Source organism: Doryrhamphus excisus, linkage group LG21 (genome assembly GCF_037039965.1).
Source record: "Doryrhamphus excisus strain RoL-2023G ecotype Guam linkage group LG21, RoL_Dexc_Guam_v1.1, whole genome shotgun sequence".
Classification (NCBI taxonomy): Eukaryota; Metazoa; Chordata; class Actinopteri; order Syngnathiformes; family Syngnathidae; genus Doryrhamphus; species Doryrhamphus excisus.
In genome coordinates this window covers 3,613,792-3,757,970 of record NC_136377.1, presented here as the reverse complement: position 1 = coordinate 3,757,970, position 144,179 = coordinate 3,613,792, and the positions used below count along the sequence as shown (strand labels likewise).

The window sequence follows — 144,179 nt, the reverse complement described above, 5'->3', positions numbered from 1 at the left end:
TTTAGCGTGACGGACTCATTAGTAGTTTGTGCACGCCTTTGTTTACCTACTTTGGCATCATCAAACTTTATATAGATCCTACTCGGAAATGTGTCATCCTTTTGGAAAAGAACCTCAGAGACAGTGCCACTAACCCCGTTAACTAAGCCGTCGTCAATATCAATGTTTTTGCAAAGCATTACACGTGCATCTTTAGCGATGTGCAGAGTTTCCTCTAAACACGTGTTGTAAACTTTGCTGTGGTGCCCTACTTTTCTTTCTAAGTTACCGGATTTTTTGTTTTGGCTGAAATCCTCAGCTTTTATCGTCGTGTACTCCGGACAGATCCTGAAAAGCTGTTTTAGATTGTACTCGTTGACTTGTTGATTGGTTGGAAACACATGTAACGCAGAGCTGACCTCACCTGTTTCGCGCTGTTTCAAAAGTTCTATGTCTGTTTCCAACAACGCCGCGCCTTTTGGATGTTTGCGTAGTCTATTTAGCAATGCTGCAAACTGATTATCTTTTTGCCGGACTATCGTTGTCAGTTCGACAACACTGAAAAGATTTGTCCACAAGTTGAAAGTGGCGTCTTCGACATAGAGAGGCTTTCCTTTGACTGGCGGTAACTGGTAAAAATCACCGACGGCGATGATGCTGACGTTGCCAAATGCAGCATAGTCACCGGTTTGCTTAATTTGTCGGAGCCTACCATGAATGTACGTCAACAACTTGTGATCAACCATCGATATTTCATCGATAATCAAAATTTGGAGGTCCGCGAACTTGGCACGCAAGGAATTCACCGTTTCCTCACCCAGTGGTGTGTAAGGCAAACGGGTATCCTTGCCGATGCTCAATGTGCTGTGTATTGTTGTGGCATTCAAATTGTAAGCAGCAATCCCTGTTGGTGCAGCTAGACAGACAGAAATATTGTCCGGTTGCCGACACGTTGTTGACAACAACCTGGTAGCCTCATATTGGATGGCTTTAATTAGGTGGCTTTTTCCTGTCCCGGCACCGCCTGTGATGAATAAGTGCAATGGCTCGGGTTTTCTCCCACCTATTTTATCAAGGCACCACTGTCGAATTTTGTAAAAAATGTCCATTTGAGTATTATTTAGGGAGCGGATCAATGCCAAGCCATCATTTCGACTCATTGACTTTTGCTTTTGTAAGTTTAGAGCGGTTCTATTTTCATTTGCCAAGTCAGGTATTACTTCTGCCTCTTCTTCGACCAACTGCTGTTTTTTCCGGCGTTCTTCTTCGCACTGCAGCCTTTCCAATTCTTGTTCTGGACACAGCAGACACCACGCATCCTCAGCAACACCGCTGTGATCAATAGATCTTTGGATGCTGTCCAGTTCATCCCCGTCGTTGTCGAAATGTTGTTTATTTGTTTCCACTATGGATCGAACAGAATGCATCGACCCATCATTTAATCGGACCGCACCATTGTCATAAAACTCTTCAAATGTTGGGCAGTTGGCAGGTCTTAACTGCAAATCCACCCGGTATGGCAGATACAACTGCAAAAGGCTACGATAATACAACTCGGGGTTTTTGGTTTCTGAAAAGCGCGCAGAGCGTACTACGGCAGGTTTGGTCCGTGTACGTTTTGTCACATGTCCGTAGTTGTTTTTAAGTTCTATTTTGGACGCCGACCTTTCGTTTTTGCTAATGATGCGGTATTCCGAAGCAAATTGTGCCAAGCACATGTCATTAAACGTGTCGTCGTTTGGTCTGTTTTTATAACGGTCGACAATGCTGGTCATCCACATGTCTTCCGTTGTTAATTCGGCCGATGCAGCTTTTTGACGCAAAACACTCACAGGCAAACTCATTTTGACCACATTGTCCCCTGTTGGAACAAAAACTACTTTGCGCGAGCATTCTTTAAGATGCATATTTGTCACCCGGTAAACGGCCTCTTGTGCACACACGTCTCTATTGTGCAAGTACACACTGCCAAGGCTTTTTAAAGCATCTTTGGCACTGACGTTTGCCTGTTTGGATGCTTCTTTCTGGGCATTACTCAGCAGCAATCCAATCTCCCTCTCAGCTTTAGAAATATACGAGATTATGTAAACCACGCACGCATACGCATCAACGACATACTGGATGTCCATATTAGCATTCCAGCATTTAAGCAGAGGTTTGCTGTATGGATTGATCCAAACCTCATTGATTTGACGCTTCACTATCACTTCCGTACGACGACCCAAGCGGCGGTGTGCGGCCTCAAAAGTATTTTGGGTTATACCGAGACTATGGAACAAATGTTCCACACTTTGATATGCGTGGTTCTCGTCAGCCAGGGCTGTTTTAATGGATTTTATGATTTCCGACGCCTCTTCTGCTTTCATGTTTGCGGCATTTTGGGACGCTTTAGGACATGTGCATGTTTTAACTCCGGTTGATTGGCTAACCTGACAAGTGCATGTTTTTTGTCCCTGTCCGTCTAACTGATGGCTAATAAATGTTCGTCCTGACACGGGTTTGGGAAAACCGAAGCGACACACTGTGTTTTTCTTCTTGCACGTTTTAGAGTGTCTCTTTGAATGCTGCTGGACGGAAGACACTGTCTCTGTCAATCCTTCATCCTGTGTCTGCAATTCACAAGTAACATATCTATCAATAAAATTTGTGACTTCTTCATCTGAGTTCACTTCAATACGTGGGGCATTCTCGACCCAGAACAAACAATGTACATGTGGGGAACCACGCTGCTGAAATTCCACCCGGTAAAAATAGTCGACTACTTTGCCAATCGGTTGGCTCGAAGACATTATCACCTCTCTGAGAAAGACATGCCACCGGAAATCAAACATCCGTGCAGCAGTCACAGGATTCCGTCTCAACAAATCACACCTGTCCGCCCACTCCAACTCTGCAGCCGTTTGCGTTCGGCCCTCTTGCCTCAAAACACAGTCTAACAAGTTTTGCCACCGTAAATCAGCAGACGAAAAAGAGCAAAACCACGTGGGAACACCAAGCTGACGCACACAGGCCAAAATATCGCGCTGCGTACTCTGCCAAAAGGCTGGAGTGCCTCTGATGGGCTTCAGAAAACGATAGCCCTGGTCACATTCCAACAATGTCTTTAACGACTCATCGTTGGTCAACAAATCTTTGGCCATTTTTGCCACCAAACCAGCAATTCCTTTGCGTAAGGCAATGGAAATGCTCGACACCACCTGCAGAAGTTCACACAAATACTGAGCATAGAATATGTATTCCACATTCTGCCCAAACCGCTTATCAGCATGCATGATACGATTATTGAAATATCGAGACGCCGTCAGCCTATATTGTCGAGTGTCATGAAACGTGAAACGGCCACGTGGAAACAACACTGGGAAACATCTAGCTTCATTTGAATGGTCAGAAAGCAACCTCACAGGATTATTGCCTTCTGCCGGAGCCACATTCAATATATTGTTGTAATACTGATCTAGCGCTTCCTGACCAATGTCTACTGGCATCAAACATGTGTCCTGAAACATGCAGTGCTGCTGTCTATCGTGGAGAAGCTCATCTTCTGCATCTAGAGGCGGTGTGACATCTACTGCAGGAACACTGTCCTCCACCTGAGAGGCATCAGGTTCCCTACAAAAGTCATTGACCCACTCCTCGTTGTACTCTATATCTTCATAATGCACATTTGACTCTTTTAAATATCTCAAGGCTTCTCGAATGTGCATGCTGTCAACAAAATGGTACTCGTAGTGTCCTTTGTAAGTTAACTTTCTTTTGAGCTTGACACGGAGCATAGAGCCTTCCATATTGGACCGTGGCAACAAATTTGTCGTTTCTACAACATTGGCCGGAACACAAGTCACAGGCCCGTGGACACCATTTTGCCCCCCTTTAGGCAGTGCAAGCATTTTCATGAAGGGGATATTTAGTGCAATTAAATGCTGCTCTAAACTGTTCAGACAATCCAGCTCAGGAGGAATCGGGTCCACCCCCAAATTATTTGACACACATTCAGGTGGGAATTCCCCTTTGCTTATCTTGTAATGGCAAGTGTAGCAAATCCACAGCTGCCCTCTACCAGACTCCACCAACAAACAAGGCACTGTGCACTCTGCACTACATTTGTGTAAATAATCCTCACTAATGCACGTGTTCACAAGAGAAGCACTTGCACTTTTGCTGTAATGCTCTCTGTCACACTGCAGGACCTGATGTTTAAACATCAACCTATGGCACACACAGCAGACAAACTGGGGCCCATTCTTCACTTTCTCTAAAAAATTCTCTACAACAACATCAAATTCTTCCTCTCGCAACTTTGCAGCATGCCTTCGTGCCTTCACATCTGCCATTACACGCATTTTGTGCTCCAAGTTACTGTGATACTTCTGTATACTGGCAAGTTTGACAATGGCCCGGTGCCTTGTATCTACTTTATATTTTTTGACACTCTGCGCCTTGACTCTGTCCCTGTGCAAGCTGTCACGTTTGTACTTTTGGATGCTACGTGTCTTCACTCTGTCCCTGTGCAAGCTGTCCCTTCTATACTTTGTGATGCTAGATGTTTTAACTATGTTTTGATGCACCACATCACTTCTATATTTTGCTACACTCCTTGACTTCATTCTCTGCCTAAAGACAGCTTGTTCTTTGTATTTTTTTACACTCATTGTTATCTTCTTCTCCCTTTCCAACATTTCTGCTACATATTTGGATCTTTGGGTCAGGGCCTTCTTCTTTCGAATATATTTGGATGGGCTTACAAGTGGAACCAAGGACTGTTTTTCTTTGCCTGTTTCAACAACATCATTCAAACCAACTGCTTCTTCACTATCGGCGCTAATTACTTGATGCCGATGTGACCTGGTACCATACTGACTGACCTGAGATGTACCATTCTGACAAATGCCAAAGCAACTTCCTAACTGACCCTCATTGACACATGTCACACACTCGTAGTGATTACCACTCGAGTTGTCCAAATAAATCCCACGACTGGATTCTGACGAACTATATCTCAACCAACGACCACCGTAAAAAGTAAAGATATTTATTCCTAAGCTATCGGCTGCAGCCTGAATTTCCACCTCAGTTGCCCAGCTATTGACATATTTCATTTTGGAAACACTAATGTATTCTGCCAAACAACTGTACTCACTCCTGAGAAGCTTCTCGTAATCTTCACAGTGCTTTTCCATATGTTTAACCACATGGAGTCTAATTTTCCTGTGATTTTTCTGTGTGCCACTCACCGCTTGTGATATGGCACGGAAAAAACAGTTGCCATCAGCAACAATGCTCTCCTTTTTACATGGCGTTCCTAGGGGTCCAACACGCAAAGTGATAGGCACAATGTTGACCTCACAATCAATGTTCAAAAGTTGGCAGACAACCTGGCAGTCCACTCGAGGCACTGGACAAAAATCATGCTGTGTGGTAACGACACTGACTACTTCAACATCAGATGTACTTGTACTTGAAATGTCAGCCATTTTTAACTTTTTGGAAACATCAGACATCGCCAAGTGACGTTTTCTATCAGACAAAACAGTCACAGCAACACCAGCTATCTCAAAAAGTTTCTCTGTTCCACCAAACTCTGCAGCCAAATTGCTAATGTGATTAGCAAGGTCATCGAGACTACCAAAAGACAGAACAACACTGGTTCCATCACTGCAGACCATGCCATTACAGCTGCGCGAGTGTGAATCTACCAGACAATACTGACCAGCATCACAAATGATGGCACAACTACTTTGGCAAACTGTAAGAATGCACGTGCTGTACTTACCAAACATTGTTTGCAAACCATCATGCAAAGTGACATGAATCCCGTTTTCAATATAATAGCCAGAAACTACATTCACATCACCTGAAGCATAATCATTCTTCATACAAAACTTAAATTTGTGTCCAGCAATCACCTCCTGTTTGGGCAATTCTGTGGCACACAAAAAATGTGATGCGTGACAAATTACGCCACGTTCCCTAAGAGTGGTATACAACTGATCGCCTTCAACAACAGCCATGTCAAGATCAGCAGTATCCCACAACAAGACATTTTTTACACTGTGTAAAGCAGTGGCACATAAGGCAATCGCCATACATTGTGTTCCTGCATACTTAAACCTTGTATTGCCTTGATGAAATGACCCTTTGACCACCTTTTGTAACCCACCCGTTGGTACCTCCACTGGTGACAGTGAAGATACTTCTTCCCTACCTTTTGTTGCAACTGCACAGTCAACAGCTTGGGCAGCCCTGGGTGTGCGTCGCATACGGAAACCCTTCTTTCGTGGCATCTAAAAGAAAACAATGAAATCAATGTCAGTTCACACGCCATGTACTTAAGCTTCTAAATGCTCTTTCCCATGCTCTCTGGTTACCCCGTGTGTGCGTGGGTTTTCTCCGTGCCCCCCCATTGGCGATGCCATATTGTCCATAGGCAAGAAAGTGGGTGTGAATGGTTGTCTATATGTGCCCTGTGATTGGCTAGCAACCAGGATGTACCCCTCCTCTCGCCCGAATACAACTGGGATAGACTCCAGCAGCAGCAGAAAATGAATGAACATATGCCTATCCTCACGGGTCGCGGGCATGCTGGAGCCTACCCCAGCTATATTCAGGCGAGAGGTGGACTACATCCCGGTCACCAGCAAAACACAGGGCGCATAGACAACCATTCACAGTCACATTCATGGCCACAGACAATATGGAGTGCGTGTGTGTGGGGTGGGGGTCAAATGAAAGTGAGTATAAATGGTTGTCTCTATGTGCCCTGTGATTGGTTGACAACCAGGATGTACCCGCCTCTCGCCTGAATACAAATGGGATAGACTCCTGCAGCAGCGGTAGAAAATGAATGAATAAATCCATTTATTTTCTGTGCTGCTTAACCTCACAAGGGTCGTGGGCATGCTGGAGCCTACCCCAGCTGTATTCTGGCAAGAGGTGGACTACACCCTGCTCACCAGCCAAGCATGGGTCAGAGACAACCATTAACAGTCACATTAATGCCTATGGACAATTTGGAGTCGCCAGTGGGGGGGGGGGGGTACACGGAGAAACACACGCACAGAATACATGCAAACTCCACACAGAGATAAAATGATAAATCAAACTTTGTCAATAAATACAATTATTATGCAGAAAACAACAAATAAATAAACACTAGCTGTGTGTTTTACTGCAAGAGCACTATCTTCCCCCACCCCCTTCATATTGTGTGCGTTTGAGTGGGCACATGCACACTTGGGTGTGGCCCTTTGGCTGAATGACGGGGTTAATCATTGGAAACAAGAAAAATGAAGAAAACGTCAGGTGGACGTCTTCTCCTCCGCAACGCGGTAGTGGTTTAGATGAATGACAGGGTTAAAATCATTGGAAACAGAGAAAGCTAAAAAAGTTGAAAACCTACGGTGCGGTGGCTTCTCCACACAAGCAAATCCCAGGTGCTTAATGGTGCTTTTATGGTAGCTACCTTCATTTAGCACAGGTCACAAAATCGTTACCTTTAGGTGTAAAATACTCACATACTTTTAACATCCGTGAGAATTTATTTTCTCCCCGCCGGCTGCGATAAGATGGCGCGGGGGGGGGGGCGACCGCCATTTTGTGGCCTGTGGCATCAACGACGCCATTAACGACGACGCCATTTCGGGGCCTTTGTCATCAGTGCCGCCAATTTGCCCGCTAACGGCTCGTTTAAGGTGCGGCAACAACGAATATAATTTTCGCTATACAGCGTTAAGCTCCGACCGTTCGTGTATCCTGAACAAGCGGCCTACGTGCAGCACCGCCGAATATAACTTGAGCTATATTGAGTTAAGTTCGGACCGTTAGTGTATCCCAAACATGCAGTTACCTTGCGGCTACACCAACGACAACATACAAATACATAAAATTATACACATGTGGAGAAAAAGCCGAAGAAAAAACAAAATGGAGTTAAGCTCCAACCGGACGTGCATTCCTGCGATGGGGATCATTCTTACAAATGAATATATTTCAGTTTACTAAGTCTATTAAATAAAAAACTCACCTCTATGTCAGCAGATGAAGTCCAACACAATGGAAAACTGCAGTTTCCGTCGAATGTAGGTCCTGTAGGTCTGAATGTAGGTCTTTGTCTTTGTCTTTGTCTGAGGCAATGCAAAATGCGTTCTCTCGAAAAGTTTTCTGTTCGGTCGAGCAGAAAAGGGGGGGAGGTGGGCACGCGCAGCAGCTTTTATAGCACCATGCACCACACCGTTGAAGAACTGACCAATCGTAGCTCACAAAACCGATCTGTCAGGCTCCGCCTTTGGATAATTGACCAATCGTAAGTCACCAAACAAACAACCTATCAGCGATCGTCTGATTGAATGTAATGTGAAAGTTGGGCGGGTTATTATTTTTTAAATTGACCAATCCTGCCTCACTCACCTATCAATCGATCAGCTATTGGCGGAATGAATGTAATTTGAAATTGGGCGAATTAAACCAAACCATGTTTACGTGGACGAACTGAGGGAAAACTCACCAATGGCATTGCATGCTCACTGTATAAATAAGCTGCAAGTGCAACTATCACCATAACGATGGCAATGCGAGGAAAAGGATTAACCGAGTCCTTGGCGGCTTACTCCGACAACGCGGCATGAAGCGCATCCCGCATTCCAACATCTCCGCCCACGACTTGCTTGCCGGCGGTTGCCATGTCAACGAGAGGGGAATTGAGACGCTCTATCTCAACTTCCGCCGAGAAAACGCTGCAAATCTGCAGTGGATTCACCACAACGGCTCTTTTAAGAGCCAACCACTTTTCCATAAAGAGCAAAATGTTCCAATGCATTCCACACACTGCAACGCACTGCTTCAGAATAAAACGTAAACAAATGGTTGTCGAATGGATCTGACCGATTAGAATGATGTACAAAATACTACACTCAGAAAATGACCCAGAGCCTTATTAAGTATAACATAATAAAGTTTACTAACTTAGTAAATCCTCTGAAAATCATTTAATCGCTTACATAAATAAATGCTTAAGTCCAGCGCTTAAGCTTGGTGACGTAGACCGTCATGACGTGCCCCCTTCGCGTCCAAAGGGGTGGAGTTATGAGAGGTCTATGGCGCAGTTTCCGGCAGCACAACACCAGCGAAGGTATCAAGACACGGCAAGCACGGCAAGTTATATGGACGACAATACATCGGTAAGTAGAGCACTTGCAATTTTTAAACTAATACCGACCCCGTCTTCCTTCAACTACGCTGGGTGTTGTTTTTTTAATGTCACCGCTATTCTGTTGTGCGTAAGCTAACTTTAGCTATGTTTGCTAGCCACCGAATTGCTCAGCTAACATGGCTCGTTGGGCGAACATACTTTAACAGGTAACGAACCATCGAACCGGAAAAGTTAAGCTTTTAACCGCGCTCTCTTTGTGTGTACGCCGTGTTTTGCTTAGTTTTACTTTGTTTTTGTAACATGACGTGATGTCGATATGCTCCGACGGGAAGCTCTTGTGGGAACAGCCGAGGTACTTCCGGAGCTCATTACAAATGGAATACAAGAGTATTCAACATTCGCTTTCTACCGCTCACCCCCACGAAGGTCGCGGGGGGTGCTGGAGTCTACTTAGAATTAAATTTGCATGTTTTTGGAATGTGGGAGGAAACCGGAGTACCCGGAGAAAACCCACGCATGCACGGGGAGAACATGCAAACTCCACACAGAGATGGGCAAAAGTATTCATTCAAATTATTTATTCATGGTTTTATATACAAAATATTTATTCGAATTATGAATTACTGCATGTTTTCCTGTAATTATATTTGGAGATATAATTAATATCAATGTGCATTTTTGGCAGGCGAGTGATTAGCGTGCAGACCTCACAGCTAAAAGATGCCAGTTCAATTCCACACTCGGCCATCTCTGTGTGGAGTTTGCATGTTCTCCCCGTGCATGCGTGGGTTTTCTCCTTCTTCAGAACTGTGGATTTAAAACGCAATCCAAAAACTATGTACATGAAATTAGACAGCACTTTGAAAAACAAACCATCCTAACACTGTTTATGCTCCTTTTTAAGGTGGCGGCCCGTGGCCTGGCAATGTAGGCGCTGCACATTGGAGGATACTTCAAAAGGGGAGCTTCTCAAGCATTACCAAGTCAAGCACCGTATTTATGGTTGTGGCTGTAAGTACCTTGTCTTCATTTAAGATGTCCTTGTTCCCTTAAAACATGGAACAGTGGTGAAGTGGTATTCTTCCTCGCTATCCTCCAGGAGCAGAACCAAAACCAACTAATCACCAATTAAAGAAGAGAGACAGCCCAGTCATTAAGGACTTGATGTGCTGAACTTTTGCACATAGAGGAACATACGACATACAAATGAGCATCAGTGACATGAAGCTCAGGTGGCCTACCTTGTTTAATGTCTCACAGGTGAGTATTTGGATTTTTTGTGTCAAACACATTATGGACTGTAAACAACTACTGTATGTTTCACAGTTATACGTAAGTATGCACTTCTGTTTTTGTTGTCACTGATTCTTTTGTCTCTTCTTTCATATGCCTCTTTCAGGAGAGGAAGGTGCCAGAAGGGAGACGAAAGGACACCAAAACTGATGTCCTTGTTTCCAGCGAAGAAAAACGTTGTCAGAGCAAGAATTCAAGCACAGACGAACATTCTACTTCAGGTATTAAAACCATCCTCCACCTATTCAATTTGTACGTTACCTGCAATAGTCATCATTCCACCTGTCTTATTCACATTTCTCTCCATTCTCTGTTCACATCATACAGCTAACATTTATCTCTCCCTCCTATTTATTACTCATCCTTTCCTCCAGTCTTTCTAAAAGGAACTATACGTATGTACGAAGGACACAAAATATTGCACAATATGTCTGTCGTCAGCAAATAAGAAAACATGTTAATTTGAAATAAAGATCTGACAACAAGCCTTCTGCAGGTGCACAGCGCACAGACACAATGTCAGGGCGGTGAAAGTAAAATAATAACACGCACAGCACCTGACTGACATGACCGCTGCTTTTAGTTACTGTGACTGAGTGTAAGAAGCAAAATACTCGTCCATCCTACCTGCTTAAGCTACACAAGCCTGAATAGATATCACTGTGACAACAGATACTGCCGCTTCATTCCTGCTGCTAGTTGCAATACAGATATTTTTATTTCACTCCAGCAACAGCCACAATAGCCACAATCTTACATACAGCCACTTGAACAGTTTTTGGTTTTTCTTCCTTAGTTTTCTGTGCCTCAATCTCTCACATCCTTTGCACACCGCACCACAATATCCAGTTATATTCACGCGCCTGGAAAAATTTTAGGTCTGAGTTTTTTTTGCTGCCATCACTACTTACAAACTTCCCTCTCATGTAATTTCTATAGAAATGTTTGAGACTTAAGTTTTTCTAGTAAATCAAAGCACTGCTTCAATGTGTAGTGTTGCTTTTTGTTACTTTAAACACTTTCTGTTTGGCAGATGGAATCCAACATGAGCAAACAAGGGACGTTGTCATCCGATGCCTTATTGACCGTCTTGCAGGAGATGCTAGTGCCCTTTTCCAGGACTTTGAGGTTGGTATACTACTGTACTTTTTATGCTTTTCAAGGTTTTAAAATTTTAGCAAATGTAATCTCAAATGCACAGCTGCAGTACAGTTGTTTTTTCTTTACTGCACACAAAGATGGAGCTGCTTTTTGTATGCCATAAAGCAACTGTGGACAACAAAAGACAGTACGTGCTACTTCTCTTGTGACGTGCAAGTTGAACGTGAACTCCTAACAGCTGTCTTTACAATGTCTGCAGGATGCCGGGGATGGACCAACCAGCATTCAAGAAAAGATGGCATAGTGATTGAGGGCGGCACCGTCCACAGCACTCTTGGGGATCTTAGCCATGCCTGCTACTATCTGATGGGACTGCCGTATGCACGAGACCTGCGGTTCCCCAAGACCCCGTCATCCAGTTTTATGGTGTTCCAGAAAGTACTGCTGGATCTGGATTTATGGAAACCTTTCAAAGACTTCAAAAACTGAAGAATTACCTCCCTGTATGTTTTTGGTGGCAGCAACACAGCGGTCAAGTGGTTAGCACACAGACCTAACAGCTAGGAGACCAGGGTTCAATTCCACCCTCGGCCATCTCTGTGTTGAATTTGCATGTTCTCCCCGTGCATGTGTGAATGTGGGTACTCCAGTTTCCTCCCACATTCCAAAAACAAGCTGTTAATTGGCAACTCCAAAATTGTCCATAGGTATGAATGTAAACATACACATTAACTTTCTTTATTGTCATTGCACAATAACACAGCAGTGAAATTGCCACTGAAATGTTGTTGCCTGGCTCCCGTAATGTGAATGGTTGTTTATCTATATGTGCCCTGTGATTGGCTGGCCACCAGTCCAGGGTGTACCCCGCCTCTCGCCCGTAGACAGCTGGGATAGGCTCCAGCACTTGTGAGGACAAAGCGGTAGAAAATGAATGAATGTTGTTGGTGGCCACTATTCAAAACGATGCTTTCTGAGTGATTTTTTGTTAGTGAGGTTTACCTGTCCTAAGTATAGAAGTTTCATGTGTTAATGTTTATTAAAGTGTCTTAATGTCATGATAATGTAATTCTTTCTGCATTTCAGCCATGTGCTGCATCAATTTCTGCCAGATGCTCATATGCTCATTTTGATGTTGATGTACCCTGAGGTTATATAATTCTAATGGAGATTTCTCAGACTATGTCCAATAATGATGGCGAGATGACACCCCGTGAGGCTTCGAACCATTTCAATCAACTGTATCTTCACGCCGCAAGTCCCTACCGCACGGTCCGATCGTCGCGAAATTTTTTATGGCGGTTCGGGGCATCGGACGGGACGTGACCGCGCACCCGCCTCGCCGCCGCTGTCGCCCCCTCCTGGTGGAAAATTGCAAGTGCCGTGACTCCCTTACCGCTTATTCGCTCGCGGCGGTTTTTCGTACGGCGCGTCCGCGCGCCCGTCCGGTCGCGCGCGCGACCCCGACCCGCGCGTACCCCCGACCCGCGCGTACCCCCGAGCGCGTCGGGGTGCTCGAGCCCGCTCATCACTGCTTGCAGTTTTAATTATTATTATTATTATTATTATTATTATTATTATTATTATTATTATTATGCCCGTTGTCAGATCATTTAAACCTGCAATAAAAGCCTGTTGTTCCTGCTATCAAGTCTGGTGGGCGTCTCATCTAACAATTACTGACACCTAGTGACCATTGTGTCTTCTTAATGTAGGTAAAAAATACGAAACAATACCAATAATAGGTCATATTCAACTACAAAACAGCATGATTTATTAATTAACTGTACCTGAAATCTGTATCTAAATACTTTTTCCGTTTGGGTAAATGTTTATTTTAGATGCATCTTTATTTCCCTTCCGCACTTTGTCAATGTCACTACAATAACAACATGATTTCACGTCTAATTTTCAGCTTGGGATCACCATACTCTGCAAAAGCACAATACCCAATATCCACACACTCAATGTAATAATGGATAATTCCATCCATGAAGTTCCACTCTATACCACCTGTCCTGAAGGCTATCCTGAAGGAACATGCTTTGAAACGAAAAGATGAAGTAACCTTGAGTTGCTATGTTTTGTCCCTGCTAAGGTGGAAATGATCCCAAGGGGAGAACCAACGAAATCCACAAACCTTTTTAATTATAAGGTGAATCTGAAAACACTGTTTACGGACCGTGCCGGCGCAGAAATGTGTCCAATCCCGTTCCTAGGCTTAGCTGTAACATATGGAACAATCCCTTTATGAGTATACTCATTTGGAAAATTATGCAAATGAAAATCTGCATGTGGCTGATAACATGACAAAGTTGTAACTGTAATGACTCCGTATGATGCATTCATTCTTTTGATACATATGAACTAGGGCAGGGGTCTCAAACTCAATTTACCTGGGGGCCACTGGAGCTAGGGTCTGGGCAAGGCTGGGCCGCATCAGGTTTTCCAAAAAAAAAAAAAAAACGCATTTATTAAAAACAGAAAAAAATACAAACTTTTTCAGTGCTTTGGTTCAGATTTTCTACAATAAAAGCTCCGATAAAACATTCCACTGTTCTCAAATATCTTAATTTTTTTTCTGCACAAAATAAGATGAAAAATAAATAAACAAATCTAGAATAAAGAAAATCAATCAATCAGTAATAAATAAATATAATAATAATAATAAAACTGCAAATAATAAAAACTTGAGAAACCACATATAGTTGGTGGGTAGACAAATTATTTTTTTTCACATTAAAATGAACAAAGCATTATTAGAGCCCTGTAGACATGACAAAACACGACTATAGTCACATTTATACTCTTTTTATTTACAACATATTGCGCAACTGCAGCGTCTCGAGACACATGCTAACTTGCAAATTAGAGCGCTAGCGACCTAAACGGTAGCCTTCAAGTTATTTCCTTTAAACTTAAATCGCCAAAAAATTACCACTTCCACACGGATAGGGAGGATAACTATTAACAGTTATTTAACCTTTAACATGAACATTAATCAAACGTAATATTTTTTTCTGGGTACATGATACCATACAGCATCCATATCAAACTTGCTCGGGCTGCACTAGTGTCCTGCGGGCCACATTTAGCCCGCGGGCCGTGTGTTTGAGACCCCTGAACTATGGTATTTGTTTTTGCACGGCAAAAATAACAAAATTAGTCTGTGTTTTGGTGTCGTGAGCACTTTAACCATGTGTACAATCCACAAGGCCATGGAGGTAAAATACAGCCAAAGCATGACTTTGAGGAATCTTTGTAAACAGTCGGAACGACATGAAAGGACATCTGTTTTTCGCTACAACTTTGCTTTTCAAAAGTGGCCTGTCGCTCTGAGAGAAACGGACTAATCAGAAGAGACATAAAAGCGTCTTCGCCTTTTGAACCAGAGTCATTAGCAGCGGACACCTCGGGGATTCAGTCATGTTATCGCAACTGCCCCACCGCAGAACAGAAAGTGTGAGTGTTCAAGGTTCAGTCCACGGCTTGCTTGTTTGCTCGCAACGGTCCTCAATTCCTTTTGCTATTTGGAAAGTGTTGCCCTTTGAGGCTGACACAGAACTGCAGGGAATCTAAAGGAGGCTGCTTTAGGTTTTTCACACCTTTCCCTTTCAACAACATAATCCTATACAAGATACGGCCAGCAAGCAATAAATTAATGAAGTTATGAAGTCATTCATTCTTTTTCTACCAATTATCCTCAAGAGGGTCGCATGGGTGCTGGAGCCTATCCCAGCTGTCTTTGGTCAAGAGGTGGGGTACACCCTGGACTGGTGGCCAGCCAATCACAGGGCACATATAGACAAACAACCATTCACACTCACATTCATACCTATGGACAATTTGGAGTCGCTAATTAACCTAGCATGTTTTTGGAATGTGGGAGGAAACCGGAGTACCCGGAGAAAACCCACGCATGCACGGGGAGAACGTGCAAACTCCACACAGAGATCACAGAGGGTGGGATTGAATTGGGTTTCCTAGCTGTGAAGTCTGCGCGCTAACCATTCGACCGCCGTGCAGCCCAGTAATAAAATTATTTTTCATATTTAAAAAATGTAATAAAAATATGTAAACTAATAGAAATCAAAATACATTTAAATTAATATTTTAAGTAATATTTAAATTTATTATATATGTAATGTCAGTGTTTTTTGTACTTTTTTTTGCAATATTCATGAATTCACTTATTCATTAGTTTTCTACCGCTTATCATCACTGGGGTTGCAGGGGGGTGCTGGAGCCTATCCCAGCTGTCTCAGGGTGAAAGGCGTGGTACACCCTGGACTGGTGGCCAGCCAATCACAGGGCACATATACATACCATTCACACTCACATTTATACCTATGGACATCTGGGTCAATATGTTACCCATTACAAGTATCAGTATCGAAGTAATCTGTACAAGACTCGCACAAGTGTTATTACCACCTAAGCTGAGGTAATAAAGATCAAGACACAGAACAAGTAGCCAAGAAGAGCAAGGAAGACTCCTAATGGATTTCTCCGTGTTCAGGGAACATGTATTGCCGCTCCATAGGGGAAAAAAAAATCTATCAGCTCAATAATCCATCCTCAAGCTGTGAACATTCCAATCGATGCTCCGTTGGCTGGTGGCAAGTGACCTAATTACTACGCTGGGTGCCTTTTGTGTGGCCCGAAATCAAGTACGTGTGACTGAAAGGGCCACTTGTATCAATGGAATCAATCACTGAGACTGCTTTAGTGCAGTTTGAGTTGCACTTGAGTATCACATTTCTTGCATCAATAAGGTCAAACAAATACTTTTCAATAGGCCATTGACGAAGGATTTTCATAGTCCAATTCCTGTAGTGGCTGCACAGACCTCACAGCTAGGAGACCCGAGTTGAATCCCACACTCCTGTTTCCTCCCACATTCCAAAAACTTGCTAGGTTAATTAGCGACTCCAAATTGTCCATAGGTATGAATGTGAGTGTGAATGGTTGTTTGTCTATATGTGCCCTGTGATTGGCTGGCCACCAGTCCAGGGTGTACCCCGCCTCTCACCCGGAGACAGCTGGGATAGGCTCCAGCACCCCCCTGCAACCCTTGTGAGGATAAGCGGTAGAAAATGAATGAGTGAATTCATGAATATTGCAAAAAAAGTACAAAAAACACTGACATTACATATATAATAATTTTAAAAATTACTTAATATCAATTTTGATGTATTTTGATTTCTATTAGTTTATATATTTTTATTACATTTTTTAAATATGAAAAATAATTTTATTACTTGGCTGCACGGCGGTCGAGTGGTTAGCGCGCAGACTTCGCAGCTAGGAAACCCTATTCAATCCCACCTTCTGTGATCTCAGTGTGGAGATAGCATGTTCTCCCCCGTGCATGCGTGGGTTTTCTCCGGGTACTCCGGTTTTCCTCCCACATTCCAAAAACATGCTAGGTTAATTAGCGACTCCAAATTGTCCATAGGTATGAATGTGAGTGTGAATGGTTGTTTGTCTATATGTGCCCTGTGATTGGCTGGCGACCAGTCCAGGGTGTACAAGACAGCTGGGATAGGCTCCAGCACCGCCGCAGTGGTTTTGTCAGGGTTGCATAAGAAATGTGTTGACTCACGTAGGTGATAATTGGAGAGGCTGTTATAAACAAATCTTTTCACCAGCAATAGAACCGGTGTTGTAATAGCAGTAAGGAAAACTGCACAGCTGACATTGGTAGTTAATACTAACAACAGTAAGTGTAATTCATATGCCATAATATTAATATTAATATTACGTTAACCCGTGACCGTCATGTCCGCATTTCATATCCTAGGCACAGGTTGAGGCACACTTTTTTGACGTGTGAGTCTGAGGGTATTTATGTCTGCAAGTGAAAAAAACTACTCCAAGCGAGCTTCTAAAAGCAGCTAATTAGCTCTAAAATGAACGCCCAGTGGGAAGAGAGCTGAGGTTGGCTCCCATCTGGCCCCCTATTTGGCACAGATAACTGAAAGAAGCCCCTTGGTCTCGATAAACAACAGTGCATGACCTTTTTCGTACGTCTGCAGGATCAAGTCAGGGCAACACTACACCCCCCTTGACAGCGTCTATCAAAACTGAACAATACTATCTTTTTTTTTTTTTTTTTTAATGGCTGGTTGTGCTAAAGTAAGCAAAAGTGTTGGATCCTTCCATGCCGAGCATTTGAACACAGAGGGTGCCAAAGCAGTTTATGTTTCTGCCAGTTGAGACTTGAATCTTTACTCCGGCAGATGGCTTGGTTGGGGTGCTGTCTTAATCCACCGATCTGGGCCAGCGAAAATAGATAATGACGCACCTCGTTGCCAAACACCGACTCCGACGCAGCACTTTTAAAGCAAGTCAGTGGGACTTTACGCATCATTATCAGCAGACTAAAAGCAAACATTTTCTACAGCTTGTTAGTAAGCTAAAATGTCATAGGATGCCTGTGATTCCTATTTTTTTGGTCATAGCACATAAATGCTCCAGTTAACACCTACTTCAGTTATCTGCCTGCTATGTTCCAGGTGCCGGCTGCGCTTAACCACCAGGGACTCAAATCAGCACCAGTTGAAACAATAATTGTTAAGAGCTGTGGCTGGAGGCAACCTCCCGTTATAACTAAGCTGTTGGCATTGTAGCATTTTTAACTGTTTTTTTATGGCTAGGACACTTATATGCTAGGTGTTAGCATGCTAACATTAGCATGTTAGCTTTGCCTAACATGAGCATACTAATATGTTTTCAGATTTTCATGCATATGAACTTAAGCAGACACTTACCGCTATCATGCTAGGTGTTAGCTTGCTAACATTAGCATGTTAGCTTTGCCTAACATGAGCATACTAATATTTTTCAGATTTTCATGCCGAGACACTTATATGCTAGGTGTTAGCATGCTAACATTAGCATGTTAGCTTTGCCTAACATGAGCATACTAATATTTTTTTCAGATTTTCATGCATATGAACTTAAGCAGACACTTACCGCTATCATGCTAGGTGCTAGCATGCTAACATTAGCATGTTAACACCGCCTAACATGAGCATACTAGCATTATTATTTGTGATTTTCATGAATATGAACTTAAGCAGACACTTACCGCTGTCGGGCTTGGTGTTAGCATGCTAATGTTAGCATGTTAACACTGCCTAACATGAGCATACTAGCATTATTATTTGTGATTTTCATGAATATGAACTTAAGCAGACACTTACCGCTGTCGGGCTTGGTGTTAGCATGCTAATGTTAGCATGTTAACACTGCCCAACTCGAGCATACTAGCTTTATTTGTGATTTTCATGAATATGAACTTAAGCAGACACCGCTATCAGGCTTGGTGTTAGCATGCTAACGTTAGCATGTTAACACTGCCTAACTTGAGCATACTAGCATTATTTGTGATTTTCATGAATATGAATTTAAGCAGACACTTACCGCTATCATGCTAGGTGCTAGCATGCTAACATTAGCATGTTAACACTGCCTAACTTGAGCATACTAGCCTTATTTGTGATTTTCATGAATATGAACTTAAGCAGACACTTACCGCTATCATGCTAGGTGCTAATGTTAGCATGTTAACACTGCCTAACTTGAGCATACTAGCATTATTTGTGATTTTCATGATTATGAACTTAAGCAGACACCGCTATCAGGCTTGGTGTTAGCATGCTAATGTTAGCATGCTAACATTAGCATGTTAACATTGAGTTAACATGGTAAGAGAGAGTTATGTTTTCCTGTACACTTTTTCATCTACTTCAAATTATTATTAAAGTAATAAAAAAAAGTTCTTATACATAACGAGTTCTTGGAAATAAAGCTTCTCCCCTGCTTCCAATTAGCACACCGTCCTCTTTGTTAGGACTGACTGTTGCATGTCTCAAATCATCTTCTCTAAGTTACTGTCACAGCAAAATAGCAAAATGTCTTGTGTTTTTGCATGCTACCAATGACTCTATCCACTGTAGTAGCTGCTCCCACGTACAGTAATTGGATGAAATATTAAATTATACTTACTGTGTGGAATAACAAATTGTAACCACAGTGACCTCTGAACAAAAGCATCAGTGAAAATCAATGAAGGACAGAACTTGCATTGCTTAATGCGCCATTACGCCCAAATGAAAAATGTGCACATTAGACAAAAAACACAGGTAGGAAGCCCTAAGAACTACTTTGTATGCATGGACGCTGCGAGGCAAAAACAAGAGACTCAGGTTAGAGAGGCCTCTCCAAATCTCTCTCTCTGCCCTGTAAGGAAAGTAAGCAGGCAGATTAATTGGCATCAAACAGTGCCCACCATCTTCATTAGGGAACTCATCTAAGGCTCCTTTTTAGAAGCAGAACACACTGAGGCAAAATGAGCAGAATGAGGTCAGGAGGTGTCTGCTTTATTCACCCACGGGAGTGATTTTCTTTCATTTTCTTTTTTCTTTTATGGCTGCTGCTTGTCGTTTGGGCTGTTGGCCAAGCAGTGATTCACGGAACAAACATTAAGCATGTACGTCTCACAGAATTTCTAATAGGTTAACTACTAGAAATGTGCTGAAATATAATATTTTACAATCACGAACAGCCGGGTTCATAAGCCCGACATCGTTCATTGTACTTGGAGTACAACCCATAGGCGACGCCGCAAATGTTTATTTACAGTTTTACGAGTCAACTCTCACATTGAGTGGCGGTCACAAATCTCCATATGTTTAATCTCCGCGGCACACTAGTGTACCTTGAGAAACAGTCAGGTGTGCCGTGAGAAATTATCCAATATCACTTATAATTAACATTTATTAATCATCATTTGCAAATATTATGTCAATAGCCATTATGTCAATAGTATACATGGACCCAAATATTCCAATTGCATTTGGTTTATTTGCTCAAATGGAAAGAATTGAACAGGGATGGAATATTCCTTTAACCAATCCGATTGAGGTATCTTGTACCCGCTCAAACGGAAAGTTGTCAGGGTGCGTTCTTCTTCCTGGTGTTTTTCTTCTTCTGTTGTTTATTGGCGGTTGGCAAGCAGCTTTCGTGTGCATTAGCGCCATATGAGGAACAGAATCTAAACCCTTCTATACTTTATTCACAAGTGCAGTTTTATTAAAAAAGAAAATATATATCTATATAAAACATGTCCTGAGTTTAATTATAAAATATTAGCAAGATTGAATTTGATCTTTTCCTGTTTAAATTGATCCCGGGTGCGTTCTTTCAGCGCATGCTCAGATATGACGTAACACGCAGATCCAGACGTTCTTCACTTTTAAAAATGGAGGCCAGCAATCGGCACTGGACTAAGCAAAGTTTGTTTTTGATTCAAACTAAATTTCAAGACTGGACAGACGAAAAACTGGCAATACGGAGTTATTCCAACAAGTGAAAGAAAAACTCTGGGAAGTCGGTATCACGTGATGTTGATGTTTACGTTTTACTGGGCATGCCCTATTGACGATTCTGGTTAATTTTCACGGCGTATATAGACAAGAGATTGGAATATTCCTTTCCATGGATACCATTGTTTCCCGAAAGGTGATTGGGAAAGAGAAAAAGTGGTGATGTAAAAACGTGGCTACTGTGGAGTGTTTGTGGTGTAAAGACTGGCAGAGCAATGTAATATTGGTCCGTGTGGCAACACCTTCCTTGTTCCTCCCATAGACTTATTGATGCACGTGTGAGGTCGTGGTGACATTTTGGAACATTTTTGGTTAGTGGTGTGCCACAAGATTTTTCCAATGTAAAAAAAAAAACATGCCGTGGCTCAAAAAAGGTTGAAAAACACTGGTTTAAAGAGTGTGAGGCCGACATCTGCATCGCCAGGTGTGTGGCGAGCGTAACCTCTTCACACCGCGCCCTCCGGGGAAATAACACAACCTAATTGATATGGCCCCAGAGTTCAAACCCCCTCAGCGTGGAGGCGTTTTTTAATGTCCTGTTGATAAAATACACCGCTCTGCCATTTTGAACTCTTGAAACTACTCACTGACATTTTGTCCGTCACATAAATAGTCATCAGGTAGTAATGATGTCATAAAACGTGCTTACCTTTTTACTGTTATTGTCATATTATCATCTGATAAATGGTTATTCAGTCATCATTAGACCTTATCTCCCTCAAGGTAAATATATATTCCGTGCAACAATGATCTTTAGTGTTTCGTTTTTGTTTTTTTTTCCACCCCCCCCCCCCCCCCAACCCCTCCCAGAAAAATATCTGTGACGTTTCTAATTCATGTACCTGACTGCGCTCTCCCTGAGGACATCTTGCCTTCCCTCCTTTATTGATATTTATAGTGTGACGCTGTCTGGACGCAGGCAACTGTGACAGCTCACTCTCCCAAGCAAGTTTTGCCGCCGAGCACAAAAGCAATAATGTATTTGTCACCCGCTGCCAAATGTCATATACTCCGCTGTTCGTCTTTTTCCTCTTCCGCCCCCCCCCACCCCCTGTTCTATAAACAACGCAGCAAATATGTGGCCTACATTGAAGCATTTGCTTAAAAAAGTGGCGAGGCATTATCACAGAAATAATTGGCCCTGTGTTTTTTCGTTGGTTAATGTTCAGGCGAGTACATGTTGGAATGATGGAGCACAAAAATGAAGGTGCATTGAAGCTCAAAGGTCTCAGTGCAATAATAATAATAATATCAGTTGCCGCAAAATCAAGACCTTAGGCTTTTATATGTATGTGTATATATATATGTATGTGTATATATATATATGTGTGTATATATATATGTATATATGTATGCGTGTATATATATGTATATATGTATGTGTATATATATATGCGTGTATATATATGTATATATGTATGTGTATATATGTGTGTATATATGTATATATGTATGTGTATATATATGTGTGTGTATATATATGTATATATGTATGTGTATATATATATATGTATATATGTATGTGTATATATGTGTGTATATATGTATATATATGTGTGTATATATGTATATATATGTGTGTATATATGTGTATATATGTGTGTATATATATGTATATATGTATGTGTATATATATGTATATATGTATGTGTATATATATGTGTGTATATATGTGTGTGTGTATATATGTGTGTATGTATGTGTGTGTGTATATATGTGTGTATGTATGTGTGTGTGTATATATGTGTATATATATGTATGTGTATATATGTGTATATGTATGTATGTGTGTATATATGTGTATATATATATATGTGTATATATATGCAAAAAATTCCCTGCAAAAAATGCAACTTATACTCCAGTGCGACTTATGTATGTTTTTTCTACCTAATTATGCATTTTTGGCTTTGTGCGACTTATACTCTGGAGTGACTTATAGGCCAATGCCTTCCATGCATTGTCTTCACCTTTGACGTCCTCAGCAAGGTACTTATCATCCTAGAGGTGTGTTTGGGCTTGTTATCACATTGGAAAGCCACCATGTGGTCTGTGATCCAGTTTCCCAAGGGCGAGGATCGTGGTCTGCTTCACAATGTCAGAGTACATGTTGGAATTCATTTTTCTCCTCAATGAATTGCAACCACTCCAGCAGTCATGGAGACCCAGACCATGACACCACCACCACCACCACCAGTAGACTTGTTGCTATCTTTTTAGACCAGTGGTCAATAACCTTTTTGAGCCAAGTTCCATGGTCTAGGTCAGTGATTTTCAACCACTGTGCCGCGGCACACTAGTGTACCTTGAGAAACCGTCAGGTGTGCCGTGAGGAATTATCCAATATCACTTTTTATAATTAACATTTATTAATCATCATTTGCAAATATTATGTCAATAGCCATGAATACATGGACCCAAATATTCCAATTGCATTTGGTTTATTTGCTCAAACGGAAAGAATTGAACAGGGATGGAATATTCCTTTAACCAATCCGATTGAGGTATCTTGTACCCGCTCAAACGGAAAGTTGTCAGGGTGCGTTCTTCTTCCTGGTGTTTTTCTTCTTCTGTTGTTTATTGGCGGTTGGCAAGCAGCTTTCGTGTGCATTAGCGCCATCTGTGAAACAGAATCTAAACCCTTCTATACTTTATTCACAAGTGCAGTTTTATTAAAAAAGAAAATATATATCTATATAAAACATGTCCTGAGTTTAATTATAAAATATTAGCAAGATTGAATTTGATCTTTTCCTGTTTAAATTGATCCCGGGTGCGTTCTTTCAGCGCATGCTCAGATATGACGTAACACGCAGATCCAGACGTTCTTCACTTTTAAAAATGGAGGCCAGCAATCGGCACTGGACTAAGCAAAGTTTGTTTTTGATTCAAACTAAATTTCAAGACTGGACAGACGAAAAACTGGCAATACGGAGTTATTCCAACAAGTGAAAGAAAAACTCGGGGAAGTCGATTCGGCGGCTCCTCCCAGTGTGGACGGCCCCAAAGGTGGCGTTTCCTTGATCCTCAGTGCCATGCCATGTCTCCCTACTGTGTGTGATTGTGTGATTGTGTGTGTGTGTGTGTGTGTGTGTGTCTAGTATAGAGGGTGGGAGGGAGGGGCTTTCTTAGTATTTGTTTTTCATTTTAATTATTTTTGAATTCTGTAAAGCACTTTGTGTTGCATGTCTTTGCAGGAAAAGTGCTATACAAATAAAGTTGATTTGATTTGATAACGACCTCACAGGTAGGAGACCAGGGTTCAATTCCACCCTCGGCCATCTGTGTGGAGTTTGCATGTTCTCCCCGTGCATGCGTGGGTTTTCTCCGGGTACTCCGGTTTTCCTCCTACATTCCAAAAACATGCTAGGTTAATTAGCGACTCCAAATTGTCCATAGGTATGAATGTGAGTGTGAATGGTTGTTTGTCTATATGTGCCCTGTGATTGGCTGGCCACCAGTCCAGGGTGTACCCCGCCTCTCGCCCTAAGACAGATTTGATAACAAAGTGCAAAAATGTAATTAATAAGAGATATTATCCACTGTTGTATTCATTGTATTCATCGGCGGTTCATGCTGAAACTACTTCTCGAGCAAGCCCGATGTTTATGAATCAAATTTACGTTTTTAATTAAGACATGGCAGCACGTACACAAGCAAGAAACGCCATGACCTACGTATGACCTTTTTATTGGCTTTGCTGAAATGTGAAGATTGTAATCCTGTACCTGGTATCGATACTGGATGTTTTCATCACTGTTGTGCCAAGATAATGATGTGATACATTGTGATATTGATATTTTCTTTCACCCTTTTGGTCTGTTGAGGCCTTTCAAATTGAAAGGTTATTCTTGCGTGGAATACCCGAATTACACTTTGAGACTTCTTTTGATTATGATCAGTTTCTGCAACCTTGGGTTTTATTCCATAGCTAATTGGTTCTCCTTCTTGTATTGTATCGTTAGCCTTTTCATCTTTATGCCATTTTTTCCCCTTTCCTCTTCTCATTTATTCTCTGTTTAGCACTTCTGACCTCCTCTAGTGGCCCCGGGTGTACAGAACTTTATAGAACCTGGCGTAACCGAGATGGTCGGAAGCGCTATCTATCTCAACTAAATCTATGGCATCTCGGATAGATTAAATAGAATTCTATTTATAGAGAGTCGGTTGGATGAGAGCGAACCCATTCTCTTGTGTGGCACGGTGCATTAGCCTCTAACAATAGTTGAAAAGAGTGAAGAGATTTCACCGGGGCAGAACGATTGGGACTTCCTCTGTAATGGCTTCGGCATCGTGACAATGACGGCGCATCGCAAGATCAAGAGGGTTCGGTCTACTCGACTTAAAACTGTCAAAGAGTGGCATTTGCTCCCGTCTCGGAGCTAATCTACATTCAATTTGATTTGGTGCAGATGCATCTAACCTCTAGGCTCATTGTCGTTTAAGCTAGAATACTCACAGTATCCAGTTGTGTCCGCTTTGTCACGCAGTGGCAGCAAATTAGGGTCACTTTTACAGTTTCGGATTTTTCCTGCTTGTTTGCTTTTGTTTAATCACAACATTGATTGAACATAACTGAACAATATGGTTTGCTGCACGGTGGTCGAGTGGTTAGCTCGCTGACCTCACAGCTAGGAGACCCGAGTTCAACCCCACCCACCCACTTTTGTGGAGTTTGCATGTTCTCCCCGTGCATGCGTGGGTTTTCTCCGGGGACTCCGGTTTCCTCCCACATTCCAAAAACATGCTAGGTTAATTAGCGACTCCAAATTGTCCATAGGTATGAATGTGAGTGTGAATGGTTGTTTGTCTATATGTGCCCTGTGATTGGCTGGCCACCAGTCCAGGGTGTACAAAAAGTTGGGATAGGCTCCAGCATAGCCGTAACCCTAGTGAGAATTAGCGGCATAAGAAATGGATGAAAATTTACATACAGCATATTTTTATCATATTAAGTTGCTGTGTGATGAATTTAGTACCGTTAGTAATGAAGACACCTGGGATAGGCTCCAGCACCCCCCTGCAACCCTTGTGAGGATACGCGGTAGAAAATGAATTCATGAATATTGCAAAAAAAAAATACAAAAAACATTTCGTTACATATATAATAATTTTTAAAATTACTTAAAATATTAATTTAGATGTATTTTGATTTCTATTAGTTTACATATTTTTATTACATTTTTTAAATATGAAAAATAATTTTATTACCCTCTGTGATCTCTGTGTGGAGATAGCATGTTCTCCCCGTGCATGTGTGGGTTTTCTCCGGGTACTCCGGTTTCCTCCCACATTCCAAAAACATGCTAGGTTAATTAGCGACTCCAAATTGTCTATAGGTATGAATGCGAGTGTGAATGGTTGTTTGTCTGACAGCTGGGATAGGCTCCAGCACCCCACTGCAACCCTTGTGAGGATAAGCGGTAGAAAATGGATGAGTGAATTCATGAATATTGGAAAAACAAAAAACAAAAAACACTGACATCACATATATAATAATTTAAAAAATTACTTAAAATATTAATTTAGATGTATTTTAATTTCTATTAGTTTACATATTTTTATTAATTTTTTTAAATATGAAAAATAATTTTATTACTGGGCTGCATGGCGGTCGAGTGGTTGGCGCGCAGACTACACAGCTAGGAAATTCAAGAATATTGCAAAAAAAATACAAAAAACACTGACATCACAGCCATGCTGTGTTTGTTTTGAGTCAATCCTACTCAGCGTACGGTAGGTAAATTTAATTACCACGCTTGTCATGATGAGCCACCTCTATTAACCTGCAACTGCGTTACATAACTAGTCGCAACCTTGCTGCTTGGATGACACTTAAGAGCGGAAACGTAGCTGACTAAACAACAAACTGTGCCGCATAATAAAAGGCGATGCGTTCACTGATCAACAAGGGACTGACTTTACATTTAATGATGTTTACACCCCAAAGCGGTTATGTTGCGGCCAGTATTAACATAATCAAGTGTAATAACTTAAGAGCATTTGGAGCCCACACGCTGGGATGATTATGCATTCATAGCATTTGGTGCTCGTGTTTGTTGATTGTGCGTCTTTTTTTACTGCTGAAGCAGATGAACAATCTGTTGTCAAGCAAACTTCTAAAAATACAGAGAGGTAAAAATAGATGGCCTAGTTTTTTTTTTTTTGGTTTTTTTTTTGGACAATGACAACAGTTTGAAGCATTGTACTATCACAATTCGTCTGCAGAGGTCCACTGATTGACGCTAACAACAACACAACAGATATGCTTATTATTATACAGTATTGATTATACAGTATATCCAAGATCTAAAACTTGGAAGGTTCATTCATTTATTTTCTACTGCTTATCTTCACAAGGTTCGCGGGGGTGCTGGAGCCTATCCCAGCTGTCTTGGGGCGAGAGGCGGGGTACACGCTGGACTGGTCACCAGCCAATCACAGGGCACATATAGACAAACAACCATTCACACTAATAATAGTCATCATCATCATAATGTTCTATCCATGTTCTATACCGCTTATCCTCACGAGGGTCACAGGAGTGTGCTGGAGCCTATCCCAGCTGTCTTGGGGCGAGAGGCGGGGTACAACACTGTGTCATCTTTCAAAGAACACATTACTAACAGCACTAAATTCATCACACAGCAACTTAACACTCAAATGATTAATTTGTTCATTCATTCATTCATTTTCTACCGCTTATCCTCACGAGGGTCACAGGAGGCTGCTGGAGCCTATCCCAGCTGTCTTCATTACTAACAGTACTAAATTCATCACACAGCAACTTAACAAGATACATATACTCTATGTAAGTTTTCATCCATTTCTTATGCCGCTAATCCTCACGAGGGTTACGGCTATGCTGGAGCCTATCCCAACTTTTTGTACACCCTGGACTGGTGGCCAGCCAATCACAGGGCACATATAGACAAACAACCATTCACACTCACATTCATACCTATGGACAATTTGGAGGTTTTGAATGTGGGAGGAAACAGGAGTACTCGGAGAAAACCCACGCATGCAAACTCCACACAGAGATGGCCAAGGGTGGAATTGAACTCTGATTTCTGAGCTGTGAGGCCTGCATGCTATCCGCTCGTCCACCGTGCAGCCCAAAACGGAATGCGCCAGACCTTCTAATAATAAGACCGCAATAATCCAGGGATTGCTGTACATATAATGGTAAATGTTTGTGGCACATTACACTAAATGTGTAACCGCTCACATGTGGAAAAAAAAGAGCATCCCCACAGTGACTTGCCCACACACGTCGAGTCAAATCGTCATGCTTGCTGAGTCTATTGTGTCACTGCCATGGCACAGCAGGTAACTCCAATGGCAAGTAACGTTTGTCTCGCTTCACTTCACAAAGGGATAAAAAATGTTCTTCTAATCATGAGAATGCAATATAAAGGCTCCTGCCTCCACAACTTCAGAATAATTTGGGATCATCATCCTTTTGTGCACAAAAGCTGGTGTTATGTGATTGTTCCACACAATGCCTGGCATCCGGTGTCTTTCAGCGTGGAGACAATGGTGATTCACATCTGATTGCAGGCCGGCTGCTTAAACGCTCACGTGTGATCATGTAGCTCCAGCTCTTGGAGATGGATGCTGACATACTTACTGTACATTTTTTTTACATTTGCATATTTACAGCAGGACTGCATGGCGGTTGAGTGGTTAGTGCGCAGACCTCACAGCAATTCCACCCTCGGCCATCTCTGTGTGGAGTTTGCATGTTCTCCCCGTGCATGCGTGGGTTTTCTCCCACATTCCAAAAACATGCTAGGTTAATTAGCGATTCCAAATTGTCCATAGGTATGAATGTGAGTGTGAATGGTTGTTTGTCTATATGTGCCCTGTGATTGGTTGGCCACCAGTCCAGGGTGTACCTCGCCTCTCGCCCGAAGACAGCTGGGATAGGCTCCAGCACCCCCTGCAACCCTTGTGAGGATAAGCGGTAGAAAATGAATGAGTGAATTCATGAATATTGCAAAAAAAGTACAAAAAACACTGACATTACATATATAATAATTTAAAAAATTACTTAAAATATTAATTTAGATGTATTTTGATTTATATTATTTTACATATTTTTATTAAATTTTTTAAATATGAAAAATAAATTTATTACTGGGCTGCACGGCGGTCGAGTGGTTGGTGTGCAGACTTCACAGCTAGGAAACCCAATTCAATCCCACCCTTTGTGATCTCTGTGTGGAGATAGCATGTTTTCTCCCGGTACTCCGGTTTCCTCCCACATTCCAAAAACATGCTAGGTTAATTAGCGACTCCAAATTGTCCATAGGTATGAATGTGAGTGTGAATGGTTGTTTGTCTATATGTGCCCTGTGATTGGCTGGCCACCTGTCCGGAATGTACAAAAAGTTGGGATAGCCTCCAGCATAGCCGTAACCTTAGTGAGGATTAGCGGCATAAGAAATGGATGAAAATTGACATACAGTATATCTTGTTAAGTTGCTGTGTGATGAATTTAGTGCTGTTAGTAATGTGTTCTTTGAAAGATGACACAGTGTGTCAGACCGTTGACCTCTTGAGATTTTCGATGGCTTGACAATTTTTGACTCCAAATTGTCCATAGGTATGAATGTGAGTGTGAATGGTTGTTTGTCTATATGTGCCCTGTGATTGAATAAATGAATGAATGAATATTTGCAGCAAAAATATGAAATGCATGGCAACCATACTCATAGCTGTATTGCGCTGCTGTTGTGTGTTCAGGTAAGAATAAAGCCGTTTTTTTTTTGACACACCTAAATAATTTTATTAAGATTATGTACCTAATGTTGTGGCTGATTAGTGTCGATCCATCTGTGCACCTTCTTGTCTCTCATGTCTTCCCTTGAGCAAACGTCGCCTTCCTTCTGTTACCGTCGTCCTTCATCACTGATGTCATCTTTGCTTTTCTCACCTTCCGCCCTCATTGAATACTCGGCTCTTTCGCACCTTTCCTTCACACTTCCATTCACACGTCTCCCCCTTCCATTACTGGTTTTATCCGTGCTTTCATCAGTCTGCTGAATCCGAGCTTGAGAAGAAGTCTTCTGTCCTCTCATGTTGATGACGGCTAATTCCTACGTAGCTATTTTTCAGTCTTCTCTTTCTAGTAGGATAAAGTGACACGCTTGTTTTTGGGATGTGGGAGGAAACAGGAGTACCCGGAGAAAACCCACGCAGAGAAACACAGCGGAGAATCAAACCTTCCCGATCTCCTGACTGTGTGGCCTCCATGCGAACTACTCGGGCACTCTGCATTAGTGTTATAATAAATAATTTAAAGCTGTGAATGTCAGAAATGAGATATGGAAGAACTGCTTTCATTTTGGGGGCGATCCAGCTTACCGTGTGGATCCAGGAATTTTTGAAAGGATTCTTTATCATTGCAAGATAGACCCGTTTTTTGCTATTTGTGAATATAACTCCACAAAAAAATGTTCAAAGCGCTTGGGAAAAAAAAAATTCCAACAGGTTCTACAAAATATCAAAGACGGATCAAACAAATGTAGGATTATTATTTTGGTGTGAATCACAATATGGGGCAAACTATGGCTGCTATGTGCTTTTCTAGTTTATTTTTTTAAACTTTCATCTGAAACTTTCAAATGATCAGAGCCCTCTAGACATGAAGTAACACCCCTATAGTCACCTTTACACTCACATTACTCAATATAATACACGTAAAAATGTAAATAAACAATTTAAGACATTCATTCATTCATTCATTTTCTACCGCTTTTTCCTCACGAGGGTCGCGGGGGTGCTGGAGCCTATCCCAGCTTTCTTTGGGCGAGAGGCGGGGTACACCCTGGACTGGTCGCCAGCCAATCACAGGGCACATATAGACAAACAACCATTCACACTCACATTCATACCTATGGACAATTAGGAGTCGCTAATTAACCTAGCATGTTTTTGGAATGTGGGAGGAAACCGGAGTACCCGGAGAAAACCCACGCATGCACGAGGAGAACATGCAAACTCCACACAGAGATGACCGAGGGTGGAATTGAACCCTGGTCTCCTAGCTCCATAGGTATGAATGTGAGTGTGAATGGTTGTTTGTCTATATGTGACCTGTGATTGGCTAGCGACCAGTCCAGGGTGTACCCCGCCTCTTGCCCCAAGACAGCTGGGATGGGCTCCAGCACCCCCCGCGACCCTCGTGAGGATAAGCGGTAGAAAATGAATGAATGTCTTAAATTGTTTATTTACATTTTTACGTCTATTATATTGAGTAATATGAGTGTAAAGGTGACTATAGGGGTGTTACTTCATGTCTTGAGGGCTCTGATCATTTAGAAGGTTTGATGTATAAATCCTACTTTATGGAAATTCACTTATAACGGAAGCAATGAACTGCGTTAAATGAAGGGTCAGACCACTGTATGTTCCTCATGTACCACCAGTGGTCCGCTGACCACATTTTGAGAAACACTGTGCTGATTCAGCTAAAATTGTCGTAGCCCTTGTGGGTATTCTGTTTCCCATTCCAAAGTAAATGAATTGCACACACACTGACTGAATCACATCACCCAATTTAGAACGGAAGCTAGTTTGAAAACAAGACAAGCAACGAGTTGGGTTCATTGTCGTCTTAACACCAACTGGCCGTTTAAGAGCTTTGTTAAAACCTCACATATATATTTATGAGTGCGGGAGTATGGGTTAGAAGATGCAGCCGAGCATAGAATGCATACATAGTAAACTTCACATATAAAGAAAGGCCCCCGGTGCAAAACCAGTGGACCACATCGTGCAAACCCTTCTCTGCAATTCAACTATTGATTACTGTGTCTACCTGCTCTCGGCCCCTTGTCTTCTCGCCTGTCAGACGTTGGTTTGTTGGACTCCCCTTGCTCCACTGCACACTGCCTGCACCTGGGAATGAAGAGTCTTAGCAAGTTATATTGCCTTTTATAATGCTCGGGAATCCACAGCTGGGTCTTTTTTCCTCATCTGGCTTTTCTGTCAGTGATGAAATCTCAGGTGTAGGTTGTATAAGTACAGCTGAAAGTACTAGAAAATGAAATGAAATGACAACTATGCCGGTACAATCGTCCCTCCATTCCAATGTCGTTCCCTTGCTACCTGAAAATCGCGTTTTTTTTCCCCAGAAATTCATTATTAATAAATGATGACTGTTTCATGGTAGGGCTGCACGGCGGTCGAGTGGTTAGCGCGCAGACCTCACAGCTTGGAGACCCAAGTTCAATCCCACCCTCGTCCATCTCTGTGTGGAGTTTGCATGTTCCCCTCGTGTTTTCTTGGGGTACTCCGGTTTCCTCCCACATTCCAAAAACATGCTAGGTTAATTAGCGACTCCAAATTGTCCATAGGTATGAATGTGAGTGTGAATGGTTGTTTGTCTATATGTGCCCTGTGATTGGCTGGCCACCAGTCCAGGGTGTACCATGCCTATCGCCCGAAGACAGCTGGGATAGGCTCGAGCACCCTCCTGTGACCCTCTTGAGGATAAGCGGTAGAAAATGAATGAATGAACGAACAAATGAATCATGTGAGTGTTAAGTTGCTGTGTGATGAATTCAGTGCTGTTAGTAATGTGTTCTTTGAAAGATGACACGGTGTGTCAGACCGTTGACCTCTTGAGATTTTCGATGGGTTGACAATTTTTGACTCCAAATTATCCATACGTATGAATGTGAGTGTGAATGGTTGTTTGTCTATATGTGCCCAGTGATTGGCTGGCCACCAATCCAGGGTGTACCCCGCCTCTTGCCCAAAGACAGCTGGGATAGGCTCCAGCACCCTCCTGTGACCCTTGTGAGGATAAGCGGTAGAAAATGAATGAATGAATGAATGAACAAATGAATCATTTGAGTGTTGAGTTGCTGTGTGATGAATTTAGTGCTGTTAGTAATGTGTTCTTTGAAAGATGGGGTAGAAAATGATTGAATGAATGTTTCATGGTAGATTATAGAAACAAGTGATATGTAGTATTCTGGTCACTCAGCAGCAGTAATGACACAAAACAATGATGAGACATTAACTTAAATGTTGAAATAGCATGAAAAAAAAATCTCCTCCCATTCCATGTGGAAGTGGTAAGGTTTTGACCTTTTAAGTTTAGTAGAAATACATTTGAGGCTACCTTGTTAGCTCGGTAACTAGCAGCCGTCTCAATTCCATGCATCCTAAAAGTTGTGCAATGTGATGTAAACAATTAATTTTGAACATGTATGCTAGTCACACCTGAGTACATCACACAGTACAGTTCAGAGGACGGGGCATTATTTGGAAGCAGATGGTAATCGAAGAGAATTTCCAACTCCGTGTAGTAACATTAATCCTGATTTGGAGTACATATACAGTATGGACTGTGACATCATGATACTTCAAATGCAGGTACTGCCATCTTGTGTAGCTAATACAAAACCTACCAAGAGTCACAGCTGTTAATGTGTCTTTACCCAGCACTAATTAGATTATATGTCGCAGACAACACATTAAGAGACTGGGTGTATTGGAGCATTTACAGTGTGCATCACAAATGAATACGTATCATGAAGAGCATCTCGAAGATGCTCACAGCCATTAAGGGCATATTTGTGCATTCTCGTCACATTTGCTTGCATTTTCCTGAGGGAAATGCATTTTCCCAGTCGTTAAAGTAAATAAATTCCATAATAATGACTAACTTGGGCTGCACAGAGTTCGAGTGGTTAGCGCGCAGGCCTCACAGCTAGAAGACCAGGGTTCAATTCCACCCTCGGCCATCTCTGTGTGGAGTTTGCATGTTCTCCCCATGCATTTGTGGGTTTTCTCCGGGTACTCCGGTTTCCTCCCACATTCCAAAAACATGCTAGGTTAATTAGCGACTCCAAATTGTCCATAGGTATAAATGTGAGTGTGAATGGTTGTTTGTCTATATGTGCCCTGTGACTGGCTGGCCACTAGTCCAGGGTGTACCCCTGCCTCTTGCCCAAACACATCTGGGATAGGCTCCAGCACCCCCCCCCCGTGACCCTCGTGAGGATAAGCGGTAGAAAATGAATGAATGAATGAATGACTGTTTTGTGGTTGAATACGGCCACAAAATATATTAATTATAATAGTCCAAAAATTATCATACCATATCATGATATAGTAAAGGAAATATTGTTATTATATAAAAATCATCGTTCAGTCTGTGAAGTTGTGGAATTGCCGTTTGTGACACGTATTTTCTTGCAGGCCATTCATACTGTCTGTCAAACATATGCAGCATTTCTTGAAATGAATTCTTTATTTTTTAGACTATTAGCCACTGGTTAATTGGCGACTCCAAATTGTCCATAGGTATGAATGTGAGTGTGAATGGTTGTTTGTCTATATGTGCCCTGTGATTGGCTGGCCACCAGTCCAGGGTGTACCCCGCCTCTCGCCCGAAGACAGTTGGGATCAAAACAACTGATGTAGTTATTTAAGTACACATGAAGCAGCCTTGTTCTGGAGTGAAATTCCATAGTTGTCATTTTATTGGATAATTTCATACATCTGTAGAGGAACAATAGACACTATCAACGTATTTGTGCTTTTCTTTTTTTTTTTATATATATGTATCAGTTTGGACATAAGATTCTTCACGAGAACAGACTAATCTGTCATAGATTTTTCATTACCAAACATGCTCACAACATTTCAGAACCATTTTTTCTTTTTTTGAGTGTGTGTATCAGAACAACATACATCAACAACAGACGCCCTTTAGTTATCAAACAGTATGTGCCGAGAAATTTTTCTTTGCGGTTTACAGACTTGTAAAAAGGCAGGAATTCCAGAACCGGGTAAAGTAGGAATTGTTCACTTCATTTGACTTCAAATCAACAAACTCACAAACATTTCACAGTCTTGCTTTTCATACATCACGTTTGACTTGACACAAAAAAAAATGGTTCTGGTTCCGGGGGAATCCATGTTTCTGGATCTCTATGTCTTTTATGAAAATATAAAAACAAGATCAGAAGGTTAGATGGAACAAGTTCTGGCCTCTGGTCAAATGTAAGACACATCACTTGGAAAAAGTATTGTTAGAATTCGGTGTCGGTGAAATACTCTGTTGTTTATATGTTAGCTTTTTTTCGGGACTTCATACATTGTGCAAAAGATCTGTAGTCGTGTCTACAAGGCCACCGGGTGTCATTCTGCTTGACAGCGCGCTCCCTTTGCATGTCCAGTGATGGCGTCTTGAAAATAGGTTCAGTTTTTCCACACAAAGAAACCCTACACATTGGAAAACCAAACAGCCTTGGATGTCAGAAATTTATGGCAAAAAGGAAAAAGCAACAAAAGTCTTTTCCAGCTCCAACTTTTCAAAAATACAACACATTGCCAGAACATCAACATACTACGATATGTAAATAAATTGATCATAAAGTAGTTTGAAGACCAAAAACAAAAAAAAAACATATTTACCCGGATATAAGACAGCCCTGAATATAATACTTTGTTCACACACTGCAGGTTATGATGCCCTTTTTTTTTGTCTTTCAATGTCAAATACGACTTATACAGTCCAACGTTACGCAAGTAAACCCCAATTCACGGTCTCAGTCCTGGTGCATTTGTGGCAATTTCAAGAATTTTGTCAACATTTTCTACACCAAATTATTAAATTACTACGTCTGTGAGTACCTTTTCCCAAGTCTCTGCAAAACAAGTCTTTCTTTCTGACATATAGGTTGGATATACAGTCCTATTTCGCTATATTGTGGTTAGAATAGCAAAATATTGAAAGACATGTAATATTTAGTATTCATAGACATAAGACACATGACGTTAGATGACATGACCTTTCGCTCTGCATAGAGATTGGCTACAGAGCCAACATGCCATGGCTGAGATCGAGTGAAGACAAGGTTCTCCTCTGAGTCCGTGTGGAAGTGGTAATTTTTTGCCCTTCTTTGTCCTTCTTCCGCGCTCTGTTTGAACAAGTAAATTGGAGAGGCTAATGAGTTAGCTGTGTAGATTACGTACTGTGATTTATAGCCACATACGAAGGTTGTGTTTGAAAATGGCACTGTTTGCAATGACATGAAAAAAATCAAAGGAGCAAAAAAAAAAAAAAATCGGAATCGATCTGCTGTGTGAACTTGGCCAACCCCTCTTTTTCAATACTTGTTTTTGGAAAAATATTTGTTTTAGACAAAATATAGCTGGTGCCTGCTGTGTTGTTTGCTAACTTGCCAGCAACCTTTGAGACACTTTCATTTTCACTGGTGAGTGGGAGTGCCAGGCAGAAAAGCTTTGACTTGCTTGCGGAGAAATAGTGTTTCTCGATACAAGACAACCAGTCTTTTTCAGACTTCTTTCTAGGGAATAAATAAAATTCTTATATTTTGGTCATTCCGGTATGTGGCAGATTGTAGAAATAAACATTTTAATCATTGAGACAATACAAAATTCTCACCGGTTGAACAAATACAGTCAATAATGATTTTTTTTAATGATCTGACATGATGGTGGTATCCAGTCTAGAGCAGTGTTTTTCAACCTTTTTTGAGCCACGGCACGTTTTTTTTTTTTTACATTGGAAAAATCTTGTGGCACACCACTAACCAAAAATGTTCCAAAATGTCACCACGACCTCACACGTGCATCAATAAGTCTATGGGAGGAACAAGGTAGGTGTTGCCACACGGACCAATATTACATTGCTCTGCCAGTCTTTACACCACAGACACTCCACAGTAGCCACGTTTTTACATCACCACTTTTTCTCTTTCCCAATCACCTTTCGGGAAACAATGGTATCCATGGAAAGGAATATTCCAATCTCTTGTCTACATGCGCCGTGAAAATCAACCAGAATAGTCAATGGGTCATGCGCGGTAAAACGTAAACATCAACATCACGTGATACCGACTTTTTTCCGAAGTTTTTCTTTCACTTGTTGGAATAACTCCGTATTGCCAGTTTTTCGTCTGTCCAGTCTTGAAATTTAGTTTGAATCAAAAACAAACTTTGCTTAGTTCAGTGCCGATTGCTGGCCTCCATTTTTAAAAGTGAAGAACGTCTGGATCTGCGTGTTACGTCATATCTGAGCATGCGCTGAAAGAACGCACCCGGGATCAATTTAAACAGGAAAAGATCAAATTCAATCTTGCTAATATTTTATAATTAAACTCGGGACATGTTTTATATAGATATATATTTTCTTTTTTAATAAAACTGCACTTGTGAATAAAGTATAGAAGGGTTTAGATTCTGTTCCACAGATGGCGCTAATGCACACGAAAGCTGCTTGCCAACCGCCAATAAACAACAGAAGAAGAAAAACACCACGAAGAAGAACGCACCCTGACAAATTTCCGTTTGAGCGGGTACAAGATACCTCAATCGGATTGGTTAAAGGAATATTCCATCCCTGTTCAATTCTTTCCGTTTGAGCAAATAAACCAAATGCAATTGGAATATTTGGGTCCATATATTCATGACTATTGACATAATATTTGCAAATGATGATTAATAAATGTTAATTCTAAAAAGTGATATTGGATAATTCCTCACGGCACACCTGACGGTTTCTGCCGCGGCACAGTGGTTGAAAATCACTGGTCTAGAGTATGGCTTTCATCCATTGGGGGGGTGTTAACACCCTTAAATCCTTTTCCTACCGGTATTTCATAACATCTTGCACAGCAAAACATCTATTTGATGGTCAAAATCAAGAGATTCTGCCTCGTTCGGTCGGTAATGTTGTCTTTATTGCACACGTTCATGATTTGGATGATTGTTCAGATGTGTTATGTAATGATTGTAGCAGCAGTATCCTGTCCTAAATGTCCATATTTAGGAATAGATTTCCTTTGTTTGCTTTTAGCTAACAAAATGATGTGAAAATGTGCCTTTTTTTCTGTTTTTATATATTTTTTCCCCCTCAATTTCTCAGTGAGAGATGGTTTTGAGATGTAAAATTTGTTACCGATGCTTAGCCATGGAGGAATTCTACGCTCTTGTTCTGTGCGTTAACGCAAATTGAACAACACTGCCTCACATTAAGGGCTGAGGAACAGCGTCTATACTGAGATTTGTTTTCTTGTTTATATTAACACCCTTGATGTTCCGTTCCTGGGATGTTGTCATTGGAGACTGTTTGTCATAAAACGTGCTGCATCGCCTGAAGCCACGATTGGCCTTCCTTTCACCTCCATTATAACACAAACTAATACCTGGAAAATGACTTTTTATTCAACCAGCTTGCTTAGGAATTAGTTCATAAAATACACAAATTGTGTTGCAAATGACAAACCATAGGAATGAAATGCATTTGTTTGATGGCGTGTGCGCTGCGCTGGTTGCCTATTTAGGTAGCATGGATAGATTCTAATATGTGCTGTTAGCATTTAGTCACGTCGAATGATCTTCATTTATTCATTCATTTTCTACCGCTTATCTTCACAAGGGTGCTGGAGCCTATCCCAGCTGTCTCCGGGTAAGAGGCGGGGTACACCTTGGACTGGTCGCCAGCCAATCACAGGGCACATATACACCAACAACCATTCACACTCACATTCATACCTATGGACAATTTGGAGTCACTAATTAACCTAGCATGTTTTTGGAATGTGGGAGGAAACCGGAGTACCCGGAGAAAACCCACGCATGCACGGGTAGAACATGCAAACTCAAGCGTGGAATTGAACCCTGGTTTCCCAGCTGTGAGGTCTCACCCTCGGCCATCTCTGTGTGGAGTTTGCATGTTCTCCCCGTGCATGCGTGGGTTTTCTCCGGGTACTCCGGTTTCCTCCCACATTCCAAAAACATGCTAGGTTTTTTGTTCGTGTTTCTTTAACACGAACAAAGGGTTTGGTCATCCATCAGCATTGGCTTTAGCCATCTGGTTTCTGGCAAACATTTCCAAGGCAGCGGCGATAGGAACAAGCTCTGGGCTTGGTTTGATGTGTTGACATGAATTTTTTTTTTGTACTCTTTGTGGAATGTTTGCCGAGCATTTGGCTAAAAGTCCCACATGATTGACGACATGTTTGTTTACAAGTTCAGAGGAAGGCACAAGGGCCGTTTGTAGCACGTCACGGGAAGCTATTTTTTTTTTATGTTATCGGGTATGACGTCATAATTCTTCACATCGCCCCGATAATTGGACATTGAAAAATTCAGTGTAACAATAGCATAGCTGACCTTGACCTTACAGTCTTTCCCAACTATGAGTTTTTCCTCGCTCTACTGGCGACTTCTGTGATTCCAAGGCACGAGAAGGCTACTGAGCATGACAAGTATGTTTTGTGGTAGATTGATGTGTTTGTGTTTTTTTTGTTTTTTTGTATGTCGCCATGGAAGCTGGTTTCATTCAGAATGCATTTTTTGGTTTAAAGAAAAACAGGTTTGACAGCACTTCAATGCACGCTGACTGACAGTAAATGCATCATTCCCTCCCTTCCTTCCTTCCTTCCTAAATGTGCATTCGACACTCAAGGTATTCCGAATGAAAACAGCTTCTCATATCCGTTTGAGTATCAGTGAACTGTCAGCATATTCCAGCCTGACCGGAACACTATTTCAAACGTTTCATGTTTCATACATACAGTATACCACAGTAGTATACGTATATGTGATACAGTAGTTTGGGGGGGGGGGGTGTTTTATATTTCCCCATGCATCCTTAATGGAGCAACATAAAAAAACTACAATGATGGATCACATTAATGCCAGTGAGTCATATATACAATAAATCTGGGTGTTATGTACATATATAATACATTTAACATGGTTACATGTATTGTGTTTATTTACATGTGATACATTGGTAAGAGAAATCAAACCCAAGTTAAAAACACAAGTGATAATTACGGACCTTTTTGATAAATTTAAACATTATGGACAAAATAAGCATCCTTATTACACTAAAAGTCAGTAAGTATAAAAATAAGTTTTATTGTCATTCAATAATTTGTATTAACATAGCATTGTCTTTTTTAAAATAAGTATTTAATTTTGTGCTTTTTAAATATATTAAATGCTTTTCATAAGTTTTATTAAATCATTTCATGAAAGTAAGCCTGCGTATTTTATGCTAATGAGGTATGTTTTCTACATTTGACATATACGCTGTAAATCCGCTACGGTGCTAACATTACACTCACATCATGTTGGGTTAGCCTATTTGCTGGCTGGGACAAAGACCAAATTTACAATTCCCACACCTGCCGTTGACTGATAGTTGGCAGAGCTAGAGGTTTTGTTTTAGAAGTGTAGTGAAGCCTGTTGTATACATGGGGTGGGCTGATCTAGCAAGGGGCAGCTCAGAGGCGATGTCGAACACAAGAAAGACCGTAAACCTTGCAATCCTACATAAACTCCATCCTACTTTTCCAGCGTTACTCGTTAGCGCCGATGACTTGGATGCTTATTTTCATCGGAGATCAACAATCTGAAAAGAAAGACCATAAACCTTGCAATCCTACATAAACTCCATCCTACATTTTCAGCGTCACTCATTAGCGCCAATCACTTGGATGCTTATTTTCATCGGAGTTCAACAATCCGACATGAAAGACCATAAACCTTGCAATCCGACGTAAACTCCATCCTACTTTTCCAGCGTCACTCTTTAGCGCCGATGACTTGGATGCTTATTTTCATCAGAGTTCAATAATTCAACATAAAAGACCATAAACCTTGCAATCCTATGTAAACTCCATCCTATGTTTCCAGCGTCACTCGTTAGCGACGATGACTTGGATGCTTATTTTCATCGGAGATCAACAATCTGACAAGAAAGACCGTAAACCTTGCAATCCTACGTAAACTCCATCCTATGTTTCCAGCGTCACTCGTTAGCGGCGATGACTTGGATGCTTATTTTCATCGGAGATCAACAATCTGACAGGAAAGACCGTAAACCTTGCAATCCTAAGTAAACTCCAACCCTACTTTTCCAGTGTTGCTCGTTAGCGCAGATGACTTGGATGCTTATTTTCATCAGAGTTCAATAATTCAACATGAAAGACCATAAACCTTGCAATCCTATGTAAACTCCATCCTATGTTTCCAGCGTCACTCGTTAGCGCAGATGACTTGGATGCTTATTTTCATCAGAGTTCAACAATTCAACATGAAAGACCATAAACCTTGCAATCCTACTTAAACTCCAACCCTACTTTTCCAGCGTTACTTGTTACCGCAGATGACTTGGATGATTATTTTCATCGGAGTTCAACAATTCAACATGAAAGACCGTAAACCTTGCAATCCTATGCCGATGACTGGACGCTTATTTTCATTGGAGTTCAACAATTCAACACCTGATCAAACTTACTTAAGATTTGTCCGATCAAAACACAATCACAACATATTAGCATCCACTTCACTACTTTCTGAATCTGCACTCTTAAGCATCATGGGAACTGTAGTTCCTTTAACCATCACTTAACCTCAGCAAGAATTTTCAGTACTCGTTCCATCAATAGGGGTTCTGGTCAGGTTCATTAATAACTGTAAACAAGAACCACATATCAGTGTTGCCACCGGAGCCCCTCATCAATAACTATTGATCACCTTGTCAGTAGAGAACATCAGCGTATGCGCCGGTAACGCTAGCAAGGGTTGTATCTTGTCTAAAGTGTTGTTGTACAAATGTTTTAATGGCTTAATGAATCCACGGTCTTTATTTGAGCTGTTGATGATGTAATAAACACATGTAATATAAAGTGAAACATTTGTGTGGGTGTGCTCCATCAGAGCTTTTATTGAACTTGTGTATTTCTCTGTGATTTGACCATCAAAACCTTCACTTTATTGCCCATCTCGGAAATTGCTCTGCAGAAGCCAAAGCAATTCACAGCAATGTGATTCACTCGGGGGCGCCTTTTGCAGTAGAACTCATATTGGAAAAGGGGTGGGGGTGGGGTGGGTATTCATTTGTGCGCTGATGAAATTGCAGCAATTCCATTCCTTCTGATGTAAGCAAATGCAAATAAATACAATAAAATAAAATAGTAACATGTACCCACGCAGCACTATATTCATAGTAAGACCACCAATGTTGACCTATAGGCCACATAGTTACCCCCATAGCTAACCACTGCACACAAATGGGTGACAATAATTAAAAACCTGCATGCTGACAATATTGCCTTCTATTATTTTTCTGACAATTCCCCAAAATCTTAGATTGACTTGGAATTTTTCAAGCAACTCAATTAGCTTTACAAAACACCCAATAGCCACATTTACATGAGTTTTTCTCTTTCCGAATGACCTTTCCGAAAGCAATGGTATACATGGAAAGGAATATTCCAATCTCTTGTCTACATGCGCCGCTATAATCAACCGGAATAGTCAATGGGTCATGCGCAGTAAAACGTAAACATCAACATCACGTGATACCGACTTCCTTGAGTTTTTCTTTCACTTGTTGGAATAACTCCGTATTGCCAGTTTTTCCTTCGTCCAGTCTTGAAATTTAGTTTGAATCAAAAACGTCTGGATCTGCGTGTTACGCAGATACGTCATATCTCAGCATTCGCTGAAAGAACGCCCCCGGGAACAGGAAAAGATAAAGTTCAATCTTGCTAATATTTTATAATGAAACTCGCCACATTTACTTATTTACTTATCCATCCATTTACTTATCATTCATTTTCTACCGCTTTTCCTCACAAGGGTCGCAGGGGGTGCTGAAGCCTATCCCAGCTGTCTTCATTACTAACGGTACTAAATTCATCACACAGCAACTTAACAAAATATACTGTATGTAAATTTTTATCCATTTCTTATGCCGCTAATTCTCACTAGGGTTACGGCTATGCTGGAGCCTATCCCAACTTTTTGTACACCCTGGACTGGTGGCCAGCCAATCACAGGGCACATATAGACAAACAACCATTCACACTCACATTCATACCTATGGACAATTTGGAGTTGCTAATTAACCTAGCATGTTTTTGGAATTTTGTGGGAGGAAACCGGAGTACCCGGAGAAAACCCACGCATGCACGGGGAGAACATGCAAAACTCCACACAGAGATGGTCGAGGGTGGAATTGAACCCTGGTCTCCTAGCTGTGAGGTCTGCACGCTAACCACTCGACCACCGTGCAGCCCAAACGTTTTATATAGATATATATTTTCTTTTTTAATAAAACTGGACTTGTGAATAAAGTATAGAAGGGTTTAGATTCAGTTCCACAGATGGCGCTAATGCACACGAAAGCTGCTTGCCAACCGCCAATAAACAACAGAAGAAGAAAAACACCACGTAGAAGAACGCAGTCTGACAACTTTCCGTTTAAGCGTGTACAAGATACCTCAATCTGATTGGTTAAAGGAATATTCCACCCCTGTGAATCCGATTATATATTCATTCGGGTTGGCACTTTTCTTTCGGAATGAGGTTAGATTTTTTCCATTTGAGCAAATAAACCGAATGGAATTGGAATATTTGGGTCCATGTTTATGTGGCTAATGTTGCCTGCTATTATTTTTCTCGGACAAATTCCCCAAAATCTCAGATTGACTTGGAATTTTTCAAGCAACTCAATTCGCTTTACAAAACACACACTGTAACCAGATTTGGCCGCCGAAGACCAGGTCGCCTACGCACCCGCCCTTGACCGCCCGGACCCTTATGCTTGCCCCCGTAGGTGGTGGGTCTACGAGGGGTAGATCCCGTGTGGCTTCTTTGGGCTGGGCCCGGCCGGGCTCCACGGGTGAAGGCCTGACCACCAGGCGCTCGCCTGCAAGCCCCTCCCCCGGGCCTGGCTCCAGGGTGAGGCCCCAGACGCCTCCCTGGTGAGGTGTTCCGGGCATGCCCAACCGGGAAAAGGCCTTAGGGCAGACCTAGGAGGGACTATGTCTCACAGCTGGCCTGGGAACGCCTTGGTGTCCTCCCAGTGGAGCTGGAGGAGGTGGCCGGGGACCGGGAAGTCTGGGCTTCCCTACTAAGACTGCTGCCCCCGCGACCCGGACCCGGATAAGCGGAGGAAAATGGATGGATGGATGGATGGACACTGTAACCAAAATTTGGTAGACAACTTTAGGGGCTGCCATCACCTTTGTGGAGGGTGAGACTTTTGTTGAATGATGACAAAACATTGTCGTCATTGTCGCTATTTTACATTTAAGCTAACTTTTGAGTTATTATTTAGTATAACTGCATTATAATTTACTTTAACTAATACAGATTATTGATTTAACAGTTTTTCCAAAAAATACTGTTACCCATGTGATTCTCTTTGCTGCTGCTTTTTGTGACGTGAGAGGAAATGATGATGCATTCGTGTGCTTATCTGAGTAACACTCCAGCGTCAACATTAGTGAGTCGTTCTCCCGGTTCGTTCGTCTTCTCGCTTGCTTTGGTCCTCTGGTAAATTATTCAAAGAAGTGAATGGTTGAGCGAGATAACAGCACATATCGAAGTGAGTGGCTTGGAAGTAAATGCACACACGCATACGTTACATACATACGTTACATACATACGTTACGTCAATAAGAGAACAGTCTGGTTTTTAATGCTTCTCTCGAGCTTTGCCGTGTTGTAGCTGTTCAACCGACTGGTATAAAGGTGAGTGAGTGATTTTAATTATCTCCGTCTTTTGCTGTCACGAGGAAAATAAACGTGTAAACAGATCCTTTGGCCCTCGAGGGTGCGTTTGCAGTGTGCTCAGAGACGATATTTTCTCAACAAGTCCGCCTGCCACATGTACTTCCTCTCGGGAAACCTCTCAGGGATTTTGATCTTACGGAAGTCCTGAATGCACTTTTGCAGCTCTTCCTCTACCGTCAGCTTCTCTTTGGGCGGCCTCTTCTTGCACGCGTTGCTGTCACGCGAAGTCGACGTCAGCGTACGTAGGAGATCGCTTTTCCTTCGTTGCTCCGACTGCTGGAGCCTGGCGACCGGGCCCTTTTTCAGCGGCCTGTCCAGGGTTTGGACGTTAGCGTGAGGGTGTGGTTGGCGGCTGACGGGGCCGCAGATGACCGTCCCCTGCGGCGAGCTGGCCTCAGATTGGCTCTCCGAACTGGACGTGGAGAGCTCGTTGAAAGAGGTGCCGCTTTCGCCGTCGCCTTCGCCTTTGTGGTTCTTACAGCAGCAGTCGCAGGGAGGGGACGACCAACGTGATGGACCACCTGGAGACCAAAAAGAAGACATTAAATGTCTGCTATTATGCACGCTGAACTTTCTAATGATATTCTAACAGTAGTATGTGGCCGATAAATGAAAAAGAAGACGATATGTTCGATAACGTGTCTGTTTTCCTCGTCTCTCGCCTCAAAACAGAGAGAGAGTTCACTGTGTATTGGTTCAGCACCCGGAAGCCTCATAGAACAATGGCGAACAGAGTGAGAACAGAGTCATACAGTCGCTTAGACTCCGTGGAGGGAAGTAAAGTATTAAAAGTTAGGAGGGAAAAAGATGTTTGCTAAGCCAAATTCCATAACCTCCGTGTGGGAATATTTTGGGCATATGAAGCCCATCGACACAAACGAGCCAGTATGCCAAATTTTTCAAAAGTATTCGAAAGTGGTAGCAACATAAAGGGCAACAAATCAAACCTGGCCAGACCCAATTCACCCAAAAAAACAACACATCAAGACAATCACTGAGACAAACAACCATTCACACTCACATTCATACCTATGGACAATTTGGAGTCGCTAATTAACCTAGCATGTTTTTGGAATGTGGGAGGAAACCGGAGTACCCGGAGAAAACCCACGCATGCACGGGTAGAACATGCAAACTCCACACAGAGATGGTCGGGGGTGGAATTGAACTCGGGTCTCCTAGCTAACCACTCGTCCGCCATGCAGCCTGACTGAGACATTTGGTAAATAACAATGTAATAGCGCTAAATTGTGTGTAAGCACAGAAAGACATCGCAAAAGAAAGGCGGCTGAGTTGAAAAGCCAGCATTTCAAGAAATGCTGCAAACGTTGGAAAGCACGGATTGCCTGTGAGAAAACACACATCACAAACGGCAATATTATGATATACTGTAAAACTATTGATTTATTACCAAATAAATCACTGTTATGTTAATATATATATATCATTCATTCATTTTCTACTGCTTTTTCATCACGAGGGTAGCGGGGGATGCTGGAGCCTATCCCAGCTGTCTTTGGGCGAGAGGCGGGGTACACCCTGGACTGGTGGCCAGCCAATCACAGGGCACATATGGACAAACAACCATTCACACTCACATTCATACCTATGGACAATTTGGAGTCACTAATTAACCTAGCATGTTTTTGGAATGTGGGAGGAAACCGGAGTACCCGGAGAAAACCCACAAACGCACGAGGAGAACATGCAAACTCCACACAGAGATGGCCGAGGGTGGAATTGAACTCGGGTCTCCAAGCTGTGAGGCCTGCGCGCTAACATACATACATTTGGTAAATAAAAATGTAATAGCGCTAAATTGTGTATGAGCACAGAAAGACATCGCAAAAGAAAAGCCAGCATTTCAAGAAATGCTGCAAACGTTGGAAAGCACAAATTGCCTGTGAGAAAACACAAACGACAATATTATGATATAATGTAAAACTATTGATTTATTTACCAAATAAATCACTGTTATATATATAAAATTTTTTAAAGTTTTCAAAAGTTTCCAAAAATGTTGACAACATCGGTTTGTGGTCCAATAAACATTTCCAAATGCACCTGCATTATTTTGTTACACTTCCAGTCAAATTATTTTTCATTGTAAACTTAAAACTTGACTCTTAAAACTACAATTCTTGGAAAAGTTTTACTTTTGCACAGCACACTTGCTCATCGAGAACCTGACAGCAAACGAAAGTAAGAAAGCAGACAATGAGAAAACAGTCATTGCATCCTTCTCAAACAAAGTGACCCAAACATCAGGGAAAACTGGCTTTCTTCCAGTTTAATCATAGCAGGGTGCAGACTGGCAAGCTTGTATTGTTGGTAAAATTGCAATCATGTATCTATGTTGTCATCGGAAATCTCTATAAAAAAACTGTAATACTAGCCTGTAAATGGAAGACATCATGGAGTTGGCTTCATTTTAGAACAAAATCTCTTTTGCATTTTTCCGAGTTTTGCTTGAAAAATAAAATGTTTAATTGAAGAAACAGTCCCACGACACAGTAACTTTTATTAACGGTACGCATATTCAGTGGTTTGACTTTTATGGTAGAGAGAACACATCCATTTCCTTTTCGACTTGAAATTAGATATTGCAAAGTTTGTTATGAAGATAATTTTTAATGAACGAAGCACTCAAGAGTATGAACAATATGTGCTTTGCATAATTTAACCACTGCTGGGGTTATGATAACATTTCAGAGGGGGGTGTGAAATATGAGTGATACAATTACGATTGAACCGTTTTTTTTATGTTTAAATGAATAATAAGTACTCTATCCTAAATGATAGGAGTGTAACTGTAAATGCACATATCATTTGGAACGGTACTGAAGTGAACAAATATAATACATCCTTTGACGGGAGGTTAGTGATAGTGCCAAGGAGAAGCCAGTACTTGAAAACCCCCTTCCGTAGTTAAATTCTATTATCTGGTAATGGTTTAATTTCATTTGAACATGCATCAGATTACAATTGAATGCATCACATAATCAGTTCACAGTTCCACATGTCCAAAAGGAGTAGGAAGAAGCAAACCTTAAGCAAAATTAAATCCTACCCCTCCATCTGGTACTTTTACAATCAGTAACTGTTACATTTGTTCACTTCCTGCTTTCCATAATACAGTTTAAGGTTTTTTTTTAATAATTTACCTCATACCGAAGTACTCATATTGTCTAAATACAGTGGTCCAAATATTGTCCAAATACAAATACAGTGGTGCCTTGGTTAACACCATAAATCCATTCCAGAACGTACGACTTCAACCAAAACGGACTCTATCCAAAGCAAATCTTACCAAAAAAAAAAAAGTAAATCCAATGAATCCGTTCCAGACACCCAAAAACGACACTCTTAAACTGTAAAATTCTGAGCCTTTTCTTTTGTGCGGTCTGTGTGTGTTATGTTGTGTATCTCCCTACAACTTTGATATATAAACAAACATGTTGTCTTTTTCTAAGAGTGGAACCAGCGGCCCACGTGTGTGATTATGGCGCCATAAACACACAAGCAGGCAAACGTAAGCCAAGGCAAAATCTTTGCAAAGATTTTGGATGTTAACCAAAAAAAAAAAACGTGCTAACAGGGGCGGATGTTAACCAAGGCACTGTAATATATGAATAAATAACATAACTGTCATTTTTATTGCCCATGGAGTCCCGTTTATCAGAATCTGTTTGTTTTTTTTTTTTTTTTAAGTTTTAAATTTTGTAATTTTTTTGTCCCGTACCGAAATTCGAGCTGATACGACCATACAATGACATTATGATCTGTGATATATTAATATTAATAGTCCAAAAATTATGATACCATATCATGATATAGTAAAGGAAATATTGCACATCATCATCGTTCACTCTGTGAAGTTGTGGAATTTTCCGTTTGTGACACGTATTTTCTTGCAGGCCATTCATACTGTCTGTCAAACATTTGCAGCATTTCTTGAAATGAATTCTTTACCCCGCCTCTCGCCCGAAGACAGCTGGGATAGGCTCCAGCACCCCCCGCGACCCTCGTGAGGATAAGCGGTAGAAAATGAATGAATGAATGAATGAAAAAGATGGGGTACTGTCGCGACCATAAGCAGCGTCAATCTGAAAATCAACTCTGAACCCCCGACATCACTTCCTGTCCTCCTCTCATCTGGCCACTAGGTGTCACTAATAACATGCACCAGACTTGACCACCAATGGTTAATGGTTGTTTTATTCTTATATGATTATTCATCTCACAACAGGCACAATAATAACATAATAATAATAGTCATCATAATAATGATACAGGCTACTGTTGAGGCCGTACCCGACACCACTTCCTGTCCACAAATCGGGAAAATATTTATTATTAACAACCTTATTTATGCCTTAAATGGCTTAGTTTTTCTAATTATATCAACTTTATTGGGTAATATGAGTGTAAATGTGACTGTAGGGGTGTTATATTGTGTCTAGAAGGCTCTAGTAATTTTTACAAAGTCATAAACAGGTTTTATACATTCTAACGTACTTCAAGCAGTTTTATCGTTTGCATTTTGTTGCCTCACTGTATGAATAACGAGTTATGTACCAAACCATAATTATTATTGTTGAAAAATATTCCAATATGGGACAAGAGTTTTCCTTCCTTCTCAATCATAATTTACATTTTGACAACTGCTTGCTTCCAACTTTGTGGGAACATATTGAGGAAGGCTCTTTTCTTTTTCTTACACATGCTTGAATGAGTTTTTGACAAAGAGTCTTTTTCTGCATGGACGCCCCCCCCCCCAAAAAAAAAAAATCCCACAGAAACTTCCCAGTTGAGTGGATGCTGCATATTTTTGTTCTATCATTCCCCGACTGTAAAATCATTGGGCGCAGTTCTCTCCCTGACGCATCCAAACACGGCTTTCCATGTTAATTAAACCGCAGCGATCAAAGGCGGCGGCAGCGCTCGCTGACTGTATTTAATTAGTACAGACAGTTACAAACAACCAGGAAGAACCTTAGCGAACATTTAAATGTTATGAGATGAAGGCTGGGACACACCCAATGAAAAACATGTCAGTCTTATAATAAACGACACATTAATTAATTGTATCGTGAAACAAAATTCCATGAGTAGAGCGATGCATGCTTTGTTTCGGATGTGTGATGTCCGTTCCGGCCCTCTGCTCGATGTACTGCACCCACGTAATTGCTCTTTGAAAAATGGGCTTCGGAAAAGTTAAAACTGCCAGGAGCCAATTTGCTTGTCCGGATGAAAATGAATAGGTTGGGATTTTGCCACCCGTCGATATCAAACTTGATGAATGTCATTGTGATTAAGCTCGAGTGCGGAATGATTACACTCAGCTCTTTAGTTTAACTCTCGTCAATTCTGACTGCTGTACTTTGAAATTGAACGTAAGGCACGCTCGTGAGGTGGATTTCCCCATCAAAGCTTTAGTAGATTCTTGACAAATTGACTGGAAATAAATTCAATCTGAGACATTTGCAGGAGCGTTAAATCTAATCGGCGCTAACTGAGGTAGGTGAGGAAAAAAATCCAACTGAAAGTTTTATGCATCCCTGTGCTGCTACACGGGTGTAATTAGGACTCTCTCATCATCAGTATGCAGTGCTGATGCATCATCATAGCGCATCACGTCAGCGGTAAAACCAATTTACCCTGCTAATTGAAGTCAGGGGCGAACACACACCAAAAAAAAAAAAAAAAAAAGCATGTGAATGTCTGCAAGCTTTCTCCTCCGCTGTGTACACAGTACATTTATAATAACTGGCTAATTGAAGTGCAAATTAGGTGACTGTGTTTGCTTTCATTATTTACCTTTCGGGTTTCTCATTGCCCTGCAAGGTAAGATATCAGTTCAAATCAACAAAAAGCTACATTGATATTAATCATTAAATGACTCCGGAGAAATTTTGTTCCACTATCTTCTCCGGCTCCTTTCTAGCAACCCCTCAGGAAAATCGGAAAACAAATATTTACCATCAAGCTTTCCTCAAACTTTTAGAGAAGGACTTATAGAATGAAATTCCGGAATTTAGACAGTCTGCCGTTGAAGTTATTAACTTTGAAATATCCGCCAGAAGAAACACGTTAATGTCAGACATGCTGTACGTCCACGTGGTACCATCAAGTCCGGTTTCTGAGCTCCACGGCGCCAACAGTGCTACTGACAAAGTGTGTCCGACATTGAGTGCTGCACTGTTGAATTCATAATAACTGGCTAATTGAAGTGCAAATTAGGTGACTGTGTTTGCTTTCATTATTTACCTTTCGGGTTTCTCATTGCCCTGCAAGGTAAGATATCAGTTCAAATCAACAAAAAGCTACATTGATATTAATCATTAAATGACTCCGGAGATATTTTGTTCCACTATATCCTCCAAAATAAAAATAAGAAAATAGGAAGACAAATATTTACCATCGGGCTTTCCTCAAACTTTTAGAGAAGGACTTATAGAATGAAATTCCGGAATTTTGACAGTCTGCCGTTGAAGTTATTAACTTCAAAATATCTGCCAAACTCTGCCAAATATCCAGAAGAAACACGTTAATGTCAGACATGCTGTACGTCCACGCGGTACCATCAAGTCCGGTTTCTGAGCTCCACGGCGCCAACAGTGCCTCTGACAAAGTGTGTCCGACATTGAGTGCTGCACTGTTGAATTCATACACTTTTCAATTAGACTTCAGTCGTTTATTATCAACTCCTATACCCACTTTAGTAGAAATTGGGGTTCGTTTATAGTTAGGAAGCACTTTGAGCGTGCGCCCAAGCCTTTGCCCCGGAGGTGGGCAATGTGTGGATTAAATTAAAACAAACCGTTTTGTCAGGAAGCACAAATCCAAGGAAATACAGCTGGAATAGGTGCATATTCTGGAAGATCTAGAATGCTTACTGTGCGGGTTAGTTAGTTACTTAGTCAACAACTCAATGCTCGAGGATTAGCATAATAGGTCTCCGTTAAATAGCGTGCCTCCATACCGCCACTGAAATACAGCTGGAATAGGTGCATATTCTGGAAGATCTAGAACTTTTACTGTGCGGGTTAGTTAGTTAGTCAACAACTCAATGCTCAAGGATTAGCATAATAGGTCCCTGTTAAATAGCGTGCCTCCATACCGCCACTAAAATAAGCCAAAGCTACTACAAAACAAAACATAAAGCATAAATGTCTCCTACACAGAAGATGGAGGTTTTTACCTTCATCACAACATGGAAACCTGCAACTTGAAAAATGATTAAATGAAGCATAAAAAAAGGCCAAGGAGGGGACCTTTGACAAACCCACACCAGTGAAAAGAAATTTCTGCATAGAAAATCACAGAGTTGGTGCTGCTTTGAGAATCTCAAGTGTTAAACATAATTTCATGCTGCATCGTGATGGTCAAATTATACACTTAGCATGAAAAATACTTTCATTTTCATATCACTTAAATCTGTGTTTTTCAATGTTTTTTTGAGCCACGGCACGTTTTTTTTACATTGGAAAAATCTTGTGGCACACCACTAACCAAAAATGTTCCAAAATGTCACCACGACCTCACACGTGCATCAATAAGTCTATGGGAGGAACAAGGTAGGTGTTGCCACACGGACCAATATTACATTGCTCTGCCAGTCTTTACACCACAGACACTCCACAGTAGCCACGTTTTTACATCACCACTTTTTCTCTTTCCCAATCACCTTTCGGGAAACAATGGTATCCATGGAAAGGAATATTCCAATCTCTTGTCTACATGCGCCGTGAAAATCAACCAGAATAGTCAATAGGGCATGCCCAGTAAAACATCAACATCAACATCACGTGATACCGACTTCCCCGAGTTTTTCTTTCACTTGTTGGAATAACTCCGTATTGCCAGTTTTTCGTCTGTCCAGTCTTGAAATTTAGTTTGAATCAAAAACAAACTTTGCTTAGTCCAGTGCCGATTCACTGGCCTCCATTTTTAAAAGTGAAGAACGTCTGGATCTGCGTGTTACGTCATATCTGAGCATGCGCTGAAAGAACGCACCCGGGATCAATTTAAACAGGAAAAGATCAAATTCATTCATTCATTTTCTACCACTTTTTCCTCACGAGGGTCGGTATCCCAGCTGTCTTCAGGCGAGAGGCGGGGTACACCCTGGACTGGTGGCCAGCCAATCACAGGGCACATATAGACAAACAACCATTCACACTCACATTCATACCTATGGACAATTTGGAGTCGCTAATTAACCTAGCATGTTTTTGGAATGTGGGAGGAAACCGGAGTACCCGGAGAACACCCACGCATGCACGGGGAGAACATGCAAACTCCACGCAGAGATGGCCGAGGGTAGGAATTGAACCCTGGTCTCCTAGCTGTGAGGTCTGCGCGCTAACCACTAGATCGCCGTGCCGCCCCAAGATCAAATTCAATCTTGCTAATATTTTATAATTAAACTCGGGACATATATATTTTAAATATAAATATATATTTTCTTGTGGTTCGAATGGTTAGCGCGCAGACCTCACAGCTAGGAGACCAGGGTTCAATTCCACCCTCGGCCATCTATGTGTGGAGTTTGCTTGTTCTCCTCGTGCATGCGTGGGTTTTCTCCGGGTACTCCGGTTTCCTCCCACATTCCAAAAAAAAAACATGCTAGGTTAATTGGCGACTCCAAATAGTCCATAGGTATGAATGTGAGTGTGAATGGTTGTTTGTCTATATGTGCCCTGTGATTGGCTGGCGACCAGTCCAGGGTGTATCCCGCCTCTCGCCTGAAGACAGCTAAGATAGGCTCCAGCACCCCCGCGACCCTCGTGAGGAATGAATGAATGAATGAATCAGGGAAAAACAATGGCACTTTGTTTTAATCCCAGTTCATAGTAGAAATAAAGGGGATCTATTATACTTTTCCCACTTTTCTGACCTATAAATGTAGTTAAAATGTCGTATTCTCGTGTTAAACCAAAGCCAAAGTTTCCGTTAATAAGGTTTGCGCACTTGAAAGTGAGCCTCGAAAGTAGTTTAGAATGGCTCAACATGCTCTGTTTCAAAAGGCGTGGTTAAACCGCCCCTTTGTGATGTCATAGAGGGGCGGATTTCCTTATATGGTTCGTTATGAGTCATCAGCATTTTCTGCATGCATTTTAAAATGTTCATACTTATGTGTTGGTGTGAAACTCCTGTGGGTTTCCCAATGAACTCATCACCAGTACCGCGATTACAACATTGGTTCTGTTGCGGCTGCGCTATGCTAATAATACACTCGCTAATAAATAATAAAATAATAATGTGGTTATAGATATTTATGTTTTTGGAAATAACAGCCTCTTTCCAATTATTACTTATCCTTGTAAAGGTAACAAATTGCCATAGCTATAATTAGTGTTTTTTATGGTAATACAGTATTATATTCAATTCCACCTCTCTAGTTCTCAAGTCAAATCTTCCCCTGGTCATATTGTGGCACACGGTTGACACAATGTGAATGATCCCATGCTTATGCAGTGTTGACAATGAAGCTTAAACAGACAGCTTGTGGCTTACATTTTTATCCATTATGCTTATTTCACCCCCCCCCCCACACACCCACTACAGACACCCCGTTTAAGCACGGTCACCTAATCCTTGCCGCCCTATGCAGCGTGCACAGTGACGTGAAGACTGAAAATAGGGAATTATTTTTGGCATGACGCAGAAAAAAAAAAGCAAAGGCAGATGGAAATGTATGCAGACTAGCAAAAAGCAGACGAGGCAAGCTTTAGACGGTCTAGAAACGTAAACAAAGCGCATTTCTGTCATATTGCCTGCAAGTTCTTATCCTTACCAATTCCGTTGGTGTCATCTTCATTCACGGCTCGTCAGACCTCTAAGCTAAAAGGCTAAAGTCATTTTCTCGTGCTTGACAAGCAGCCGGGATGAAATGATGCTTCCCATCAAGACCGCTGTTACTGTTCTTGGCATCTCCTTGTTATGACAGACACATTGTTCTGATAAAACTGTTGCTGCGCCAAGAGCATGGGAGTCACCTTAGTGCTGGTTTTCCTCCCAAAAACTGTAAAAAAGGAATTTGGACGCCAACATGTAAATGTATCCTATATTTTGTAACATGGTAGGACTATTATAGAACTATTATGTTCTTTTGTATTGAGTTGTGGACGCCTATAGAGCAGCTACACACAATAACCCGCACAGAAATTATTCTAAATTATTTAAATTATTTGTACAAATGACTGTTTATGCTGTACATTGTTCATATTTGATGTAATGTATTTATTCTCTACATTTTTATTTATTATTTATTATTTATTATTTATTATTTATTATTTATTATTTATTATTTATTATTTATTATTTATTATTTATTATTTATTATTTATTATTTATTATTTAATTCATTTTCGACCGCTTTTTCCTCACAAGGGTCGCGGAGGTGCTGGAGCCTATCCCAGCTGTCTTCAGGCGAGAGGCCTGGTCGCCAGCCAATCATATGGCACATATAGACAAACAACCATTCACACTCACATTGGCCAATTAACCTAGCATGTTTTTGGAATGTGGGAGGAAACCGGAGTACCCGGAGAAAACCCACGCATGCACGGGGAGAACATGCAAACTCCACACAGAGGGTGGAATCGAACCCTGGTCCTCCTAGCTGCGAGGTCTGCGCGCTAACCACTTGTCCACCGTGCCGCCCCCACAGTAAAACAGCTTACAGAATTCTAAGGTCAATGGAACCAAATCATCAACTATCAAACTTACGAGTTGCAAAGGAGATGAAAAAGAAAAATGAATGGTCAAGTAGTGATGAATAGGAAGAGGATTTATCTGATTTTTTGGGGGGGTATCATTTATCTCCGATCAACAAGGCGAGGTTGCGTGACAAAAATCAATGAAGAAGCCAATCATCCATATACTTCCACTGATGCACCCTAAGCAATCAATGCCTTAGAGGAGAGCTGGAAGAAGGGAAGGTGTGCTCTGTATAGTATATATATATATTTATGCATAAATAACATGACATAATGGAGTGCATCATATAGTTTCCGTCAAACAGTGTGGTGTGAGTAAAAGTGATAAATGGAGGATTGATCCCTTACAGATATAAAACTGGTCTTTGCAGTCGTTTTAGTGAGCCCATTCGGAAAAAAAAAAGATGGAGCCCACACGGCGGATGTTACTGCTGAGATCAATACATCAGAGCCTGGAGCAGCTGTCAGGACGTATTGTGTGTTTGTTCGCATCTGTGTGTACTATGTGTGTGTGTGTGATATAACGTTTGACAGTCATTAGACTTCAATCAGGCCTCCTGCCAACCACGCTGAGGGAAACAACATGAGCTCACATGAATCAGATACGTATGCACACTAAGAAAGATGGCGACCAAAGGGGCGGGGGGTGGGGGGCAACAGTCTGACACCTCTGATGACAGGAACAGGAACCCTAACTGACGCCAGCCTCTTTCTACCAGCCCGGGGGCGTGCAGATAATAGTGGGTCGGCCAATGTCACATGCACACTGGGGGGTGGCTCGGGGCACACACACACTCACACACACACACACACACACGGGACACTTTATTAGGTACCCCTTCACAGTTAGAGATCAAACTTGTCCCTTATTTAGTCTTATATAGTCCCTTATATAGGCATTCATTCATTCATTTTATACCGTTTTTCCTCACGACGGGGGTTGCTGGAGCCTATCCCAGCTGTCTTTGGGCATGAGGCGGGGATTGGACTGGTCGCCAGCCAATAGACACATATAGGGCACATATAGACAAACAACCATTCACACTCACATTCATACCTATGGACAATGTGGAGTCGCTAATTAACCTAGCATGTTTTTGGAATGTGGGAGGAAACCGGAGTACCCGGAGAAAACCTGTCTGTGTGCTAACCACTTGACTCCTGTGCAGCCAACATGGAAAATTCCTGAAAATTCCAAAATTTGACCCACATTTGGAATGTGAGAGAAAACCCACGCATGCACCGAGAGAACATGCAAACTCCACACAGAGATGGCCGAGGGTGGAATTGAACCCTGCTGTCCTAGCTGTGAGGTCTGCGCGCTAACCACTCGACCGTCGTGCCGCCCCGCGTGGACGGGTTGGGCGTAGGTGGGAGGAGGTCGACGGCCACCGCTGGAAACAGCGGGGGAAGAGCGCAGGAAGAGGCGTGGCACACCCTGGACTGGTGGCCAGCCAATCACAGGGCACATATAGACAAACAACCATTCACACTCACATTCATACCTATGGACAATTTGGAGTCGCTAATTAACCTAGCATGTTTTTGGAATGTGGGAGGAAACCGGAGTACCCGGAGAAAACCTACGCATGCACGGGGGAGAACATGCAAACTCCACACAGAGATGTCCGAGGGTGGAATTGAACCCTGGTCTCCTAGCTGTTAGCTATTATGGATGAATTGAGAGAGCGAAAGGAACGTGAATAATCGGAGTAAAAGAGAGCCAGAACTAAAATGAGTCTTGATTACCAATCAGAGGGATCCAATCCAGATGCCTCAATTCCACCTTTGCAGATATAAAGTCCCAGACAAGTTTTTGAGTGCCTCCATATTTGAAGTGTTTCATACTGCACTGCAGATTTAGAGACGGGGCAAACCAGGTTCATGTATAATTGGACATTCTCTTAAAGCTATTCCGCACTTGTGCACATACCCAAGGAACTCTTTAATATGGAGCTATTTTATTTTTGCAGTCAGTATTCCCTCTTCATCTTGCTCCTTGAGCACTACTCCCAGTTACTTATGCTTCTTATGGCTGTACAAGATGAATAGTTTCACATTTACATTTATACTTCTTTCTAAATCCCCACGAGCATCCCCTTGTACTGTATATACACATAGCACTCTACGATGCTTCAGATAACACACACATTCGTACAGAAGAAGAGTTGAAAATAAGAATAAAAACTGTCAACGTGTCACTGCACATTCTGGAAAGTTGGGCACAGCAGGGGTCTCAAACACGCCGCCCGCGGGCCAAATGTGGCCCGCAGGACACTAGTTTGAGGCCCCCGCCTTGATATGAAAGTTTAATGTTAGTGCGGCCCGCGCAAGTTTGATATGGATGCTGTATGGTATCATGTACCCAGAAAAAATTATTACGTTTCATTAATGTTCATGTTAAAGGTTAAATAACTGTTAATAGTTATCCTCCCTATCCGTGTGGAAGTGGTAAGTTTTTGGCTATTTAAGTTTAAAGGAAATAACTTGAAGGCTACCGTTTAGGTCGCTAGCTGTCTAGTTTGCGAGTTAGCATGTGTCTCAAGACCCTGCAGTTGCGCAATATGTTGTAAATAAAAAGAGTATAAATGTGACTATAGTACCTTGCACAACTCGTAAGTTTGCCAGTTGATTATTTGGTTCCATTGACCACGGAATTTTGTAAGAAATATAAAATCACTGTTTTACTGTGGGGCGGCACGGCGGTCGAGTGGTTAGCGTGGAGGACCAGGGTTTGATTCCACCCTCGGCCATCGATGTGTGGAGTTTGCATGTTCTCCCCGTGCATGCGTGGGTTTTCTCCGGGTACTCCGGTTTCCTCCCACATTCCAAAAAACATGCTAGGTTAATTAGCGACTCCAAATTGTCCATAGGTATGAATGTGAGTGTGAATGGTTGTTTGTCAATATGTGCCCTGTGATTGGCTGGCCACCAGTCCAGGGTGTGCCCCCGATGTTTCCAGCGGCGGCCGCCACCCTCCTCCCACCTACGCCCAACCCGCCCACGCGGGGCGGCACGGCGGCCAAGTGGTTAACACGCAGACCTCACAGCTAGGAAACCTGAGTTCAATTCCACCCTCGGACCTCTCTGTGTTGAGTTTGCATGTTCTCTCCGTGCATGCGTGGGTTTTCTCTCACATTCCAAATATGGGTCAAATTTTGGAATTTTCAGGAATTTTCCATGTTGGCTGCACAGCAGTCGAGTGGTTAGCACACAGACCTCACAGCTAGGAAACCAGGGTTCAATTCCACCCTCGGCCATCTCTGTGTGGAGTTTGCATGTTCTCCCCGTGCATGCGTGGGTTTTCTCCGGGTACTCCGGTTTCCTCCCACATTCCAAGAACATGCTAGGTTAATTAGCGACTCTAACTTGTCCATAGGTATGAATGTGAGTGTGAATGGTTGTTTGTCTATATGTGCCCTGTGATTGGCTGGCAACCAGTCCAGGGTGTACCCCGCCTCTCGCCCCAAGACAGCTGGGATAGGCTCCAGCACCCCCTGAATGAATGAAGAACAATCCTGACATGGATGGACATCAAATTGTACTACATAATCCCAAGTTTTGTCACTAGGATTTATGCATTATTCATTTTGAAAATGCAGGAAAAAATTCCAATCTTGCAAGCCTGTTGTTCCTCATAATCCTACCAAACAACTGCGTCCTCGGAGAAGGTAATGAGATGAAAATGACACCACATTCTAAGTGCTGAGTCAACTCGTAGGATGAGCAACGCATGCCGATTCATGTCAGCGCACACTGTGTCGTGTCACAGACCAACACTCAAAGGCCACACATTGCACACTGGCTATTGATGACTTATCTGCAGTCAGCACAAACAAAACACGACGTAACAACCCGCGTGCCGCCATTATCACTCCCCTGCAGAGTGCTTGCCAACTCGCTATCTCTGCCCTTTTGTCACACGTATTATTATTATTCGCTTCTTGCACACAACGGCAAAATGGAATTAAGCTTAAAGAATACAGAAGATGTTCCACTGCGGCGTTGCTGACACGGATTCTTTCAGTCACATTGCATCGCATCTTGTTCTGCATCAATCATCGGCCACTCTTTGTGTCATGTGATCTCGCCGTCTTGAGGTCCTAAGAAGTAGTCCGAATAATCATCACTTGATTGATTAATCCCATTGAGAAGCAAAAATAATGCACTTAGCAAAGGGGTCTAATAGCACCAGCATTGAAACAGGAGTTCAGAACATTTTTCCGTACCACCAAACTAATATTTAAAATGATTGATGACATTCCCAACTAAATTTCCCATTTTTATTTAACCCAAAAATGAAAAATTCACTCTTATGCATTATTTATTTCCCAAAATCTTTAAAAATTTACAAGTTCAAATGTAAAAAAATTCCACCTTTTTTTGCATAAAAATGCCAAAATCACATGAAAATACATCCCTCCTTAGTTTGATTTCTGTACAAATCCTAACAAATGTGTCATGTCTACTGAAAATCCTATCCTGCCTTTAGTTTTCACTCATAACACTGTGCAAAATCTAATCCACTGTAAAACATGTTCAAATCCAATGTCAAATTGGTCAAAATAATTTGTGAAATCTCATGGTAATGCAAAATCCTAAAAATGAATTTAAAAATCTTATAAAAATCTTGTAAAAATCTTATAAAAATCTTATAAATATCTTATAAAAATCTTATAAACATGTATCTCCCTAAAATCCCCCCAAATTTGACAAAATGCATTCCACCTCTTACATTCTAAATCCTAACAAAAATTGCACAAAATCCCAGTTGTATTCTATTTTTTTAGTGTGTGCAAAATCCTAGCTAAAATTTCACAAATTCTTCTAAAAATGTATGCTACCAAAATTCCCCCTAAAAATTAACAACATGCATTCCACCTATCGAATTGTTTTGGTGAAAATCCTACATAAAATTGCCCTCCCAGTTGTGTTCAATGTTTTTTTTTGTGTGCAAAATCCTCAATAAAATTGCACAAAATCTTATGAAATTGCATCACCCACCCTCTTCTGTTTTTTAGCAAAATTCCCCCCTGAAATTTACAAAATGCATTCCAGTTATTAAATTGTTTTGGTGGTGTTGCAAAATCCTACATAAAATTGCATTCCCAGTTGTGTTCATTGTTTTTTTTTTGTGCAAAATCCTCCATAAAATTGCACAAAATCTTATGAAATTGCATCCCCCACCCTCTACTGTTGTTTTTTTTTTGCAAAATTTCCCCCTAAAATTTACAAAATGCATTCCAGTTATTAAATTGTTTTGGTGGTGTTGCAAAATCCTACATAAAATTGCATTCCCAGTTGTGTTCAATGTTTTTTTTTGTGTGCAAAATCCTCAACAAAATCTTATGAAATTGCATCCCCCACCCTTTTCTGTTTTTTTTTTTTTTTTTTAGCAAAATTTCCCCCCTAAAATTTACAAAATGCATTCCACTTATTAAATTGTTTTGGTGGTGTTGCAAAATCCTACATAAAATTGCATTCCCAGTTGTGTTCAATGTTTTTTTTTTGTGTGCAAAATCCTCAACAAAATCTTATGAAATTGCATCCCCCACCCTTTTCTGTTTTTTTTTTTTTTTTTTTAGCAAAATTTCCCCCCTAAAATTTACAAAATGCATTCCACTTATTAAATTGTTTGGGTGGTGTTGCAAAATCCTACATAAAATTGCATTCCCAGTTGTGTTCAATGTTTTTTTTTTGTGTGCAAAATCCTCAACAAAATCTTATGAAATTGCATCCCCCACCCTTTTCTGTTTTTTTTTTTTTTTTTTTAGCAAAATTTCCCCCCTAAAATTTACAAAATGCATTCCAGTTATTAAATTGTTTTGGTGGTGTTGCAAAATCCTACATAAAATTGCATTCCCAGTTGTGTTCAACGTTTTTTGTGTGCAACATCCTACATAATATTTGTTCAAAATCTTATGAAATTGCATCCCACCCTTTTTTGTTTTTTTGCAAAATCCTGCCAAAATTTACAACATGAATTCCATCTATTTAATTTATTTTATGCTGTTGCAAAATCCTCAATAAAATTGCAGTAAATTTTTTAGCCTTGACTTGCTTGACTTGCTGAAAACTACTTTGGGTCCATCAGAATACCGGAAGAGTAGCCTAGTTTTTTCTCCCCCTTGAAGCTGTTATTGAAGTACCTTGTTCAAGTTAATTAAGACACCCATCTTGTGCCATGTAATGTACTTTAAATGAGGCTCTTTGCCGCATCTGCGTCAATTACGCCGTGACTGAGCTGACTGCGGCGACAAAGAGGCGTAATAAAGCAGTTGCTTGCTTTGATGAGCGATAACTCATCAAGAGGCAAATCCAGTGCTTTATTTTTTTACTTGAGATGATGGAGTCTTATGGAAATAATTCATATTTGCTCGGCGGCTGCTTCTCAAAAGGGTGGAGATGAATTTCACTGTACTGTGTATATACTGTATGTGATAAATAAAATGAAATTATTATTAGAATTCTTACTGTGATGGGCTGCACGGCGAGTGAGCGGTTAGCATGCAGGCCTCACAGCTAGGAGATCCAAGTTCAATTCCAGTTCTCTACGTGCATGCGTGGGTTTTCTCCGGGTACTCCGGTTTCCTCCCACATTCCCAAAACATTCCCAAGTTAATTGTCTTTTTTTAGTATGGAGCTGATATTTTCCTGAAAGTTAGCTATGTTGTACTGCTGATTACTAAAGAATGGAAAAAGGAAGCTCCAAATGTTTTTTTTTTCTGATGAAAGATGGTAATCTAATCTATCTTTTGGTATGTTCCATGTTTATATAATCATAGAACACAATATTCTGTGTGCTTTGAAAGATCAGCCAAAATGGTAGGTGTTACCTTTTGAAAAGTAGCTGTGAATAAATAAATAAATGATGTTTGCACCTTTTTTTATGATTGGATTATTTTTCCCAATATTTTAATATTTATTTTATATACATATATATATATTTATATATATTTCTTATAATATTATTAATTATTTCTTATATTATTTTTTATATTATTTTTTATATTATTTTTTATATTTTATATTATTTTATATTAATTAATTCATTCATTCATTCATTCATTCATTCATTTTGTACCGCTTTTTCCTCACGAGGGTCGCGAGGGGTGCTATTCACCATATAAGGAAGTCCGCCCCTCTGTGACATCACAAAGGGGCAGTTTAACCACACCTTTTATAACCGAGCGTTTTGAATCTTCCCAAACTACTTCTTCATTTTCTACTGCGTATCTTCACGAGGGTCGCTGGGGTGCTGGAGCCTATCCCAGCTGTCTTCGGGGCGAGAGGCGGGGTACACCCTGGACTAGTGGCCAGCCAATCACAGGGCACATATAGACAAACAACCATTCACACTCACATTCATACCTATGGATAATTTGGAGTCGCTAATTAACCTAGCATGTTTTTGGAATGTGGGAGGAAACCGGAGTACCCGGAGAAAACCCACACATGCTAGCTGTGAGGTCTGCGCGCTAACCACTAGACCACCGTGCCGCCCCATTATTTTATATATTTCTTATATATTATATTTATTATTTATATTATTGTTATATATTTATATATATATATATATATTTGTATATAATATATATATTTTATATATATTTTTCCCGTTTCGTGGCCTATGCTTTCACTGTATTTTTGATATGAATTTACAATGGGTGTGTATTTTTGAAGAGTGGACTTGTACCATTTAGTGTCAATCCCGCCTTCACTATTTACTCATTGATTGTCCCGTTGAAGCCTCCATATTTTTCTTAATCTAATTTGGACCAGAGGCACTTTATTTTTTTTTCACGTTAACAAGGCTATGCATTATTATAGCAGATCTACAGCACCGATACTTCATGAACGGGTCCAAAGCAGTCCTTATGCAACCATAAGGATTCTCCAGTCAGGCTCCTGGCACTGATTTCCCTTGTGGAATATACCTGATGTACAGCATCTCTTCTAAAGGAAGTGTATTTCTTTTTCTTCCCTGTACTGCCATGTCTGATCAGGCTCATCTATATCAGAAACAAACATGGTGGGGAGATGCATGGTGGGCGAGTGGGCTGATGGAATGATTTGATGACAGGCGAGGGCATTGACTGACGCTCTTGTTGAAAGATGTCAGATCAATGCAGCCGTATCGGTGTGTTACCGTTATTTACCGTGGCCCCCCCTTTTTGAGCTTAGCCTCCTTTATCACTCATTCAATCGTGCTGTGGTTTTTTTTTTCCTCAATATTATCATGTGTGGGTTCTTTGTATTTCATTAAAGCGGTTAGCCTGCCGGTATGCTTCATATTCAAACTGGATTTTATACATCGTCTTGTATGGATTTGTCTCTCTCCAATGCAAAGGTGTGACATCTTGTTTTCCATTAAGCTGACGTGTGAACCAGAGACTACTCACCTCCGAGCGCTTCAGTGTGGAGCTTCTACTCCACTAAATCATTTCACCTGAAGTGACTCCTCACATTTCAGCAAGCGTTTTCATTTACAGTGGTGGCGAGCATCATGGTGCTGGGGCTGCATGATTGCTGCCGGATACTGGAGAGCTACGGTTCAGTGAGGGACTCGTGAATTTCAACATGTATCCGAAGAAGTTCCAGACTCCGATGTACTCCGATTCTTTATTCATAAAGTGAATATTTTCATAATTAGAGCTTAGAAAAGCTTTCTGTGACCTTCTAAATACAGTTTTTAATATGATTAGAGCCCTCTAGACATGAAATAACATCCCTATAGTCACGTTACACTCACAATACCCACTATAGTAGATATATTAAATGACATTTAAAGCATAAATACATTCCATTCGTTATGCATAAAGTGAATATTTTCATAATTAGAGCCTAGAAAAGCTTTCTGTGACCTTCTAAATACAGTTTTTAATATGATTAGAGCCCTCTACACATGAAATAACATCCCTATAGTCACCTTTACACTCGCAATACCCACTATAGTAGATATATTAAATGACATTTAAAGCATAAATACATTCCATTTGTTATTCATAAAGTGAATATTTTCATAATTAGAGCCTAGAAAAGCTTTCTGTTACCTTCTAAATACAGTTTTTAATATGATTAGAGCCCTCTACACATGAAATAACATCCCTATAGTCACCTTTATACTCGCAATACCCACTATAGTAGATATATTAAATGACATTTAAAGCATAAATACATTCCATTCGTTATTCATAAAGTGAATATTTTCATAATTAGAGCCTAGAAATCTTTCTGTTACCTTCTAAATACAGTTTTTAATATGATTAGAGCCCTCTACACATGAAATAACATCCCTATAGTCACCTTTACACTCGCAATACCCACTATAGTAAATATATTAAATGACATTTAAAGCATAAATACATTCCATTCTTTATTCATAAAGTGAATATTTTCACAATTAGAGCCTAGAAAAGCTTTCTGTGACCTTCTAAATACAGTTTTAATATGATTAGAGCCCTCTACACATGAAATAACATCCCTATAGTCACCTTTACACTCGCAATACCCACTATAGTAAATATATTAAATGACATTTAAAGCATAAATACATTCCATTCTTTATTCATAAAGTGAATATTTTCACAATTAGAGCCTAGAAAAGCTTTCTGTGACCTTCTAAATACAGTTTTAATATGATTAGAGCCCTCTACACATGAAATAACATCCCTATAGTCACCTTTACACTCGCAATACCCACTATAGTAGATATATTAAATGACATTTAAAACATAAATACATTCCATTTGTTATTCATAAAGTGAATATTTTCATAATTAGAGCCTAGAAAAGCTTTCTGTGACCTTCTAAATACAGTTTTTAATACGATTAGAGCCCTCTAGACATGAAATAACATCCCTATAGTCACCTTTACACTCGCAATACCCACTATAGTAGATATATTAAATGACATTTAAAGCATAAATAAGACTCGCGCTCATGTGTGAATATATATAATAAATTATATATATAATATTATATAATATTATATAATAATTATATAATATATAATACAAATATGTTCCGCTGCTAGAAGAGCAGTGTGGTAGGTGGTGGGAAGTGATATCAGTGGTTCAGAGTTGAGTTTTAGCTTGCCATGGGTTACAGCCACAACAGTTTTTGTAAGGGATTTTGACACCTATGGGGTGGAATACTACATATCATACAAATATCGTACAAATACTACATTATATGTATATTTAATTTCTTTGTCCTTCTTTCGCTTCTATCTCTCTTTCTCGTTTAGATACTTGAGCTGTCACAAAAAGTCAAAGTTATGCTTGAAATGTATTTTCTTTTTTAGTTGGGAGCTGATATTTTCTTGAAACTTACCTTTGTTCTACTGCTGATTACCGAGAATGGAGAAAGGCAGAAACAAACGTTGATGAAAGACAGGAGTCTAATCTCTTACGGATCATTACCGGATTACCGTCTAGTAATAATTTTAAATTTTTCAAATTTTATGATGGTCATTAATATTTATGCTACTAAAATGATGTAATTTTCCCTAATATTACAACATTATTCTTGTAAAATAATGATTTTTTTTCTGTATTTTTTGTAAAATTACTGCAGTTTTTTTTTTTTTTTTTTTTACTCTATCATGTTGGACATGGACATAGCTGATTACATGCAGTGTGAAGAACCCCGTGTTTAGCTGGGTGGAATACTACATATCATACAAATATCGTACAAATACTACATTATATGTATATTTAATTTCTTTGTCCTTCTTTCGCTTCTCTCTTTCTCGTTTAGATACTTGAGCTGTCACAAAAAGTGAAAGTTATGCTTCAAATTTATCTTTTTTTTTTAGTTGGGAGCTGATATTTTCCTGAAACTTACCTTTGTTCTACTGCTGATTACTGAGAACGGAGAAAGGCAGAAACAAACGTTGATGAAAGACAGGAATCTAATCTCCTATGGATCATTACCGGATTACCGTCTGGTAAAAAAAAATATATATATATATAATTTATATGTTTTATTTTATTTTATATATTTTTTTATATTTTAGTTCATTTATCCACTTTTATGTTTCAACATGCTTAATTTAGGCCAAAACGTAATAAAAATAAAAAGTTCCTTGAATATGTTTTTTCCCCCACTTTTTACTGATAATTCAATAATTCAACCACAAAACAGCTACAATTTATTCCTATATTCAAACAAATCATGATAGAGTAATTTTTGTTTGCACCGGAAATGTGATTTTGACATTGAAGCTGACGATTGGAGGCGACTTGAGAGCTATGCAATAATCCTCGATAGCCAAAACAACTCAACTCACACACCACAAATAGCTTTACAATCACTTTTTTCCCTTTTTTCCTGCAGTCTGTTATGCATTTATATGACTTTTTTTTTTTTTTTGTTAAGGCAACCAACACCTCTGTGGGGAAAATGGCAACATTTAGGCACTTATAGTTGTCTCGCTGCATCATTCATCAACGGCTGCTCGTATACGTTTGTGTGTGTCTGTGTGTGTGTATGAAAAAAGGCTGCGTATCATAAAATAAGCATACATCACATAATGTGATTGCTGTTTGAGGTAGAAAATGTGTGATGCCATATGGGGCGTTTGTCAGAAGTGTGGAAAAAAAAAAACTGAAATAATTTATGGTGTCACAGCACCGATCTGTTTCGCTGTGTCGGATAGGATAGACTTTATTTATCCCACACCGGGGAAATTCCATGGTTGCAGTGTAACATTTGCATACAGTATGAAGGGTACAGTATAAACAAGACTCAATACAATAAATATAAAGAAATTAAAAAAAAACAATAACACATCAGAACGTGTATGCTTCCCACCACAATTTTAAAGTTTAATGGAATGACCTGTGCTGGCCTTCTGCTGCTCGGTGTTGTGCAGGGGTGTCAAATGGTTCGCCCATTATGGACATCACCTTACACCTCATCAGTAGTTGGGTGTTTTGTTTTGTTTTTCTTCTCTTCACAAGCTACGTATGTGAAACGACTCGACGGCACATCCAACAGATGAAAGTCACAACTAACTGAAGCCGTGACGCTTAATGACACAAGGCGGAGAGAAAAGACGCCAAATTAATTAATTAACCAAACACCTCGCAACAATTAACCTCCCCTCCCCACAATTTTTTTTTCTTTGGAAAAGAGGTTGAATCCACACAATTCTGATTTCATCCAACAATTAAAGGACAAATATGCCTCGAAAACACGCAGAAGATCTGAAAATCCAACTGCCGTCACGCGTGATGTTCACATACATGTGTGTTTTTACATTTTTTTTTGGGGGGGGGGGTTGGGGTTGGCGGGGGTCAGGGTGAGGCAGCTGGTTTTTTATTTTAAACCTGTATTGGTACTTGTATATTTGTTCTTGTATATTTCTTAGCTACCTTTTGAGTGTTAAGTTACTGTGTGATGAGTTTAGCGTTCTTTGTAAGATGTGTCCAACAATATACAATTTTATGACGTGGGCATGTTCGGCTAATGTATGTAAATTTTTTTTTTGTTATTGTTTTTTTTGTTTTAATTAACAATTCATTCATTCATTCATTCATGTTTTTTAATTTTTTTGGGGGGGTTTGGGGTTGGCGGGGGTCAGGGTGAGGCAGCTGATTTTTTTAATTTTAAACCCGTATTGGTACTTGTATATTTCTTAGCTACCTTTTGAGTGTTAAGTTACTGTGTGATGAGTTTAGCGTTCTTTGTAAGATGTGTGCAACAATATACAATTTTATGATGTGGGCATGTTCGGCTAATGTATGTACAATTTTTTTTTTTTTTTTTATTGTTTTTTTTGTTTTAATTAACAATTCATTCATTCATTCATTCATTCATTCATGTTTTTTACATTTTTTGGGGGGGTTTGGGGTTGGCGGGGGTCAGGGTGAGGCAGCTGATTTTTTTCATTTTAAACCCGTATTGGTACTTGTATATTTCTTAGCTACCTTTTGAGTGTTAAGTTACTGTGTGATGAGTTTAGCGTTCTTTGTAAGATGTGTGCAACAATATACAATTTTATGACGTGGGCATGTTCGGCTAATGTATGTACAATTTTTTATTTTTTTTTGGTTTTTGTTTGTTTTAATTAACAATTCATTCATTTATCCATTTTCTACCGCTTTTCCTCACAAGGGTCGCAGGGGATGCTGGAGCCTATCCCAGCTGTCTTTGGGCGAGAGGCGGGGTACACCTTGGACTAGTCGCCAGCCAATCACAGGGCACATATAGACAAACAACCATTCACACTCACATTCATACCTATGGACAATTTGGAGTCGCTAATTAACCTAGCATGTTTTTTTTTTGGACCCGGAGAAAACCCACGCATGCACAGGGAGAACATGCAAACTCCACATAGAGATGGCCGAGGGTGGAATTGAACCTCTCCTAGCTGTGAGGTCTGCGCGCTAACCACTCGACCACCGTGCCACCCTTAATTAATAATTGATATTTAGTAATCAGTTGTATTAGCTACATTGGCATAAGCAATAATAACTTTAGCATGTTACCTCATTGCTTCTGTGGTTGACTGAGCTGAAGTCAAGTTTTGTTCAACTTTTTTAGGCGTATTTGTCCAGAAAATGCGTCTTGAAGTCCAACTTGTCCAACTTTTGAGCCCCTTGACGTTCCGCTTTTCTCCATCGTGATTCCAAGTGTCACGCATCACAATTACTTCAGTGCAAAGTCATGCTCCGAGGCTCTGTCACGGCACATATGGACCACAAGTAGAGAGGCAGCATATGTGTGAGAGTAAGAGAGAGCGTGAGTGATTGCGTTGCTAGTAGCCGTGGCACACTTCTTTATCTCCACTCCTCCATCATGCAAAGTCCTTAATGAGGCCCAGGGGAAGTTGCTTCGGAGTTTCTCCACATCTTTACCGCTGCTCCACCAATAAAAAAAAAAAAAAAGATTTTGCCTTCAAGCTTGCACCACCTTTGAACTGCCAGCTGTCCAAAAACTCTCTCTGTCATCTTTATTGATGACGATTGCGGCCGATGTCTTCTGACGGGTTTGGTTCCCATCGGAGTTGTCCTGCATTGGTGGACGCTTCCTTGTCATGTACTATGCTCACTTTAACAAGTTGACAACTTACTCCCACAATACAGCACTCCCTTGAAGTGAAGTTACAACGCCTCAAATGTCACATTATCATGTTTATGTAGCTTTTTCTTGAGCTTTTCAGAATACTTCCAAAGGCAAGATGTTTAGCGCCGTTTGTGGTTTTGTTTTGGCCTGTTTCTACTTCCAGTTTTGTTCTCGTCTTGGCTTGATAGAACGTATCGAGCAGCTGCACGGAGAAGTGGTTAGCGAGCAGGCCACACAGCTAGGAGACCCGAGTTTGATTCCCCTCTCGGACATCTCTGTGTGGAGTTTGCATGTTCTCCCCGTCCGTGCATGCGTGGGTTTTCTCTCACATTCCAAATGTGGGTCAAATTTTTGAATTTTCAGGAATTTTGGCAGAAAGCAAATAAAAAAAATAGCTGGAATAGGTGCAGATTCTGGAAGATCTAAGAAGTTTTTTGTGCGGGTTATTGTGTGTAGCTACTCTATAGGAGTCCACAACTCAATACAAAGGTCGAAAAAAACTACGCAATTCATATCAGCAAAGGAGTAGGAAGAAGCAGCGTGGGTTTTCTCCGGGTACTCCGGTTTCCTCCCACATTCCAAAAACATGCTAGGTTAATTAGCGACTCCAAATTGTCCATAGGTATGAACGTGAGTGTGAATGGTTGTTTGTCTATATGTGCCCTGTGATTGGCTGGCCACCAGTCCAGGGTGTACCCCACCTCTTGCACAAAGACAGCTGGGATAGGCTCCAGCACTCTAGCGACCCTCGTGAAGATAAGCAGTAGAAAATGAAGAAGAAGTTTGGGATGACTCAAAACACTCGGTTTTAAAAGGCGTGGTTAAACTGACCCTTTGTGATGTCACAGAGGGCCTGACTTCCTTATATGGTAAATAGTAAAACAGCAGAGTGGGCATGTGCAGACGCGAGCCGTGGGTGGAATAAATGAAAACAGACCCTTTTTGGCAGGGAGCACAAATCAACGGAAATACAGCTGAATAGGTGCAGATTCTGGAAAATCTAAAATGTTATTGTGTGTAGCTGCTCTATAGGAGACTACCACTCAATACAAAGAGTTGAAAAATGAGCATAATTGGTCCCTTTAACAACTTGAGGCATACATTTTTGAGATTACCAAGGTTCTACTGTATTTATATGGAGCTAATGTAGTATCTTGCAAGAAAAAATATACTGCAATTTCTTGTTTCGGCACCAAATGTTGTTTGCGGACACCATTTTTGTTCACTTAGCATTCACACAACGGTGAGGATGAAGAAAGAAATTAGTTTTGTACACACAACTGGGAAATCTTCGGCAAATCCCCTGCTTTTTTTTTGTTATTTCTAATTGTTAACGACGCGTATGTTGCCTTTTTTTTTTCCACGTCGTATTCCCACTTATAGGCTCCTTATTGGTCTTAGTCCCAAGCACAATTCCCCTACCATGCTTCATCCATCCAGCTGTCTGCAGGAGATACTACACCTGCTTGCTTAATCTTCTATTTGCTAGCTTAGTCCAGGCCATTACCTCGGCAAACACTGGCTGGGAGCACAATGCTAAAAAACTACAGCTTTCTGTCTGTATTATCACCACCTCTTGACCGTATCCACGGTAACAGCTGCTGGTTAAATGAACAACATTTGGAATATTTCCAAAATGTCCGTTTTATATGGAATACTGGGAGAGCTTTGTCAAATGTTTTTTTTCCCGTGCGCTGTCAGTTTAGAGATATTCAGTGGAAGCCTGTTTTAGTCAATCAATGCCGCTAATTTCCACCGTGGCTTGCAATCATTCACCGCCTCTTACACACAATACGTTGATGAACTGCACAGTGGTGCCCGCTCTACTATAAAAAGGATCAAAATAAATAAATAAATAAAACGACCTCCCGGAGAAATTAGCATTCAACACAAACCCCAGAAAATGAATACGCCAACTGTGGAGAATTGTGCAGGATTGAAAAAAAATACCCATTTGATGCCCCGCGGTGAGTGGTCTCAGTAGATTATTCTCCCTAAGAGGAGTCACAAAAAAAAAAAATGGCAACAATCAGTGATTTGAGAAGCTAGGGCGAGAACTTCATAAAGCCTCGTCATGCTCCGGCAAATAGCAGTAAGCAGCACAAATAAAGATGATGGATGCCCTCTTGCGTGGCACCAAATGGAAAAAAAAAAAAAAAAACACGCACCGCACGGAGAAGATGGAAAATAGCGCAGAGGCAGGGAAGCATCTATGAACTTTATATTTTTTTAAATTTTTTTTTTTATGTATCCAGGACTCCTGGTATCAGCATAGAACGTAGTCAAGTGTCCTGTGAAATGTCATAATTGAAACAACAGCACCTCTGCTGGTTGCAGCCAGGTAGTGCATTCCATTTAATAACGTATTTTCTGGACTCCGGAGTATAAGTTGCACATGGCCAAAAATGCATAATTAGGTATAAAAAACATACATAAGTCACACTGGAGTATTTTTTTTAGTCGCATTTTTTGCTGGTAATTTATTTTAACTACTTGACCAAAACAGACATTACGTCCTCTTGGAAGGCGGGTTCTAACAATAAAAAATACAGAACAGGCTGAATAGGTTTAATATATGCTAACACAATGGTTATTTAGCAACACAAAAAATAAACATGAACACAAAGGGTATTTATTTATTATTTTTCATTTATAAGTCGCTCTGGAGTATAAGTCGCAGGAACAGCCAACCTAGGAAAAATAGTGTCACTTATAGTATAGAAAATACGGTAATCTGTTCCACAAAATCGGTGACCGATCTCATCAGAAAAAAATAAAAACTTGTTTGTACCTTTTTCCATTCTTTAGTCATCAGCAGTAGAACATTGTTTATTAAACATACATTTCAGCAAAAACTGCTTATTGTGAAATTATAAGCTAGCCCTTTATTCTTTATTCATGTCACTTATACAGCAGAACAAGCAAAATAGTGCAATCATCCATCCATACATATACAACATACTATGCAGTAAGATGTATTATATGTTATATATATATTATTTATTATATATTTTTAATATTATTATTATATATATTTATTTTGTCCAGTAAATTCTCATTATTAGGTTATTCAAAGTCAAAGTGGATGTCAGTATATCTGTCAATATAAAAGGGAAAGGGAAAGGTAATAAATACAAATGCTCCATAGAACAATGGCGTTAAAGGTGTGAGACCATGTAAACATATACATATGTTATATGTATGTGTACATGGTATTGTGATATTTGAGCAGCAACCATGACATATTGTGAGGTATTATGTGTACTTAAAAGAAGGAAGTGTAGTGTCATGGTAAAGAATCAGCAAATAGTATTGTAGTAGTATGTGGCGTTTTCTTCCCAGGCTGATGGATGAAATGTCCTGCCGAGGACATGAGGGGTTTGACATTGATAGACAGTCTGATATTACCTCCCTAATCCCCCCCTCCCCTGAAAAAAAAAAACACAAACACACTCTTCAGAGTCTCTCTTAACTCCTCCATCTTCTTGTTTTCTCACTTCAGCTCTGACTCATCTTTTTGTCTCATTTTGGTCATCGCACTTCTCGTTTCATTCTCACCTCTTTGGTGGATTCAAACTGTTCTGCAGCAGCATGAAACTTAAAAAAAATATCTCTCCGATTCTCTCTCTCTCTCTCTCTCTCTCTCTCTCTGTCATTGCTGATGCTGCACTATGTCCTTGTTGGTGCTGCACTCCCGAGTGGCACCCTCGCTCACACACACACACACACACACACACACACAGATCCCCCTCATCCTTGCACAGATAAACAGATAAGGACGTCAGGTGAAAATACAAAACAAGATAAAACATTATAACGTAAGTACATTTCTCATTTAGTCTCATTTCCATTCATTTGTTAGTTGCTAGAGCTTGTGTTGGGTACTGTTATGTCCTCCATAGCAAATCATGGAAATACTGCCGTACCTCATTTTGTTTGTTCATTCATTCTAAAAGGTCAGACAAAAAATTCAATCCCAGGCAGAATAATGTAAGTCTAATTAATCTCTTCCAGACACACAAAATTATTAACAAAACTACATTTAATAGAGAACAATTGCACTTTTCTATATTGTACTTTTCCATGCAGAAAACAATGTGACATAATAATAATAATAATAATAATAATAATAATAATAATAAATATAATAAATTATTATTATTATTATTATTTATTATTATTATTATATTATTATTATTAATTATTAATTATTATTAATAATTATTATTTATTAATTATTATTAATAATAATAATTTGTTATTATTATTATTATTATTATTATTATTATTATGTCACATTGTTTTCTGCATGGAAAAGTACAATATAGAAAAGTACAATTGTTCTCTATTAAATGTAGTTTTGTTAATAATAAAATTTTGTTAGTGTTGTTTTGTAATAATAATAATAATAATAATAATAATAATAATAATAATAATAATAATAATAATAATAATAAATTATTATTATTATTACAAAACAACATTAACAAAATTTTATTATTAATCTTATTAATAAATAATAATTTATTATTATTATTATTATTAATAATTATTAATAATTATTGTTTATTAATTATTAATAATAATATTAATAATAATTTTTTTATTATTATTATTATTATTATAACATTTATTATTATATCACATTGTTTTCTGCATGGAAAAGTACAATATGTAAAAGTAAATTTTTTCTCTATTATTATAATAATAATATAATAATAATTATTATTATTATTTTATTTATTTTGTTAATATTATTATTATTATTATAACAATTCATATCAGAAAAGGAGTAGGAAGAAGCAGCTCTTATTTTGATCACCCCTGGAAGCTTCATAAGAGAGGGAGTGAGCATACTACGTTCATTATTCGTCATTATAGTCATAACTATGAATTATAAATTAACTTGTAACTTTTGGTCATCCCAAACTGCCAAGAGTGATGTTAATAAAATTTAAAAAATTGGATAATTAGACATTGTTGTCATGGAGGACAATTGTGTGTCTTTGGTGTTGAAGCTAAAAATATCAATGAAGAGCTGCTAAGTTGTTGGATGAGTCATCATGGCTGCCATGGAAAAAGTGTATTAAAATCATGCGGGCCTACTCTGTAATTACAACAATTACTACAATAACGTCATTTTCCCTCCAGCTATTTTTTTGTCCCGCTGCTACAATTTTTATTACCAATGTGAGCTTCAGGCGGTTTTAAAGCAGAATCCTTTATGAGATGATATGAGGTTCTGTGATTCAATATACTGTCACAAAGTAATACATTTTAAAAGGGGAAAATATCCCTTTAAAGTCACAGAATACTTCTAAATTCATAAGGAATTAACTGGGAATACCACACAGGAATTTTATTTGCCTTTTTTATGACATTTGACGGATGGCTGCCATCAGGAAACATTACAAGAGGCGAGATGCTTGGATGTATGGGAAGTACACACCACACACCAGTAATAGGTTCCCTCCATAATGCATAATAATAATTATTATTATTATTACTATTATTAATAATAATTATTAATAATATTATAATATAAATATATAATATTATAATAAATATATAATATAAATATATCATTTATCATGTATCATTTATCCTTGTCTCACTGCATAGTATATAATATAAATATAATAATATAAATATAATAATAGTAATTATAATTATTATTATATTACAGAAAGCTCTGATAAAACATTCCACTGTTCTCAAATATCTTACTTTTTATTTTTCTACACAAAATAAGATGAAAAATAAATAAACAAATCAAGAATAAATAATAATATATATATAATATAATAATAACAATAAAACGGCAAATAATAAAAACTTCAGAAACCGCATATAGTTGGTGGGTAGACAAATATTAACAAAGCATTATTAGAGCCCTGTAGACATGACAAAACACGACTATACTCACATTTATACTCTTTTATTTACAACATATTGCGCAACTGCAGGGTCTTGAGACACATGCTAACTCGCAAACTAGAGAGCTAGCGACCTAAACGGTAGCCTTCAAGTTATTTCCTTTAAACTTAAATAGCCAAAAACTTACCACTTCCACACGGATAGGGAGGATAACTATTAACAGTTATTTAACCTTTAACATGAACATTAATCAAACGTAATAATTTTTTCTGGGTACATGATACCATACAGCATCCATATCAAACTAACATTAAACTTTCATATCAAGGCGGGGGGGCCTCAAACTAGTGTCCTGCGGGCCACATTTGGCCCGCGGGCCGCGTGTTTGAGACCCCTGTCTTACATGAACAATAAAATAATAAACCATAGTAACAACACTGACCTTAAACAACCCCTATTACGTTACGTTAACACTAAATGCCTCGATTAAACATCCCTGTAGAGAGCTTTACATGGCAGCTTTATATTTGGGGTGGGGGATGGCGGGGGGTCTCGTTATGACTCCATAAACCGTGCTACCTGTGAACCAGCTAAACTCTCATATGTGTCTCATGTGCATAAATGCTTTACAAACACACTCATAAAGTCAAAAACGGATGCGCTGCAGCTTTAAATGGACGCTAATTGCTTTGTGTTGATATTAATAATATATGTGTGCGTGCAATTGCAGCAGGTTCTCCTTAAGCTGCTGTAATTAAAACACGGAGTACCGTCGAGGTGGCGATGTTGACAGTTTGAAGTCGTGCGACCGTATTGAACCCGCCCTCCTCGTAACCTTCACGCTTCCTTTTCTCAGCCTCCTCCTATATCTTCTTTTTACTTTCCATTACTCCCATAAGCCTATGCATCATCTCTCCTTAATTCCACTACCACCGCTACGGATTATTTATTATAAATCACGTTGCACCAAAGAAGTGGAATTTACTTTAGTAAACCCTGAAGACCGTGGTGACACCTGAGCTTTTTATGCTTTTAAGTGTGAAGCCCACGGAAGTCTTTGTGCATAGTTTAGACGCTGGAATATGGTACAAACATAAGTTTTATGGTTTGAACAGCACTGCAATAAATACGTACATGCAATATTGAAACAAGACGATAAGTGAAGTAATCTGTTGGGATTGCAGAATGGTGTAACATATTTAAATGTGTGATTCAAGTCGTTTATCATTATACAGCATATTGCTACTGCATACTCTACTAATCCCTAATTGGGTCATTGGAAGAACGCATAAACGTATTTTTGTTACGGGATATCTTAGGGTGGGCAAGTTCAGGATAATACTGTTGAACTTGCTATACTTCAGAGAAGACAGTACAGTACAGTACAGAACAGCAGTACTGATTTACTATTCACTGAAAATGAGTCAACACAGCCATTGTTGTCTAAATAGCTGGCAAAGTCGTAAGATAAATATGTATTGGTGCATGGTCTCAGGCTGCCTGAGTGCTGCCAGCATTGGGGAGCTGCGGTTCACTGAGGAGAAACATGAATTATAGCATTCTTATACTTCAGTGTTACCCGCCCTTTTTGTCTTGTGTACCATCCATCCATTCATTCATCCATTTTCTATACCGCTCGCGGGGGGTATGTTGGAGCCTATCCCAGCTGAGAGGCGGGGTACACCCTGGACTGGTTGTCAGCCAATCACAGGGCACATATAGACAAACAACCATTCACACTCACATTCATACCTATGGTCAATTTGGAGTCGCCAATTAACCAGTGGCTAATAGTCTAAAAATAAAGAATTCATTTCAAGAAATGCTGCAAATGTTTGACAGATATTATGAATGGCCTGCAAGAAAATACGTGTCATAAACAGCAATTCCACAATTTGAAGTCGCCAATTAACCTAGCATGTTTTTGGAATGTGGGAGGAAACCGGAGTACCCGGAGAAAACCCATGCACACATTATTATTATTATTATTGTTGTTATTTTTATTTTTATTTTTATTTTTATTTTTATTTTTATTTTTATTTTTATTTTTATTTTTATTTTTATTTTTATTTTTATTTTTATCATATTTATTATAATAAAATAATAATAATAATTATTATTTTTATTATAATAAAAAATAATGAAAAAAATAATAATGATTATTATTATTGTTATTGTTGTTAGAATTATTTTATTATAATAACAACAACAATAATAATAATAATAATAATAATAACAGTGATAACAATGATAGTATTATTATTATTATATATTATATTATTATATAATTATTATTATATAATAGTTATTATTATCATATAATAATAATGATATTATTATTATTATTATCATCATCATCATAATATACCATAATAATGCAATATTTTTCTTAATATGTCCTCTTTCACACTGCAATGTAGTGGAATTGCAGTGATTAACACATTTTCTCATCAGCATTTTGTTCTGTCTAACATTTGCAGCATTTCTTGAAATGCTGGATTTTCAACTGTATTAAACAACTCAGAGCAGCACAGCATTTTGCACTTACTTTGCAGCCCTAATGCCTCAGTGAGTGTTTATTATTATTATTATTATTATTATTATATAAACATAGAAATCACTCGTTTCCTGTGTGTATGCTAGCGGCCCCGCCTCCCCCCGAGTGAACTCTCTTCCTACCTGTCTGGAGGCAAGAGATAAGCAAAACAAACACACTTGCACATGGCAATATATGGAGGCCGGCAAGATTATGGAGTTGATTTTTAATTTATTGTGCGATTAATTAATTAACAGGAACACCCCTACTCCTTTTTTTGTAGAAGATTAAATAAAATGCTTGCTTGCAAGCCGGGTGAAGTTTAAAAAAGTAATTTCCGGTCCAACCTCACTCAGCAACTTTTCCTCAACCCCCTTAGTGTTTACAACCTTCATTTGAAAAAATCCTTTAGAATTGAGTTGAAAACCTCCCGGAAATTTTGCCGACTTGGAAGCAGCGGGGAAACTTGGGAATTAGCATAGCAAAGATGTCAATCAAAGATCCGTGTGACGGCATGACTCCATTTGAGAGTTGTCAGCTAATCTCTGATTTTTTTTTATTAATTTTTTTTTATTATTTGTCGACGACAGCAACAGCTAGCCTGTGGGAGCGGAGATGGCTTTGAGGCCCTGCTCGTTGTCGTCGCCGTCGTCGTCGTCACCTATCTGCACACGCACGTACCAACTGGTAGAGAATATGGATGGAATAGATTAAAACAGGACAGACAGTGAGAAATATGGAGCGTCTTTATGAGCCAAACGAGAGCATGGTCGCATATATAACAGCAGCCATTATGGTCATTAGTCTTTTACTCCAATCCACTTGGCTCACATTCCATCCACGCTATCGTGCCAGCCTTCACTAAAAGCCTGAAATAGCCTTCTTCTTAGATTATGCACGGGGACATAAATAGATGGCAGCGGGACAATTCCTTCACTGGTGCTGACACATCGGATGGTTTTCAAGACGGGAATCAATGAATTGGAACATTTATCAAACAAAAGTTCAAGAGAAAGTCAAATATTTTACAGCAGGGGTCTCAAACTCAATTTACCTGGGGGCCACTGGAACTAGGGTCTGGGCAAGGCTGGGCCAAATCAGGTTTTCCAAAAAAAATGCATTTATTAAAAACAGAAAAATATACAAACTTTTTCAGTGCTTTGGTTCCGATTTTCTACAAGAAAAGCTCTGATAAAACATTCCACTGTTCTCTAATATCTTAATTTTTATTTTTCTGCACAAAATAAGATGAAAAATAAATAAACAAATCAAGAATAAAGAAAATCAATCAGTAATAAATAAATATAATAATAATAATAATAAAACGGCAAATAATAAAAACTTCATATTTCACACATAATTGCAATTGGTGATTCATCACAATTGATTAATTTGATTAAAACATTTAATCATTTGCCATCCTTTGTAATTTGACTTTATTTTCTATTAATTAAATCTATTTAATTTAATTCAAGTTGTGCAAATTATTGTTAGCTAGCTCATACTAACTTGTTTTGAATGGCCATATTTCACACATAATTGCAAGTGGTGATTAATCACAATTGAGTAATTTGATTAAAACGTTTAATCATTTGCCATCCTTTGTAATTTGACTTTATTTTCTATTAATTAAATCTATTGAATTTAATTCAAATTGTTCAAATTGTTTATTTCATTCAAATTATTGTTAGCTAGCTCATACTAACTTGTTTTGAATGGCCATATTTCACACATAATTGCAAGTGGTGATTAATCACAATTGATTAATTTGATTAAAACATTTAATCATTTGCCATCCTTTGTAATTTTACTTTATTTTCTATTAAATAAATCTATTTAATTTAATTCAAGTTGTTCAAATTATTGTTAGCTAGCTCATACTAACTTGTTTTGAATGGCCATATTTCACACATAATTGCAAGTGGTGATTAATCCCAATTGATTAATTTGATTAAAACATTTAATCATTTGCCATCCTTTGTAATTTGACTTTATTTTCTGTGAATTAAATCTATTTAATTTAATTCAAAGCTCCCTTAGTGATGATTTGGTGGTCAAGCTAACCTTCTGGTGTGATGATGATGATGATGATGATGATGAACATGCTGCGTAATTAGACAGAAGTCTCCTCACGTTCGTCTTCCCGTCTTTGAGTTTCCGACCTTGCAAGGTCAGCGTGATATTAATACATGTCACTGAGAGCCTTTAAGTACAAGCGAGGAATGTGTTGTCGCCACAACACACAGCGAGGAGGTTGAGCTTGATGGTGATGATGATGATGATGATGACGAAGCTCGCTGTAAATGACACATGGTGTGGTGGAAAAAGATCGACCTTGGACTATTGTTTCCTTGGTTATCTCTCTTTCTTCCTGATCAGTATTCACTGCAGCTGAAAACAAACCCCTCGCTGATTGTGTGTGTGTGTGTGTGTGTGTGTGTGTGTGTGTGCTGACTAAAAATGTACTGCAAATAATAACATAGCCCACTTTACATTTTTGGCTTTTTATCCAAAAGCGGTCATAGTCAGGATCAATTTTGAGAATATTTGTGATACAAAAGAAAAAAAATTCCCATAAAAAAATTCTCATAAGACATCACTCATTCATTCATTCATTCATTTTCTACCACTTTTTCCTCACGAGGGTCGCGGAGGTGCTGGAGCCTATCCCAGCTGTCTTCGGGCGAGAGACGGGGTACACCCTGGACTGGTGGCCAGCCAATCACAGGGCACATATAGACAAACAACCATTCACACTCACATTCATACCTATGGACAATTTGGAGTCGCTAATTAACCTAGCATGTTTTTTTTTGGAATGTGGGAGGAAACCGGAGTACCCGGAGAAAACCCACGCATGCACAGGGAGAACATGCAATCTCCACACAGAGATGGCCGAGGGTGGAATTGAACCCTGGTTTCCTAGCTGTGAGGTCTGCGCGCTAACCACTAGACCACCGTGCCGCCCGTCACAAAAGATATGATTATATATTTAAATGTAACATTTAACACCGTGTGTAATGTTTATATGTCATGCTTGAGCTGCTTGAAGGACATGGAGTGTACTGTTTAATCTATTGACCACCTATTATTAAACTCACCTACTTAGTGTACTCGGTGTACTACCCATAAAGGTCCCCATGGACTGCACACCATTTAAAAAAAAAAACATATTTGTGGATAAAAAAACATATTGCTGCTGAAACTTGTTTTGTGCTGGCACACCATGTTATTTTGCCCTACTTCAAGCTCCTGCACTTTTACGTGTTTTCATCAAAGGAACTGTTTGAAACCGCCTGAGAAAGACACCGCCAGACTCAGAAAAGGGCTTCTGTGTGTGTTACCTGAAATGTAGTTTACATGCTCCGAGCAGGAATGGTTCGGGATATAATGCTTGCAATGCATTTGAAAGTTAGCGCCCCTCTAGGCAGCCACGTAACAAAATTAAATAAATAAATTTAATTTTGGTACGGTGGTCGAGTGGTTAGCGCACATACCTCACAGCTAGGAGGACCAGGGTTCGATTCCACCCTTGGTCATCTCTGTGTGGAGTTTGCATGTTCTCCCCCGTGTATGCGTGGGTTTTCTCCGGGTACTCCGGTTTCCTCCCACATTCCAAAAACATGCTAGGTTAATTAGCGACTCCAAATTGTCCATAGGTATGAATGTGAGTGTGAATGGTTGTTTGTCTATATGTGCCCTGTGATTGGCTGGCCACCAGTCCAGGGTGTACCCCGCCTCTCGCCTGAAGACAGCTGGGATAGGCTCCAGCACCCCCGCGACCCTTGTGAGGATAAGCGGTAGAAAATGAATGAATGAATGACTGTTTTGTGGTTGAATACGGCCACAAAATATATTAATATTAATAATCCAAAAATTATGATACCATATCATGATATAGTAAAAGAAATATTGCACTATTATCGTTCACTCTGTGAAGTTGTGGAATTGCCGTTTGTGACACGTATTTTTTTGCAGGCCATTCATACTGTCTGTCAAACATTTGCAGCATTTCTTGAAATGAATTTTTTATTTTTAGACTATTAGCCACTGGTTAATTGGCGACTCCAAATTGTCCATAGGTATGAATGTGAGTGTGAATGGTTGTTTGTCTATATGTGCCCTGTGATTGGCTGGCCGCCAGTCCAGGGTGTACACCGCCTCTCGCCTGAAGACAGCTGGGATAGGCTCCAGCACCCCCTCGTGACTCTAGTGAGAATAAGCGGTAGAAAATGAATGAATTACTGTTTTGTGGTTGAATACGGATTTTCTTGCAGGCCATTCATACTGTCTGTCAAACATTTGCAGCATTTCTTGAAATGAATTCTTTATTTTTAGACTATTAGCCACTGGTTAATTGGCGACTCCAAATTGTCCATAGGTATGAATGTGAGTGTGAATAGTTGTTTGTCTATATGTGCCCTGTGATTGGCTGGCCACCAGTCCAGGGTGTACCCCGCCTCTCGCCCGAAGACAGCTGGGATAGGCTCCAGCACCCCTTGCGACCCTCATGAGGAAAAAGCGATAGAAAATGAATGAATGAAGGATAAATGTAAATTTAAAATAAATAGGATATTGACTGTATTTCTCAGTGTAGGCACTTATTCTTGTCAGGTACTTTGTGTGTGTGTGTGTGTGTGTGTGTGTGTGTGTGTGTGTGTGTGTAGGTATCTGTCTGTCAGTGTGATAGATTACTTGGTGAAGGCCAATCGACTGGCTGCATAAGACGGCATAAACCTGCCACTTTGTGATCTTGTCTTCCCTCTTGAGTCATTTTCCGTATGTTCTCCTCTCTCCACAGCTTGGGTCCATACTCTCATCTCTCACATCCGGCGGACCTGCAGTCCAGCTGCTGGCACCACATCCCGACCAATGCTACAGCTACATGCTACGGTACACCTCATTCTCATTGTTCTTCCGATAATTGTGTCATTGCACACAGAACAACAGCCTGAGTAGGTGTCCGGTATGTTAATGTAACACATGAACAGTTATTCAGCTCTACAATAGCATAACTAACTGTAATAACTTTCAATTCATTCATTTTCTACCGCTTATCCTCACAAGCGTTGTGGGTGTGCTGGAACCTATCCCAGCTGTCTTTGGGCGAGACTGGACTGGTCGCCAGCCAATCACTGGGCACATATGTACAAACAACCGGAGTACCCGGAGAAAACCCACACATGCACAGCAAGAACATGCAAACTCCTCACAGAGATACCCGTGGGGGGAATTGAACCCGTATGTCATAAGCCTGCGCGCTAACCACTCCTCCAACATGAAGCCAACCTTTGAGGTTGAATAGGCTTTAAATTAACATAGCAGACGGCTGCACGGCAACCGAGTGGTTAGCACGCAGGCCTCACAGCAAGGAGACCCAAGTTCAATTCCACCCTCGGCCATCTCTGTGTGGAGTTTGCATGTTCTCCCCGTGCATGCGTGGGTTTTCTCCGGGTACTCCGGTTTCCTCCCACATTCCAAAAACATGCTAGGTTAATTAGCGACTCCAAATTGTCCATAGGTATGAATGTGAGTGTGAATGGTTGTTTGTCTATATGTGCCCTGTGATTGGCTGGCCACCAGTCCAGGGTGTACCCCGCCTTTGTCCCGAAGACAGCTGGGATAGGCTCCAGCACCCTCTTGTGACCCTTGTGAGGATAAGCGTTAAAAAAAAATAAATGAATGAACAAATGAGTGTTAAGTTGCTGTGTGATGAATTTAGTGCTGTTAATAATGTGTTCTTTGAAAGATGACACAATGTGTGAGAAAACCACACAGAGATGCCCGAGGGTGGAATTGAACCTTGGTCTCCTAGCTGTGGGGTCTGCGCGCTAACCACTAGACCGCCGTGCCGCCTAAAGGTCAACATGTAGTACAAAAAAAAAACACCTTATGTCCTCGTTCGTCCACTCTTGTAAGAGACACCTCGTTTGTATCACTCCTCTACATCCTCTTTAAAAACAGCCCGTAACTCCTTGCTTGTAACCCCATGGCGGCTTTCATCATATCTCCTGTCAAAAACAAGCACCTCCAACACCGGGACCACACATCAATGACAAACCTTCTTATCCATGGCCTAAAAAACAACACCAGCACCAAGGACAGCTGCAACAGCAGGAGGCGGCGGTCATGGTGGTGGGTAGTGTCGCTGAGAGAAAAACGACAAATGTGTGACTGCCGGGATATCGACCCAGAGAAGGAGAGAAAGAGCGATAGTGTCCCGTGTGTCTGACTTTTCTGGAGCTGCTGTTTTTTTGTTCAAATTGAAGAACATCATTTAGAACATTTGTCTTGGGGCATCTCGGGGGTGCGGGTCTTTACTTATTCGGACCGATAAAAGGGGACGCATGGGGTGATGGCTTGTGGCTCCGAAACAGCACGGGAGTGAATGAGGGAGCGAGAAAGGGATTCTTACTCTTTTCTACTTTGTTTGTGGGGCGCTTTGCTTTTCATGCACCAGTTGATCTTCATTCTAGTTCAGGGGTCTCAAACTCAATTTACTTGGAGACCACTGGAGCTAGGGTCTGGGCCAGGCTGGGCCGCATCAGGTTTTCCCCCCAAAAAAAAGAAAAATATTAAAAACAGAAAAATGAATAAATTTTGCTTTGGTTTTGATCAATCAGTAATAAATAAATAAATAAATAAATATAATAATAATAATAATAATAATAATAATAATAATAATAATAAAACGGCAAATCATAAAAACTTTAAAAAACACATATAGTTGGTGGGTAGACAAATTATGTTTTCAGATTAAAATGAACAAAGCATTATTAGAGCCCTGTAGACATGACAAAACACGACTATAGTCACATTTATACTCTTTATTTACAACATATTGCGCAACTGCAGGGTCTTGAGACACATGCTAACTCGCAAACTAGAGAGCTAGCGACCTAAACGGTAGCCTTCAAGTTATTTCCTTTCAACTTAAATAGCCAAAAACTTACCACTTCCACACGGATAGGGAGGATAACTATTAACAGTTATTTAACCTTTAACATGAACATTAATCAAACGTAATAATTTTTTCTGGGTACATGATACCATACAGCATCCATATCAAACATTAAACTTTCATATCAAGGCGGGGGCGTCCGCAGACAACACATAGGTGCTGTTATGATTTTCAGTGTCAGTGAATGCACCTCGCTATAGTCTAGCGCAGGGGGTCAGCAACCCACGTTTTTTGCTGTGTGTTTGTTGCCGCAGTTTGGGTTTGCGTTGCTTTTGTTGCTTTTTTTATTTTGTGATCAAACTACAGTATAACTTTATTTGGCTTGTTGGCTTCCTGTCGCGAGCGAGCCACGGTGGTTGCGGGGAAAGGGGGAGTGTTTTTTTTTTTTTTGGAGGTACACATGAAGCACATTGTTGCTTGTGTGGTGTGTGCTAGCATCTTCGGGTTTTCAGGGACTTTCGGGATCTGCCTGCAAAGTCCCAAAAATCGCCGGGTCGATTACGATTGACGGGTTGGCGACACCTGCAGTACACATATTGTTACATCACAAGTTTCTGACATGGGCTGCAAACATAACACATTTAGAATAATCAGCGATTCGACGATTTGATGCAGTTGATTCAACTATCAACGTCGTCAAATTATAAAAAAAAAAAAGTCACATATCAAGATTGTGATAGAATGTGTGTCCCATTACATCTGATGTAAAAAGTAACACCGCATTTGAGAAAAAGAACATCATACCAACAGTAAAATACGGTGGAGGTAGTGTGATGGTCTGGGGCTGTTCTGGTGTTTCTGGACAAATGACAAAATAGAACCACGCATTCTGCTGTGATCAAGATTGTACCATTCTGACTTCATGCCACGACCCAAATATTTCTTTGAAAGTAACAATGGTTACCAAAAGTTACCAAATACTTTAGTGCTGAATGTTTACATAAGCTGAAAAACTTGACGCCATTATTCCAACCATGTTCCTCAAAGGTTTCCTAAAATCAATGTTGAGTATAATTACCTGGAGGCATTTATGATGTATCATCGTTGCCGCCCTCATACTCGACTCCTAGCTGTTGTCTTTTGTATCATCATTATGCAAACAATGTGCTGACAGTGATGAATAGCCACGCCGTGAAATTGCCCTCTCCCGATAAAGTTGATGTCCTGTTTTTAATTTTCACCCCCCCGCCTCTCTGCTTACATATGTGTGGCCTCAGCCGAGTAAAATATGCTCATGGAGACTGAGAGTTGAAAAGGTCATCTACAGACCTGGAAGAAACGTGGCGGAGTGCAGGACTGGCTGCTAAATGCCAGGCACCGGCTGGACGGGTGTTAGAACGCATGGCCGCGGGCGAGGTCACGAGGTGCGATTCAAACATATCCATCACTTCATCGTCCGCCCGGGTAAAAGGCCACAAAGAACGCCGACAGGGCTTCTGAGGGTCACGTCGGCGCGAGAGAGAGAGAGAGAGAGACAGTGAAAGATGGACGGGAATGAAAGGAGATTGGGAATGTGATTGTGTTTTTTATGCTGGAGGAGTGATGGTGAAACATGTCGGAGATGATTGGGAGAGGCAGGATGAAGAGGGATGGTGGGAGATGTCTGTGATTAGAGCTCTCTATCAAGCTCACTGCAGCAGGAAGACAGGAATGACGTTCCATAAAGAGCATGAACAACCGGGGATGGGATCTTGACTTGATTTACTTGATGGACGAGTTGAACAATCAATGCCTCAATTCATTATTTTCCATTTTTAATCCGATGGAAAAACTCTGCAGTGATAGCGTTGTAGTGGTTGCTAGTTAGAGAAGCTGTGCACTGGACGTCTAGTTGACAGTCCGGGCTTTTAGCTCGACGGTTACCACTCAGAATTCCAAGACAAAAAAACACTGCTGAACAAAAACAACATTCCCAGCAAAACTATGATTTTCGCATGAGTGTCCTTTAGGAAAATACTGAGGTGTAACAGGACGAAAGTAAAATTTTTGGAATGTGTGTGTCCCATTACATCTGACGTAAAAAGTAACACCGCATTTGAGAAAAAAAAAAACATCATACCAACAGTAAAATATGGTGGAGGTAGTGTGATGGTCTGGGGCTGTTCTGGTGTTTCTGGACAAATGACAAAATGTAACCACGCATTCTGCTGTTTACCAAAAAAGTCCTAAAGGAGAATGTCCAAATATCTGTTGGTGACCTGAATTCCAAGACAAAAAACACTGCTGAACAAAAACATTAAGGCTTGTCTCAATTTTGCCAGCAAAACTATGATTTTCGCATGAGTGTCCTTTAGAAAAATACTCTGAGGTGTAACAGGACAAAAGTAAAATTTTTGGAATGTGTGTGTCCCATTACATCTGACGTAAAAAGTAACACCGCATTTAAGAAAAAAACATCATACCAACAGTAAAATATGGTGGAGGTAGTGTGATGGTCTGGGGCTGTTCTGGTGTTTCTGGACAAATGACTAAATGGAACCACACAAAAAAATCCTAAAGGAGAATGTCCAAATATCTGTTGGTGACCTGAATTCCAAGACAAAAAACACTTCTGAACAACAGTAAAATATGGTGGAGGTAGTGTAGATACAAAGTATATTTTGTATTTGTGAGACTATGTGTTTGCTTTTATGTTTAGCTAGCAAAACTGAGCAAATAACCTTCAGTGGCAAGACCTTAAAAATACTGGAAAACCCTTTCAAAGTGGCTGAATGACAACAATTCCTCCACAGTGCAGTCAGAGATGCTTGATTGCAGTTGTTACTGTTAAGTGTGACGCAACCAGTTATTAGGTTTGAGGGCAATCAGTTCTTCACACGGGGCCATGTTGCTTTGAATGTGTTTAATTGTTTTGTTCTTGAATCATATTGAAATTTGCTTAATAATCTGAAACATTTTTCTTATTTTGAAACAGTTTCTTGTATCATGTAAATGGTCTGTCATCGCTCATGTGGTAAAGAACGAAGACCCGTCGCCGAACACCATCACAATAAGAAACGCAGATGACAACACCCCGACAGGATTTTAAGTGGGGAAGCAAAAACGCCTTGTCAAACATTGTTGTAGAAGCAAGAAGAAACAGGAAAGGACAGAAAGCCAAAGACGTAATTATGAAGCTAGAAAGCCAACCAGGCAGATATATACGAAGCGAGGCGGTGAGAGGAGTAAAGATAGGCTAGCTGGCTGAGGGTTGGGGACGCAAGGGTCCGCTAAAGCGCTTAAAGAGGCTGAGCGGGAAAAAGCAATTCAGAGCTCTGATCAGATTGCTATTGAATGTGCACGAATTAGACCTTGGCCTCCAAGTCGTCTTGGCGTGCAGATCTGTTTCTAACGGCCCACACAGAACATGCCAAAACCTAAAATCCAATATGCACTGTGGTTCCGTCACCACAACATGTGGATGTAAGGCAGGAAAATCACTAAATTAGGATCAATTACTGTCATCTTGTTGTGTTTGTGTGCACACATAGGTGCTGTTATGATTTTCAGTGTCAGTGAATGCACTGGTAATGAATGTAATGGTAATGGTATTATTTCATTTGAACATGCATCAGATTACAATTGAATGCATCACATAATCAGTTCACAGTTCCACATGTCCAAAAGGAGTAGGAAGAAGCAAAGCTTATTAAATCCTACCCCTCCATCTGCTACTTTTACAATCACTAACTGTTACATTTGTTCACTTCCTGCTTTCCTAAGGGCAAATAATAAAAACTTAAGAAACCACAGATAGTTGGTGGGTAGACAAATTATTTTTTTTCAGATTAAAATGAACAAAGCATTATTAGAGCCCTGTAGACATGACAAAACACGACTATAGTCACATTTATACTCTTTTTATTTACAACATATTGCGCAACTGCAGGGTCTTGAGACACATGCTAACTCGCAAACTAGAGAGCTAGTGACCTAAACGGTAGCCTTCAAGTTATTTCCTTTAAACTTAAATAGCCAAAAACTTACCACTTCCACACGGATAGGGAGGATAACTATTAACAGTTATTTAACCTTTAACATGAACATTAATCAAACGTAATAATTTTTTCTGGGTACATGATACCATACAGCATCCATATCAAACTTGCGCGGGCCGCACTAACATTAAACTTTCATATCAAGGCGGGGGCCTCAAACTAGTGTCCTGCAGGCCACGTGTTTGAGACCCCTGTTCTAGTTCATACCAAAGGTGTTTGGGGGGGGTTGAAACTGCGGGTTGTGTCTCAATTCTCACATTTCTGCACTCACACTTGGAACTTTTGAGTTCATAATGGGTTCACACCCAGAAAGGTCTTGCACTCGAGAAGCCCAAAATGGTGAGACCCTTACCACCCTCAATTGTCGCCATCTTGGTAATGTTAATGGTTTAATTTCATTTGAACATGCATCAGATTACAATTGAATGCATCACATAATCAGTTCACAGTTCCACATGTCCAAAAGGAGTAGGAAGAAGCAAAGCTTATTAAATCCTACCCCTCCATCTGGTACTTTTACAATCAGTAACTGCTACATTTGTTCACTTCCTGCTTTCCTAATATAGTTGGAGTCCTTGGTCCAGGACTCCAGCCTCAGGACTCCAGCCCTGAGTGTATAAAAGACCGGACGGGGAAAGGAAGGGTGCTTTTTTTGCAGCTGCGCTGTAATAAGACCCGCTTACTTGTAGGCATACAGGGACTGCAGATAAGCCCGGACGTCTGTATTAGGTATTGTTGTCAGGAATAAATAATCTGGTTCTCATTCTATAATTTGGTTCTTTAAGATTCCTTTATCCTCTATTCGAAACCCACTTGGAGTCCTCGGGGGGAGGATTTCTACAGTACTTTCGGGATCTCGCCGCAAAGTCCCAAAAATCGCCGTGTCGATTTGCGATTGACGTGTTGGCGACAGATTGTTACATCACAAGTTTCTGACACGTTTAACACAACAATGGTGTTGCTGCTGTGGGAGATTATTGCGGATTATATTAATGTGGTTTTCCATTTGGACTGCTTAGTGCTGCTGATAAGATGCTTGCTATTGAGTACAATGGTCATTGTTATCAATATTAGACAGGGATCCCAGCGTATTGTGTTGTTGTAAAGAGGCAATGCAAAGCGCTGTTGTTACTTAACACAAAGAGTATTGTACAGGATTGACACTGAGCCCATGCAGGCAGGGAGACGAGAACGTTTTCAAGGAAGGAGCCTTTGAATGATGTCGTTTTTTTTCCCCCCCATTCTTGTTTAACCCCTTAAATCCTGGGATCGTTAAATCCTCGTTAGAAAAAGACATATGCAAATGAAATAATATGTATCTAAGTAAAAAGGAGACTTTGATGGTTGCCATAAATGTCAACATGTATACATCTACTCTACTTTGCCTTTTATTTAACCTACAAATATGTCAGTTCATTTTTACCTGACCCTGTATTCTCAGGGTATTGAATTTATACAGGGGTGGGCAAATACTTTCACTCGTGGGCCGCATTGAGGAAACAAAATTGTCCGGGGGGGCCAGAACATATATATATATATATATTTAACACACACACTATTTTATACTTATAATTTTTCTTGAATTTTTTTTTGTCTAATTTTATCTGTAAGTGTTATATACTATCAGCTGTATGTTTTCATGGCCCTTTTTTTCAGGAGCACTTTAAACATCACACCACATCTAACTACGTCATTTAATTTGACAGTTTTGTTGTTTTTTTTTTTTACTAAATAAGACTTGCAAGTCATGTTGCCAGTTTGTATGTTAAAAGTTGAAATACTTAGAACGCAACTGGCGGGCCGGATTCAAATGCTTGGTGGGCCGCATGTGGCCCCCGGGCCGTAGTTTGCCCACCCCTGAATTTATAGGAACTAGACTGTTCAGGTTCAAGGCTTCATCAGTTCCTGCTCAAAGACTAGGTGAGACACACACCAGTCAGACTTGATAGGACCGCTGTAGACTGAGAACTCGGTGCAAGATTCCATGTATTTAAAGGAGGAGGCATATCCAGACAGGAATGGTTTTGTGGTTTCAAATGACGGTCAATCGTTGTTTAGGTGGTATCGCTTTCATTAGCCGGGCTTTATTTTAAGATGTGTAGCAAAGCCTGATTTTTTTTTTTTTTTTTTTTTTTTTTTTAAACGATGCTGCCCTTGTAAATCTACGGCTATTGCCTTTTATGTTCATGTCCCTCCTGCTTGGCATTGTCATAGCCTTTAGCCTTACCACTTATTAACCCTCATTCATACTGGAGCTCTCTCCGCTTTCCCTTTGTGTTCCTCTACAACAAGTGGAGTGGACTGTGCTATTTTCACTGCTCCGGGCCTCTTGTCTATTTCTGCCCTTCCTCTCTGTATCTGCCCATTTGCCTTTTTTTCCTCCTGCGGCAAGAGCTGCTGTTATTCTGCCCTCTCTCTTGTTATTATTTCCTTTCAGTGTTTCGTCTTTATCTCTGTGGTTCTTTCTCCTTTTTGGTTGCCCGTGTCTTTTAGTCATTTTTCCCTTCCCTCGTGACTTGCTGTGGATGTCAGAGATCTTGTACTCACGATACACTGTCAGCACATTAGCCATTTCCATTTTTTTCCACAGGTATGAGCAATGGGAGCAAGAGTTAGCCGCACAGAAAAGAAAGCTTTCTTCTATTAAACATACATCAAATAAATATGTAGCCTAACTCGGTGTACGTATGGCTCGAATAGAAGACTGTAAATATATAGAGTGCAGGAAGGATGTGAGCCGTATTTAAGTGTGTCTGGCTGCCTCATTAGACGCCACTGCCTGGGAGTCAAATGAGAGAAAAATTAGGTTGAAAAATGTTTTTATTCCAGCTATATACAGTGGTGTGAAAACATGTTTGCAGCCCTTCCTGGTTTTGTTTTTATTTTTGCATGTTTGCCCCACTTAAATGTTGCATTGAGTCTCAGGATTTGCAGAATTGTTGTCATTCCGCCACATTGGTCTATTTGAGCATAAACCGCCTTTATAAGGTCATGCATCTCAATAGGCTTCAGGCTAGGATTTGGACAAGGCCACTGAAAAGTCTTTTTTTTTTTCTTCAGCCAATCAGAAATGGACTTACTGGTGTGTTTTGGATCTTTGTCCTGATGCAGAACCCAAGTTGGTTTCAACTCCAGGTCACCAAGAGATTTTTGTTAGACAGCAGAATTCATGGGTGCACCGGCGGTCGAGTGGTTAGCGCGCAGACCTCACAGCTAGGAGACCAGGGTTCGATTCCACCCTCGGCCATATCTGTGTGGAGTTTGCATGTTCTCCCCGTGCATGCGTGGGTTTTCTCCGGGTACTCCGGTTTCCTCCCACATTCCAAAAACATGCTAGGTTAATTGGCCACTCCAAATTGTCCATAGGTATGAATGTGAGTGTGAATGGTTGTTTGTCTATATGTGCCCGTGATTGGCTGGCCACCAGTCCAGGGTGTACCCCGCCTCTCGCCCGAAGACAGCTGGGATAGGCTGTGACCCTTGTGAGGATAAGCGGTAGAAAATGAACGAATGAATAAACAAATGAATCATTTGAGTGTTAAGTTGCTGTGTGATGAATTTAGTGCTGTGAGTAATGTGTTCCTTGAAAGATGACACAGTGTGTCAGACCGTTGACCTCTTGAGATTTTCAATGGGTTGACATTATTTGGCTCCAAATTGTCCAAAGGTATGAATGTGAGTGTGAATGGTTGTTTGTCTATATGTGCCCTGTGATTGGCTGGAGACCAGTCCAGGGTGTACCCCGCCTCTCACCCGAAGACAGCTGGGATAGGCTCCAGCATACCTGCGAAAATGAATGAATGGTTGCATTTATCACAGCAAGTCTTCCAGGTCCTGAAGCGGCAAATCAGCACCAGACCATCACACTACCACCACCATATTTTACTGTTTGTAGCGACACTAACATTAACATGTATCCTGAAACACTGCAATGATGGCGGCAACAAGAGTGGTCTACGTAGCCCATACGGGGATCGCTAGCTGACTAGCTGCTAGAAACCGGATGGGAAAGCACCAATGGGTACCCTAGAGTGGGAAACAATAACGACTAGAAGGGTATATAGCAACGTTAATTTCAAGAGTTTGTCTCTCTTCACATTGTGATGTTAATTTCCATCTTTATCTCCGTACTTCTCCCCATATGATGGTCTTTCTTCTTCCTCTTCATTATCTCAAAGCAGTTTTGTCGTCCCCCAAAGGCAGTGTACTCTGCAAAACAATCTAATCTTCTTTGATTAGCTATTGTTCTGGAAGAGCGCTACCACACTACGTTGTCACGTCCGTAAAAAAAGCTGCTCCAACTTGAACCGTGGCCTTGAAAGCGTCCTTTAGCCCTTGACATAGCAGAAGCAATGCATTTTGGGTAGTGGAGAATTCTCTCATGCACACATAAATGCCTGATGCAGAAAATGCAGCAGAAGCAAATTATGCAGTCGGACGGTCGTTTTCCACTCCCATGGCCTCCGAAGCTTCCCTGGGGAATCAGGAAACATTTTTCCAGGATGGGATTTGTAATCCCTTTAGGATGCTCCCAGGTGGACCTTGGGTTTCAAATCAGTTGGATGTGCCCGGAATATCTCCGGAGCGGACGTCCCACTGGCATCCTGATCACATGACTATGACTTTAAATTGTGTTTTAATGCAAAGTGTTTCATGTGAAGCTCTAAGAATAGCTTTGGAAGAACTTTAGTGTGCACATTTTGCACTTATTCTTTATAATTTTATATCTAAAGTCAAAACTATTGGCTGTTAAAAATGCACTTTATTATTTATTTTCTAAATGTGTGAATTTATTATTATTTAGTTATTGTGTGAATTTTATTTCAATGAGTTATTTATTTTTCTTATCTTGTTTACTCTAATTTCATTGCCTTCTCTGTATGTGTGTTTATTTTATCATTTCACTTCTTGGTCCTCCCGGGCTTCCGTAGTTGGCCCCATGCACTTTATTATTTATTTTCTAAATGCATGAATTTATTATTATTTAGTGATTGTGTGAATTTTATCTCAATGAGTTATTTATTTTTCTTATCTTGTTTACTCTTATTTTCATTGCTTTCTTTGAATGTGTGTTTATTTTTATCCTTTCACTTTTGCTCCTCCCGGGCTTCCGTAGTTGGCCCCAGCTCTGGTAGCACTTCCTGTCTTTGGCCACACAACATGGTTGGCATTGAAGAGGGTAAGTTCAGTTAAAGAACTGCAGATAAAATGTGTTGTTTAGTTTAAGATTTGGTCATCTGTGTTGTGTATATTGTTTTTATGTCGATATATTTGTCATTTCAAGTGGTTTTATGTTATTTTGATCGTTGGTTTTAGTAAAAAATGGCTTCTTTTTATTTACAATTCTGGCGGGATTTGCTTTGTTACAATTACTAATTACTAATTTATGTCCCGTCTGTGTAGGTTGCAGAAGTGGAGGAAAAATAACTTTATTTTCATTCTTTTGTCCATCAGGTATGTGTTTTTTTTTTCATTTTTGTAATCATAATACTTTTTCGTGTGTCATTAATTGCTCCTTCCGCTTCTCTTACCCACTCCGTTACTTATGTTGGCCACTAGTCGGCAGTGTTGTAAAACATTGTAAATATAAAATCTTGTGTTTTTTTTACCATTAAAACAAGTACTTCTCTACTATTTAACATCCATGCATGTTAAATAGTAGCCTGCAAAGCAAATTCTTAAGTCAGAAATCGCTGTGTAATTCTTCAAAACATGATATTAGCTGGCACTTCACTCATCCTCATCGCTACTTCCTGAATCTGCTCTAAGCATCATGGGAAATGCAGTTTTCAGCTCCATTCAGCAACATTTGACAGAGCATAGAGAGGTATAGAATCTACCAAAATTCTCATGTCAGCAGTTTCAACTACCTCTAACAATTACTGCAAAACTGTACAGCAGGAACTTCACGTCACTTTTTTTTTTTTTTTTTTCCCAAGCCCCCGAAATCGTCACCGACCTTGACTGTTCATTTGCCTGTTAAATCGAGAGTTTTGCTTTTTATGCTGGCGGCAAACTAGCTAGCTTATAGAAGTGCTGGCTCAGCAAAGAGCGGAGATGCGGCTCACGGGCCATAAAGTGGACAATCGCCTCGACCTGACTGAGCCTTACGGTGAGCTCCATTAAGCACACGGGATGTGCAAAGCTGAGTGGCACAGCACCTGGATGCTTTTCACCTCGGAAAGTGTTTTTTTTTTTTATTAGAGGAAAAACTGAGATGGCATGAAAGTGTTTAACATCCTGTCATTTCAGCATTTTCACAACAAGTATAGCAGTTAGCTTCTGCTGTAACTGCCCTTTGTTTATGTGCAAGCTTTTGTGATTAATTGTGATGCTGTGTGCGGTCTTTCTCTGTTGCTAGCAGCTTTCTAATATTGTTTGGACTATTTTTCTGCCATTTTGAATCATGTCTTGTTAGTGTTTTGGATGTATATTGTTCAAAATCTAGCCTGGATGCTGGTTATCTAGAGCGGGGGCCTCAAACTAGTGTCCTGCGGGCCACATTTGGCCCGCGGGCTGCATGTTTGATATTAGTGCGGCCCGCGCAAGTTTGATATGGATGCTGTATGGTATCATGTACCCAGAAAAAATTATTACGTTTGATTAATGTTCATGTTAAAGGTTAAATAACTGTTAATAGTTATCCTCCCGATCCGTGTGGAAGTGGTAAGTTTTTGGCTATTTAAGTTTAAAGGACATAACTTGAAGGCTACCGTTTAGGTCGCTAGCTCTCTAGTTTGCGAGTTAGCATGTGTCTCAAGACCCTGCAGTTGCGCAATATGTTGTAAATAAAAAGAGTATAAATGTGACTATAGTTGTGTTTTGTCATGTCTACAGGGCTCTAATAATGCTTTTTCTACATTTTTTATTCCATATGCTGCTCTCTGTGTCCTTTAAATTGCCCCTCGGGGATAAATAAAGTGTTTTTGAACTTGAACTTGAACTTTGTTCATTTTAATCTGAAAAAAATAATTTGTCTACCCACCAACTATATGTGGTTTCTTAAGTTTTTATTATTTGCCGTTTTATTATTTTTAGATTTATTTATTACTGATTGATTGATTTTCTTTATTCTTGATCCTATTTTGTGTAGAAAAATAAAAAGTAAGATATTTGAGAACAGTGGAATTTTTTATCAGAGCTTTTCTTGTAGAAAATCAGAACCAAAGCAAAGTTTATTAATTTTTCTGTTTTTAATAAATGTTTTTTTCTACACAAAATAAGATGAAAAATAAATAAACAAATCAAGAATAAAGAAAATCAATCAATCAGTAATTGATAAATAAATATAATAATAATAATAATAATAATAAAACGGCAAATAATAAAAACTTAAGAAACCACATATAGTTGGTGTGTAGACAAATTATTTTTTTCAGATTAAAATGAACAAAGCATTATTAGAGCCCTGTAGACATGACAAAACACGACTATAGTCACATTTATACTCTTTTTATTTACAACATATTGCACAACTGCAGGGTCTTGAGACACATGCTAACTAGCAAACTAGAGAGCTAGCGACCTAAACGGTAGCCTTCAAGTTATTTCCTTTAAACTTAAATAGCCAAAAACTTACCACTTCCACACGGATAGGGAGGATAACTATTAACAGTTATTTAACCTTTAACATAAACATTAATCAAACGTAATAATTTTTTCTGGGTACATGATAGCATACAGCAAACTAGTGTCCTGCGGGCCACATTTGGGCCGCGTGTTTGAGACCCCTGGTATAGAAGTTGTATGCCGATGTACGGCGTTCATGCAAAGCATGACAAAGCGCTAACCAGAAGTGTCAGTGCACTCTTAGTAAGTGAAACCTGCTTGCGTTTTAATTATACATGGTTTATTCTTGGGTGTGTGAATCCTCTCTGAGGAACACCAAGGCTGTTATCCCTCCACAATCCAAAAAAAAAAAAAAAAGCAGCCGCCATTTATCCAGGAAATTAATTCTAATGTTCCTCCTCTTGTTTTGAGTCCTCCAGTCACCTCGGGGGAGTTCAGCAGGACCGTCGCATCAACCGAGCCTTGCTTCATCGGCATAATTATGGGCTGTTGTTGTTTGCTCAGGGGCACATCGAGAGGCACACGACAAACCACCTTCAGGCGGCACCCCCCGGCTTATGTGATATAAATGCAAACATTGGGAGACATATTTGGAAGTGGATGGAAGTCATCATCATCATCACGTTTGAGTTTCGATTGACATTGTCTTGGAGGTAAAAATTCAATGTTAATTATTCATTAAATTATTAGTTATTATTAATTAATTAGTTAGTTATTAATTATTAGTTATTAAATTTACAAATTTAATAACCCCACTGAGGGACGAATAAAGGCATATCTTAATCTTATTTAGCTAAATGAGACAATAACTACCTGTATGTTAATTGTACTACTATAATTAAAACTAAATGAAAGCTAATCTCACTTTCATGCGACTGTATTTATGTTTACGTGAGCTAACTCTTCTATTATTCCACTGTCTCATTTGTCAAAAAAAAACAGAATCATCACCAAATTTGGTACACAACTACCCGAAATTTGAGGAAAATTGGTTGAACAACATGGCCGTCATCATGTATGGGAAGGAATAGGCGAGACTTATGGGTAAATAATTGCCCTTAATTCATGAGCTTTATTTGTGTAATGATTATAAAACTCTGAGCATCTATGTGTGCGCTCTGTTGCGAAGCATTTTGACCTCTGGTGAGGATAAGCGGCATAGAAAACAGATGGATGGATGGATGGATGGGTCCCATAGGGCAGTGATTTTCAACCACTGTGCCGTGGCTCACTAGTGTACCTTGAGAATTATCCAATATCACTTTTTATAGTTAACGTTGATTAATCATCATTTGCAAATATTATGTCAATAGCCATGAATATATGGACCCAAATATTCCAATTGCATTTGGTTTATTTGCTCAAACAGAAAGAATTGAACAGGGATGGAATATTCCTTTAACCAATCCGATTGAGGTATCTTGTACCCGCTCAAACGGAAATTTGTCAGGGTGCGTTCTTGTAAAAAAACGTGCTGTGGCTCAAAAAAGGTTGAAAAACACTGCCATAGGGGGCAAAAGAAAAAGAAATAAAAACTTCAACCGCAATAATCAGCCATTTTCTGCTTAAAGGTTCTAAAAAGGATGAATTAGAATGTGGCTAAAAGACTAATGTCCAACATTTTCACCTGTTTTTTTTTTTTTTTCCAAGTTGTGACTTTTTTTTTTACATTAAAATAGTTTCATAATAATTCCAAGATAGTTGATAATGAGTTTAAAAAAAATGATTTACAAGTGCCCGCAGCCTCCTGGGATGGGGATTGACAGGCATGCACATTATGCCGTCTTCGCTGACAGCCCTTCTTGATGTTGTCAGGTTGTGCACTAAATCAAGCGGGACAGGATGATGACATAGGAAGGCGGCACAGAGTAATGTACCTTAAAGGACATCCACCTTTCACCTTTGCTCCATTGTAGGTGTAATGCGCTTTGACACGGCGGCGGTGAAGTTATCATGATGACAAGACAGGCTTCACTACACGTCTTAAAAATAAACCTGGAACTCAACTATCCAACATGGGTGCGGTAAGTTTGCTTTGTTTTGCTTCATGGAATAGGCTAACATAGCATGATTATATGTGACTATATATATATATATATATATATATATATATACATATTATATGTGACTATAATGTTAGCAACTTTAGTAGTATTCCTCCTGTCCAACTTGTCAATGTTACATTATATGTATGTATGACGGGTGGCACTGGAGGAGGTCGTCCAGAAACCGTAAGGTTGGCGGTTTGATCCTCACTCCCTCAACCCAGTCACTGTTATTATGCCCTTGGGCAAGACACTTCACCCACCTTTTCACCCAGCTACGCTTCCGTCAGTCTGCCACAGAGCAGCTGTAGCTGTAGTTTATAGATTACCACCGCCAGTATGTGAATGAGAAGTGAATGAATAATGACTTCCCTGAGAAACACTTAGTGGACATTGAAAAGTGCTAAATAAAATATAATCAATTTTTATCATTTGTATTATTCTGTGAGATATGCCATCTATTTTATGTTTTTTTAACATTATTAGAGCACTCTAGACACTGTCATCACCTTTATATTCGTATTAGCCATTCATTCATTCATTTTCTATGCCGGCCAATCACAGGGCACATATAGACAAACAACAATGGAATTGAACTCTGGTCTACTAGCTGTGAGGCCTGCACGTTAACCACTCACTCGCCGTGCAGCCTAGCACATAATTATTCATACCCATAAAAAAAATTATTACGTTTGATTAATGTTCATGTTCAAGGTTAAATAACTGTTAATAGTTATCCTCCTTATCCGTGTGGAAGTGGTAAGTTTTTGGTTATTTAAGTTTAAAGGAAATAAGTTGAAGGCTACCGTTTAGGTCGCTAGCTCTCTAGTTTGCGAGTTAGCATGTGTCTCAAGACCCTGCAGTTGCGCAATATGTTGTAAATAAAAAGAGTATAAATGTGACTATAGTCGTGTTTTGTCATGTCTACAGGGCTCTAATAATGCTTGGTTAATTTTAATCTGAAAAAAAATAATTTTGAGTTTGAGACCCCTGCTGTAGCATGATCATCAGTGTTGCGCAATGTGGTGTAACAAAGAATAATAGCGGGAATTCAGAGGTCCTCAATAATTAATTATAATTCTCCAAAGGTCAGAATTTTCCTTTAGGGCCAGTATTGTTAAATGATAATAAGAGTATATATAAATATTACTATCCAGTTGACTGGCATTTGGACCCTAGCGTTCTTGTCTTTACCCACTGAGCTATCCAACCACTTTACACTTTACATTCCTGCTTGGACAAAAACCTTCATACAGTCTTCCTAATGAATGAAATGAATGAGTGAGGGTATTTAAACCCCTTCAGTCAGCTGGTAAAGTACTGTACTCGTGTAAAGCTTCTTATTATACAGACCGTATGCACACAGCAGTCCATTATGTTTGCAAACAAGCAGCAACGCCCTCTGCAATGCCAACATCTCGACAGCACAGTCCTCTGCGAGCGGCACTCAATAATTCATTACCCCGCGAATAGTAAATAGCGCTTGAGATGGGACGATAAAGGCGCACCGTCGACAAATCGTTGTTTCGGTGGGTGACAGAAGACAGTCGCTTGCTGCAAATTCTTTAAATCTAAATGATTCAACATTTTTTATGCTTATGTTAAAAGTGTCGAAAAAAATGCTAATTTTGCTTTTACCATGCCTCGTAAAAGCCTTTATTCCACTTGTGCTGCACATACTGTAGATCCCCCGCTACGTAATTTATGATAATATACTGTATGAACTTCACCTCGCAGCACAGGTTTGAAGACCGGATTGACTGTGGAAGCTTTTGCTCCACAGTAAAAAAAAAAACATTTGCGTTTCACAGCAGACACCTACGTTCCATTTTTCACGCCGAACTAAATGTGAAAACGCTTGACAAAAAACTGTGGAACTGTGAACTGATTACATGATCACTCAGTTGTAATCTGATGCATGTTCAAATGAAATAAAACCATTACCATTTCCATTACCAAAAACATTATCAGCACGGTTTGACATCAGGCATTATTGAGAACCGGGACTAACAAGAATCTTTGATTCTCCTAAATTCAATGATTGACCAGCCCACTGACTGGAAAAAAAATGGTCTGTAACACCACCGAAGAAGAAGCGTCACGCAGTGTTTGTCTTCATCCATATCAACCATGGACAGAGTGCGATGGTGCTCAAAGGTTTGGCTGAAATTCAGCCGGCGCAGTCCAGCATCATGCAAAGGAGGATGCACCTTAAGTGTGCAGAGCAGTCACTAAAAATGCTTAACAAAAGTGTACATTTTACGAAAATGCATTCATGGAATATTTGACATTATAAATGACCTCTAATACCTCTAATCACTCTATGAATGCCAAATATATCAATGAAAACCAAAACACAACAGTAAATACGAAGGGGAGAAACTGGCAACAATAAAAGACCACTCTGAAACATGCAATCCATTTTCTATGCCGCTTATCCTCACTAGGTATGCTGGAGCCTATCCCAGCTGTCTTTGGGGGCGAGAGGCGGTGTACACACTGGACTGGTGGCCAGCCAATCACAGGGCACATAGAGACAAACAACCATTCACACTCACATTCATACCTATGGACAATTTGGAGTCGCTAATTAACCTAGTATGTTTTTTTGGAATGTGGGAGGAAACCGGAGTACACAGAGAAAACCCACGCATGCACGGGGAGAACATGCAAACTCAAGGGTGGAATTGAACTCTGGTCTCCTAGCTGTGAGGTCTGCGTGCTAACCACTCTAGCCAATTTGTAAGATATACTGTGTGTAAATTTTCATCCATTTCTTATGCCGCTAATCCTCACTAGGGTTACGGCTATGCTGGAGCCTATCCCAACTTTTTGTACACCCTGGACTGGTGGCCAGCCAATCACAGGGCACATATAGACAAACAACCATTCACACTCACATTCATGCCTATGGACAATTTGGAGTCGATAATTAACCTAGCATGTTTTTGGAATGTGGGAGGAAACCAGAGAAAACCCACGCATGCACGGGGAGAACATGCAAACTCCACAGAAATGCCCAAGCGGAGAATCGAACCCAGGTCTCCTGACTGTGTGGCCAACATGCTAACCGAGGCACTGTTGATTCGGACTAGCTTGCTCTGTAAATAAGCTAGGCAGCTATGGCACTGAAACAGGAGTTCAGAACATTTACAGAGGGCTTCCCCCAACTAGAAATGAATGAAATGATAATCAAATGTTTTAAAAAGTCAACTTAAAAAATAAAAAATTAAAAAAAGTACATTAATGTGCCCAGATAACATTGTCGGGCCGAAAAACAAATAGATGAAAAGCCATTCCTGGTGGCCCCTAATAAGAAAAAAGCCATTATATATTTCCATGAGCCATCAAAGATGACTTTTTCCAGTCATTTCCTTTGGAGATAATTTCCCCTGGTGTTAATTTCCTCTGGAGTTGCCACATTAGTGCCCCTTGGTTTGTTAAGGGACATAAAGACTTCATTGGTGCTCGGCAAATGAAACGCCGCTGATATGCTCATGCACCGGGAAGCCATAACCCACCGTGGAATGAAATTAGGAGCCGTACGGCCATATGCTGCTTCAAGCTGCGTGAGTGACAATGGTGGGGTTCTAATGAGGAAACGAGAGTGATTTCAGACACGATCAAACCAGGGGAGGGAAGTTTCTTCTTCAAGTAGGAGTACTAATGGTCTGAGGACTGACCAGCTGTTTCATCAGTCACGCTAGCGTCAGGCAAAAAGTTTCTCTTTAAAGTTTTTAACACGCGCTTGCATTGAAAAGACCCGTGGGATCGGGTTTCTATAGATTGGCTGACAAGCTAAACGAGGATGCTTATATTAGTAGCACAGGACTCTTATCAGATTCCTAACAATGCCACATCATCGCTGTCGTATAGAGCAGTGATTTTCAACCTTTTTTGAGCCACGGCATGTTTTTTTACATTGGGAAAAACCTTGTGGCACACCACTAACCAAAAATGTTCCAAAATGTCACCACGACCTCACACGTGCATCAATAAGTCTATGGGAGGAACAAGGTAGGTGTTGCCACACGGACCAATATTACATTGCTCTGCCAGTCTTTACACCACAGACACTCCACAGTAGCCACGTTTTTACATCACCACTTTTTCTCTTTCCCAATCACCTTTCGGGAAACAATGGTATCCATGGAAAGGAATATTCCAATCTCTTGTTTACATGCGCCGTGAAAATCAACCAGAATAGTCAATGGGTCATTTGCGGTAAAACGTAAACATCAACATCACGTGATACCGACTTTTTTCCAAAGTTTTTCTTTCACTTGTTGGAATAACTCCGTATTGCCAGTTTTTCGTCTGTCCAGTCTTGAAATTTAGTTTGAATCAAAAAGAAACTTTGCTTAGTCCAGTGCCGATTGCTGGCCTCCATTTTTAAAAGTGAAGAACGTCTGGATCTGCGTGTTACGTCATATCTGAGCATGCGCTGAAAGAACGCACCCGGGATCAATTTAAACAGGAAAAGATCAAATTCAATTTTGCTAATATTTTATAATTAAACTCAGGACATGTTTTATATAGATATATATTTTCTTTTTTAATAAAACTGCACTTGTGAATAAAGTATAGAAGGGTTTAGATTCTGTTCCACAGATGGCGCTAATGCACACGAAAGCTGCTTGCCAACCGCCAATAAACAACAGAAGAAGAAAAACACCAGGAAGAAGAACGCACCCTGACAACTTTCCGTTTGAGCGGGTACAAGATACCTCAATCGGATTGGTTAAAGGAATATTCTTTCCGTTTGAGCAAATAAACCAAATGCAATTGGAATATTTGGGTCCATATATTCATGGCTATGGACATAATATTTGCAAATTATGATTAATAAATGTTAATTATAAAAAGTGATACACCTGACGGTTTCTCAAGGTACACTAGTGTGCCACGGCACAGTGGTTGAAAATCACTGATATAGAGGATCTTTGACTAAAAAACAACAGATTTAACTTATCATACAGAACAATGGTTCTCAACTAGTTTGGCTGTGAGACCTAAATTGCTAAATTAGTCCCATGAGGCAGGTTTTGGTCGGTTTTGGTTGTGGTGGAAAATAGTTGCGGGTCGTTGCTGGGGTCTGTTAAGTTGTGTGCGTGTGAGACAAAGAGAGAGAGAGAGAGAGAGAGAGAGGGATGAGATTGTATTTTAACATCCACACACTCTGTCCATGGTGCTGTATGACATGGATAGTTTCTGGACCAGTAATATGATCTGCAACCATTATAGCACCGCTGCTTAACACATGGACGGCGAGCACAGGAGCGAGTCGCCAAGGGCTTAAAGGGGGGGGCTTGTTGTTGACTCACGGGTAGCTTCACGCCCTACCCCACCTTTTCTCCTCCCTGCACATTGCTGCTGTATCCTCCAGGGCCCCCGGGGATTATGGGAATCTACACTACCTAGCTACACTAAGCTTCCTGGGGGAGAAGGTCAAGAGGAGGCAAGGAAAAAACAATCTTCTTTCCTTATGACCTAGTTGGCTTCTGTCCTTTTTTTTTCTTTTATGGCTGACTTTCTTGCAGTCGTTCCTTCACGTGAAACTGATGTGACCTTGCATGCTGAAATGAGTGGAAACACCAATGGAAGATAATACTAGACAAGTCAGACCTTCGTAGTAAGCCCTAATATAGTCATAAATAGTCATACATAAAACACGTGCAATATGTGTACACGAGTCAAAGATCCTCTATGACAGAAACTATGACAGAACAACAGGAACGTTATAGTATTTTTTTAACTGCAAAAAACATTAACCGTCAAAGATCATCTATTAAACAGAATGCTCTGCTATTCTTCGGAATCTGTGGCAAAATTATATATTTTATTTGGAACATTGGCAAAAAATGGCAACTTTATTATCACTATTGACAATATTCATTCATTCATTCATTTTCTAGTGGTGGCCAGCCAATCACAGGGCACATATAGACAAACAACCATTCACACTCACATTCATACCTATGGACAATTTGGAGTCGCCAATTAACCAGTGGCTAATAGTCTAAAAATAAAGAATTCATTTCAAGAAATGCTGCAAATGTTTGACAGACAGTATGAATGACCTGCAAGAAAATATGCGTCACAAACGGCAATTCGGCAAAAAAGTGCAATATTTCCTTTACTATATCATAATATGGTATCATAATTTCATAATGTTTTTGGAATGTGGGAGGAAACCGGAGTACCCGGAGAAAACCCACGCATGCACGGGGAGAACATGCAAACTCCACACAGAGATGGCCGAGGGTGGAATTGAACCCTGGTGTCCTAGCTGTGAGGTCTGCGTACTAAGCACTTGTCCGCCGTGCCGACCTATTGACAATATATGTCACTTAAATTATATATAAGATGCCTACATCTTGAAGAAAAGTTATCCGTTCACATTTTGCATGCTAATTACGCGTCATGAACTCCACTATAGAAATGCGTGTTTTTCTACACTTCCGCTTAAGAAATTATTTCATAATGAATTGGAAAATATTCCCATTGTTGCGATCTTGTGAAGATGTTGTCTTGACTTCGGCTGCGTTGTCTTTTGCATAATCATTTTAATTTCTAGCATATCGGTAATGTTTGATATTAAATGCTATAACTGGACATAATACATGAAGTGTATGCTTAATGAATGCTACATGCTAGAGTTCCATACTTTGCACTTTACTTTGTTCTCGTACGGATGTTTGTGCCACATAGAAATGTGAAGATTGTATCGTTAACTGTATTTTTTTATTGGTAATATCGGTAAGAAAGCCAATATTGAACATCTCCACTTATAATACACCACCAAGTGTTTGTTGCACCATTGCGTTCATTTTTAAACAGGATGGCCCTCAGAGGACTTTATAGAAAATCTTATTTGGAACATTGGCAAAAAATGGCAACTTTATTATCAATATTGACAATATGTCACTTAAATTATATATAAGAATAATCCATTCACTTGTTGCATGCTAGTTATTTCGAAAAATAATCAATTGTTTCATGGCTTTGCTTTGCATTATGAACTCCACTATAGAAATGCGTGTTTTTCTACACTTCCGCTTAAGAAATTATTTCATAATAAATTGGAAAATATTCCCATTGTTGAAATCTTATGAAAATGTTGTCTTGACTTCGGCTGCGTTGTCTTTTGCATAATCATTTTCATTTCTTGGATATCGGTAATGTTATCGTTAACAGCATTTTTTTTCATTGTATTTTTATTGTTAATATCGGTAAGAAAGCCAATATTGCGCACTTATAATACACCACCAAGCGTTTGTTGCACCATTGCGTTAATTTTTAAACAAGATGGCCCTCAGAGGACTTTATAGAAAATGAAATGGCCTCTTAGAGCATAAAAGCTTGGCTTTAAAAGTAGCAAGTATTGCTTGATAAAGTGCTACAATCCAAGTAATATTCGAATTAGCGACACCAACAACAGCAGTAGTAGTATTCCTGCGGAGGATAATTGCATGCTCTTTTTGTAGCGGGCACCGCAGGAAGCTGTAGTCACCGCAGCCGTAGCATTAGCAAGAAGAAGAAGAAGATGAGTGATGTTCCATGTTCTACTCTGGGAGTCTGAATAATGCACAGTTGTGGCGTGGAGCGTTAAAACTCCCCCCGCTGAGATGAGGCCAGGGGTAGCAGCTGTACCTATCAAGACTCTCTTCAGAGCTGTCATGGCCTGTCTGCTCCTTGCCTAATCACTTCCTACGGGCCTGCAGCGTGGGACCGCCACTGCTAATGTTGTCAGCCATTGCAGGGCCAGCGAGAGATCACACGCTTTGGTACCACATCGAGTATATACGTGCTAATTTAGCTACTGGGGACTGTATTAAATATAACATGCCTTTTTGGAAGGAACTGCATAGACTACTGGGGCCCTCTGGAAATAATTCGAGTGAACTGACTCGAATATAAGACGACTGATCGACTCTTGCATTGCAATTTAATATCTCATTTTGACAATATTATCATCCCAGTACTGAGCAGCCAGACCCTTTCCTATGTTGCAGTAGTTCCTTTTTCTGATTCTATAATTCTATGGTTATCATTACACTTTTTATTTGCGGTAGCATCACAACACATACAGTGTGGAGGGACTGTATTCCTTCTGTGTCCAAACATTTTCCACATTCCACACTCTGAAAATCCAAACCACTATGTTGTGTAATCAGTCGTTACTCATTTTTGCTTTTTTTAAAAAAAAAAAAAACAACTAAAAATGTGAAATTTTAATAGTTAGAACATAGAAAACATTGTTAACCATTATTAGAGCTCTGTGGACAAATAACACCCCTATAGTCATCCTTACAGAAACAAACAAAATAGAATAAATAGGGCAGAATAAATATAAGTAGGGCGGCACGGCGGACGAGTGGTCAGCGCGCAGACCTCACAGCTAGGAGACCAGGGTTCGATTCCACCCTCGGCCATCTCTGTGTGGAGTTTGCATGTTCTCCCCCGTGCATGCGTGGGTTTTCTCCGGGTACTCCGGTTTCCTCCCACATTCCAAAAAAAACACGCTAGGTTATTTGGCGACTCCAAATTGTCCATAGGTATGAATGTGAGTGTGAATGGTTGTTTGTTTATATGTGCCCTGTGATTGGCTGGCCACCAGTCCAGGGTGTACCCCGCCTCACACCCGAAGACAGCTGGGATAGGCTCCAGCACCCCCGCGATAAAAAATGAATAGTGGGGGGACAAAGGACAAAGTAAGGAGCTGAAAGTGTACCACTTCCACATGGAATGAGAGGACAACTTGTCTTGTCAGACAGGCCATGGCGTGTCGCGAATGGCCCCCGGACCGCACTTTGGACACCCTTGCTTCGGATGCTCTTAGTTGAAGTCTCATATGGAGCATTTTTGTAGAGAAAATTTCCATCCCCATTTTCTATTGTGTTGAATGGTGGAATTTGAGACGTATGATTGACAGGAAGCAAAGAAGAAGGCATCAAAAATGAGATGAGGACATGAAAAAATGCAGAGCGCACATTAGAACGGTTGGAAGTAATGGACAGCTCAAAGGTCTCTGTCCTCTAGAAAACCCTTTTGGGAGTGTGACCAGTTATGCATTATTCCTGTCTTGCATCCAAACGCTGCATATTATATGTCAGAATAGGAATCAGCCCCGCTTTTTAAAGCGTCTTTGTGTCCCTCCGTGCCCGTACCTATTTTGCTCGCCAGACATCTGGAGAAGCGGGCAGCGAAAAATGAAAGCGCCCGGTTAGATGTTCGTCCTTTTGATCTGCAAAAAAAAAAAAAAACGTTTTTTTCCTATGAATATGAAACAGGAGCGGCACTTCATTACGTCTGCTTAAAAAGTAGCTCGCTCATTCTGCTTGCATTCCGAAATGACTCGCAAACGGGGACAGAATAGGAATTTTTTTTGAATTAGCATAGCTGCTACTGCTGGAAATTGGGGCCCACAATGCCTGCTACTAACAGCGTGTGGCTGCCCGGTCAAACATAAAGAATAAATAAGCCTATTTGGTGTTCTCCACTTGTCAAAAGAAGATTTTAGGAATAAAAAAAAGCCTGCAAAAGCTTATTCAAAACATCAACTACATACATAGCAACATTCCTCATATAAGGAGGACATTTATTAAAAACAAAAAAAAATTAAAAACTACAAGAAAAGCTCTGATAAAACATTCCACTGTTCTCAAATATCTTACTTTTTATTTTTCTACACAAAATAAGATGAAAAATAAATAAATCAAGAATAAAGAAAATCAATCAGTAATAAATAAATATAATAATAATAATAAAACAGGAAATAATAAAAACTTAAGAAACCACATATAGTTGGTGGGTAGACAAATTATTTTTTTCAGATTAAAATGAACAAAGCATTATTAGAGCCCTGTAGACATGACAAAACACGACTATAGTCACATTTATACTCTTTTTTTATTTACAACATATTGCGCAACTGCAGGGTCTTGAGACACATGCTAACTCGCAAACTAGAGAGCTAGCGACCTAAACGGTAGCCTTCAAGTTATTTCCTTTAAACTTAAATCGCCAAAAACTTACCACTTCCACACGGATAGGGAGGATAACTATTAACAGTTATTTAACCTTTAACATGAACATTAATCAAACGTAATAATTTTTTCTGGGTACATGATACCATACAGCATCCATATCAAACTAACATTAAACTTTCATATCAAGGCGGGGGCCTCAAACTAGTGTCCTGCGGGCCACATTTGGCCCGCGGGCCGTGTGTTTGACACCCCTGGTCTATAGAATGCCAAGAATTATTCCTCTGGATTATTTTGCAGCTTCATTAAGACTTAAGGGGCTCTTAAGGTTACGACCGCTTCTTCACCATCACTTGTTTTTTTTAGTTCTCTGCCTGATTTCGCTGTGGCTGCTAAAAAGTGGACGCCTGCCAACACAGAAAGAAGAGCCAGAAGGATTTGCTAGAAAGGGAAAATGTTCTCATCCTGGATAAATTCAATGGCTGCAACACAGGATGGAAGTCAATGTAGTTCTATTGATTATCCCAACACATGCTGAACTGTATCCATACTGTGTGAGCCAATCAGTTTCATACAAAAATCACCCTCTATAAGGAAAAGAACTAAGGTGGAACTAAGTGCATTGTGACGAGATTCCTTGTTTCTTAAGTTTATTGATCCATTTTAACGCCTGGTACCATTTTGATAGCTTAATTTAAATTTAAAGGGGAGCTGCACTTTTTGGGGAATTTTGCCCATCATTCACAATCCTTATGTGAAACATGAACACATATTTCTTTCCCTTTTCTGTGCATTCTAGTGCAAGAAAATGAGTTAATATGAGTTAGCTAACAATGGACATCATGCGAAATGTGTATTTTGACGCTAAAAAAATAACCTAGCTAACTCATATTAACTCGTTTTCTGGTCTTATAATGCACAGGGAGGGACATATGTGGTCATGTTTCACATAAGGATTGGAATGATGGGCAAACCCCCCCCCCCCCAAAAAAAAAAACGCAGTTCCCCTTTAAGAGCTGACATCAAGCAACTTCCATGGCTTCCTACATCAATAGCAATAGCATTTTACTGTCATAAAATTAAACTCGTATGAGCAATTTTTGTTGTCATTATTATATTTCTTAGACCAGGGTTCAATTCCCACCCTCGGCCATCTCTGTGTGGAGTTTGCATGTTCTCCCCGTGCACGCGTGGGTTTTCTCCGGGTACTCCGGTTTCCTCCCACATTCCAAAAACATGCTAGGTTAATTAGCGACTCCAAATTGTCCATAGGTATGAATGTGAGTGTGAATGGTTGTTTGTCTATATGTGCCCTGTGATTGGCTGGCGACCAGTCCAGGGTGTACCCCGCCTCTCGCCCGAAGACAGCTGGGATAGGCTCCAGCACCCCCCGCGACCCTCGTGAGGAAAAAGCGGTAGAAAATGAATGAATGAATGAATTATATTCGTTGAAATCAATGTACCTTTAGTGGTGCTAGACGTTAAAATGGACAAGAAACTGAAGGGTTTTCCAATATTTTCTTTCTATAACTATATTATTATTACATATTTTATTATATACATATTCTGGTCCAGCCCAAAAAGACACAAAACAGAACCAGCACCAACCCAAAAGGCCCAAGTCTGTGATCCAGTTGTCATGAAACTTGAAATAGAATCGGGTCAAACTCAAATGGACCAAGCTTAGATTCGACCATAAGGGACCGGGTTCAACCCAAAAGGGACATAAAACTGTATCTGACCCAAAATAGTAAAACTTGTGTCAATCACAACAGAACTACTGTAGGTCCTGAACGTCCCAAACTTGTTAATACCGAACCAGGTGATATCCAAAAGAAGAGTTTGGGCTTTACAGAACAAAGTCCAAATGCAAAACAAAACCCATATAAAAACCAAGCCATACCCTTACCAGGTCCAGCCCAAAAATACCAGTCTCAGCTTAGGTCACAGTATAACTGATTTGATACAAAACCAGTATTGACGCAAAAGTACTACACTTGTGGTTTGAGTATACGGTGCCCAAGTGCAGGCCAAAAGGGACCGAAGTTGTTTTCGACATAACCAAGTAGCCCGATCAGCATTTTTCAATGAGTTTTACGTTTGCCATGACAAAGACTTACGGTAGAAGACGTATTCGGTGTAGCTGGACCAGACCTTATCCTCAGTGTGCTGGCTGACAAACGAGGCGGTCACTGACGAGTTGCAGGCCACCATTTGGAAGCTGCACTCCGACAGCATGTCGAAGGCTCTCTCCAGGTGCTTGAACTTCAGGTAAAATCTAGAAGTGTAGCGATCCGGGGTCCTGTTTGGGTCCCGGCTTTCATTTAGGGTCTCACCGAAGACCTCTTTCGCCAGGGCAACACGTCCGCAGATAAGGATCCGTGGGACTCGACGGAACTTTGCGTCGCTCTGAGCTTCTCGGCTTGTCGTGCACGAGCCCCGGTAGCCCACCGTGATGAAGCCGCTCTTCCGGTCCGCAGGCACCAAAGACGGCGGCGGGCACACGCGAGGGTCGCTGTCTTCATAGTCGCTTTGGAAGAAGTCATCCGGGCTGTGCTTCAGCTCATCGGGACTCAGAAGCTTCACAAGGTCAGGGAGCTGGAAGTACTCTGCCTCCTTTTTGAGACGACCCTTCTCCGGGAAGTGGTCTGGGAGAACCACATTCTTGTCACGGAGGTAGTCCAGCACGTAGCGGAACAAAAAGCCATCCCGGTCTATGAAATAACGACCTTTGAGGTCTCTGGCCAAGTCGTTAGAGGCGTCCTTTTTAGAGAACAACTTAGCCAGCAGCGAACTGGGAGTACCCACCAAAGTGGAATACCGAGTGTAGTAAACCTGGCCGCCCACATTTAGTTCCAGAACATCGGGGAAACTGTTTTGGACTGACGCCTGCTCTTTAGGGTTAGTCCTGCAGTTCACACTAAGCGCCATGCTGGGACGGAAGCTGCAAGGAAGCCTTTGAGAAATATTATGTGAAGAAAATGGAGAGGCAAAAGTTCCCCGAAGATGCTGTCATCATCCATCAATCATCTTTCAGTCAAGGTGTCCCTTTAAAAAAAAAAGGGTTCTGACGGTGCCATCCTGCCCAGAACCAATAGAGGAACCCAGTTGCATTAAAAACAATAGAAAGAAAAACTCCATGTAAAAACTTAACATCCAGCTTCTTCCACTCTGTGTGGGGGGCTTCCAGTGCAGAACTTGGACCCAGCCAGAACGCTTGTCAAATCTCAGCAGACGTGTTAACCCTGCAGCTTCACAAAATCATATTTGTCATTATTAAATAATACAATTTAGAATTTAGTCCATTTGAAAGCAGAAGTAAGCCAACCTGCTTCCACCAAGGAGCTGTCCGCGGTTCTGATCCACCAGCCACCCGCCCCCCTCCCTTCCCTTCTCTTCTCTCAAACCTCCCCTCCCACCCGCTTGCACCGCCCCTTTCTTCCACAGAGCAGGGTGGTGTCCTCACTTTCATTCTATACGGACGTCACTCCGACTGACGTGCAAAAAGGTGGAATTTATTTCCCTTTTTTCTATTATTTTAAAATATTCTCTTTACATACACATTGAATTTGCATTTATTTATTTTTCCACGCAGGCATAACCATTAATATTAATCTGGTACCTTACTGTACCTTCGCAAATGTAATAAATTACAGTAAATAAACGTAACGTGGGTGAGCTTTCGCTTGGGAAAGTGAGCAACAGCGCCCTCCACTGTTCTTAAATATAAACACAGGCTACCATCTAATAGTGCCAAAGCTGTTAGGATCAATTAAGTGACATTTTTAATAGCAGCTGTTTGTCAGCATAAGCAATTAAATACTAATTGAAGGCAGTTTTACTGCACGCACGTGAACACAATATTTGGTGTGTCTACTCAAAGCCAAATTCTTCATTTTTGAGTAGTATTAATACAATATTTTGGGTTCTTTTTTGCAGGGATGCAAAATACTATTATATTCATTCATTCATTTTCTATCGCTTTACTTCACGAGGGGTGCTGGAGCCTATCCCAGCTGTCTTTGGGCGAGAGGCGGGGTACACCCTGGACTGGTGGCCAGCCAATCACAGGGCTCATATAGACAAACAACCATTCACACTCACATTCATACCTATAGACAATTTATATTTTATTTATTTATTTATTTTATTTAATATTCCATTATGTGACAAAAAATAAATTCATTCATTCATTTTCTACCACTTATTATTTATAAATTGAATAATTTTAGAGTTCAAGCATAGAAAACCTGTTTACAACCTCCTAAATATGTTTTTTCAAGATTTTAGAGCTCTCGAGACATGAAATAACACCCCTATAGTCATATGTACACGTGTATTACACAACATAGTGACATTCATTCATTCATTTTCTACCGCTTATCCTCATGAGGGTCGCCGGGGGTCCTGGAGGCGGGGTACACCCTGGACTGGTGGCCAGCCAATCACAGGGCACATATAGACAAACAACCATTCACACTCACATTCATACCTATGGACAATTTGGAGTCGCTAATTAACCTAGCATGTTTTTGGAATGTGGGAGGAAACCGGAGTACCCGGAGAAAACCCACGCATGCACGGGGAGAACATGCAAACTCCACACAGAGATGGCTGAGGGTGGAATTGAACCCTGGTCTCCTCGCTGTGAGGTCTAACCACTCAACCACCGTGCCGCCTACTATTATATTATATAATTATTATATTTCTTGCACACATGTGCACATGTTTGTTTAATGAGATTCAATACTATACAAACTTTGCATTTATTTGCATTATTTCTATATTTCCATGTACTTTTGTATTATTTATTTAATGATGCAATCAAGTAGAGTTGGCATTGAGTGTTGGGGTAAAAATGGTGCAAAAAGTGAACAATAGATAAAGATTTGGTGCTGCGGCTGGCCGAGACCTGAGCAGTCACCCAGAAGTAGGCCACGTCAGTAGCTTCATCATAAATACATGGAGCCTCAGCACTGCTCTGCTTTACTGCTTTACTGCTTTACTCTTGCACTGCACTCGCTGCTATTTAAAGAACACGCCAGGAAAACAGCAGTTAAACCTGTTAGGGTCAACAACATTCCTTCCAAGTCAGCACAAAAAAAAAAAAAAAAACAATCTGATGTGGTTTTAGCTTGCAGTGATGTAAAACTGTACTAGGCTGGTCCACTTCTGATTCAATCCACTTTCTGAATTTTTCCCATTATTTTAGGAAATAATAGTGAAAAATACCCATTCTAGTATCAAGCCTTTCTTGAAAACATTTGTGAACATTTTCAACAACTTTTCATGTAGTTAAAGCGCTAAGTGCTACCATGCTAAGTGTTAGCATGTTAGCATTTTGGATTTTTTTTTTTACTCCTGTGTAAAGGCCAATATAAACATGGCATGATGTTGGAATGCGTTCAGAACAGTCATGGTGCTTTTGATGCTAGCATGCTAACTGTTAGCATGTTAGCTCATTTTGGCTATTTTACTCATGTCTGAATTCAAATACGCACATGGCAAGAATTATGGACACGATAGAACTGCCTTGGCGCTTCCTACATTAAGTTCTATCTTGCTAGGTGCTGCCATGCTAACTGTTAGCATGTTAGCATTTTGGATTTTTTTTAACTCCTGTGTAAAGGCCAATATAAACATGGCATGATGTTGGAATGCGTTCAGAACAGTCATGGTGCTTTTGATGCTAGCATGCTAACTGTTAGCATGTTAGCTCATTTTGGCTATTTTACTCATGTCTGAATTCAAATACGCACATGGCAAGAATTATGGACACGATAGAACTGCCTTGGCGCTTCCTACATTAAGTTCTATCTTGCTAGGTGCTGCCATGCTAACTGTTAGCATGTTAGCATTTTGGATTTTTTTTTACTCCTGTGTAAAGGCCAATATAAACATGGCATGATGTTGGAATGCGTTCAGGACAGTCATGGTGCTTTTGATGCTAGCATGCTAACTGTTAGCATGTTAGCTCATTTTGGCTATTTTACTCATGTCTGAATTCAAATACGCACATGGCAAGAATTATGGACACTATAGAACTGCCTTGGCACTTCCTACATTAAGTTCTATCTTGCTAGGTGCTGCCATGCTAACTGTTAGCATTTTGGAATTTTTTTTTTACTCCTGTGTAAAGGCCAATATAAACATGGCATGATGTTGGAATGCGTTCAGGACAGTCATGGTGCGTTTGATGCTAGCATGCTAACTGTTAGCATGTGAGCATTTTAGCTATTTTACTCATGTCTGAATTCAAATACGTACATGGCAAGAATTATGGACACTATAGAACTGCCTTGGCACATCCTACATTAAGTTCTATCTTGCTAGGTGCTGCCATGCTAACTGTTAGCATGTTAGCATTTGGGCTTTTTTACTCCTGTGTAAAGGCTTATATGTGTACACATGGTGCGATTTAGGAATGCTTTAGGACAGTCTTGGCACTTTGGATGCTAGCATGCTAACTGTTAGCATGTTAGCTCATTTTAGCTGATTTCCTCACATATAAAAACCAAACACAAACATGACATGATGCAGGCATATCGTATTTGGCATTTTTGCGATTGAGTGCCATCTTGCTAGGTGCTAGCTTGCTTACTGTTAATTAATTAATTCGTATAGACTCAATAGCTCCACTGAACTTTTCAACTAAGCATTTTTGTTATAATAACTGTTACAATTTGCTGTTATATATAACGGCAAACCAAAAGTAAACAAGTACCCACATTAGATACTTGATCTCTGCATGGTGCCTGTTGAAGTTTGATGTGATTTAAGAAGATTTTTCCCCCAAAAAAAATATTCTCTAATTTGAAAAAGGTTCCAGCCTATTCAAAGCATCTCTCTTTATGAGTCAGTTCTCCAGCACTGCAAATATGAAACTCACTTTCCTATCGATGTCATGACAAATATACATGATGAAATATTAACTCCGCCGCATGTATTATTCAGCCAGAGATGCAAATCAGATCATTTATCATTTCTTTTTAGCGCCCGCCAGAAATCCACTTCACGAGCACATCAACCTTCCTGACATGCATCAAGTAGCTTCTCCATCATTTGCTTCCCTTCCAAGTGCATTGAAAACTATTAGTCTTCTTCCAGCTTTTTTTCCCCCTCCAGCGTCACTGTTGATTGGAATGAAGAGCTTACTCTGTCGTGACAGTCAGACTGAATGATGTCGGACTTCAAGTGAGGATTTGTATTTACTAAAACAACTTTGTGAATAACCAAAGCCTGGTAACTTTTAATGATGACATCCATCATATCTATACTGCAAGTTATATTAGTTTAGAGGGGTGTCAAACTCATTTTTCAAACACGGTTTTATTTAGTGTAAATATGACATTGTTGACAGTCCCTAACAGGATACTATCATATTAAAAAAGTTTGTAAAAATACCTACCATTTAAGTCAAATAATCATTATTAACAGTGTAAAAATAAGTTAACCACTTCATAGTATATATATATATAGTATATATACAGAGAATCACTGACGTGATGCCAGCTGGTCCTTTTGTGGCAGGGCTGAAATGCAGTGGAAATCTTCATTTTCATGACAAAGAGGAACTAATTTGTGTCATTCTCAAAAATGTTAGCCATGACTGTAGATTTCCACTGTACAGCAAGAGCTTTACAGCAATGCCATGACATATTTTCCCATGGTGTCCGCTTTGTTTACATCAGCATTGGCGTCCATTTTTGTCTCCAAGCAGTCACACAATTGCTGATGTTATCGTCCTTTTGGCTTTCATGCTATATACACGACTCTGCTTGCTGTAGATTAGGTCCACTGTTGTGTCCATTTTGATCGAGCTTTTTAAGGGGAGGGGGTAGTCGCTGTAGAAAGCCTACAAGAGCTTTTAAAGCAGGGGTCTCAAACACACGGCCCGTGGGCCAAATGTGGCCCGCAGGACACTAGTTTGAGGCCCCCGCCTTGATATGAAAGTTTAATGTTAGTGCAGCTCGCGCAAGTTTGATATGGATGCTGTATGGTATCATGTACTCAGAAAAAATTATTACGTTTGATTAATGTTCATGTTAAAGGTTAAATAACTGTTAATAGTTGTCCTCCCTATCCGTGTGGAAGTGGTACGTTTTTGGCTATTTAAGTTAAGTAAGGATCTGCGCACTAACCACTCGTCCGCCATGCCGCCTACTATTATATTATATCATATAATTATTATATTTTTTGCACATGTGTGCACATGTTCGTGTAATGAGATTCAATACTATACAAACTTTGCATTTATTTGCATTATTTCTATATTTCCATGTACTTTATATTATTGTACATTCATTCATTTTCTACCGCTTTTCCTCACAAGGGTCGCGGGGGGTGCTGGAGTCTATCCCAGCTGTCTTCGGGCGAGAGGCCGGGTACACCCTGGACTGGTGGCCAGCCAATCACAGGGCACATATAGACAAACAACCATTCACACTCACATTCATACCTATGGACAATTTGGAGTCGCTAATTAACCTAGCATGTTTTTGGAATGTGGGGGGAAACCGGAGTACCCGGAGAAAACCCACGCACGGGGAGAACATGCAAACTCCGAGAGTGGAATTGAACTTGGGTCTCTTAACCACCGTGGAGCCCCATTATTCCATTTTTGATTAGACTATGTTATGCACTGATATACATTGTGCTATGATAGACATTAGACTTGCTATGGTTATCTGCCACAAGGCTGGAGGCCTCAGTCCTTCAGATGTTCAGACTTCGCTTTCGCGTTCGATTACCCCTCCGCCCGCATATGCACATAATGCAACATTTTTTCACTGTAGAAGTTAGACATTTTCTCTTGAAACCGTGCTGATTCGTTTGATTAATTCTCAAAGAACTGTCAAGTGGAGAGGGACGACTGCACACCATGTGTACAAAAACCAGTACCCACTAGGATTAGCAGTTAAGGCTGCAGAAAACCTCCTTCAATCAACTTCACAAGACGGGCGGTAGCTGCATTTGAAGTATCATCCAGCAGTTTTTATTGTGCTTTGGAATGTTGTTACTCAGCAGTCGGGGTTGAAAGTACACATACTTATTTGTTTACAATGAAGTTATCAGCACGGCTGGTGCTGGCGGAGCAGTTTGTTCCTTACTTTGTTGATGTTGCAATACCAAAGAGAACTACATTGCCCCCCTTTCGATGATGTTCTCATGCGCTCTAAATCATTATTAAAGTTAGATGTTAGTCACATTTAGGAATTTAAAGATTCAGTTCTGGATTTGGAAAATGATAACCATATGTAAGGTCAACTGTACTGTGTGTGTGTACTGTTTTGATCGAGCCCCTTTAAGGGGGGTGGGGGGGGTCCTTGTGCCATGATAAATAGAAAGCCAACAAGAGCCTTTAAAGCAGGGGTCTCAAACACACGGCCCGCGGGCCAAATGTGGCCCGCAGGACACTAGTTTGAGGCCCCCGCCTTGATATGAAAGTTTAATGTTAGTGCGGCCCGCGCAAGTTTGATATGGATGCTGTATGGTATCATGTACCTAGAAAAAATTATTACGTTTTATTAATGTTCCATGTTCCATATCCATGTGGAAGTGGTACGTTTTTGGCTATTTAAGTTAAGTTAAGTAAGGTCTGCGCACTAACCACTCGTCCGCCGTGCCGCCTACTATTATATTATATCATAACTGTTAATAGTTATCCTCCCTATCTGTGTGGAAGTGGTAAGTTTTTGGCTATTTAAGTTTAAAGGAAATAACTTGATGGCTACTAGCTCTCTAGTTTGCGAGTTAGCATTTGTCTCAAGACCCTGCAGTTACGCAATTTGTTGTAAATTAAAAAAAAGTATAAATGTGACTATAGTCGTGTTGTGTCATGTCTACAGGGCTCTAATAATGCTTTGTTGGTGCGGCCCGCGCAAGTTTGATATGGATGCTGTATGGTATCATGTACCCAGAAAAAATTATTACATTTGATTAATGTTCATGTTAAATAACTCTTAATAGTTATCCTCCCTATCCGTGTGGAAGTGGTAAGTTTTTGGCTATTTAAGTTTAAAGGAAATAACTTGAAGGCTACCGTTTAGGTCGCTAGCTCTCTAGTTTGCAAGTTAGCATGTGTCTCAAGACCCTGCAGTTACGCAATTTGTTGTAAATTAAAAAAAAGTATAAATGTGACTATAGTCGTGTTTTGTCATGTCTACAGGGCTCTAATAATGCTTTGTTAGTGCGGCCCGCGCAAGTTTGATATGGATGCTGTATGGTATCATGTACCCAGAAAAAATTATTACATTTGATTAATGTTCATGTTAAATAACTCTTAATAGTTATCCTCCCTATCCGTGTGGAAGTGGTAAGTTTTTGGCTATTTAAGTTTAAAGGAAATAACTTGATGGCTACCGTTTAGGTCGCTAGCTCTCTAGTTTGCAAGTTAGCATGTGTCTCAAGACCCTGCAGTTGCGCAATATGTTGTAAATAAAAAGAGTATAAATGTGACTATAGTCGTGTTTTGTCATGTCTACAGGGCTCTAATAATGCTTTGTTAGTGCGGCCCGCGCAAGTTTGATATGGATGCTGTATGGTATCATGTACCCAGAAACAATTATTACGTTTGATTAATGTTCATGTTAAAGGTTAAATAACTGTTAATAGTTATCCTCCCTATCCGTGTGGAAGTGGTAAGTTTTTGGCTATTTAAGTTTAAAGGAAATAACTTGAAGGCTACCGTTTAGGTCGTTAGCTCTCTAGTTTGCGAGTTAGCATGTGTCTCAAGACCCTGCAGTTGCGCAATATGTTGTAAATAAAAAGAGTATAAATGTGACTATAGTCGTGTTTTGTCATGTCTACAGGGCTCTAATAATGCTTTGTTCATTTTAATCTGAAAAAAATAATTTGTCTACCCACCAACTATATGTGGTTTATGTGGCCAACTGTACTGTGTGTGTGTGTGCTTGCTAAGAAAAGTTAGACCTCCTAAGTATGAATGATCAGCTTGGATTGACAGGTTTATTACAGTAGTTTGCAACATTCCATTTCCAGACTCCTTTGCCTCTTCCATAGCAAAAAAAAAAAAAGTGATGGGAATAACATAGTTTCTCATACTCTTGGTACGCTTGTTTTATCATGGGAATAAGTCCATTTGCACACTCGTCACTCAGTCGCTGGCGCTGCTTGATTCATTCTGCACCATGTGGGCCTGAGGAAGCAGTTGGCCAGGCAAGTCAGTGGGTGTTGGTGGAATCTGACAGATTCACACTGGGGAGGAACAAGTGTTCATTTGTTGAAGATGGAAAAAAAATGGAGATGTAGATGAGACAGTGCTTTTCTGATCCGTGCTGAATGATTCCCATATTAAATAGTATATAACCCCACCCCCCTCAGTAAAAGTGGCGGTTGTATATGTGCTGAGTTTAATGGCGCCTCTGGATGCTTTTAAAATGGAAACGCATTAAAAGTGAAGGCAGCGCTGCTGTGTGAGCTGCATTTCAAGACGCTTTTTATTGTTTTAATTTTCAGCGTGTTTGCATGTTTGGGGTTTAATACAAAGGAGATGACTGAGGTTTTTTTTTTTTTTTCATTTCCACAACAAAGTACATTTAGATCACTGATCACATGTCAGTGTTAGTTCACAAAGAAAACAGGTGACTTTCTTTTCTCGTCGGAGTTGTGGCAGCCTGAAGGGTTTGTTGACATTGTTGATTTGGCACAGCGAGCAGATGAGATGTTGCTTAGCAGCCTCTCTCCATTGTACCGATGGGGAAAGGCCGTTTGGGAACACAGCGGAAAGGCACATAGCTGGAGCTCGACATAACGACCATTACTGGTACTCCTGAATAACACCATTAAATACCACATAAGTAGATCAGTAGACTTGACAAATCATACCCATACTAAGATTACATTTGGATCCAAAATACAGCTGGCGATCTGGTTGAACATTTTTTTTCAAGAAGATACAGTGGAACCAGCTTATCTCCAAACCCCTCCGATCGGGGACTGATACCTCAATCGGATTGGTTAAAGGAATATTCCATCCCTGTTCAATTCTTTCCGTTTGAGCAAATAAACCAAATGCAATTGGAATATTTGGGTCCATATATTCATGGCTATTGACATAATATTTGCAAATGATGATTAATCAATGTTAATTATAAAAAGTGATATTGGATAATTCCTCACGGCAGATAGAGGCGTGGATGAACGTCAGTTTTCTTCAGCTAAACGGTTCCAAAACAGAAGCGATATTAATCGACACATCGCATAGGCGTCACTCTTGCATGTTTGACTCATTTTTTTTCATCCATTTTTTATGCCGCTTTTCCTAACTAGGGTTACAGGTATGCTTTTTCTGATCAAATTCTGACATTATTCTCCAAATATCATTACATCATTACAACTTTACTGTAATAATTATATGACTTCTTCTTAAAGTAATACTTAATTCTGTTTTTTTTTATGTTGCCTTCATTGATACAAGCTCCTCACAGTGACCGAAAATCGTTTCTGTGGGTGTGAAGGAGAAGAAAAGCGAACATGTAGCCAGTTTGACGTGATGCATTTTGAAGGTACATAATTAAACGTGCACTAGGTCTCCCTCGCCCCCCTGTCATCCATAATCTCATCACAAAGAAGACTGACTTTTATAAGGCTTCCATGCACACACTGTCCTGCCTCTAAAGATGTTTTGTGTGTTTAAATGTCCTTTTTTTTTACTTTATCACCAACAAATCTCTCAATGATGAGAAATAAACCATGTTGGAAATGAAAATTCACACTCCCTTTCGGCGCTTGGCGTCAAGGAAGTGTCCTTATTCATGGCTGCCATAAAAGAAGGAATTTATATCTGCTTTGATGACAACTTTAATAATCCGCCGTTGCTGCGCCCGCCTCCGCACAGTCTAAGTAAAATGGGTCTGTCACTTTTTTTTGCGCTGCCGCCTTGTGAAGGGAAGGTAACAAGGTCAAAGTCTGATCTCAAAGGAGTTGACATTCATTCATTCTCATAAAGACACCATGAGCCGGAAAATAGATAGTGCGGGTTCAAACACAAATAAGAAAAAAAACTTGGTTGACACAGTAAAGCAGATGACAATATGTTTTGTTCTTGTGGTTATTTTACAGTAGCGTAGAACTCAACCTGTAGTACCACTGACATCAGAGCATTCATTCATTTTCTACCGCTTTTTCCTCACGAGGGTCGCGGGGGGTGCTGGAGCCTATCCCAGCTGTCTTCAGGCGAGAGGCGGGGTACACCCTGGACTGGTGGCCAGCCAATCACAGGGCACATATAGACAAACAACCATTCACACTCACATTCATACCTATGGACAATTTGGAGTCGCTAATTAACCTAGCATATTTTTGGAATGGGGGCGGCACGGTGGTCTAGGGGTTAGCGCGCAGCTAGGAGACCAGGGTTCAATCCCACCCTCGGGCATCTCTGTGTGGAGTTTGCATGTTCTCCCCGTGCATGCGTGGGTTTTCTCCGGGTACTCCAGTTTCCTCCCACATTCCAAAAACATGCTAGGTTAATTAGCGACTCCAAATTGTCCATAGGTATGAATGTGAGTGTGAATGGTTGTTTGTCTATATGTGCCCTGTGATTGGCTGGCGACCAGTCCAGGGTGTACCCCGCCTTACGCCCGAAGACAGCTGGGATAGGCTCCAGCACCCCCCGCGACCCTTGTGAGGAAAAGCGGTAGAAAATGAATGAATTAAGGAATTTTTGGAATGTGGGAGGAAACCGGAGTACCCGGAGAAAACCCACGCATGCACGGGGAGAACATGCAAACATGAAAACTCCACACAGAGATGGCCGAGGGTGGAACTGAACCTCTGGTGCCGCTGAGAAAAAGACAGGAAGCAGAACTGGAGGTAGCAGAGATGAGGATGCTGAGGCTCTCATTGGGAGTGACCAGGATGGATAGGATCAGGAAGGAGTCCATCAGAGGGACATTACATGTTAGAGGCCTTGGAGTGGCCAGACTGAGATGGTTGGGACAATTCCAGAGGAGAGATAGTGAATATATTGGTAGAAGAATGCTGCGTTTAGAGCTTCCAGGTAGGAGACCAAAGAGGAGGTTTGTGGATGTAGTGAAGGAGAACATGAGGGTAGTTGGTGTGATAGAGACAGATGGAGGAGATTGATTTGCTGTGGAGATCCCTGAAGATCCCCAATTCTTAAGTAGCCGGGACGTCTGGGCTTCTCTGCTCCGGCTGCTGACACAATCCGACCTCAGATAAGCGGAAGAAGATGAATGGATGGATGGATTGATTAAGTATACATTAAAAAAAAATCACTGAAGCCTTTTGAGAATGTTTGCTGGGGCAGACGTTGCAATAAAAAAAAATGCTTATTAGCACTTCTATACGCAAGCAAATTGACCGTGGAATGACTGTTGATGCCAGAATCGATCCAAATTGATCCTTGCGTCAAATAAGGCAAAGAAGATGGCATGGATTGTAATTTAAAGATGTTGATCCTACATTATAGAAAGCCAACTCCCGAGATGCCAACATAATACGGAACGATCATCGACTTTCCTTCGCGTCATCTCCGATAACAAATGAGTCCGACATTAAACCGCTGAGCTGAAACTAATGCGAGTCAAAAGAGCAAACAAGCTGATTTTCTTGCGTCGATAGAGAAACGACAAAATTCATTCATTCAAAAAAACATGTTTATTTTATTGATACTCTTTATTGGTATGGATAGAAACTTCATTGCAGACACGCGGGTCCCGATCAAAAGTACATTAGAAAAAAAAAATGGTAATGATAAATACAGGCATTTGTTCCAATGTTTCCAGAAACAACCTTGTGTCACCGTTATGGGGCACCTATTATGCGTTTTCCCTTTTTCTGACCTATAAATGTACTTCAAATGTTGTATTCTCGTGTTAAACCATGCCAAAATTTCAGATAATGAGCCTTGCGCATTTGGAAGTGAGCCCTGAAAGAAGTTTCGGATGGCTCAAAACGCTGTGTTTCAAAAGGCGTGGTAAAACTGCCCATTTGTGATGTCACAGAGCGACTTCCTTATATGGTTGATAGTTAAGAAGCACTTTGGCCGGTTATTAAAATCACAGCCACTAGGGGGCATATTAATATGGTACTTTGGGATTGCTATGTGCTCATTTAATAACCAATATTGGGACTGCGTGGCCAACATTGTAACCACTCAACCACTGTGCAGTACCGAATTTAATACATCCTTTTTTTATTGTGTGTCTCATTCGAGACATAAGAATGACAAAATTATATATTTTTACACATTAATAAATATAAATATAAATATAAATATAAATATAAATATAAATATAAATATAAATATAAATATAAATATAAATATAAATATAAATATAAATATAAATATAAATTCATTCATTTTCTACCACTTTTCCTCATGAGGGTTATAAATATAAATATAAATATAAATATAAATATAAATATAAATATAAATATAAATTCATTCATTCATTTTCTACCGCTTTTCCTCATGAGGGTTATAAATATAAATATAAATATAAATATAAATTCATTTATTTTCTACCGCTTTTCCTCATGAGGGTTATAAATATAAATATAAATATAAATATAAATATAAATATAAATATAAATATAAATATAAATATAAATTCATTCATTCATTTTCTACCGCTTTTCCTCATGAGGGTTATAAATATAAATATAAATATAAATATAAATTCATTTATTTTCTACCGCTTTTCCTCATGAGGGTTATAAATATAAATATAAATATAAATTCATTCATTCATTTATTTTCTACCGCTTTTCCTCATGAGGGTTATAAATATAAATATAAATATAAATATAAATATAAATATAAATATAAATATAAATACACTCGGGGGTTCTGTCCCAGACCCATTAGTGAATGGTGAAAATCCAGGATTTTTGACACATGGTTCGCTTCTCCACATCCAAACCCTTCTACTAGCCTGACGTTGGCATTTTCCTCCGATTTTATATCACCATTTGCAATAAAAGTGATCTTTATTACTGAATTATAAGTTTTCGATCCAGCTACAGGATCCTCTCTGCAGTTGCCATTCATGGGTCAGGACGGGAGCTAAAATGCTAAATGACTGTGATGCTGGGGATTTCTATGATGTGCTGTGATGCATTCATTAACAAGCTCATATCCCCAGTGTGTTTATTGTAATTATTGCAGCTCAATGAGGATTATATTTGGCAAGAAAGTTTTTAATTTCGGGCCAAATTATTTTAGTTGGGTTCCCGGTGAGATAAGGCCTAGTCACTACCACGTACTTACCAACATATGATCCATGCAGCAGTCCTATCAGAGGGTGACTGGGAATGTAATTAGAGGAATTAAAAAGGATGTAACCGTATAAATGTACTCAAGGAATATGAGCACATTGGTCTCCACTTAAGTAAAACTGTTTGATCCTTTTTGCTTTTTTTTTTTCTCTTCATTTGATCTGAGCTAGGCGGGGAGAGAAATTTTAATTGAGGGTATATGGTGAGCTGCAATAAAAGAAATTTTATATTTAAATCCACTCATCCGGTCAGGCGGCGACAGCAGGATTACAGCAACGCTGCTGCAAAAGAAGGCAATTATGACAATACAAGGCCCAAAATTCAATTACCCTCTGCAGTACTTTCATTTTTTTTTTTTTTTGGTTATTAAGAGTATTAAGAATACATAAGGCGCACTCCTCGAGTGTGGAGATGATTAAAAGCGTGACCAAAGATGAGAGGAATACAACTGTAATAGTGGGTAAATGTTCTTTTGTCCCCCTTTTTTGGCTTAAGTCAGGTAATGGGGCAAAGGAGTCAAATGTTATTGCTCCCTTCAGGCCGCATTTACTGTATTGTAGGAAGAAATAGAAGGGTGATGGTCTCCTTTCGCAGAGTGATTAACCTTTATGCTATGAGGTCATCATATGGGTTTGGTCACTTTAACCAAAAAACAGGTTAAAAAATGCCAAAAGACGCCAAAAGCTCATCTCATGCAATTTTGTAGGTGTATAATAGTACAAGGCTTGAGATCAAACTCAAGATCAAACTAATAAAGAATTAATTTGTCAATTGTATACACAGTATAGTGTTAATTTTTTCATATTTTTTCTTAATTTTATATATTTTACACTAATTCTAGTGCCTACTGTTGCATTCATAGATCATACTGTTTATAATTTATAATATCTGCAATAGCCATACTCTAGTCACTTCATTGCAATACTGTACATATTACTGTTATTATATATTGCCACATCCATACTGTGCATACTGTTTATAATCTGCAATAGCCATATTATAATCATTTATATAACTGTACATATCCTCACTGTATTATAGTCATAGCCTGTTATAGTTTGTACATAAATCTGTCCATTTTTCTACATTTACTTACTACTAAGGTACTCTTCTGGTTGGATGCTAACTGCATTTTGTTGCCCTGTACCAGTGACATGAGCAATAACAATAAAGTTTAATCTAATCTAATCTACTGTACAGCTCGCTGGTTATAAAAGATATTCAGAATGTCTGAATGTAGTGTAACATCACCTTTTGCCTCTAGAGGTCGCTAACGGATTTCACAAAACATACTTCCGGTCTAAAAGCGTCACTTCCGGTTGGGAGTTCTTTCTCTCCTGACACGTAGCAGCAGTTTCTGAGTTGGCAGCTTCCTAGCTACGGTTGTCAAACATCAGAGGTAGGTATTTTTGATGTTTCTTCACAGTCGTATGCTTTTTAACGAGTTGCTTAAACTGAAAGCGAAAGGTGACATGACGTTTAGCGGCGGAAGTACCGGAAGTTTCTCTTTAACTTGCAGCGCGCTTAAGCTAGCCAACTGCTAGCTAGCTAAGTTAACGGTACGCGAGCTACACAAGGATAAACATGTCTGTTTTTTTTATGTTCTAGTTTGGAATTAGTTGAAACCGAGTGAATGTCTCAGAGCTGGTACGCTAGTTTATAGACCAATGCGGATAATACACGAGACAACAGCAGTTGTGTCCAGTTAACAGTAGGAAAATAATAGCTATAATACAGTTAGCATATGTGACTCAGAGCTGGGCGTTTTGAAACTACATTTGACTTTATCTTTATGCCTACTATTAAAAGTATACACGTCCAAAATGAGCTAGATTTTATCTTGGCTAGTTTCAAATACAATGCGATTAATTTAAACTCACAGCCTTAGGAAGAATTCGAAATAACAGTTACTACAAATTCCCTTAACTCATTTAATGTCAGCCATTTTTAAAAGCTATATTTTTGATGATTTTCGAATGAGTTAATGTCGGATGTGTTATTGCGTGCATGAGCCGTATTTGTGGTAATATGCGATTAAAAAGAGAGAAACTACTTGTGTTAAAAATGTGCTACTCTGCCCCATCCTATTTGACAGTGAGAGATGTCGGGGTTTGACAACCTCAACACAGACTTCTACCAGTCCAGTTACAGTGTCGATGACCAAAACCAGGCTGGCTATGGATACAGTAATGAAAACCCTTATAACAAGTATGTGACAAAAGTCACTAATTACTAATTAATTGTCCCGCTGTTAAGTCCTACCCGTTTCAATGATGTTTGCTCCACAGGCAATATAGCCAGTATGACTATTCCCAGCAAATGGGCTACCCCTCCCCAGGAATGATGCAGCCCCAGCAGCCATACACAGGACAGATCTTCCAGCCCACACACACCTACACCCCGTCCTCATCACAGTCCATGTATAGTAGCAGCTTTGATGATGAGCCGCCGCTACTGGAAGGTATTTCGAGCCAAAGAGCCTCAATTGCGTTCAGGAGCAGTTCTTACATGATTTGTTTTTTCTGTGTTTTAGAATTAGGCATCAACTTTGACCACATCTGGCAGAAAACATTGACGGTCCTGCATCCTCTCAAGGCAGCAGACGGCAGCATCATGAACGAGACGGACTTAGCTGGCCCGATGGTCTTTTGTTTGGCCTTTGGTGCAACACTCCTTTTGGTAAATCAACCGTCAGATTTCTATCATTCATATCAACAAGGCGATTTTAAATAAGCCATGCCTTTTTTAAGCAATGGGGGCAGTGTGGATTTTATTTCCATGTAGCTGTGTGTTCTACCTGCACAGTAAGAAAGCAAAGCAAGTGCAGGAAAAAAAAAAAGTTTATGCAATACAGATTTTGACAAGACAAGGTGTGAAAATTACAACTTTTTACAGGCAATGCAACATAACACTGTTATCAGCCTCTTAGATTATTTTTTTTTAGTTTGCTCCGGAAACTTACTCTTCTTGTATGAACTTAAAACATTTTTTCATACCATCTAGTCGACAGAACATCAAAACTTTCAACAAAAAAAAGATACACTTGTACACTTGATTTGATTTTGGATAGATGGTACTTATATTTTGGTGCACATAAGAATTAGAGTATGCATAGGTAATGTTATTTTTGTTTTAAATGGACCTGTTGACCACCATGCCCCAGATTGCAATTGGTAACAATGTCTGTCTTCAGTTTGTGGAGCTGCTTATAGCAAAGAGCTTAGTGTAAGGCTGTTAACACTTCCTGCAAAAGTGGAACCAAGCCCACGCCTGCAGAGGCCGTGCAATGCAGCGTTGTATAGTAATGGAGCGTGTGGATACGTAACAATTGATAAAGATTTTAACTTATTTTGAAATTAGTTATTTCTTGAATTCAATAGTTTTAAGAATTGTCTTCAGTGAAGGTAAAAGTAACCTTAAATGTTCATTCATCACTTATAAAACTATAATTGTAAAACTAAAAAATGTGTTATGGCTTTCTGGAATGGATTAATTAAATTTAATTTAAAATTGGTTCAGTTGTTTTGGTTAGAGTCAGACTTAATGGTACACGTGAGTTCCGCTAACCAAGGTCTGCCCTCTGTCACGCTTTAATTTGTTTTCTCTTCCTCCGCAGTCCGGTAAGATCCAGTTTGGCTACGTGTACGGCATCAGCGCAATCGGCTGCCTAGGCATGTACTGCCTGCTCAATCTCATGAGCATGACTGGCGTGTCCTTCGGCTGCGTGGCCAGCGTGCTGGGGTACTGCCTCCTTCCCATGATCCTCCTGTCCAGCTTCGGAGTCATCCTCTCGTTACAGTGAGAGCCCAGTTGCAGAATCAGATATGATCACCCACGGGTTTTTTCCCCCCCCTAACTCCGTCTTGGCTTGCTCGTCCTCCTCAGGGGCATGATGGGAATCATCCTGACGGCGGCCATCATCGGCTGGTGCAGTTTATCGGCATCAAAGATCTTTATCTCTGCATTGGCCATGGACGGGCAGCAGCTCCTGGTGGCATACCCATGCGCACTTCTCTACGGCGTCTTCGCTCTCATCTCTGTCTTCTAGAGACAGCGTTTCACGCAGGTTTGACATAACAGTTCCTCGCTTTTTCCTGTGATTGCCGTGTAATTAGTGCCATGATTACCTAATTACACCATTTATAGTCACAGGACATTATAATGGAACTAAGATTTTCTTTTGTTCGTTTTCATTTTACCATCCGCTAACTGTCTCCACATTCCACCGGGACGATCTGCAGCGTTTTTTTGTTTTGCCCATTTTTGTCTTCCTACATGGAGCCAGAAGTGCACAAGAATGAAATGTGGGACCTTCCTCAATTGAAACAGCATACGCTTAACATTTGAGCCAGTGGGAGACGCTGTGGACTGTGCAAGTACGAGAACTTGCGGAAACTTCACAGGACCTCTGAACCCCCGGAAGACAATCTGGACGTCCGAGGCACTTCTCGAGATTTACTTCATTTGCATTTCTCAAAAACAAACAAAAAAAAAAATCCAGTTTGTGCAAAAGCTTTTCTTTCAAAAGGCATCTAACTCCATTTTGCACAATTGATTTCTTCAAACACGCCTCTCAAAAAGATCTTCATCAATGTTTATTTTAGCGTCCACAACACTTTTGTATACTTGGATGTGTCCCGTGTTGTTCGTGTCAATGTGGTTTTTAAGGGGTACACTCATGCACACGTGATGTATGTTTAATAAATAAGAGACTGAGAAAAGCGACATAGCTTCTTCATATGTGTGGCACACAACCCTAATTTGACCCAAACCTACTTAAATATATGCGTTTACAATTTTTTCTCATATTAAAACCAGAGTACATCATAAGACTTGTATATGTCTGACATTTTCCATGTAAAATATGTATATGTACTTGCCTGAATTAGTCCTTAATAACTATAATTGGTTTTCATAAAGTGTTGCACACCCATTTAATTTTACAATAGGTATTGATTGGAATAATAAGCAACGAGTGGTCTGTTAATGGTCTTTTACAGTCCTCGTAAATCACACAAACATGGCATGCGCACGTGTCCCTTAATGCATCTTACCCACCTCCTAGTTATAAATAATTCAACAATAAACAAGCTCTCTTTCATTCCCTTAAGAACAACACCATGGGGATATTTAGTATTTGGAGCATACAGAAGCATCACTTATTATACTGTGTAATGTTTTGTAACGTTTCAGTGTGGATGTATATTTACCTTTTTTCAGCATCGCATTTTATTTAAGTTTTTCAAGGCCTGCATTGCTTCTGGGGTGAGAACTTTTCAATCACGGTAAGTGTACATTGTTTTACAACATTAAGAAAAGTCATTATTCAAATGACGTGGAGATGTTTGGTTTGTGTAGGTTAAGGATCCAATCGTTAAGAGACAGACTGAGTGGAGCTTCACTACGTTCACTTGCAGCAAGATGGCGGTGTTGTGTGATAAAAGTATGTGTGACTCCCCTTGACTGGGTAAGTAAGTGTCTCTCTACGCCTACTGCTAACCCACCCGGTTGGGGGGGACAATTGGATTGATTGTTGACTGAGAATGCATATCTCCTTTTTATGTGATGTAAATTACATGACTACTCTTTGGAAATGTCTTATGATTCAGTCATGAGCTTGTAAAAATGTCAATTCATGCTTTCGACTTTAAATGATTTAAATAATTAGTTTCATGTTCATTCATTTTCTACACAAAATAAGATGAAAAATAAATAAACAAATCAAGAATAAAGAAAATCAATCAATCAGTAATAAATAAATAAATATAATAACAATGAAACGGCAAATAATAAAAACTTAAGAAACCACATATAGTTGGTGGGTAGACAAATTATTTTTTTCAGATTAAAATGAACAAAGCATTATTAGAGCCCTGTAGACATGACAAAACACGACTATAGTCACATTTATACTCTTTTTTTATTTACAACATATTGCGCAACTGCAGGGTCTTGAGACACATGCTATCTCGCAAACTAGAGAGCTAGCGACCTAAACGGTAGCCTTCAAGTTATTTCCTTTAAACTTAAATAGCCAAAAACTTACCACTTCCACACGGATAGGGAGGATAACTATTAACAGTTATTTAACCTTTAACATGAACATTAATCAAATGTAATAATTTTTTCTGGGTACATGATACCATACAGCATCCATATCAAACTTGCGCGGGCCGCACTAACATTAGACTTTCATATCAAGGCAGGGGCCTCAAACTAGTGTCCTGCGGGCCACATTTGGCCCGCGGGTCGCGTGTTTGAGACCCCTGCCCTAAACGTTTGCATGAACACAAAAGCAACAGTTGACTACTTAAAAAAAAAAAAGGAACAGATAATGGTGGTCAGGGGTGTATGGTTCAAGACCGTAGTTACTTTGGTGACTCAGTTAAAGAACGTCATCAGCATTAAAAATCAGTAGTTAGAGGCCCGACATCACCTTAATGTGAGTGCAAAAAGCAGCTGGATGGAAGGGGAGGCGAGGGGAGGACAGATGTTTCCTTTGTGCTCTCCATTTAAAAAAAAAAAAAAAAAGCCTGGCAGCACTGTTGCCGGTTAGCTTGTTATCTCTGAGTTGACAGGTCGAAAATGCGACAATTGGTATTCAGTGCAAGGCGGCAACAAGCCTTGTCTCTCCTAATGCAGCCACAAACGCCAACAACATATGAATATTCACGCCAGAGGCGGCACAGCACTGAGTGTGATTTGGCTCTCCACTTCATTAGGCTAATTGCCACATGCCGCCCTCCTACACCTGCACTGCACTTCACTGTGGACTCTTCTAATATCTAATCCAGGACCGAATGAACAAAGGCAAACATGGCGAGGGACGTGTGAGTGCATGCATGCATTGGCACAGGTTGATATTGGATGCATAGGCCTCTCAGCCGCATATTCACTTTCCTGTATACATCCAAGGACATAACATATACTGTATATGCAACATCCAATACAAGGGTATAGCACTGCATCATACTAACAACCTTGCCTTCTAGGTGACAACTAAATAATTATACTTCATACACTCAGCTTGCCAAACGTCACCCATATAATGTCAACCAACTATAGAAGTGCTTGTCCGTGCAGTACTTCCTCCACTCTGCAGTAGTGATGTGTGGCTCAATACTGTGATATCGATACTTCCGATGCTGGAAGGTCTTCATGCTGGATGCTGGAGCCTATCCCAGCTGTCTTTGGGCGAGAGGCGGTGTACACCCTGGACCGGTGGCCAGCCAATCACAGGGCACATATAGACAAACAACCATTCACACTCACATTCGTACCTATGGACAATTTGGAGTCGCTAATTAACCTAGCATGTTTTTGGAATGTGGGAGGAAACCGGAGTACCCGGAGAAAACCCACGCATGCACGGGGAGAACATGCAAACTCCACACAGAGATGGCGGAGGGTGGAATTGAACCCTAGTCTCCTAGCTGTGAGGTCTGTGCGCTAACCACTAATCCGCCGTGCCGCCCATATATTTTTTTGTAGTCATTGTAATCAATCACAATGTAATTTCTTTATTTGCATCAACAAGATACATACACGAAGAAAAAAAAGGAAAAATAATAATAAAGAATAATAAAATATAATAAATAAAATATAAAATAATAATAATAAAGAATAACAGAATGATTATTTAACATTGCAAAGTAGCCCACTCTACAACTATACAGACCTCTGTGCTGTCTCTCCAAGGAAAGACTAGAGGCAAAGGAAAAGCAGAACGTTCTTTGCGGTCTTCACTCTTCACCAAAGAGCCATGGAAAATATCACGGTGGCGTTTGAAAGGCCAGGAAAAGACAGGAAGCGTAAATGACAGAGAAGTAAATCACAAAGTCTTTTTTTTTTTCAACATAGTATAAGCGGTGAATGGTTCCGTCTGTGTTTTTCTCATCATCATGCCGCCACTGCAGGTCTAAATACCTTTAGAAACCTGTTGGTTTGGTTCTGATTGGGTCCACGTTGTGTTCACGTCTACTGTCACTGCTGCTTTAAAACATCCCTTAACCTGTCATAACAACCAATGCAGATAACATATCCTTGCATCCGGCTGTATTACAATACTTTTGAACTAAAGTCAGCATTTTAAAAGAATACATTTTTCAAGAAGAAAGTTTAAATACCTCGTGACCAGGCCAGGATGTACCCCACCTCTTGCCCAAAGTCAACTCCAAAAAATATTGGACTTTTTGTGCAGAGTGATTAAAGCCCAGGTCACAAACGGGAGGAAAATAATGTCACATAATCAGGATACTTGCAGGGTATCCAGGTATTCATCTCTCAGCGTTTACTCTAAAGCCCCCTAGAGCTACCTTGTAATCATATATGTTATCTTACAGGGGATATACTGTAACCATAAGTACAGCATTTTAAAAACATGGAGGCATCAGAGTGGCACGTTGCACGCAATCATTATTATGGCCCATGAGCTTCTCAATAGGCCCTTTACACATATCAGAAAAATAATTATTATTGAAATCATTGAATTATTGAAATGTCCAAAATAACAATAAGGGGTGTCACAAGACCCTCAGTTGACGAGACGATACACAAGATTGGGTGTACAATTTTTAAGAAAAGTACAATAAAAAAATATGATATCGCAAAATACTAGGGCAGGGGTCTCAAACTCAATTTACTTGGGGGCCACTGGAGTTCGGGTCTGGGTGAGACTGGGCCGCATCAGGTTTTCAAAAAAAAAACGCATTTATTAAAAACAAAAAAATTTAAAAAACTTCGCTTTGGTTCCAAATTTTTACAAGAAAAGCTCTGATAAAACATTCCACTGTTCTCAAATATCTTACTTTTTTTCTACACAAAATAAGATGTAAATAAATAAACAAATCGACAATAAAGAAAATCAATCAGTAATAAATAAATATAATAATAATAATAATAAAACGGCAAATAATAAAAACTTAAGAAACCACATATAGTTGGTGGGTAGACAAATTATTTTTTTCAGATTAAAATGAACAAAGCATTATTAGAGCCCTGTAGACATGACAAAACACGACTATAGTCACATTTATACTCTTTTTATTTACAACATATTGCGCAACTGCATGGTCTTGAGACACATGCTAACTCGCAAACTAGAGAGCTAGCTACCTAAACGGTAGCCTTCAAGTTATTTTCTTTAAACTTAAATAGCCAAAAACTTACCACTTCCACACAGATAGGGAGGATAACTACTAACAGTTATTTAACCTTTGACATGAACATTAATCAATCGTAATTTTTTCTGGGTACATGATACCATAACTTAAATAGCCAAAAACTTACCACTTCCACACGGATAGGGAGGATAACCATTAACAGTTATTTAAACGTAATAATTTTTTCTGGGTACATGATACCATACAGCATCCATATCAAACTTGCATGGGCCGCACTAACATTAAACTTTCATATCAAGGCGGGGGCCTCAAAATAGTGTAGTGCAGGCCACATTTGGCCCGCGGGCCGCGTGTTTGAGACCCCTGTACTAGGGTGTACTGATAATTATCGACCCGATTTCAGTATTAAAATGTGATATCGATCGATATCAGTATCGGATTTTTTCCCAATCATGAAAAACGATATTTAAAAAAATGCCTTATAGAACACATATGTATTCATTCCACCATAGGAGATATGTCATATTACACGTATCAGTATCGGAAATTGAGAGTTGGCCCATATCGGTTTTTGATATCGGTCCTTACAATATAATTTATTCTACGTTACACTCCTGTGTACCACCCACAAAGACAAAGTGTATAAAACTGTACGCTACTGTATGTCAGGAGGCAGAAAAAAAATACACGCATACACATGGCAATACATTGAAGCAGCAAAATTAGCAACTTCATTTTTATTTATAATTTTTCTCAGCGAGAAATTTTGTCACGTTTTAATCTTGTGAGATTTTGTAACACCAGATCTTGTGATGCCCCAAAAAAATAATAATATTTGTATTTGATATATTCTTACTATGAACCGTCTGTGGCTGAATTGTGTTGCGCCTCCATTATAATAACTGTGTTCAAATTGGAGAAGGCAATGGAACATTGTCACTGGCTGCATGCTGATTGCACATTTAAACACCGTGGCTTAAATGAGTGCAAATTGACACGTCTAATTGATCTTCCTAGATAAACAAGCTCCATATTAGTGCAACAATTAGGCCCTTAATGAAGCCCTTGATTTTGGATGTCTTCCCAATGTCATAGCTGATCAAGCAAAGGGACAGATCAAGAAGACATAGATGTCTCTGTACAAAGTGCGTATGAGGAACACTGCGGTTTTATTTATTCATTCTTCAGTTGTTAGCAGGGATTTAATCACCGTTACATTTATAAAATGGCAACACATAAGGACACGGAAGGCAGAACCGTGTACCATTGAACCACCGGGCATCTTCATGGAGCTTTTTGGTTTTATTGATGCACCTTTTATTGCTGTTAACGGGGCTGAAATAATTAAACCAACAGATATCACCACATGAGTCTATGCAGGTAGGCGGAGCTATGCCATGCGCTACATCAGGGGTCTCAAACACGCGGCCCAATACTGATATCGATCGATATCACATTTTTATACTGAAATCAGGTCGATAATTATCAGTACACCCTAGTACAGGGGTCTCAAACACGCGGCCTGCGGGCCAAATGTGGCCCGCACGACACTAGTTTGATATGAAAGTTTAATGTCAGTGCGGCCCGCGCAAGTTTGATATGGATGCTGTATGGTATCATGTACCCAGAAAAAATTATTACGTTTGATTAATGTTCATGTTAAAGGTTAAATAACTGTTAATAGTTATCCTCCCTATCCATGTGGAAGTGGTAAGTTTTTGGCTATTTAAGTTTAAAGGAAATAACTTGAAGGCTACCGTTTAGGTCGCTAGCTCTCTAGTTTGCGAGTTAGCATGTGTCTCAAGACCCTGCAGTTGCGCAATATGTTGTAAATAAAAAGAGTATAAATGTGACTATAGTCGTGTTTTGTCATGTCTACAGGGCTCTAATAATGCTTTGTTCATTTTAATCTGAAAAAAATAATTTGTCTACCCACCAACTATATGTGGTTTCTTAAGTTTTTATTATTTGCCGTTTTATTATCTTTATTTATTACTGATTGATTGATTTTCTTTATTCTTGATTTGTTTATTTATTTTTCATCTTATTTTGTGTAGAAAAATAAAAAGTAAGATATTTGAGAACAGTGGAATGTTTTATCAGAGCTTTTCTCGTAGAAAATTGGAACCAAAGCGAAGTTTTTTTAATTTTTTTGTTTTTAATAAATGCGTTTTTTTGTTATTTTTTGGAAAACCTGATGCGGCCCAGTCTCACCCAGACCCGAGCTCCAGTGGCCCCCAAGTAAATCATGCACAAAATAACCAAACTATATTTTTCAACATACGTTTTATCTTACAGAGTGCTAAAATCATCACACTGCAACTTAACACTCAAAAGTGAGCTAAGGAATATACAAGCACCAGTATGACTTAAATTAATTCAATAATATTGTATCGTCCCAGCAAAACATTCATTGGTTATTGCTGCCGGGGGAACTGCGTTGATGTCAGCCTCCTGCTGGGCTCCTCTGGCTCCTTCTGGTGGACAGAGGCAGCATTTGAACTACTATAAAAAACCATGGAAAGTGCGATGAAGTGTCATTTGGAGATGGTACATCATCGTTACCATCATCACCGCGGTTTACTGGTTTTCCGTTGGGCGTGTGCACAAAATGTTGTAATTGGGCAAATACTTCTGTCAACACTTACTTTTAAGTGACACACACACACAGCTAACGATATGCATTGGAGAGCAAACACGTCTATTTACACATGTAGAAATAGCCTGGTTTTATTTAATCAAAATATATTCTAATTATTGATAAATTCTCATAAATTGAATTAGTCCATCACTGGTGTTTTTAGCATTAAAGCACACAAAACATCCTTCCCTGACTTCCCAAAGCTATAGTTTAATTATAAATAAAAATATGACTGAAGAAGCAATATACTGTATATCTCAAGCAGGGTGTCTCTATCTTGTGGAGATGAAGGACGAATCTTATGACTCACAATTTTTTGTTGATGTCACGCCACATGCAAACTCACTCCCACGTCATCATCACTCTTCTCAAAGGCTTCCGCACTTCACTCTCTTAAAATGCCTCCGCTTCACATCAGATGCGTAAAAAGATCTGATGACGGGATTCCATGTTGCTGAGGGAACGCACACAACGTTATGCCTCATGATGTAACATTATGTTTATGACTGATGATTGATGATTGGCTTCTGATTTATACCATCTGGCGGCACGGCTCAAGTGGTAGAGTTGCTGTCTCATCAGTAGGTAAATATGCTAACAGGTGAAAGACCATTCACCTAAAATTTACAGGTCAATTTCGCCCCCACTCAGCACTGTTCACAGAGAACAGCGACACGGCAAAAAAAAAAAAAAAGCCAGCAAAAAGACAAGGGAAGTGCGAAAGGGGTTAGAGCAGGGGTCTCAAACATGCGGCCCGCGGGCCAAATGTCGCCCGCAGGACACTAGTTTGAGGCCCCCGCCTTGATATGAAAGTTTAATGTTAGTGCGGCCCGCGCAAGTTTGATATGGATGCTGTATGGTATCATGTACCCAGAAAAAATTATTACGTTTGATTAATGTTCATGTTAAAGGTTAAATAACTGTTAATAGTTATCCTCCCTATCCGTGTGGAAGTGGTACGGTTTGGCTATTTAAGTTTAAAGGAAATAACTTGAAGGCTACCGTTTAGGTCGCTAGTTTGCGAGTTAGCATGTGTCTCAAGACCCTGCAGTTGCGCAATATGTTGTAAATAAAAAAAAAAGTATAAATGTGACTATAGTCGTGTTTTGTCATGTCTACAGGGCTCTAATAATCTTTGTTCATTTTAATCTGAAAAAAATCTGCCCCACGGTCACCATTTGAATTTGCAAAGCCCTGCTGAAATATGACAAAGGTTAACGTGTGTTTTGGTGACAGCAACAAACCCGAGTCCTTAGCAACCACTTCTCACACGGACGGTTGATGCCGAAAAGGTCGCAAACGCAGCGAGTATCCATGGCGACAGCTTCCCCAATAGAAAAATGATCCTCGTCTATAGCTAGATAAGCACGCACGCATCATTTTTTTAGTAAATAGTCAGCACTTTATAATAAATACGCATGGAAGGGGGGGGGTGTCGTTTGTGACAGTCTATGATGTTGTTGTTGATCGCCGTCACAGGGTCTCATTACAGGCAAGCTGAGTCACCATGGTTACAGTTCGCCGTCCGCATTGCAAAAAGCGACATAGATCCAGGATGAGCACATACCGTATATACTACACGCTAATTTTAGCAGTTAGATTAATTAGACGTTAGACAAATGTCATGCAAACTAAACAAACACACGCATGTTAATTAAATATCTTCTATTTTGCGGGAACAGGCAGTGGCTGACTCGTTTGTTACCTTATCCACAATTATTTCTTGCATAAATGCAACGGGATCTCTTTCATGTCAGATGGTTGTGTGAGGGAGTGAGTCACCTCGCTAAATAGAACATCTGTGCGCTGGGCGTTCATGGGTGCAAACAACAGCTGGCCTAAACAACATAAATACACACGCAAAAGGCGAGAGGCGGGCTAATCAGGGCTAATCATTAATTAATGGTAACGGTCATGGCAATGGTTTGGTTTCTCGCACACTTCAACATGGCCGAAGTGGAGTAGGAAGTGGCAGATTTTATTTTTGTTTTTCAAACTGACTTAAGGGGCTGCATGGCGGTCGAGTGGTTAGCGCGCAGACCTCACAGCTAGGAGACCAGGGTTCAATTCCACCCTCGGCCATCTCTGTGTGGAGTTTGCATGTTCTCCCCATGCATGCGTGGGTTTTCTCCGGGTACTCCGGTTTTCCACACATTCCAAAAACATGCTAGGTTAATTAGCGTGAATGGTTGAGTGTGAATGGTTGTTTGTCTATATGTGCCCTGTGATTGGCTGGCAACCAGTCCAGGGTGTAACCCGCCTCTCGCCCGAAGACGGCTGGGATAGGCTCCAGCACCCCCCCCCTCATGACTCTCGTGAGAATAAGCAGTAGAAAATGAATGAATGAATGAATTACTGTTTTGTGGTTGAATACGGATTTCATACTGTCTGTCAAACATTTGCAGCATTTCTTGAAATGAAATCTTTATCTTTAGACTATTAGCCACTGGTTAATTGGCGACTCCAAATTGTCCATAGGTATGAATGTGAGTGTGAATGGTTGTTTGTCTATATGTGCCCTGTGATTGGCTGGCGACCAGTCCAGGGTGTACCCCGCCTCTCGCCCAAAGACAGCTGGGATAGGCTCCAGCACCCCCGCGACCCTCATGAGGAAAAAGCGGTAGAAATTGTTGAATTTGGGATTTGACAAGCAGCATAAAAAGGTCATTCAAGCAGCATGTTTACTTTTTTACACAACATGTGGAACATATTCTTTTCTAGAGTCCAAAGTAACTTTTACTGATTCGACTCGGGGATTTCCAGAAGTAGCCACGCACACACACACACACAGAGTATAATCACAAGGGTTTGTCGTCACGTCAAACACATAATTTTCTTTTGTTTAGTAAGCTACTTCAATGCCAAATGTTTACTTTCATTTTTATTTCTTTATCACACATAAAATCATCAATCATCAATCTAATATGATTCAATTTTTTTTTTTTTTTACAATTAACAAAGGTTGGATGAATGCGTGTATGAAACCGCACAATTCTCGTACTCACTCGTAGCTTAAACAATGTAATATTAGTCATAAAATATTAAAAGACAAGTTACATGTAGTGTTCTGTTCATTTAGCATCAGCAATGTTACACTAACCATGCAATAAACCGTGCAATAATTTGTGGCTTAATCAACATGTACACAGCTCTATATAATGTATATAACTTTTTGATTTGTATTACCTTGTTTTTGTCTGCAGTCCGACGTGACGTAGTGAAAAAAAGTTATCCTCCCATTCCATGTGGAAGTGGTACTTTTCGGGCTTCTTACTTTGTCCTTCTTCCACACTCACTATCAAACCTATTTGATGGTTTTGACGGTAATCAGTGCGAATCAAGTTGTGTAAACAAAGCTACCCGTATTGTCGGAGTCTGTCTATGTATGTCAGATGAATGCTAGATTTGCTGTACTTTACACTGTAGAAATCAATATACATAAACATACTTTATTAATCTCCATGAAAATCGTCTAATGCTAAATTCACAAACTTTTACAATATCATGTCTTTGCCTCCCACAAATAAACATGTTCACCATTTTTGAGAATATAACGTCATTTTAGTCAAACGACAGATGATGCACTACAAATACGCAAGTCTTAGATGTCAATGTCTCTAAGTAACGTTACTACTAGATACTTGTGGTGAAACCACAACAGGGAAACCGTTTCTTTACTCATCACCACTTTTTTTTGTTTTTTTCCCACCCAATTGTTGAGAAGAGCAGTACCAGATGTCTGTAAGCACACACACACACACACACACACACACACACACACACACACAAACACACATCTTGTATTTTCCCATTGGCTCTTCCATTTACTCCGGATGTCATCCGCCAGTGGCTGTTTGGATCTGATGCACAAACCTGCATGGTTACAAACAACTATATAAAATGTACACTGAGATCATGGTGCTCCATAGTTCTGTTATAGGAAAACAAAAAGGAGGGTGGCACGGTGGTCTAGTGGTTAGCGCGCAGCCCTCACAGCTAGGAGACCAGGGTTCAATTCAACCCTCGGCCGTCTCTGTGTGGAGTTTGCATGTTCTCCCCGTGCATGCGTGGGTTTTCTCCGGTTTCCTCCCACATTCCAAAAAACATGCTAGGTTAATTAGCGACTCCAAATTGTCCATAGGTATGAATGTGAGTGTGAATGGTTGTTTGTCTATACATATGTGCCCTGTGATTCGCTGGTGTGTGGCAGCTCAATGAAAGGATTATGCGCCGGCAACGGGCAATTTATTGTTCTGAACCATCAAATAGGTTTGGTAGTGAGTGAGGAAGAAGGACAAAGTAAGTACCACTTCCACATGGAATGGGAGAATAACTTTTTTTCACTACGTCATGTCGGACTGCAGACAAAAACAAGGTAATACAAATCTAAAAGTTACATACATTATAGAGTTGTGTACATGTTGATCAAGCCACAAACAAATTATTGCGCGGTTTATTGCATGGCGACCAGTCCAGGGTGGACCCCGCCTCTCGCCCAAAGACAGCTAGGATAGGCTCCAGCACCCGTATATCTTAAACGTATATTTAAGATTTGCGATTAAAATATGTAATGTTGATTTGCATGACATTATGGACATGATAAAAGTATAATAAAATCACTAAAATGCAGCATTTGAGCAATCCAAATTGCAGGTGGAACGACTTGACTTTTATTTATCCGTGTTTGTGAGGCTAATGTCCTCTAAAACCCGCATTGGCCGCTAATAGATCAGATGTCTCTGTCGGCCATTGAATCCAAAGGTCAGTGCGGTCGGTTGATTTGAAAGGTTAGCTTCGTGTTTTTTCGATTTCTATGGTGCACACATGCAAGTCATGACTGTCTTGCTTTGCTGGGGTTTTGTCATTGGTTCAATATGAAATAGCGTCAATAAAGTTAGAATAAAGAGTTATAGTTTTCTTTCCTAAAATTACAAACTTTTTCAACTTCTCCAGCTTTTCCAGTATCAATTAGTACTTTATTCTTTATTTTCATTTTAATTCCAATTTAATTTTAATTCCAATTCCAAATTAATTCAATAATTAATAAATTAATAATAATAAATATAATTTATATATATTATATAATAATAATATATAAATAAATAATAGATAATATATATAAATATATTCTTATATCTTCTTATGTGTATATATATATTATTAAATAAATAAATATTATTTATAAATAAACAATAAATATATATATATAATAAATACAAATAAAAAATATTAATTTAATAAAATAAATTAATTAATTCCAAATTCCAATAAAAACTCCAATATTTTTCTCAAAACTGAAACTGACGTGGGCCACGCACTCAAGAGATCAGGAAGACGTGGGTTCAAATCTCTGTGTGGAGTTTGCATGTTCTCCCCGTGCATGCGTGGGTTTTCTCCGGGTACTCCGGTTTCCTCCCACATTCCAAAAAAAAAACTTGCTAGGTAAATTAGCGACTCCAAATTGTCCATAGGTAAGAATGTGAGTGTGAATGGTTGTTTGTCTATATGTACCCTGTGATTGGCTGGCCACCAGTCCAGGGTGTACCCCGCCTCTTGCCTGAAGACAGCTGGGATAGGCTCCAGCATACCCACGCGACCCTCGTGATGATAAGCGGTATAGAAAATGGATGGATGATTTTGTGGCTTTTTTTTCATGTAAATTCCAGCTTTTTCTTAAAATATTACAATGTCATTCTTGCAAAATTACAACTTTATTTATGACATGACATTTTTTAATATTACAACTTTATTCCAAATTAATATTACAATTTTTGTCAATTTATTATTGAAACATCCCAACTTTTTTTTTATTCAAATTTGACAACTTTTTGCTTGTAATATTACTACTCCATTCTTGTAAAATTACAACTTTATTATTGTGGAGTTACAACGTCATTCTTCAACTGTTACTTCTTTTTTTTGCCTAAAATATTACAGCATTCTTCTTGTTAAATTACAGCTTTATTCCTGAAATATTATAACTTTATATGTGTAAAATTACAACTTTATTATTGAAAGATTAAGACTTTTTTTTTTTTTACACTCTTATAAGATTAGAGCTTTTCACATTATGGCGGTATTGTTTTGAGAGTAATGTGTGTTTTCCGTTAATAGCTTTCTTCTGGCTTTTGATTGGCTAGAACAAACAATGGGGTTGGTTAGAGATTTTAAAAAGACCAGATTATGGAATAGCTTTGTTTTAAACAAAATATGTATGCCTGGATTTGAGCCACATGATTGTAATGAGTTGATATTTGGGTATATATATATAATATATATATTTATATTATACATATATTCATGACAAACAGAGTGAGTTCAGAGTGATGCAGTGTTACGCAAGCACACCATAACATATGTACTGTATGTAGTCCGTCCATGCCGTCCTGTGCCTTAGTGGTAAATAGGACCATCGCTGGCTATCATCGCCCTCACCGTGTTCCCTGCGATGTTTTGAGAACAACGTGGTGGGGTTTTTTTTCTCGGGCCCTTGGGGAGCTCCGGCTCCTCTCCAGCTACGCTTACCTTTTTAATGAGACATCTACATGCACGCCACATACTCTATGCTCCCTCTAATCGAATGACTCGCATGGAGGTCCACATACCCAACAACCCTGTCCAAGACCACCGCCAACCCCCCCCCCCCCACTCTCCTCTCAATGCCTGTTCTTTTTTTCCTCCATTTTCTTCTCGCTATGGTGCTTCCAGGCCGAGATGTCATAGTACATCTTGGAATTCATCTTTTCCCCCATTGAACCGCAGCTCCCCAGTGCGGGTAGCACTCATGCAGCCCCGGACCGTGAGGTTACTACAACACAAGACACAATTGTCTTGCTGCTCACTTCTGTAAGCCAATTGTTGAGACAATAATGGCGACTTCTTGCTGAAATATGAGATACTTTAAATATGAATTTGTATAGTAGACCTCACAGCTAGGAGACCAGGGTTCAATTCCACCCTCGGCACATCTCTGTGTGGAGTTTGCATGTTCTCCCCGTGCATGCGTGGGTTTTTTCTCCGGGTACTCCGGTTTCCTCCCACATTCCAAAAACATGCTAGGTTAATTGGCGACTCCAAATTGTCCATAGGTATGAATGTGAGTGTGAATGGTTGTTTGTCTATATGTGCCCTGTGATTGGCTGGCCACCAGTCCAGGGTGTACCCCGCCTGGGATAGGCTCCAGCATACCCCCGCGACCCTCGTGAGGAAAAAGCGATAGAAAATGAATGAGTACACCTCTCCGTGAATCACCACGTTATCGTGGTGGAGGGGTTTGAGCGCCCGAGTGATCCGAGGAGCTATGTTGTCTGGGGCAATATGCCCCTGGTGGGGTCTCCCAAGGCAAACAGGTCCGAGGTGACCGGACAGACCAAGAGTGATTCAGAAGACCCCATATGAACAAGAACAAGAGGAGAAACCGTACCTCGCCCGGATGTGGGATACCGGGCCCTCACCCTGGAGCCAGACCCAGGGGGGCGGGGCTCGCAGGCGGGCGCCTGGTCGTCGGGCCTTCACTCCCAGCCCGAAGACGCCACACGGGATCTCCCCCTCTTAGACCCACCACCTACGGGGGCAAGCATAAGGGCCCGGTGCATTGGGTGTGTTGGGTGGCGGTCAGGTCAAGGGCGGGTGCGAAGGCGACCTGGTCTTCGGCGGCCAAATCTGGTTGAGTTTCCTCCGTAGGGTGAGGAGCTCAGCCATCCGGGAGGGGCTCAGAGTAGAGGAGTCAGTTGAGGTGGCTCGGGCATCTAGTCCGGATGCCTCCCGGACGCCTCCCTGGTGAGGTGTTCCGGGCATGCCCAGCCGGGAGAAGGCCCCCGGGGCAGACCTATAGGACACGCTGGAGGGACTATATGTCTCACAGCTGGCCTGGGAACGCCTTGGTGTCCTC

At 40.1% G+C, this 144,179-nt stretch overlaps 3 protein-coding genes and 2 long non-coding RNA genes across 10 annotated transcripts in view; 3 read left to right on the top strand and 2 right to left on the bottom strand.

The window, feature by feature from the left end:
• The window catches only part of LOC131102300 (uncharacterized), a 14,088-nt gene extending 3,094 nt beyond the window's left edge, over nucleotides 1-10,994 (bottom strand). The window contains exons 1-3 of one of the 4 annotated variants that reach the window (XR_013625221.1): nucleotides 8,938-10,994; nucleotides 8,000-8,136; nucleotides 1-6,260 (exon numbers count right to left, since the gene is read on the bottom strand). The exon at nucleotides 1-6,260 is cut by the window's left edge and continues 2,222 nt beyond it. This is a non-coding gene — a long non-coding RNA (uncharacterized LOC131102300). Of the gene's footprint in view, nucleotides 6,261-7,999; nucleotides 8,904-8,937 lie in introns of those variants that run through there. The other 3 variants (XR_013625222.1, XR_013625220.1, XR_013625219.1) reach the window with 3 other exon arrangements.
• Nucleotides 9,003-12,576, top strand: LOC131101778 (uncharacterized). 2 transcript variants are annotated; one of them, XM_078787850.1, is made up of 7 exons: nucleotides 9,003-9,152; nucleotides 10,029-10,135; nucleotides 10,224-10,384; nucleotides 10,524-10,638; nucleotides 11,451-11,545; nucleotides 11,656-11,705; nucleotides 11,778-12,576. In XM_078787850.1, exons 3-7 carry the CDS (start codon nucleotides 10,331-10,333, stop codon nucleotides 11,827-11,829), a joined length of 366 nt encoding a protein of 121 aa, XP_078643976.1. In that variant the 5' UTR covers nucleotides 9,003-9,152; nucleotides 10,029-10,135; nucleotides 10,224-10,330; the 3' UTR covers nucleotides 11,830-12,576. The 2 variants fall into 2 exon arrangements, with proteins under 2 accessions (XP_078643976.1, XP_078643977.1); XM_078787851.1 differs by lacking the exon at nucleotides 11,656-11,705.
• A 30,944-nt stretch (nucleotides 12,577-43,520) lies between these two features.
• Nucleotides 43,521-111,605, bottom strand: kctd16b (potassium channel tetramerization domain containing 16b). The gene is made up of 2 exons (XM_078787506.1): nucleotides 110,380-111,605; nucleotides 43,521-45,023 (listed from the first exon to the last, which is right to left on the bottom strand). Exons 1-2 carry the CDS (start codon nucleotides 111,188-111,190, stop codon nucleotides 44,560-44,562), a joined length of 1,275 nt encoding a protein of 424 aa, XP_078643632.1. The 5' UTR covers nucleotides 111,191-111,605; the 3' UTR covers nucleotides 43,521-44,559.
• On the top strand, nucleotides 96,868-98,205 carry LOC144894533 (uncharacterized). Its single transcript, XR_013625139.1, has 3 exons — nucleotides 96,868-96,878; nucleotides 97,168-97,269; nucleotides 98,142-98,205. It is a non-coding gene; the product is annotated as an uncharacterized LOC144894533 (long non-coding RNA).
• Nucleotides 111,606-125,770: 14,165 nt separating the features above from the next.
• On the top strand, nucleotides 125,771-129,284 carry yipf5 (Yip1 domain family, member 5). Of its 2 annotated transcripts, XM_078787750.1 has the most exons (7): nucleotides 125,771-125,924; nucleotides 126,621-126,733; nucleotides 126,814-126,986; nucleotides 127,059-127,204; nucleotides 128,142-128,323; nucleotides 128,411-128,591; nucleotides 128,767-129,282. In XM_078787750.1, the coding sequence occupies exons 2-6, from the start codon at nucleotides 126,627-126,629 to the stop codon at nucleotides 128,571-128,573; spliced, it is 771 nt and encodes a 256-aa protein (XP_078643876.1). In that variant the 5' UTR covers nucleotides 125,771-125,924; nucleotides 126,621-126,626; the 3' UTR covers nucleotides 128,574-128,591; nucleotides 128,767-129,282. The 2 variants fall into 2 exon arrangements, with proteins under 2 accessions (XP_078643876.1, XP_057943013.1); XM_058087030.2 differs by having other exon boundaries at nucleotides 128,411-129,284.
• The last annotated feature ends 14,895 nt before the right edge of the window (nucleotides 129,285-144,179 follow it).

What these genes read in the sequence shown, in the direction of transcription:
- LOC131101778 (XM_078787850.1), top strand. Translation starts at nt 10,331, where the DNA reads ATGAGCATCAGTGACATGAAGCTCAGGTGGCCTACCTTGTTTAATGTC. An exon ending in CCCTTTTCCAGGACTTTGAG is followed by an intron (nt 11,546 to 11,655) that starts GTTGGTATACTA and finishes CTGCACACAAAG; the next exon opens with ATGGAGCTGCTTTTTGTATG. An exon ending in ACTGTGGACAACAAAAGACA is followed by an intron (nt 11,706 to 11,777) that starts GTACGTGCTACT and finishes CAATGTCTGCAG; the next exon opens with GATGCCGGGGATGGACCAAC.
- yipf5 (XM_058087030.2), top strand. Translation starts at nt 126,627, where the DNA reads ATGTCGGGGTTTGACAACCTCAACACAGACTTCTACCAGTCCAGTTAC. An exon ending in TGAGCCGCCGCTACTGGAAG is followed by an intron (nt 126,987 to 127,058) that starts GTATTTCGAGCC and finishes TCTGTGTTTTAG; the next exon opens with AATTAGGCATCAACTTTGAC. An exon ending in TTGGTGCAACACTCCTTTTG is followed by an intron (nt 127,205 to 128,141) that starts GTAAATCAACCG and finishes CTTCCTCCGCAG; the next exon opens with TCCGGTAAGATCCAGTTTGG.
- kctd16b (XM_078787506.1), bottom strand. Translation starts at nt 111,190, where the DNA reads ATGGCGCTTAGTGTGAACTGCAGGACTAACCCTAAAGAGCAGGCGTCA. An exon ending in CACCGAATACGTCTTCTACC is followed by an intron (nt 45,024 to 110,379) that starts GTAAGTCTTTGT and finishes TTTGGTCTCCAG; the next exon opens with GTGGTCCATCACGTTGGTCG.